Source organism: Dermacentor andersoni, chromosome 7 (assembly GCF_023375885.2).
Source record: "Dermacentor andersoni chromosome 7, qqDerAnde1_hic_scaffold, whole genome shotgun sequence".
NCBI lineage: Eukaryota > Metazoa > Arthropoda > Arachnida > Ixodida > Ixodidae > Dermacentor > Dermacentor andersoni.
Genome location: NC_092820.1, coordinates 90,063,035 through 90,207,213, shown reverse-complemented (window position 1 = coordinate 90,207,213; position 144,179 = coordinate 90,063,035). Strand labels below are relative to the sequence as shown.

At 44.4% G+C, this 144,179-nt stretch overlaps 2 protein-coding genes across 6 annotated transcripts in view; one reads left to right on the top strand and one right to left on the bottom strand.

The window, feature by feature from the left end:
- Nucleotides 1-16,479, bottom strand: part of LOC129385713 (uncharacterized) — a 94,284-nt gene extending 77,805 nt beyond the window's left edge. For 3 of the 5 annotated variants that reach the window (XM_055072705.1, XM_055072708.1, XM_055072709.1), the window contains exons 1-4: nt 16,351-16,479; nt 15,965-16,092; nt 13,854-13,983; nt 7,882-7,985 (exon numbers count right to left, since the gene is read on the bottom strand). In XM_055072705.1, coding sequence (XP_054928680.1) covers nt 7,882-7,985; nt 13,854-13,946 — 197 coding nt within the window. In that variant the 5' untranslated portion in view covers nt 13,947-13,983; nt 15,965-16,092; nt 16,351-16,479. The remainder of the gene's footprint in view (nt 1-7,881; nt 7,986-13,853; nt 13,984-15,964; nt 16,093-16,350) is intronic. The other 2 variants (XM_055072706.1, XM_055072707.1) reach the window with 2 other exon arrangements.
- Nucleotides 16,480-41,810: 25,331 nt separating this feature from the next.
- Nucleotides 41,811-111,836, top strand: LOC129385453 (uncharacterized). The gene is made up of 5 exons (XM_055072085.1): nt 41,811-41,881; nt 58,866-58,892; nt 78,953-78,994; nt 99,239-99,409; nt 111,724-111,836. Exons 1-5 carry the CDS (start codon nt 41,830-41,832, stop codon nt 111,792-111,794), a joined length of 363 nt encoding a protein of 120 aa, XP_054928060.1. The 5' UTR covers nt 41,811-41,829; the 3' UTR covers nt 111,795-111,836.
- The last annotated feature ends 32,343 nt before the right edge of the window (nt 111,837-144,179 follow it).

The following is a 144,179-nucleotide window of genomic DNA, read 5'->3' as shown; positions in this document are numbered from 1 at the left end:
TTGCAAATATACGTCTTACTGTTCTTAACCCCGTAACATTTTTGGTGGAGGTCGCGGGTTCATTATCAAGACGGATTTACGCGGCGGGCGCCCCTTGGCTGTACATTCAATGCCAGCTCAAGGCGTCGATGCTTCGGGCCCATCGGCACCCTCGCCCACCGTCATTCTAGCACAACCCCGCGACCCAGGAACCTATTCTGGCACCGACGACACTCATGTTCAAGACTGGCTTCAACTATATCAGCGGGTGAGCGCCAGCAACAACTGGGATCAGACCATCATGCTCGCTAATTTGATATTTTACCTGGCGGGCACGGCACGCGTTTGGTTTCAGACCCATGAGGAGGAACTTACTAGCTGGGCCATTTGTAAACAAAAGCTCAAGGATTCGTTTGGCAAGCCTGTTGCATGTCAGCGCGCCGCCCAAAAAGACATCGCTTCGCCTTTCCAGACGTGCACTGAATCCTACCTTACGTACATCCAGGACGTGCTCGCTCTGTGCCGCAAAGTGGATCCGAAGATGTCCGAACCTGATAAAGTCGCACATGCCATTAAGAGCATAGCAGATGATGCCTTCATCCTCCTTGTGTTGAAGAATTCTTCCACTGTGCAAGCCATTATTACCGAATACCGACGGTTTGAAGAAGAGTCGCCGCATTTCCCAGCCATTTCCCCGTCTTCTCAACATGGCTGCTACGTCTTACTGTGAAGACCTCCGTAGTCCGCCCACGCCCAATCGCTGTGATCGCATCCTACATATCATCCAACGTGAAATTGAAGCCGCATCTCCTGTCACAACCCCAATCCACGGCTCCGACAATTGCCAGGCGACCGTCTCCCTCATACAGTTCGTCGTGCGCCAGGAATTGGCCAACATTGGCTTGACCAACGTCTGTTCAGTTAATCTGCCTGATTGTCATACGCATCCACAGCCTGAATGTCCCAACGCGGTATCGCAACACGGCCGAATGGCGCACTTCAGAAGACAAGCCCATATGATTCAGTTGTGGCCGTATCGGCCGTATTTCACGCACTGCAGGTGCGTTCGACCCCCTGGCTCTATCTCCCATCCCATGGCCCCTAGTGCTGCTCCTCGGTTCACCCCGCAAACGCAGCCAGTATTCTGGCGAAGCTTCTTTGCCTACCCACTCAGCCGCTCTCCTTCGCCATGTCGCCGTTTTTCGCAATCGTCCCCATCTCGTCGATCACCGTCCCCTAGCTCCATCCGGCGCACCCTTCCGGAAAACTAACGAGTGCAGCACCTGGAGGTGATGCTGCCAAACCGACCCCACGCAAAAATTTCCTTCTGACCTTGCCCACACATCGGAACCTCATTAAAGTGAATGTGGATGGTGTACCTGTTACGGCTCTGATTGACACTGGCGCCCACGCGTCTGCGATGAATGCTCAGCTTCGGTACCATCCAAAGACAGTCCTCACTCCTGCCCCGTCCCCTGTGGTCCGAGTCGGAGACGTTGGAACATCAGCCGTTATTGGCATCTGTCCGGCTCGCGTCAGTGTCGCCGGACATTATACTTCTGTTTTATTTTATGTTCTAGAGCACTGCACGGACGAGCTTGTCCTGAGCCTTGACTTTCTGTCTACACATTCCGCTTTGATATACTGTTCTGCTGTTGCTGAGCAACTCGCTCTACCTGCTGCTATTGCTCCTCCCGATAGCGCTCCGATGCGGCTATGTTCCACAGAGCATATTCGCGTCCCTTGCCGTGTTTTCACGTACATAGGTGTCTCCCCCGTTCCACCTGTCTCAGACGGTGACTACATCGTATCCCCTAATCCGGATGTCCTGCTCTCGCATAACGTCGCTTTTCGTCACACCGTCATTACCACTTCGGACAACACGTCCTGCCTTCCGCTTGTGAACTTTGGACGTTGTACACTAGTACTCCCGCGCGCATTGACGATGCCCTGCATTGCCTGCACGGAGCACAATATTTTTCGTCCATCGACCTTCACTCCGGCTACTGGCAAATTACCGCCGATGACATGCCCCGGCCACGTTTGAACGATTGGTCCATCTGCCTCTGTTACTTGGAAAACGTGGCCGTTTTTTCTCCGACTTTTGTGACACGCCTCGAATGCCTATAGACGATCCTATGTATTTTCCGTCAGACGGGGCTACAACTAAATTTGTCCAAGTGCCACTTCGGTGGTCGTGACATTTCTGCGTTCGGGCATCTCGTCGATACTTCTGGTGTACGCCCTGACCACGATAAAATAGGGGCAGTGAATGACTTTCCCGTGCCAAAATGTGCCAAGGATGTTCGCAGCTTCTTGGGGGTCAGCTCCTACTTCCGTCGGTTTGTCCGAAATTTTGCGAACGTTGCACGCCCTCTCAGTCAGCCCCTCAAGAAAGGCGCTGCATTCATTTGGGGCCCTGAGCAAGCGGAAAGACACACAGCGGAGACTATCTAAACTTTGCGTACAAACGCAGTGCAGCCAGAGATGAAGATGGTAACCAGTTCTTGCTAAGCCAAGATTTCCATCTTCCCCTTACTTTGTGCGATGTCTCATAGGCGGATGTTGTATCGCAACACAACCTCCGCCAGCAAAAACGTCGTCCCGGTTCATCCACATATCCGCAACAAATAGAGAATTGTAGAGTTTGAGCCTGACGACAGGGATGAGGTCACTGGTGATCAGACTGAAGGATGTTGCGAGGCTGACTGGAAAGATTTCTTAGGTGACATCGTTGACTGGGCGTACCATGCGATATGGGCTTTTGTAACAAGGCAGGGCCTCCTCGCAAAGGCCTGCGCGAAGGGAAGGCGTCCAAAGGAGCACCAGGGCTCCCGGAGAAATGTGCACTTCACTGCGACAGAGGTCGCAGCAACCCTTCTGGTTCTCTTGCGACACTGATAGTCAAGCGCGTGCAAGAACTTGAGCGTGGCGAATGCGTGCGATGGTATCACGCCCATACTCGCTCGTCGGGGTCGTTATCGATGGCACCAACGTGCCGATCGGAAGCGTGGCTTCACGGTCATACAAGAGTTAGAGCGGGGAATAGCCGGCAGTGCCCAGGGGAGAAGAAATATAGGCGAAGGTAATATAGTGTAGATTCAGGTCTCAATTGCGGTGGTTGGCTGAAACCAATTTCGCCAGCATGTCTGTAAGGCTCCCGTGCTATTGTTCGGTTAGGCCACTGGTTTCCGTTAAGTAGGAAGTGGTAAGCTGATGATGAATAGAAGAGCCGCCAATGATGCTCTGAATGTCCTTGGACAAAAAAAGGTATGACCTTGGTGTATGAGCATTTGTTGTTTGCTTCTATTTGTCAAAAGGACCTCTTCTAGCAGGAAACGTGGCACATACTTACCGTTGCTTGTCTGGAGAGAGCGCGTAAAAGAGTATCCAGTCGCATAGTCAAGAACGACAGCAAGCCACTAGTTTCCCGACTGAGATGCTCAAACGGGCCCAGGAGGTTCACACCAATACGACCAAACGGCTCTGCCGAGCTTTTATGTGGCTCCAGGTACCGAGCGGGAAGCAGGCACGACTTCTTGAACCCTTAACATGGCTCAGAAGACCAGGCGAGACGAAGCGGTGGCGTACCTTGCTGTAAGTTTGAGACACTCCTACATGTGGACTGGTGAGCGGGTCGTGAAGTTCCTTAAGAACGGTCGCACAGAGGCGCATTGGGATAACAAAGTGGAGATCGGTACCTTCGAGCTGAACATAACAACGGTACAAAGTACCATCACGGAGATCAAAGAAATGGAAGGAAGCGTCGTCTGGCATGGATTCAAAACTATTCATGAGCACTTTGAGCAAGGCGTCACCCCATTGCCCGTCGGCGATAAGGAGGAGCTCTGATATGGAGAAAACATGAGCGGCGTTCCCGATGCAAAGTACATCATAGCTCTCGATGAGGTAACGCGGCAAAGCATCCGAATCTCAGGGCAAGCATCCGGACTTGTAAATCACAGAGTATAAAAACCCTCGGAGCCCGAAAGCCCCACAACCAAGGTGCTCTATAGGATCCTTAAGGAAGCAAAGCCAGCAGTCAGCATGGTCGTCGATTACTGCGAAAAAGTGCCGACCGTAAAGTTAAGGGCAGAACTTGACGACCGTCGAGACAACAGCAAGGCAGTCTTGTTCTGTAAATGAATAGCTACGCTCTGGTGGTGAGTGGTGGCGGTTGCCAGAAACGATAACGCGATCTTGACCATGCTGACGCTGGGCTGGGACAGGGCCGATATCATGACCACGGGTAGCCATACGCAATTTTGTTGGGGCATTAAGGTCGAAGTGGGCGAAGATTCGTGGGGAGTTAAGATGCGTGATGAGACGAGAGAACGTAGCAGATTGTGGAGGTACACATGATAAGTGTACGCCTTTCTTACGAAAGTCAGTGAGGCGTCGAGCTATATCAGACAAATCTTCAACAAAGCAGCGGAAGCAAGAAGTCTGTGGCTGACTTCGGAACCAGAAAGTGTCGGACGGCATGAATTTTGCTGGCCCAAAACCTTTTTTTGCAGCAGCGGAAACAATATTTCGATGAGATGAGTTAAAGCCTGGCCTTACGAAAGACGTCGATTATAATAGACAGACGTTCAACATGAGTGTAAAAAGACAATGGTGTCGTCGTGATAGCACCTTCATGTGGACCATTTGAAGCCCCTGTAGCAAGGAGTTCATCATACGCTCAATGTGGCCAGAGCAATACGTGATACGAAAGGCATTATTTTGAACTGGAAAAGAGCATCGGGTGTTATAAATGTGGTGTTTTTTTCCTGTCCATATTGTTTGCGGTGATCTGCCAATATCCAGATGGAATATCAGTAGACGATAGCTACAGGCCCCACAGATGCAGTCAAGGGAGTCGTCGATTCGGGACAGTGGATGTACGCTTTTTTATTCAATTTATTCAGGCGGCGTTAATCCACACAGAGGTGCCATGTCCCGTCTTTCTTCTTAAGCAATATATCTGGTGACGCCTACGGACTCGAACAAGGCTCACTCATATTTGACTGAGCACCTTCTTCACCCCAGTTTGAATTACCTGGTGTTCCGACAGAGATATTAAACATAGTCTAAAGTGAATAGGAGCAGCATCCGAATTAATAATACGGTGCTTGACAGCAAGCGTCTGACCAAAGGGGCGATTGTCAAAGTCGAAATCATCGCTGTAGGAAGACAAAACACGGAAGATTTTTTCGGCGTTTACAGGTACCAACAGATCAGCCGAGATCATTTTCTGCATCGTGGGCGCAGAACAAGAAGCAGACTTTGGAAACCTGCTACGGTCAGACGAAGCTTCAGCCGAGAAAGCCGCCACGCATTGGTCATCTAACAGCTCAAGTTTGGCGAAGCTTGGTAGCAAGTTCGATGCAATAACCACTGTGGAGCTTCGTGACGAGGACGGAAATCAGAAGCCTCCACTAAAAATGTTAGCTTTTGTGAGACACACTTTTACGTAGCACATGACCACAGGGATTATTTATGCTGTATCTACAAGGCCAGCGCTAATAAAGACCAAGATGCTAACAAACTCGTGCCAAGCCCAGATGCCCATTTCGCATTACTTTGAGCCATGTCAGATAGGCGCTTGTTCTATCCCAACAATATCATCTCCCGGCCCTGTTGGCACACCAGCTTAAACTTTGAAAAGCAGTGCAACCTGTTATTGTTTTATCTTGTCTAAACCTTTCAAAAAGTCTATACAGTGTGATGTGCTGCCCAGCACTCGGAACGTGGGGAAGGCGGTGATTATTTATAAACTAGTTAACACAGTATCTCCCGGCAACTGTAGAGACGGTATGCTAACCAGAATTACCTGCGAGATGTTGGAACGTCTTTCCACTCCAATCTGGTATGACATCTTGAATCTACGAATTTGGTTAACAGAAACCACCATGCTTTCAGAAACATCTTTTTTGTGTGCAAAACGTACTAATGCTCAATTGTGACTTGGTTTTCTTCAGTGATATTTGGTCTTTCATAGACGGCATCTTTCTGCATTTTGAGAAAGCCTTTTACGTAGTATGGCACATGCTTTTCCTCTTGAGGTTGATCAAACGCCGCATTAACCCCAATTTATTAAACTGGACTCATTACATTCTCGGAAATGATGTGTGGTACGTTTCTGCTATCCATACAGACTCACGAGTTGGCCCTGCACTATCATACGTACGGCACCTGCTCACCCCAATTCCTGCATCACATTAATGATCTTAACATTGTTTCTTCTACCGTTCGTCTGTTCACCGATGATGGCATTAATTATGGCGACGTATTTTAGCCAGTATATTGTTTCGTACTTCAGGCAGATCTTGAAATTGTGTAGTGCTGGCGCAATCATGTGTGAATGAAACAAAGTGTACGAAAAGTAAAATGATTCAAATTTCGAGTTATAACACGGCCAGATAATTTTCTCACAAATGTAGCGATTTCATACTCTATCAAGTCACCTATTATATACAGGGGCTCATATCGTGCACCAACACTGTGAAGTATGCAATGTCCACGTACAATGACAGAGCCAAGATAATGTTTTTGCCTTCGCTAGGAGATACTTCCAGTATCTATTGCTTTCTCCGTAAATGTATATTTATCCTAATAAATCATCAACATCCAAAATATAATGATTAGATGAATATTTTCAATGAGATAACTGTAGAGCTAAATGAAAACTCCCATTACAGCTTTCTGTTGCTCAATACTTGCTACAGAAAGTGTTTTTCTAAGCGTAAAAGAAACCGGTGAATACACGCAAAACAGCCGCGTGACTGGACCTCAAGCTCATCTGTGTGTATTCTACGACTTCTTTCACGCTCGGAAGCATGCTTTTACGCAGCGCATATTCAACCAGAGAAACTGTATTGGGAGTTTTTCATGGTTGCACTGCAATTTTCTTATTGATACTTTTCGTCAAACTTTATTATCTGAGAAGTGGATTATTTAAGGATAATTATGTAATTTGGCGGAATGCAAAAAATATTGTGAGTATCTCCAAGCGACGGCAATCAGCATTACCTTGGTTCTGTCCAGCTACGTCTCATTCGCATATTTTTAAATTGTGGTGCATGATACTTTGAACACCGTGTATACTTAGGTATTCGCATAACAAAGGATCTGTCATGTTAGATAAACGTTGAGTACCTTTTCCATATTGCTAACCGCGCACTTGTTTTCTTTTTCGTCACAGTTTTACTTATCCTCTTCTTTGACTTAAGCTAGCATTATATAAACCCCTCCTCAGATCAGAAGATGCCTCTTGAATCTGGGATCTACATAGAGCTAAGACTTAACATAAATATTCTAAAGCATTTAGAATCGCTATGCGGTTCCATCATGCCGAAGTATTTCCGCAGTGCAAATGTTTCTGCCACAAAAGTTGAACTAAACATGGAGAAGTGTCTGTAAAAGAGAAACTGCCCTCCTATGTCTTTCCCAAAAGAGATATTCCAGGAACTTCTAACTAAAACATGTTCTTCGCCACTTATTGCACCTCCTCACGCGATGAACATCATTTTAAGGTGAACGTAGTGAAGTGCCGTATCACTAATTATTTGAATTCGTTGCTGCCGACGACAGCTCCAAACTGAACCGCCTTCTCGCCTCATTCATCACCCATCTGACCACGAAACTACCCGAGAGGGAATCTGTAGTACTGTATAAGGGAAATCATCAATTTCATTCTTTAACGTCAATATGCACAGAGAATGTATTGCCAAAAAGTAAACGAATAAATTATTTACTACCTGTTTAGCTAAGTTACTTGCCGGAGCAGGCCTATGTGGGGTCAATATGACTCTTTACCGAAAGATAAACAAGAATGATGAAAGAGCTTATATTGCTCAATGCAACTTCACATTCTTCGCGTTCATTATACACAAAAGAAAAGCTTAAAACTATACTCACCCTTGTTGAATGTAAAAGAACACCCGAAATGTCAAGCCATTATACAAGGGCGGTGTAACCTTGCCTTTCATGAAAGTGCCGTATTTTTCGAACTTTATGCCATACTATGGAAAGCAAAGAGGTTGTGCAGAATTAGGATGACCAAATCTGTTCTGAGTTGCAGATCGCGTAACATCGGCCATAAATGTAGTTCGAAAGTGTTAGTTGCACTGCTATAACTTGTATGCATACGAACACAGACACCTCTAACAGAAGCGTGGCTAACTTACTATTGTTATGCGTGTTCATCTTGCTGTGTTCAAATAAGAGCGAACAACACACGGCCTTTGTCTCTAATGCCTTTACGTCCAAAGCAGTTCTGTAACTGCACTTTTTTTTACTAGCTTCTTTGAATAGCGTACCATACAGAAATGAATTTCAACAAGAGCGGACACTCCCATAGAGCCCAGCGGCCGAATTGACTGTAGCACACCAAGCGGATGTTATTGACTCCTTCCGGTTTCGGTTTTGGGCGCGCGCGTTTTGAACACCAGTTCGTACACGCCGCGCCGGCTCCGCTGCTCGGCGCAGCATTCATCTTTTTTTTTTTTGCTTCTGCTGAACCTCGCGTGGCCTTGGCGTGCAATCGTTTCATTATTAAGTAGAAATGATTGCGATTGACCTTTACAAGACTGCGCCGAATCTGTCAGGTGCAATTCCATAAAGAAAACGAAAGACGTCTTCTGAAATGATGAAATGTTTATTTTGCTCTATATAAATGCTCGTTACGGGCTTCTTCTGCATTCATCCAAAGTTGTGGCACCAGGTAAGCAGCAGTCGTTGCCGTACGATGCTCCACCGGATGCCGTCAGCTGAAAGAAAGTAAATTACAAGCATGTATCATTTCGGTATATTGACCTAACAGGAGTATTGCGTGTAGAGGCGAAACGTGCGTAAATGGTGAATGAGAGGCATTACAGATAAATTCACTTTTACGTACATTTCGCAGCAAAGACTCCTCCCAAACAATCATCAAATCTGAACATCCGATTGGCAAGCACCCCTCCTTTCCCGGGCATTATTTCCTGCACTTTAAGTGCACAAATACACGGGTGACTGCGCGTTTCTAAAACAACTTGGCCTCAGTCGACACGATGGTACGCCAAGTACACAAAGGTGGCTACAACACAGGCTCAGCCAGACCATGTTACACGCTCGCAGAATGGCTTCTAATCGCACTCAAGTCAGACTCGTGGGCTCAAAGCCTGTTTTCAGTCGCTCAGAATACATAAATGTCATGTTCTTGAGCTCCTCCGTGTTATCTTTTACGCGTCCTGCCGGCGCATGCAACGCTCCCGTGTTATCACTCTCGGCAATCGCTCGTCGTGTTTTCGAGAAGCGTGAGTACCGAAATAAGGTATATGTTGTTGCAGGGCTATAAAATGCGCCACAAACTTGTCCCACTAAAATTCAGTACACGCAAAACTAACTCACTATGGCCGGCTTGCTTTTTTGCTAACAGCTTCACAACCCCAGGCGCGGCGAGCAAGCCTCAAGATATCCCAAAAAGTTACCCAATAAATTACAATACTTTTTCGGGTCAGAGAATGCGTCACGAACTTCTAAAAGTAAGATTTAGTTCACGCGAAACTAACTGCGGCACACAGCCGAGCTGCTTTTCGCTAACTGCGCCAATACGCCGAGCGCGGCCACTGTGCTTGAAAAGTGCCCCCAAAAGTATTGAAATTAGTTACAATAGTGTCTTGGGTCAGAGAAAGCGCCAAAACTTGTCCCGCTAAGGTTCAGTACACGCGAAACTGCGTGACACGGCCAAGGTGCTTTTCGTCAGAAAGCCAGGTGCGGCGAGCGTGCCCAAAAACTACCGAAGTAGGTTATAATTATGCTTGGGCTCATAGAAAGCCTCGGAAACATCTCCAAGTACGAGTAATTAACTCATATTAACTAGGCTTGGACTGCGGAGCTGTTTTTCGATAACTGCATCACTATATAGGTTCAGTTTTGTGCCGTAAGCCTAAAATGTGCTTGAAGTGCGTCGCAGACTGTCAAACAAAATTCCTCACCTTGCTGTAGTCCAGTAGTGCAGCGCTGCCGTGTCGAAATGCAGACGGAACATAAGAGAACGCCGGGAGCCCCAAAAACGGGCTACATCCAAAAGAGACGGGTCGCCGAGCACGCGAGCTTCACATGCGCAGCCGGCCCCGCTCACTCCTGCGGCTTGTCTGGCGCATGACGTATGCACGCGCGTCTGGCGTGCCGCTAGCTTGTTGCTAGGCAACGCAAAAAAAGTTGCAAAATAAAAGTTCATTTACACACAAAACTTTTTCACTTTTAGTGGGAAGGAATAAAAAAAATAAAACGTTGTGTGGAAGTTTATTTCACATTCCTTTTTTCTGATGCTCGCGTCAACTAACGAATGGTGTTGAAACTAGGCGTGACGTGTTTCCTGTTGCCAGTTTTTGAAGAGTGTCCCCTCTTGTTGAATTTCTTTCTCTATGAGCGTACGACGATGCTTGCGGTACGATAAGCGAACCCCGAGTATGAAGATGGCGCAGATAAAGGCACCACGATGACGCAATACCGACAATGCTGGCGTGCTAGCGACAATGGTGGTAACTACAGTATACATGATGGTGACTGCGATGTTAGCTTAATAACAATGCAGGGCAATGAGTACGGCATGACGATGAAACTTTGGTGCTACAACGGAAGTACTCGCTTTATTTACCTTTTTATTATAGCAGAACACCCGCGTCATATCATCAGTGTTGTTAAAAACGGCAAACCAGCAGCGTGGTCGTTGCTTTAGCCTAGAGGTCCGGAGCGTGATTGACGCGACGAGCAACATAAAGCATTTAAATTTATCACTACGAGGACGGTACGCTCTGCAAGCTTCGTGACGGAGAGCGACAGCAAGGCTTCAAGCTTCTACGGAAGGCTAAATTACTTTTGCGGACCATTTTTAAAGCCTCTTCGAAACGCCAGTGTCCAAGATGATGAGGGGGCCGACGCTATTCATGCTTGCTGCCGCCACTCGGAAGATGGATGTCAGGTGCGCGGATTTTCCAACTGGGTCGGGTGCACAGGACACAAAGGCGTTGACGTTTACACACCCACGCGCACACACACAAACACCAGCGTCTACCACGCCAAGGAAGCAAAGCAGATGCGCAGGCGCATACAAAGCTTTCTTGCTCGCCGAAGGGAGACAACAGTGGTGCGCATGCGCATAATGATACAGAATCTTGAAGGAATGCGCGCACAAAGGCTAACGACTTTACCCGTTGCGCCCGATTTAGCCCTTTCGCCGCGGTGGCTCCATTGGTTAGAGCATCGCATGCTAAATGAGAAAATGTGGAATCGTTCCTACCTGCGGAAAGCTGTTTCTTCATCCACTTTCACTGACATTTATTTATGATTTCTTTATTTCAATTGGCATGCACAAGTAATTTCCCCTATGTTTACCTTGCTCTCCTTGTTGGTTGGCTTCTTATGATATGTTTGTGCTTATGTATTGACCCAGTAACTGCCAATGAGAAAACCGCGCGAATAACATTAATGCGTAGACATAACGCTTTTTATTATGGAAAGTATGAGCATTGCAAGTGCTCCATATGTAGATTAATTGCAGTTCGTGTTTCTTACACAAAGGTGTGGCGAGTATGCAAAGTAGTACTTCGTGCATTAATTTACGTAATTTTACTGCTAAGCTTTGCATTTGTGGTGAAAGAAATGCCGTGTTGTTGGCTTCTTTTACCTGACCCTGGATTGAGGAATAGGCCTTTCTGTGAATGTTTTCTATGTGCTGTTCCAAAAGCTAACTACCTTCTGCTCCTCCTTGACACCATTGCTCAAGTTGTGGCCAAGTGCAACATTATGTGACAATGCGTATTTTTGTTTTTAGTACAATGTTATTTTTGTTCCGCCATGTCTGGTTTTTCATTTTGTTCAGTAGTAATGAACATGTCATGCATTTCATGTACTTTTGTTCAGGTATATGGAAGCTTCTGTTCTTAGGTATGGTTGTCCATAAAACATTCTTTGCTTTTTATTGTAATTCGCGTATTGTGCACGCCGTTAATTTTGTCATTGCAAGTGAAATTTCGGATTATTTAGTTGCTATGACTGTCATGCACGTCGTCCAGTTTTGTGCAAAATCTCAGTGCGTGTATCGAAGCTCTTCTACGCTTTGCTCTTTAGGGCAATATATAAAAAAAGTATTTTATATGTGTGCACATGAAACGTCCTTCGCATTTTGTTGCGTTTTATTTCATGTTTTTGTTTTGTCACACTGTGAACTTTTGCGTTGTTAAAATTCACGTACGTGTCATGCATCTTTTACTTTTGTTCATTTTCTGAGCGTGTGCCATACCAAATGTACGAAAATCTTTGTTGTAGGAATCAATGTCTATCAAACAAGCCGAAGATCTGTTGTGTTGGAAGTGGAAGTTATATAAGTTCTCGCACATGTTGGTGTAATCAACGTATGAAAAAGACTACGTGCGTGCCAACTCATAAAGAACACACGGTGCACACCACGCCAGTTCGCAAACAATGCCAATGCGCGGTGCCGTGCGCCACTCATTGGCATTGGAGAAGGGTGGCAAGGGAGCGAAGCGGGTTGGCACAATGGAAACAAAAATAAATGACAGCGCTATGGAGCGCAGGCGCCCCGCGTCGGCTATTCCTGTTGCCATGGGAACGTAAACCATCGTGTGCGGCGCCATTGTGCTAAAGTATCGCCCGCCTGCTAGGGCCGTAACTGAAGCGGATCTCGGCGCTAGCGTCGAAAGAGCGCCTGCAAAATAACAGCCAACGGCAGCCATGCGGAGATTCACCCCTGGGATGTAGTGTTCGGCACACGCAGCCTGACAGAAAGCGCTCAGAAGGCGGGAGAAATGAGATGTTCTATATATCCAACGTCAAAACTGCCAGCTCAGAGGGCATCGTACGTGCGCTAGCTGTGCTGGCCGACAGCATGATCGTCTATATATTCGCATGCACGCAGGCAATTCCACTGAGTGTGCTCCGTCGCCAAATGCAAAGCGCTAGCTCGCCGCGCACTTGTGCACATGCGTTGCAGCAATAGTCGATCGCCGCGCTGCTGCGGGCCATGTTCAACGAACCAAACTGTACAGAGTGCCCAATTTTAGGCCTCGTTGGAGTCGCCGGCGGGACGTGTCAAACTTCGCCGGTTGCTCCATGGCTTGAAATGACGGAATATATTTGAGCCTTTAGAATTTGTTGCAAGAGCTGCTTTCGTCGCCTCTTTGTCGCCATCTCGGGGCCTGACACTTTTACCGGAAAAGCGTTTTCGCACAAATTAAAGTGAAAATTAGCGGTCAGGAACGTGGGTTATCAAGCTGTGTTTCAGTAGGTCCTCCAGAAACGGATCTACGCTCGATTAGAACCCCCCGAACAATGCTAGCTGTCATCGAAAGCCCTCTAAAAAACGGGGTGCTTTCTATATAGATGGTCCTCCCGATATGTTGTAAGAATATGATTTTAACGTGATAGTCCTGCACGATTACATACAGCCTAATAAATGCTGCATTTTTTGCGCCAGAAATTGTTGTTGACCTGGAATGTTGCGCTAGCACGTTTAATCGGTTTGGATTAAATTGAACTATGTATTGGTGGCAAAATAGGCCCTACAGGGTGACGTGATGCAGCTCAGCAGCCGCTTCATTGCGCCCGAGGGACGCGTTTTTTGACGTTAAGCGAAAGGATGGCTACCTGGTATTGGGAAAGACGTTTATTACCTTATCTACTACTTTCGTCAAGCACGTGCGCTTAGCTTGACAAGTCACGCGCTTGTCTCAACAAGTCATCCGCTCCTTATCGGTGTGTTCGCAAGTAGTGGGAATTATGAACACGTAAATCTACATTAGTCACTGCAAGGGCCGTAAAGGGCGCCATCAGCTTGTTGGTAGAAAGCGTCGCGTTTTGAAGAATGTAATAAAACAAATTCTTACCGGTAAGACGCAATGATATCCGTTTTTACGAGTAATGCCAAGGTAGTACTCGAGCATTCCGGTTGACATACCCTTATGCGGATCGTACGTCATAGTCGGGATCTTTTGGGCTTGAGCCTTGACGATAAGGCTGGATAGGGAAGAAACATTACGCGGAAGGTGGAATATTTGCTAAAATACATGAAAGTTGGAGCCACGCACGAAATTGCTGTAAATTCACAATGGGTCGCATTGTGCTGACGCACATGTTGAAAAACAACTGTAATTACTAAAGCACTATGCCAGCTACTGCAAAATATAACGCTCCGGCACCGATCATCATTGTTTCTTCTGCTCACTGTGGCATTCCTGAAATTTAGGACCGCTGTGAAACCATTAAGAACTAAATTGTTTGCGCATAGTAGTTCCTCCTTCTCTGTATTAACTGTCTTAATAAAGTTTGCATACTATGTGTAAAACCTACCATTGGGAGTCTCATTTATACGATGCGGAAAGACCTGATTCTTCTTCTTTTCTTTGACGAGTACTGGTGTAAACTTAGTGTGTTGCCATTTATATAGACTGTTGTGGTGCCTTGGAACACATTCAAGCCACGTTCGGGGCTATTAGTTCCGCTCCGTTCCATATAATCTCATGCGAATAAAATCAATTGCATTTCAAAAGCGATGCTTCAGATTCAATCTCACTTTTATTGTCTACGACTAGCAGCGGTGCTCTTTTTTTTTAGGACGAGCCACTCACGTGTGAGCTGTAAGTGGCAGACGTCATTGTTACAAATGTAGATAAAAAACGCAAGAAGCACATAATTTTAGAATTAAGCTCCTTGAACGTTAACGATACAGTAGAAAACAAACACCTCAGCCAGGGCGCCACGCCACTCCTGCATACCATAAAAGACAGAATAAAGTTTTATCGCCCTCCACTGCTCACGGAATGGCTTCCGTCTATATTGTAGAGCACGAACACCGACTCGGCACCGCATTAGAGCAGTTGATAAAGTGAAGACATGTACATAATCAAACGAAAATTAACGAAACAGCCGTGGATTTCAAAGGTTATTCGGCACTGCAGCCGCCTATGATGCAGAAGAAAAATAAGTTTACGTGCTGGTTTCATCCCAGTCGCTTCGAAAACGAGATTATCGATGTTGACAAGCTGAGCTCCTCCAAACAAAAACAACGTTGAAGAGATGAGTTTGTGCGGAACACTTCAAAGGAAATTACCTTTCGCACGCGCCTGTATATACTCTGAACTATTTTTTTAAAGGATGATGGATTTACGAATGCAGTACTTCATGCGATGCCTTTGAGACTTTCTGTGCAGTATACGTGAAATGATGTGTTGTACTTTCTTCATTTACTATGATGTGCAATACTTACCTAAACGGGAGGCGATACTACCTCTGGGATTGCAAATACAGGTTCGACATCTTACGCTACAGCGAAGCATATCTGGGAATGCTGATTTCAGTAAAGGTATTAGAGATTCCAAATTCTACGTGGAAGAAAACAGCTATAAAATCTCTATTACGTGAATTTCGCTGAAGCGGTACAAATATTTCATCGCATAAGTGATCCTTATGGCTCTAAGAGAGGCCTCGAATGAAAGTCGCTATAGATCCCCGCAATCTTAAGTAGCTTTCTGCACATTAAACGCATGAAAACTAATTACTTTGTATCACAGCGACCTTTCTACTCAGCAAGCATTATTGAGAACACTGGGACCAGCCTGTGATTTGCGAAGCAATGCGTTGATGTAGTCACCAATATAAACTACCGTTCGTAATGCGATATAAGCTCCGACTTTACTTGCAGCTCCCGTGACTTAATCAGCATGGAATTTATTTTGAAACAGCTAAACACACAGCATTGAATTAATCTTAGGAAAATGCTCCACAAAACATATCTAAACTACAAAAAATTACTCAATAAGTCAATCTACAATATCTATACTACATTAAAAAAACCAGTGGTAATTTTTTGCCGTTTCCACGAATCGCACCGTGATTTGAATGCTGATTCGGCAACCTGTATACCCTCAAAAACCTGAATGAACAGCTTAATTTTTTCAATAATGTTTAAGCTCTTAAATGTTGCGGTCCTTAGACTTACTTTTGTAAAAACCGTAGATGACAGTACGTTTCTTCTATCAGGGTAATTCAGAAAACCTCTTCCGATGTGGCTTGTGGACGTCGCTACTTGGCTGTGGTTCACGACAAATAAGTGCCTTGAAGGCCAACCTTGAAAAAGTAAAGACAGTAAATTTAGTTAAAATGCGATGTAATTATTTCAGACATTTCAGGTATTACAATCGATAAATGATGCTTCGATAGGTAAAGTACATTTAACAAAAACTGTGGCAGTGTATTGCGTTCCCACAAATCGCACTGGGATTTCAAACCTGCTTGGAAAACATAAATTAGAACGAAAACCTGAATGAACGGCTCATATTTATCCTTAAAATATGAGATTATAATTGCTCAGGCACTTAGAAATACTTTGGTAACAACCGTAGATGCCTTCACGTTTCTTCAATATCAGGCTGATTTGGTAAGCCCCTTTTGATTCGGCTTGCGGATTTCTTTTACAGAAGGTACTGTCCGAGGCAACCTAGCCTGCTGAGAGTATGTGCTAACAAAACACATCGAGTTATGAAAGAGTGCAAAGAAGACTAGTGCCAGGTTTATGATGTAAGGAAATGACGGCAGTCATCTGTCAAGCATTGTTAAGGAATAATCCATAGGCGTCTCACATTTTAGTGTTGATTTATGAATGGCTAGTGCGTCGAGACTACGCTTTTTCTAAAGCACTCACTGGGAACGAAAGCGGCCATAAAAGGTATGAGCTGCAAATCACGACGCTGAACCGATCTTCCTAAATAGTACAGAAATATGAAGTTATGTTGCGTATAATAAAACCGGGTGTACGCTTGCACAGCGAGTACATATATATTTGGAATGCGAAATGTAGACATTCAGGGCAAACTTTCTTTGTAGCGACCAGTCATTGTCAGAAGTCGAAGCGTCAACACAAGTAAAGAAAGTAGACAGGCGAAGCGTTTCGACAGACTTAGAAAGCGCGTTCCATACAAACATATTTTGGTCTCCACCATTTTTGATCTGCTTGACATCCCCGTTGTCGTTCTTTGACGGCGTATGCGAGGCTCTGTTGTCATGAGAAACCATAAACCCCTAATAACCTTGTCTTCGAGGTCCTTTTATATATTATTGAGTATTATAATATAACGAATGTTGCTATCCCTGACTGCTCTTTCGCTTCTTTTAAAGTGAAGTTTTGAAGTGAATGAGAGTATTTGGCACAAACTACGTATACAAGAACTCCAGGGCCTCGTGAGCGTGTGGTTAGAGTGGCTTAAGATTTACCCGTTGCTTGAAAAAATTATACTTGTGGCTAGGACTGGACCATGAAAAAAAGGTCACCAGCACAAGGGTGGAAGCCTATCGAAAAAATAACGTGTGTGAAATGAAAACACCTTTAAAAATCTATTTAGTCGCCGACGGTAAATACATCGAGTCACCCAACTCTGACACTCTCATTCGCACAACGTTACGTTCCCACACGCGCTCATCCGTATAAAGAAAAGTACGGCGTGTCTCCCAATTATGAATTGCAGCCTATGTCATCAAGTGCTGCCTCAGGGTATCTCCCTTGCAATGATTGCAGCAGCCTCCGACTGCAATATTTCCGCGTTGACTTCTAATGCACCATCGCCTGCCAGTCCCATTGCGCATCATGCAAATATGTTAGGAAGCGGGGCAAAAGTGATCGCCTCTGACCTTCCGGTTCCCAACGTGAACACGCTCCGTTGCCTTCTCAGGTGTGTACTCGGACATATTTGATCTCAGTGACAGACCACTGGGCCCGATATTCGTTGTGAAGCATCGCATCAACACTGGCGATGCAAGCGCCATACAACGACGACCCTATCGTGTATCCTCCACTGAGCGCCACGTCATACAGAAGGAAGTCGACAAGATGCTTGCCCGAGATATTGTTCAACCTTCTGCAGGTCCTTGGGCTTCACCAGTCAGGCTTGTTAGAAAGAAGGATAACAGCCGGCGCTTCTGCGTAGACTACCGGAATTTTAACAAGGTAACGAAGAAAGGCGTGTGCCCCCTGCCACGGATAGCTGACTCCCTTAACTGCCTCCACGAGGAAATTATTTTTCTTCAATAGACCTGCGCTGGGGATACTGGCATACTGCTGTTGAGGACGTGGATCATAAAGAGACCGCCTGAATTATACCGCACGACCACCTTTAGTTCAAAGTAAAGCCATTTAGGTTATGAAATGCCCCAGCTACATTCCAACGTATGATGGACGGTTTTAAGTGGGCTATGTAGATGTGCAACCTCGACGACCTAATCCTCTTTTCGCCGACATCTGAAGCATATCTGGATCATTTATCCACAATTCTTTCTGGTTTTCCGCAATGCAGGTCTCCAACGGAACTCGTTAAAGTGCAACTTCGGTTGCAGGCAACTTACTGTTCCCAGACATCTTGTTGATACATTTGGAGTTCGCCCTGATCTCAATAAAGTTCGTGTCATCAAAGATTTGCCTGTGCCGACCTGTGCCAACGACGTTCAAACCTTTGTGGGCCTCTGCTCCTACATTCGGATCTTCGTATGCAATTTCGCTTACGTTGCACGCGCTCCTACAGAACGTCTAAAAAAGACGTGCCCTTTTCTTGGGGTCATGAACAAGCTTGTGCATTCGCTGCGTTGATCAAGCGACTCATATCGCCAACAATTCTCAGCCATTTTGACATATCCGTTCACCTTGAAGTGCGCACAGACGCCAGTGGTCACGGTATCGGCGCTGTTCTGGCTCAACAACCGAACTGTTGCTACCGTGTCATTTCGTACGTGAGCTGTCTTCTCCAGCGGAAAGCAACTACTCGATCACCGATCGCGAATGCCTCGCACTCGTTAGGGCATATGGGCCCTATACGCTATATGATAAAGCCAATTACTACAGTACGACTAGCGAAATTCCGTCTTTTACTAGGAACTTGTAGTTACATATAAGCAGGGGTAGATTGAGAGTAACTGCGCGCTTTTCAAAACATAAATGCTGCGTTTAGTACGTCTTTACGACTGTCATGATAAATGACAGAGCGCGTTCCCCTTGGTTCTGCACTACTTTAAAGCGCTTGAAACGTAACAAAAAAAAAACGATTATTTCGCGTAGCGAAACCTTTCGGCATGGGAAAGTTATCACGAAACTACTAAACAATACTAGTTAGCAGCACATACAACACGTGATTTCTTTATTAGGACCGTTCCAAGCATTTTCTACTCGAAGACACGGTGTTTCTGGAAAGTGATAAAACCCGATAATATTAGCGGTTTCGGACTCAGGTGTTCGTGCATTTTGTTCAATGTTGACACAACTATTTGCCGACGAACTTCCAAATGTTCTGTTTTTCGATGTCAGTTCCATTTACAGATTTGGCCATTTTCGATGCCAGAAGGTATCATTAAGGTTACTGATTTTCTGATGTGCCTATCACCCGGCGGGATGGAGGAAATTAATGTGAAAGTGTCAAAAAGTACAAAGTGTGTGTGTACTTTGACCCGCAGTGTTATTTTTAAGCATTAATTTGACATAGGTAAAGTTCCAAGAGACTGGAAAACAGGGAAGGTCATTCCAGTCTTCAAGGAAAGCGATCGGTCTTTCAAGGTAACTACCAAGCTATTTCACTTACCGGCGTACGCTCCGAAGCTGTGAAACACGTGATCTACTCTCACCTTGCCAACTTCCCCACTCCATAGAAGTTTTTTGACCCTAATTAATGTTGCCTCCGTTGAGATCACTCACGCGAAGTGCAGTTGGCTTTATTCATGATATTTATTTGACCTTCGACCATAGCACTGCAACTGAAGCCGTATTCTAAGATTTCAGAAATGCTTTCGATAAGGGTCCGCGCTCTCATCTTTTGCTACGATTATCACGCTTAAACATTCAACCACTTGCTTTTAACTCGACCCAGTGTTTTTTAACTAAAGGGAAGCTCTTTGTACGCTAAGAACCATGCATCTGCTGTTTATTCTGTTCTGTCTGGTCTATCTCAGGGCACTGTTCTAGGGCCACTCCTATTTTTATTCTGCTATATTGACTTGTCATTCCATGTTTCCTTTGCAATATGTATTTTTCCTGATGATTGTGGCGTGTACCATCCTGTGAATAACCTCTCTTAACTCTCGTCTCTCCAATACGGTCTCTTTCAGCTTCAACACTGTTATGCAGCATGACTCCTTTTCTCGTATACTAGTAAGACTGAACATATTTCCTTCCATCCTCGACCTAAGTACATATGGTCCGCCTGCAACATTAATAAGTATACTGTATGTACCACTGACTCGAACAACTACTTAGCCATTCACCTGTCCCAAGATTTGCTTTTGTCAAATCAATTAATCCATATAACCAATTCCACTAATAGATATACCCAAATTCAAGTAGTAATTTGAATAGGAATATAATCCAGGCTAATCTATTCTCACTAACGGTGTCTAATCCCGTCAAAACTGTGCCGCTAAAGTTATGCTTTCCGAATAGTGATATTACACTAGCGTTTCTTCATTAATAATAAAGTAGAGCTATCACATCTTGCCTCTCGTCGTTGCAGCTCTCGCCTATGCCTATTTGCCATCGAGTGTTTGAACTCATCTTCGCAATGTCATCAGCACCATTGCCTTTTTTTTTCGTCCCCACGCCTATTTATTGTTCTTTTGATATCCTTGATGTATCGATAAATAAAATAGATATATTAGTTCTTCGGCCTACCTACCACGTGCAAACTTCGCGGAGAACAACGCCTACAATTCTGTTCCCAGGAAGCTGATGGTGAATGTCTCTAGATGTTTCAACACCGCCACAATACAGGCCGACATAGAACGCCACTTAATGAAAAGCGTATGAGACGACGGCTTTTATACGCCTTTTAAATAATTATGACGCAGTTGTTCAGGCCGACGAGCTTTGCCCAAACTGTAGATACAGGAGCAGGTTTGTAAAGCTCGACATTTGTCCGACGTGCCTACGCGAAAGCGAATCGTTGCTCTTATTGAGGTAAATGCACTTGTCGCCTATACCGAGGCTGCCTCCTGACCTTTAACTCAAGCTTTCTTACCATTGACCCCAGTCATACATTACGTCCAGCTCCTAGTTTCATTCAGGCGATGTTCGCACCCAATCTTGGAGAACCGCGCATTACCCGAAACCCGCTCGTCACTTTTGCTTGCGCTATGTACCACGGTTTTTGCCGTAGCCACGTTACGTCCGACCTTACGCACACGTGTCACCAAACCCGTTGTCGTCAGCGCTTCCTTATGGATCACTGCCCTCGGCCAGCAGCTATACGCCGTTCACTTTCGCCGATTGTTTCCGCACAAAAAAATGTCAGCCGTTCCCGAGGTTGTCGATAAATATAAAAAGAAAATACGTTGCCCTTCCTTTACGAATGGCATTGACGTTCATGTAGAAGGAGTCCCTGCACTCACACTCAGCAACAGTGGTGACGCAGTATCGGTCAATAGTGCCAAAGTTTGCCACTTGCTACTACATATTTCTAGCCAAGTGTCCAGCATATAGGGCCATTCTTCAAACGCAGCCCGCATCACATCTACGGCCACATGCACCTCTCACGCTGTCCTTGACCGCCTCCTATATTACAGAGTTTCCGAAGATATGTTCTTCGTCATGCGATACTCTTTTAGGCTGCTACTTTCCGTTCGTTCATAACGACATAATCAAGTTTTACTATGCTGAACTACAATTCCTGACGCTACATTTGTTGCGCGAAAGTAGCCAATGACACAGTGTTTGTTGAGGAAGACATCGCAATTCCACTTTCTTTTTCTGCCCTTGCCACAATGTGCCGCAGCACTAATGCCCAAGGGTGGGCCTTACTTACATTCTGTCTCGTGTTCATTCCATGCAAATGTTCTCCCTCTATTGCGCCATCCTAGGAGTTTGCGATGACGTCATCTGACTTTTCATAGGCAAGCAGCTTTCATGTGCCGCATTTTCCTTCGCCATAGCTGTATACGCCGCATACAGTTTGCCAATCATTCGGCCGTCATGAAGAGGGCATATTTGGTCACTGCTAAGATTCAAACATGGACTGGAACTCTTGCTCCAGAGCTTAGTTCGCAATTTTTTTGACTCCCTCTGACGATCTTGTGACGCCTACAAACACGCTCAGCAGTTTTGTCTGCTAGTAGGTTTCTCTTTTCTTTTGACTGCTACAATCTTTTGGGGTGCACATCACCTTGTTATCAGCACCTCGACAAGGGATTCATTGAACGAATCCAATAAATGTCATATGGTGCTTCAGCGTCCCAAAGCCATGTAATCAAAGACCGAGTTTCTCATATCTTCAAGCACGGCGTCGACCAACCTTACGAGAGCTCATGGGGTTCCCAACTAGTTTTTCTTAAGAAATATGAATTGACACGAATCTCTGTTGATTACCGTCTTCTCAAAAGCATATCTCTCTAAAGCGGTTACCCTTCGTCAAAAATTGATGACGCATTTGGCAGCCTCTTAGACGTAGACATTTTAACTTGTCGACTGATGTAGTCGCTATGAGCACGTCCTTATGGTGGACGACGACCAACGTAACATAGATTATCAGAGGACCAGCCAAGATGGCTAGTATTGAATTCGAGGCATTTTTTGAGCAAGTGGGTGGGTCATAGATAATCACAAATTGCGTGGAAAACTGCAACTTTGCCCTCTTCAACCAACCTTTTTCACGCTGACATCAGTCACTCTAATGTAGGAATAGGCACCTACCGCTCTTCAAATACGCTTTTTGACTCTTACTTGAAGCAAGGGTATTAAATTGAGGTTTCTCATTCGTTTTACGAGCCCGCCATTTTACTGCCTGAGTTTTTTAGGGTAGGTAATATTTTTATTACTTTCAACGGCACGCATCTCATTTGTACGTACTGACATCTTCCTTCTATTCCCACACTCTGTGGTATACAGAAAACAAACATCTACATGACTTATTTACGCATCTCTGGTTTTAAGCCTTTGTAGTTGCAATAGCACGTTCACTCTCAAACGACAATGTAGCTTTTGGCTCTGCTTCGCAAGTGTGGTGCTTTATGGTGAGTTAAACGTTTTTATTTATGACAAGACTTACTACGTCATAAGTCGCAGTGATAGTCTTCGTGTTCAAGAAACAGCGCAGAAACCATTATTTCTGGTCCGACGTGATCACGTGGTGACTTTGGCGTTGAGCTGGTATGCCCGAGCGTGCGCCTTGAAACCCCGGCCGCGGCAGCCATATTTCTATCGAGACCAAATGCAAGACTGCCCGTGTGCCGTGCTTTTGAGGCCCCTTACAGATGGGCATTCCGTCACATTATACCGACAGCGCCCACTACGGTGTTCCTCGTAATCATACCGTGATTTTTGGCACATAAAACTGAAGAATTCGTTTTATAAACTTTTTGCTGTTTCGGCGTCAAGGATTATTGAAACACACTACTGATGTGTATCAAGCTGGCATTTTAGAGATAGGAGAAGAAGGCCACAGCTGCCTATGTGCTTACGTGCATATGTCACAGTACTGTTTTAAGGGCAACATAACCGTATTTCGCATTAAATAGGCAAAGTTGCAAGCACTCCTGAGGCGATAGTTGATATACGCACGTGTGTCTGCACATTTCACTGGTGATACGTTGCTTAAATGTCTTTCATAGCTTTGCTTTCTTTGAGCTTGCAGTAGGAATTGGGAATCAAAATCCGAAAAGAAAGCACTTGAATGAAAATGCACTGCTTGGCTTTGAGAACTCCATCACTAGCATGCACAGTCCCCTTCACTTCATTTTGGGATACGGCTTTTAGTTTCGGAAAAATGTAATGGGAGTCAATTTTACTCATAAGCGCTCCCTCAGTAAACTTCATCCTTAAGGCACCCAGTTGTGGAACTGGGACAATTGCGCAATAACAGAAAATCAGGCGAACATCAAGTACAATGAAATAAAGCTGTGCAGATGCCAGTTCCGCTGATGTGAAGCGTGTCAATGTTGTTTATTCTGGTAACTGTTTACAATATTTTCCCTGACACCATATTAGGAGTAAAAACACCTCATTGGCGGACAAGACTGGCGCACATTACGATAAATTACTAAAAGAACAATTCAAATATATACATTGTCGTTCGTCCTATCATTTATTTTTCCGATACGTTCTTTTTCCGAAAGAGGATTACTTGCAGCAGGAGGGACTGTCTGCATACACGTTATCTAAGCTATTAATTTAAACAGTTTCACACTACTGCATATCATTTGGTTTGTTTCACTTGAAAATTTGTAGTTTCCAGTTTCTGAAAGATGGTGTCTTATTTTTTTCAGTGTAAAAACCAGCTGTTACTTGACAGCCATCTTATGAATGTGGTAATGTCATCCGCGTCATACCGACAAGATGTTGCAGTCTTCATGAAGGAAGATGAGATGCCATCAGGAAGCGTAGGTAAACAATGTCCTTAAAGTAATATCGCGCCTTGATTGGTTGTTTGCGAAGTACCTCATTAACCACGTCGTGAAGCCAGGCAAAGATGTCAGTACTACAAATGTGCCCTCAACAAATCGCGCAAGCAAGGCCAAATGAAAGTGCCATCCCATAGGCGTATCTGCCTTCATCTTCACTATCACATCCTCCGATATACAGTTAGGCAGAAAATTGTGACCATATTAGAGTCGATCTTGCACAGTATAGGGCCATAATTTTAGGCACAATATTGTAATAATTTGAAATCACACAACTCTGCGATCTTGTGTGGTTCCTTGTGCATACAGTGTACACTTGTAATGTCGTGATATTAAAAGTATAGCTATTTTGTTCATTTCATTTTTGCAGTGCCACAGAACCTGTTTTGCTGATTAGGAAAATTATTTTCGATTGTTTCAGGTCAACATTTTACCGAAAATAATTTTGATTTTAATTCTTACATCAAGCTTCAGCTTTCGTTCTCAAGTTAGAACGAGTGAAAAGTTCAGGGCAACTCTAACTAGGCCTCTTTTGCGTCCCGGATTTGTTTCGGATTAAGGAAAGTGAATATTGTACCAAGATCTTACTTGCGTCTGTGGTTGACGTAAATACTTTAAGCTTTCAAACCACTTCTGAAGCAATCTAAGCACAATCAAAGCAGACAAATCGAACAGAAGACCAGGTGCCTTCTGCGCTTGGTCGTGTCCAGCCTACTGTCATTTGCATTTATTCTATTCAGTGTTACACTTGCTTAATCAGATGTTGAACAACTTTCGCAAGCCCGAGTTATCATTGGCAAGGCCACCTAAAAAATTCGCGCAGCAACACTTCTGGCAGTAATCTGAGTATGCGTGCGCACTGTGCGACTTGCAATGTCCACACAACCTGCTGCCATTATCAATGTTATTAAAATTAAATTATGGGGTTTTTTGTGCCAAAACCACTTTCTGACTATGAGGCACGCCGTAGTGGAGGACTCCGGAAATTTCGACCACCTGGGGTTCTTTTACGTGCACCTAAATCTAAGTACACGGGTGTTTTCGCATTTCGCCCCATCGACATCAATGTTATGGAGCTTGATTTGACCAGTATGAAGCCTTATCAACTCTCATCGGTCCTTCGCTCATCATGTTCGCTAGCGAGTGTTGTAAGGCAGGTTTATTTAAGGTAAACTTCATTGCGACACTTGAACCTAGGAACATTGAAGTAAATGAATTGAAAGAAATTTGCTGATGTTAATTAGTATAGAGGTAATTAGGATAGTCAAACCCTCGACCTTTGATGGCGGTGGAACCCACGGATTGAGGTGTAAATTAGGGTGAGTAAAAGGTAATTTAGCGCCACTTCTGCAAAATCACCACTACAATTGGCGTGCAGGCTATGCAGTGTTTTATTGTTCGTTCGGATGGTAGTTTTGAAGCGTATGATGTTGTGTGTCGTATGGATTATTGCAATTATTGCATGCACTGATCTTTTCACCTTGCGGAGCGCTTGTAGCCTCTGCCTTAGGTGCGCATGCGCCATGCATTATCTCACGTGATCGAAAAATTCCCGACTGAGTAGGTATAGAAATTATTCTGCATTGAAAATACCATTACTTTCATGTTGATATAATATTTATGGCTGAGTGTTGATGATCGCCTATAGGTATCTTTATCGCTTCGCATGCTATTCGGTGAACCGCTGCCCTAAGGGCATTGTTACGGTTAGGCTGCTGCTCAGATCGTGCGCGTGTGTTTGGAGGCCGGTGTCGCGTCGCTTTTGGATGCTGCTTCTGAAGCACTCATATGACACGGTGACGTTAAAACTAGCTCAGTGTGGACGCAAAGTGCGTTTTACCGCTTGCGGAGAGAATCAAAAGGAGTCAGCATAGTATGCACGTTTGCCGGAATCTGTGACGCCACATCACAGAAGCGTCTTGCACAGTTTTTTTTTCTATAAGCACTATTATCGGGCGCGATCTCACGGTGCTCGAGAGCTTCGTGGCAGGAACTGTCATTGGTGTGTTGTTCAAAAGGCGCAAATGAGAGTGCGCCGGGGTTGATACTGCTGCTTCTAACGACGAAAGAAAGGAGAATCTGGCCTTTTCAAATGTCAGTAACTTTTTCGCGTAGCATTTTCGTCTATGCGAGGTGAACATGTTCCTTTGGTGTCGGCGAACTCCCGAAGTTAGGTGTTAATTAAGGTGAATGAAAGGTAATTTAGTGGAGCTGTTGCAAAATCACCACTGCACTTGCTGACGAGGGTATGCAGTGCTCTATTTTTGGTTCGAAGGCGTGTTTTCAGCTTTTTTATTATTGAAGCTATGATGTTCTGTGTTGTATGGGTGATATCAGTGAATATGTTCACTGTCCGTTTAACCTTTGTGAGTGCTTCTAGCCTCCACTTTACGTGCGCATGAGCCATTCATTGTCTCGCGTGATCGACAAGCTGGCTGAGTAGGCATAGATATGATTACGAATTGAAAAACAATATGCTTTAACGTTGATCCAAAACTATCATTCGTGTGCTGTTCAGAAAGCTCAAATGAGACTCTACGCCAGGGTTGTTATTGCTGCATCTACCGGCAAAAAAGTAGAATCTGACCTTTTCACATGTCACCGACTTTGTCGCGTACCATTTTTGCCTATGTCAGCGGAACACGTCTCTTTGGTGCCAGCGAACTTCAAAGAGCAACTTGTCTAGACAATGGTAAAATGACTTTCGAGCTCCAAAACCACCGTTTGAAGAGTGCATTGCTCTGCAGAGGCAGTTAATTTCGTTTGAAATTTTTATACTCTTGATGACTACAGTTCTGAGTTACTTGAAAGCTTTCCTGAAATATCGGCGAAATTTTAATTTCCTCTTTTTTGAACACGAATGTTTTAACTGGAATTGGAAATATCCGCAGCTACTTTATCCGACTGCAGACTTTTAATCGTAAAGCGGCATTTATAATTCCATGTTCTGCGTGGTTGTAGTGCGAGAATGGGCTATGTTACTCTACCAACTTGGCGAGGCATCTAAACAAATAAAGTGTTACAAGAAGATAAGACCCTCTCGTTCAAGGTTACCACATTACCCACCCACGTCTTCAAGGTATGCACGCTATTCGTAATAGCTCTCACTGGCACACACTCACTATTTGGACCACACCAGCTATTTTGCATAGTTCTCTATGTTACGCGTGCTAAAGTATTTATACCAATACGCGGTTTGTTATCACCACTTTTGCTCATGCTTCCCTCCTTATGCGCGTTTAGCCCTAATAACGGGCTTTCACACCAACAATGTTTTCGCATTTGTGGGTTCTTTCGTTTGTCCAGTCAGCTCCCTGCAATATGTTCTAGTTACGTGAGTAGCCACTGGAGTGAGAGCATTCAGGTTCTAAAAACTAAAAATACCTGAGCAGGTTTTTCTTTTGAATGCGACAGCGTTTATTTTCCTTTCTCTACACAATCTTGCTGGACAGTTTATTTGGCCTCCATAATATGACCCTGTAGCCGACGTAAAAATACAACAAATTTAAAAGGAGAGTGTCATACGCGGAGCAGAATTGTGGTTCTTGGCGTGATGGGCGGGCACATTACTTAGCACCCGAAAGAAGTTTTTTTTTCCCTTTAAATACAACAAATTTAAAAGGAGTCTCATACGTGGAAGAGAATCGGGGCTCTTTGCGTCATGGGCGGGCAGCTTTGCTCAGCACCAGACAAAAGATTTTCCTCTCAACCACATATCAATAAAAAAACCGCAGAACTGTTTTACAAGCGATGAGGCTAAGGTACCAATATGCTTAAAATTGAGAGATGCGAAAACCACTCTATAACAAAGACATTCGCTTAGACTGCGGATGTCTAACCATGCACACAGTACACACACAACCCAGTATTACCTAAATATGGTTTTGCTCATCGTCGGGTTTCTGAATGTCTAACGCACGTGCTGCATTTACAGAGACCAAATTTTAAGAACTTTTCGCAGTTTACGGGCGTGTCACATGGCGGTCTTCGAAGTATTTTAACGCACCCCGCCAACAGCTCCGGTCAGTCAACAGTTGGAAGGGGCACGTAATACGTGGTAGTAAGGAGCAGATGCCCAAACGAAACCTGTATTGTTTATCTTTAGAAAGAAACGGGGGAAAAGCAAACTATGTGAGGACTCTGTGGTGGACATGTGCATTCGCCTTCCTCGAACAAAAATGCATTAGCCGATTGAAAACGAAATAAAACCAGATGCCATGTGCCGCTGCCAATACACCAAACATAGTGATTCTCTACTAGAATTTCTCTCAGAGGAAGTCAGTGCCCGTAATAGTTACAGTTAGTTCAACAGGGACATTTTGAATCATGGGAACTAATGGTTTTCCGAGAACTGTCCGTTACTGTACTAATACCTACAGCAAGCACGGCGGGGACATATATGTTGTGTTTGTTAGAAGCATGCAGCTTTCGACAGAGTTGAAATGTGTATCAAGCTTTCGCATTCAACGTCCGTTGACTGTCGTCATTGGCACAAAAAACGATAAAGTGAAAATCGAATAAATGTATGCGTGTGTGGGAGTTCAAAAGTGTGTGTGTGTTTTAATTTTTTCGCAGTAACTTCTGAAATCAATGTTAGATCGGTGCAGCAACAATTTTTTGTAGGTCTTCAAGCAGGCGTAAAACATGACATCCACGAAGATAACAAGTAAACATGAACTGCGAGCTAAAATAAATGCACTGTCGCACATACGAGGAAACGAAAGTCTAAGAACCTGCTTTGCGAAAGGGAGCATTCGCATGTTACTTATTGGCGATTGTCTTTACACAACCAGATAACATCTCAACGTGGATAGGCATTAAGCGGCATCATCGAGGGCTCTCCTCTTGACGTGATGTCACAATTAACAATGTTAGATCACTCCATGGTACGACAACTTCTTCTCTTTGTTCGTTATAGAAACGCTCACGATTAGCTCCTCAGAGATTGCATGATCTCAACATGGCGATCCTAGTCGAGCCGTCAAAACACGTCCTGTTACAGATCAAGTAATAACGTGAATGTTCAACTCCGGAAGTATGGGCTAATCTGCTCACACAAAGAAATTATTATGTTAGTGTAACATTTGAATTAGATTTAGGGATGTCATGCTGAGGGGAACAAAGTCACGGATTCAATTCTATTGCCCACGGGTCGCATTCCAATGAAGAACAAGTGAAAAAAAACTTAAGGTTGATTTCTCTTTATGACTAATTGGTTGTAACACGAACGGAAAACGTCTACACTATGAAGAAAGGAAGGTTTGTTCCACATTCACAAATACCAGTGCATAAATCTCAGTATTTTATTATGCAACCATCGCTTGAAATGTCAAGTTGTGACAGTGATTCAGTCTACCAGACGTCATAGTATATCGCACGGCAAGGTGAGTGCGTAGGTGGCATAACAAAGTCCTAAGAAAGCTGGTGGTTTTGTGTGTGCTTCGCTCTGCACAAGTGCCAGACTAAGGAGAAGCGCAGAAACGAAGTCAGCCAAGGTGGCTCCATCAAGCACTGAAGTTTGTCTGGGATCTTTTCTAAAAAAGAGCCAGGAACGAGTCAGTAATGCCATCTCTCGCGCATGCCTACCGACTAAAACCACACGACACTTCCAAGAACATCAATCTTCACTATTTTAATAGATGTCCAGGCTCCCGGCTTTGCTTTCCATGGCACAACTTAGTTATAAAACTCATTAGACCTAAATATCATCATTTCCTTTATAAAAGCGGCCATATCAAAATAAAGTTCTTTGTCTGTATGTCTTCCTATTCCTACTTTTCGAAACATAAAACAGGAAGAAAATGGCAAAGTAGGGTCATCTCACAGATTTCGCTGACAGCTGCGTGACATAGTTGTGATTCCACAAATTGCCTACGTTTCATAATTTTTATCAACGTCGATGGCTCAAATCAAAGGTCCCCTTTCAAGGGACTAGATTTTATCTCCATCTTTTTATTACAGTGGTTGCAGAGGAAAACGATTTCTCCTTTCACGTGTATTTGAATAGGAGCAATCGAGCGAAAGGGTAAATAAAACAAAAACAGTACTTGTTTCGAATGTTAACTTCCTTAAAGACTTAATGGTTGTGACCATTATTCGTGGCTTGGCACTGTCAGCACTCAATCATATGCAGATAGAACTTTTTTTGTGTTCCTTCCACCGTCCGACGTTTCGGTTGCTAGTAGGCATTTGTAAACTCTCATTTTGATCCTTATCCTTTGGAACAGTATTTTATGCCTTCGTTTAAACCATGGCACTTCCAGGTTCAAAATTCGCTCCCCTTTTACTCTCTCCCTATATTTAGGTTACACAAACCTAAAGTCTGTCTTACATGTCAGAAAATGATTTGTATGTTGTACCCCTATGTGCATGCTCTAATGCAGTTGGAACGTGATCATTATATGTGCCAATCTTATAGAAGAACAGAAACGGCTGGCACACCGACCAAACATTTCCATCGAAATATACAACTACGCTCGTCTAAGCGATATGCGTGAAGAGCGGCCAGAATACGACCGTACTAACTATTCTAAGCCAAAATAAAGAAAAGAAAGTTCAGAAAAGGCGTCAGCGGTCTCCGACTTATTTGTTTTCAGTGCGAAAAGGAGGGTGTAACTTACATTAACCACAGCAGATATCAGATGCAATAAAGGTACGTACAAAAAAGAAGGGTGCATGTGTGTGTGTGTCTGTGTGTGTGTGTGTGTGCACGCTAAATTTGAGGCTCTGGATTTCTGCCAAATACAGACTGCCTTACTTGAGTTAAAATTCGCAGTCATTGAAAATCAAGTATGCCTTGTGCTTCCATTTTTGTTCACTCCTGCATTCAGTGAGTTGCTGTGCTGCGCTATGAACTTTGAATTCTATTGAAATCTTCCCAACTTACGCTGCTACAGCTGTCCCATAGCTCCAGAAATGCTAGTTGCTGCTGTGATGCACGTAATTCAACCCACTTTTCTTCGTTTTTGATAAACCAAACAATGCAAATATATCCCTTGGTAAGCTGATGCCTAAATGTTCTGCTTTCTGACAACAAGCGCGAACTTGCTACAATACTTCAGAAGTCAAATCGCAGCGATTACTTGCTGTTGCAACAGAAGCTTATATATTATATAAGCTGCAAAAGTTACACCGTCAGTTTATATGATTATAAGCTGTGCCTAAAATCATTTCAATTAGCCGGGTTTTCCTCTAACTATGATACCACGCCACGCACACGGCGAGCTTGCAACAAGACTGAAGCTATCTTCTGGCACTGTTGTGGACGCTAACTAGGTCACATTTCCATACACCAAACACAAAAACACACGATCAAACGAACACATCGTAACAGCGCAGGTGTAGCAGCTCGCACATTCAACCATCCAACCGCTACTACACCGTCATTTGTGACTTGTGAGGCTGTTGTGGCCTCCGTGATACCTGAAATATTAACAGGTACACTATTATTTTGAGCCGCGTTGCACCCAACTACGTACCGATGTTGCGAGACGGAAAAAACCATTGAACGGTCTATATTGAACGCCTATATTTTGCGTTAGAAACAAATTGTGTGACGTATTTTGATTTTGAAAAAGTTCTAGCATATGCAGCCAGCAAAAACGTGGCCTTCGAGCTCAGTTTATGCCATCCTTAAGAATCTGTCGCTGGGCCGTGATTTCAACGATTTGTTTGGTTTAGGTCAGCTGTACTGAAGTCCCTTCATGGCCATTTGTGCCCCTGTCGGTGCTACCTGCGCCGTCACTTCGTTTTAAATAAATTTCTCGCGTGTGAGCACCGGTGGTAATAACACCGGTTACATTGGTGCTATCCGCATTTGCTTATGTGTTGGTGTGTTCAATGGGCGAGTGTTGCGTTCCCGTAGTCCCTGCCTTCTGTGTTTATAATGCGATCAGCGAACATTCCTCAGAAAAACTACATGTCACTGCAGCATGCATATGTCCTATGTCGTGTGTGCCAGAAATGTGCGGTATAGTACAATGTGTTTGCCGCCTAGTGCCTCAGTGAATTCCTGCGAATAGACGCGGCCGCTTACGTGCAGATTCTTTAGTGTTTGCTCATTAGATTTGTGATTTACCGGCATCTGCGACAGAACCAACAACACACTTTTGCATGGCGTTATATGATGACTGTGGGATTTTGTGTCTTGCTCGGCTTCTTCAATCAGTGGCCTTATAAAGATGGTCTTGCTTGACATGAAAATATCCGTAGTAAGGTGGAAATATTCTGGCTCTTATTCCATGAGAATTGGCGTAAGTGGTAATTTTACAATATCAGAGCAATCCAGCTCTGGACATCTAGCTATAAAGCAGAACATCTTGGCGCAACCTAGCAATACATACACATATGTATTTACACAATGTATGATCATTTTACAAACCGGCTTTCTCATCTATCTCCCAATTTGGCAAGTGAATGTACGAGTTGTTGGAATACTAATAAGATTACGCTTCTTTTTACCATTAAGATTGAAGCTCCTACTTTATAATTCTCTTTTTATCTCATATTAACTATTGTCCCCTCGTATGGAGCAACAGGACTACCAATAACATCTACATTCCATAATTATTGCAAAAAAAAAGCCATCTGTCCGATTTCAAAGTCTTTATTCGATCCGTATACTGATCCTCTTTTTTGCCAATTAAATATATAGCTCCGACAAAATCGATCTATAATACAATTTTGCTAAAACGCTTTTTAACAGAAACAAAAGGTAGCACTAATTTTCTCGCGCTCTTGTCAAGGCTAACATTAAATGCAAGCAGTTTCAATACACGTCACAGAGAAACTTGGCATATTCCGCACTCAAGAACTCATGACGGAATCAAATGCTGCGCCATGCACTGCCATCTCTACTTAACTCTCTTCTTTATTCGGCATACTTATTATCATTTCAATTAGTTGCCCAAACTTGCCACTCATACTGTCATTGCCGTGTATGCTTAGTGCTTTTCTTTGTGTTTTGTTCTGATGAGCATGCATTCTAAGCTGTAATTGCAGAGTGACTTATTTGTTTTTGTATTTCTGTGAATGTTACCCGTAAATGAAAAGTGATTTACGTTGTCTTAATTTTTGTTGTTTGCCTTTTCCTGTTTTTTCTAGCTTGCGTGACAATTGCAAGTTATGCATTCATGTCAATTATTCGCCGCTGTGTGAAAGTAATTTCGTATACATAGTCCCATTTATCTACACATTGTTTATATTTATATTATTTTCCCAGTACATGTGTTCCTCTTGCATTTATGCACGCATTGCTACGTGTTGCCAAAGAAACCAATAAGGGACACACACCTGCTCAAGCCGATTTTATGGTTTTTGTCTGTGCCCCAGTCATCTGTACGTTGTATAGACGCGAAAAATAAAGTTTAAATGCATAGCTTCGTGGTCATTGAAAGTTTTGTGTTAATGGACGTGATATCACAATTCAGCTCACGTTTTCTGTCATAAGTGGCAAGCACAGCTCTCTTGCGATGGTTTCTATTGTGATGGTTCCCATCTTTAACATTTTCAGGCTGACACTCTCTCTTTCTGTCGCCACGTCGAATCATTGAAGATTTTCCGTGCTCTGATTACTTCTACATATTTCCCTTTACTCATCAGCTTCATCACAACTACTAGCCCTACACCCACATAACAATATCCTGACCAACTATGTGTCCTTCCAAAGACTAGTACAGAATAAGAATTAGGCAACAGTCCACCTTGGGTTTTTCTCACTGGACAGAATCTTATTTTTCAATTATATTTCTCTTTAAATCTTACTTTGCACTGTTAACTTTACCAGCAAGCTTCCTGCATGACTTAAGGAACAGCTTTAGTTTTGTAAATACTTGACAAATGGTCCTGTAGGGTTAAGTGTACAATATATGCAGAAAAAATGCTACCATGCAAATATGCATTTAAGTTCTTACAAAACAGGAACCAGTTTCTTTAAGATAACTACTTGGGCCTCGTAGTTACAAGTCATCCGCTCTGGGCTAGACATGGTCATGCAGATGCGCTTAAGGTACACATGATTTTAGTATTAAGGGACGAAGAATTGATACCAGACAGATCTGGCTTTCTACGTAACACGTATTGTTCTGTACGAACCATATATAAATGGATTCAGGGCACATATGCTTCCATACTTGCTACATATTCAACGGATACGTGGCACGTATGAAGGCATGCGTGCCTCGTAAGAATGCATACGTGGCTCATAAGAATGTATACATAGGTCGTAAGAAGGTACACATCGCAGGTATAATTTCACAGTACATCTTTAATAGGGACCTCACGGGAGCTCATGGGGGTCGCAACTAGTTTTTCTGGAGACGAAATATTAACTGATTCGACTCTCTGGTGATTACGGTCGTCTCAAAAACATACCTCACTAATAGTTATCCTTCGTCGAAAATTATTTACTTGGCTCACTTCTCGACTGATGTAGTGGCCACGATGTAGTGGCCACGTATACTCTAACCCAACAATGTAGCTATTGACTGTGTTCTGCAAATGTGGTGCTTTCACGTAAAGTTAAACGTTTCCTATTGGTGACAACAGTTGACACGTCATCTGTAGCAGTGATAGCCTCCACGTGCAAGAGACAGTGCAGAAACTATTTATTTTTGGTATGTATTTTTGGTGCCACGCTAGAACATAATGGATTTGGCGTCGCCCTGGTAAGCCTGAACGTTAGTGTAGGAATCGCGGTGGCGGCAGCCGTATTTTGACATAGGGGAAATGCAAGAATGCCCACGCACTGTGCATTGGGTGCACGTCAGACTGCCGCATTTTGTTCATTTATTCCGGTGTCATCCACTACGGTGGTCTTCGTAATGGTACCGTGGATTTTGCACGTAAAAGTGCAGGACTTGCTTTAGGAACTTATTGCGGTTCGGCAACAATGATTTTTCAAATACACTACAGTTGTCAATCAAGCTGCGATTTTTGAGGTAGGAGAAGGAGGCCGATCTTCCTCTGTGCTTACGTGCATGTGTCATTGTGCTCTTCTACGGTCCAGATATTTCCAATTCGTATAAAATAGACAAAGTCGCATGCAATCCTTACGCTGTAGTTGACGTACGCACATGTATCTGCGTATATAATTCGGAATACGTAGCTTACCGGAAATTCCTAGCTTTGCTTTCATTTATTTCGCAGTAGGAATTGGGCATTGAAATATGGAAAGCAAGCATTTGAATGGCATTGTACTGCTTGGCTTTGAGAAATCCATCAGATGCATACATAGTCACCTTCATTCCATTTGTGACACAGCAATTGGCTTCGGGAAATTGTATTATGATTCGATTTTACTAATCAACGGTCCCTCAGTAAACATTATCCTTAAGGTGCGTAATCGTATAACTGCAACATTTCTTCAATAAAACGAATCAGTCGGACATAAAGTATTGTGAAATAAAACTGTGCAGATGAGAGTTCTGGTGCTTTGTGGCATGTCAAATTTGATTGTCGACCTAACATTTTATAATATTTTTTGACCTCGTACTAGGAGTAAAAAGACCTCATTTGCACATAAGACTGGCGGATATACCGATAAATAACTGAAAGAACATTTGTAAAATATGCATTGTGTATCGTCCTGGCCTGTCCTTTTTCTAAAATGCTCTTTTTTCGGAAGAGTATTACTTGTAGCAGTATACAATATCTGTATACAGCATCGAGACAGCAAGTTGGGCCAGTTGGTTACCAATCACAGAAAGGTTCGTTAAAGCGCAACAGAAGACACGGACGAAAGAAGGTATGCAACGACGACACGGTGCTAACTCTCAAATCATATTTTATTGAAGATATATTTAACATATGTATAGAATCCAGTTCATAACCATGACATGAACAAGACACAGAGATACATCGAGGCCACTGTGACGAACTGACGCATAATAATATTGACACAGGCAACCCAGTTCCTTGTCATGAAGAACGATAGACGGCTTGCTGATACACGCTTTGTCCCTAAACTTTATATTGTAAGCCTCAGCAATTTCATTTATGCATTGGCTCACGTGTTTAAAAATGAGATTAATTTTTTTTTAAATAGTGGCGACAACCGCACGACTTCCAATGTTCCGGCAGATGAACTGGCATCTATATCGCTTGACGAAATAATAATGCTCCCTAAGTCAAACATTCACACATCGCTTTGTTTGCCCTACGTTCTCTCTACCACAAGATAATAGAATGGGATATATAACCTGCTTAGCACAAACGATGTGCTCGTTGACATGTTTGGCAGTGCACTTTCCCTTTACTTGCTTCTCCTTCCACAAATTATCAACTAACGCCCATATGCGACTTATGTTTCGCAGAAAAACGAACATCAATGATGTACCTTGAACGAACGTTCTTAAGCCAATGCGCCAACTTGTGTACTTACGGTACAACTGCGTTTCCATCTTTTCTTCGTATTTAGATTTACTACATTGGCGTTTTACGCCCTTGACGTCACGAACCGTACTTTCACTCGCAGATGAAACAATCACTTCAGGGTAACCAGCATCCAGTAACCGATTTACCTGATCAGAAAAGGCAGCCTTCGACATATGAAAACAAGACTCCTTTAATGCAGCATTTAGGGTAGCCGTCATTAAAGCGCACTTCACTACTTTAGAATGACCGGATTTAAAGTTCAAAATGGGCTTAAGCGACCTGGGATGATATTTCCGGCTTTCTTGACTTTTACCAAAGGTTAATCTCAGGTTCAGAAACTGCAGTTGATGATCTTTAGGCACTTCGAAAGTAAAATCAAGGCCCTTACCTGGCTGCCTGAATACCGTCAAAACTTCATCAACAACCTTGGGGTGACTGTCTCTGGCAGAAAATACAACGAAATCATCAACATAGCGGAAAACCTTATGAACTGGCATTTATGTATATGTTAGACATATCTTCAATAAAATATCAATTGAGAGTCAGTGCGGTATCGCCGTTTTATACGTTCTTTTCTCCGTGTTTTGTTTAGCGCAGTAACAAGCCTTACTATGATTCTTTATACACATGATCTAAACAATTGATTTATAAGAGTTCCACACTACTGCATATGATCTGCTTTGTCGAACTTGAAATTTCGTATTTCTGGTTTCTGGCAGTACGTTTCTTGATTTTCACTGTAACACCAGTTGTCAGTGACACCGACATCTTACAAGTTTAGCAAAGCGATGTACCACAGTTTAGCAAAACGTCATAGCGACAAGACGTTGCAGTCATCGTTAAGTGTGTCCCGAACAAACTGTGTACGCAAGGCCTAACGGAAATGCCATCACTTAAGTGTCTCTGCCATCAGCTTGACCATCACGTGCTTCGATATAGTTATGCTTATTATTTTGATCATATTCAAGACCACTTTGAATAGTACAGGCCATCATTTTATGCAAAGAATTCTAATGATTTCAAAATCACACGCCTCTACGATCATCTGCGGTTCCATATGCACCCTGTATACTGACTTCGAGACATTAAAATATTGCTAGTTTGTTCATTTCATTAGTGCCGTCCGCAGAAGCTATTTTCTTGGTTAGGACAATTATTATCGATTGTTACAGCTCATATCTGGCCAAGAATTTGTAGATTCATTCTTATATACAGTTTCAGTTTTCGTTCTCAGGTGTACCAACGAGTGAACAATTCAGGAAACTCTACACAGTTGAAAAACACAGCAGGTAATTTCAGTCTGTCATAGTTTGGGACGTTTTGTTTCTGACGTCTATTGTGTTATGTCTGTTGTCTGCAGCCATCTTTGTCGCTCAGCATGCTATTCGGTCATCAGCTGCCCTCAGAGGATTGTTACTGTTAGGTAGATGCTCAGATCATGCGCATGTGAGAGGATACAACTGTTGAGTTGCTTACGGATACTGCTTCTGATTTAAGCGCTCATATGACATAGTGACGCTAATACTAACTCCGTGTGCGCGCAAAGTGCGTTTTACCAGTGGCAGAGATAATAAAAAAGAGTGAGCATATTCTGCACTTTCGCTGGAATCAATAAAGTCATATCACAGAAGCTTCTGGCACCGTCTCTTTTCTGTAGGCGCTAATATCAAGCGTGATTTCATGATGTTTCACAGCAGCGCTGTAGCAACGATGATTCGTGTGCTGCTCACCACGCTAAAATGAGACTCTACGCCGAGGTTTATACTGCAGTTTATACCAACAAAAATAGTAGAATGTGGCCTTTTCCCATGTCACTGACTTTATCGTGTAGCTTTTCGCTACAAGGTCAAAACGCCTTCTTGGTGTCGGCGAACTTCAATGTGCAACTTGTCTAGGAATTATTTATCACACTTTCAAGCTCCGAAATCAGCCTTTGAAGAGTGTATTGCTGTGTAGAGACAGCAAGATTTATTGGAAAATTGCTTTCGCCTATTAACTGGTGCTCTGGCTTACCGTAAAGTGTTTTCGTAATATCGGCGAAATTTTAAGTTTGCCTTTTTAAGCTGACCATTTTAACTGGATTTTAAAATATGAGCAGCAACTTTATCAAACTATTGACTTTTTAATCTTATAGAGGAACTTATAATCCGATACTCTGCGGGGACATAGTGCGAGAATGGTTTGTTAGCCTACGAACTCAAAGGCATCTAAACAAATAAAATTTTAGATTATGTTAAGGCCTTCTTATTAACCTTTAACATTTAACTCACCCATGTCTTCAAGGTATGCACGTTATTTGCAGTAGCTGTCCACAGTACGCAGTCAGTAATTGCGCCACCTCTTTTGCATAGTTATCTGTGTTATGTGCGGTACAGTGAGCATACGAATACGCCGTTTGATATCACAAATTTTGTTGCCAGTCTACTAGATGTACTATTATATCCCGCGGGAAGGTGGCGTAACTCCGTGGAAAGAAATCGGGTGTTATGGCGTGTGTTTCCCTCTGCACATGTTCAAAGCTAAGGAGATGCGCGGAAACGACATCAGCCAAGTTGGCTCCCCTGAGCGCTGAAGATTGTCATGGATCGCCTTTAAAGAAGCGGCCTGGAGCGAATGAATAACGCCTTCTCTCGTACAAGCCTAAAGAGACATTTTCACGCCTACAAGACATGCCTACATGCCTATAAGACATATTCAAGAGCAGCAATCTTCACTATCCTAATAGATGTCCAGGCTGCCGGCTTTTTTTTCTATGGTACAACTATCTTATATAACTCATCAGACATAAATGTCATATTTTCTTAATTAAAGCACGCATTTCTAATTTTTGTATACCTACTTTTCAAACCATAAGGGAGGAGCAAAATGGCCAGTTAGAGTCATCTCACACATTTCGGTGACAACTGCGTGACTTAGGAACACGGAAAAAAAGGAAACTAGGGTACCGTGCTTTGAAAACGCATTACAGAACGCATTACAGAACACGCAGCAAAATTATTGCCGTCTTACAGTGCGGTGTTTGCCTAAGAGCAATGGTGAAGACTACATTATACAAATTTATCAGGCGCGTCTTTATTTACGTTGTTTAAATAAGTAAATGTGAAAGTAAGTGTGCAAGGCACAGGATTCGCTTGAGCAAAACTTTTCATTGGGTTAGAGTACCTACGCTTCACAGCAGACTTAGCTTAAATCGAATGAACGGAAATGCATACCCAGTCAAGGAGTTCTATATCGAATGAACGATTGTTTGAAATGTAACGCGTGCCTATTTTTATCCCTAATAAATAATTTCTTCTTCACTAAAATCTTCGTGAAAAAAAAAGAAACTTTGTCTCTCTTTAAGAGGATTATTTAGCTCGTCGCCCACGCCAATGAAGCCTATGAAAACATGTAGAAAGCGCAGAAATGCTTTTCTTAAATAAATCCTTGGCAAACTTCAGTGCAATTTGTTGTATTTTAGATATAAAGTTCAATTCTATTCCCTGTCGGATTCAAAAAATTGAATGAGCGCTTGAATTTTTTTAGCTATTTTTAAATAATTGCACTTTAAAGCAAACCGAAGGATGAAGTGTCCAAATTTCTTCTTCTACACAAAAAACAGAAGCAGCCATTCTGGAAAGTCAATGCGTTAAAGATCTACAGCGGACATATTTATTAAACACGTTTACAGTTCACGTGAATTTGTAACCCACCATGATTGCTCAGTGGCAATGGTGTCGGGTTGCTGAGCACGAGGTCGAGGGACCGAATCCTGGCCACGGCGGCCGCAATTCGATGGGGGCGAAATGCGAAAATACCCGTGTACTTATATTTAGGTGCAAGTTAAAAATCCTCAGGTGGTCGAATTTTCCGGAGTCCCCCACTACGGCGTGCCTCATAATCAGAAAGTAATTCTGGCACGTAAAACCCCATTATTTATTTTATTTTGAATTTCTAACAACTTTTATAAAGAGTTCAAAAAATTATGCTCACACAAGAACGCTGTATTGCAGTGTTGTAAAATGCTTTAATTGTGTCGGTCTTAGATGAACAAGTAGATGCAATTTGCACAATTTTCATATAATTTTTTATTGCGGAGTTACAAAGTTATGAACTAGATAATTGTGATTTCTCAAAATTGCCTATTTCCGACAATTTTAATAAACATCGATGGCTTAAATCAAAGGTCCGCTTTCAAGTCACGACACAAGATTTTACCTGCTCCTTTTAAATACAGCAAGCCTCACAAGATATGGCGCAGTGGTTCTAGAGAAAAAAGATATCTCCTTTCACATGTATATAAATAGTAGCCCTCGAGCGACACGTTTTATTAAAAGGAAAACATTTCTTGTTTCGAATGCTAACCTCATTAGTGACTGAGCAGTAGCGACCGTTATTCGTGGCTTGGCACTGTTAGCACTCAGTCATATGCAGATAGAACTTTATTGTGCGTTCCTACTACCATCCAACGTTTCGGTTGCTGGTGGCCAATTGTATCTCTGAATCTTACCCGTCTGAAGAGTTAATTTACGCCTTAATTTAAACCATGGCACCCCCAGGTTTTGAATTGGCTCCGCTTCGACCCTCCCCCTATATTTAGGTTTACAAAAATTTAACGTCTGTCTTAAGCACAAGAAAATTATATTAGGGATGTATGCATATGTATATGTTCTAATGCAGGTAGAACGTAGGCATTATACATCCCAATTGTAGAGAAGAATGGGAACGGCTGCCACATCAAGCCAACATTTCCAGCGAAACGTACACCTGTGGTCGTCTAGGCTATATGCATAAAGAGGGGTCAGAATACGACAGTACTAACATTCCTACGCCAAAATAACAAAATAAAAGGTAAGCAAAGACGTCAGCGGGCCCTGATTATTTGTTTTCAGTGGGTAAGAGAGGGTGTAGCATATACTAACGACCGTAGATTCAGGTGCAATAAAGGTAAATACAAAAAAGAAGGGTTCATGTGTGTGTACATGTGTGTGTGTGTGTGTGTGTGTGTGTCTGTGTGTGTGTGTGTGCACTAAGTTTAAGGCTCTGCATTTCTCTCAAATACAGACTGCCTTACTTGAGTTAAAATTTGCAGTCATGCGAACTGAAGTATGCCTGGTGCTTCCGTTGTTGTTCGCTCCTGCATTTGGTGAGTAGCCCTGCTGCTCTGCGATGTTTGATTTCTATTGCAATCTTCACAACTTACGCTGGTCCAACTGTCCTATAGCTCCAGAAATGCTAGTTGCTGCTGTGATGCCCGTAATTCAACACACTTCTTTATGCTTCTGATATACCAAAAAATGCAAAAATGTTCTTTGAAAAGCTCATGCCTAAATCTTGTGCTTTCGAACAGCACGCGCGAACTTGCTAGAATGCTGCGGAAATGAAAACCATAGCGACCACTTGCTGGTAGATCAGAATGATGGTTCAAATACCTTGTTTGTTTGCTCTTGTCCGAAATCAATTGCAACTGTGCTTATGATTCCAATCAGCCGCAATTCTCACTACGCATGATACCAGCTCTACTTGGTTTGTTTCTGTTAAAAAATGGTGCTTTAGCGGAGGGAGCACACTACATTCCTATTGGGAAAGGTAAAACATTTTTGTAGACTTTGAACCTTGAAGTGGAGTTGTGAGATAACTAAATCATCAAAAGACAATCAAGAGTTCTATACACCATTTCAAGAGCGCCTCTCGAATCCAGATCTTGGCAGACGAGTTACAACCGCTTTTTTTGGGTGCCTTTATCACGTTTCTGCTGTTGCGAAAAACATTCTTGCACTATAAGATGATTCTTCAACCTATAAGAACTTTCCACAAAGACATTCTCGCCGCGCATTGTTAAGCGCGCCGATTATTGCTTTTGGAACAGTTTTAGAAAAAATATTTTCAGGGGAACCCCGTCTGAAAGGTTTGACGACGCTTGTAAAAAACTGGCCAGACATCAGAGGGCGTCATTTGATTCGATGAGCGCCAACCATACTGGTTTGTTTGGGTAATTCTTTTGTATCTTTTATTGTTGTTATGTCTTACAAGAACAGATGAGGACAGAGTAATACTTTTTCTCGGCAATGACTGCCCTAGTTTTGATGATTTTTCTTGCATTTGACAGGACCAGGTAGAATTCCGGTGTCTGTCAGACAGTAGTGACACGGAACATTTATGATCCACCCTTCGGAATAAAATATTACAATTTCTTGACAAGCATGTTCCTCTAAGGCTCCTGTGGTAAAAGTAATAAAGAATATCAAGGTTTCGTCACGAATTGCATATACTAATCCGGAAAACTAGAAACGTGTACAAAATGTTGTAATAATAACTCTTCACTCCACCAGCAACACTTGAAGAATTCAATTCTAACGCTGAAAATGGGAATGAAGAGAGCGGAGCACTTATTTTTCACCCGATTAAACACAGACCCCCCTGAAAAAAACCTAAATCTTTTTGGAAATATAAAAAGAAAGACATCGGGAGATGACAATGTCATCTCCCGATGACATTGTCGTTCCCGTTCTGAAATCAAACGGCACCACTATAATGACAGACGCAGAAAAGGTTGAATTGTTTAATCTATATTTGATGTCGATGTTTTCGGAGGAACCGGTGACTGACGCGACCACATCACTTTTTCCCAACTATGCCTCGGACCATGGCATTCCTGAAATAAACATCGATGCGCACTGTATTGACTGTCTTATCAACCTCTAAATATATGGGTCCTGATAGAATTTCATGCAACATTCTAAACAACTGTCATCGCATACTTGTGCAATATCTCTGTAATATATTTCAAATCTCGTGCGAGGCTGTGTTGGTTCCACAGGACTGGAAAATTGCGGCTGGTAATCCCATCTATCAATCGGGAAAAAAGTAACTGGTAGAAAATCACAAGCCTATAAGCTTAACTTCAGTATCCTGCAAACCTTTTGAGCATGTATTGTATAGTAAATTATTTAAATACATTGAACCTCTTAACTATCTTACTGCCTCACACCATAGTTTTCGTAACTATGACTCATAACGGTGACTCATAACGGTGACTCATAAAACACACAATGAGATGAATTTGAACACTTTATTGGTATTCCTCTTGATAAGAATAAAAAGTAGATCCGTTATTCCTTGAGTTCTAAAAAACGTTTGACACAGTATCTGACCTCTTGCGGAATATTATGTTAGCGTCCTTGAACATGCATAATAAAACCTAAAACTGGATTTGTAAATATCTAAATGGTCGTAAACAGCACGTGGTTCTTAATTGATGTAGTTCATCACACATAACCACGACTTCAGGAGTGCCGAAAGGCAGCGTTCTGGGGCCACTATTATTCCTCATATATGTTATTTACATCGTGGATGGCAAACAAACCCCCGTTAAATTATTTGCAGAAGACTGTCGTCTTTTGAGAGAATTAAGTTCACCGTCAGATGTAATAATCTGGCGGAGGGACCTTCATAAAGTAGCGAATTCCTGTCTACGCTGGCAAATGAATCTGAATGGTAAAAAATGTACTCACGTCCCTTTTTCCAGTAAAAAATTCGAACCTTAAACAAAGTACAAAGCTGGAAACACAACAACAAAAACTGCTCCAGAGAGCAAGAACCTTGGTGTTTACTTCACGCTGAAACTTGAATGAAACGTAGACATCCAGTGGTCAGTATCTAAGGCACGGAAAATGTTTTTTATTCGTAGAAATTTCAGTCAGCGTGCCAAGAAGTTAAAGAGGCACTTTATTTTTTTTATGTCAGATCCATCCTTAATTAGGCCTCTATGATTTGCGACCCATGTTATGACTATTTATTGCAAGTAACAGAAAAACTTCAAAATCACGCTGCAGCCTTTTTCTCCAATAATTACAAAGCTCTCGAAATTATCACTTAAATAAAAGAATTGCTGAGCTGGCAAACGTTATTCACCAGAAAAAAAGCTTAAAAATGAAATTTTCGGACAGCATTTTCTACAATCACTCATACATTGATAGCCGCAACTACCTGTGAGAGCCAACTTACATCTTGATTCGACTGGACCACTCAAAATGCGAAAGTTCAGCTGTAATACGTACCGTTTTGACAAATCCATTTTTTTCCCAAAAACTGTGACAGACTAGAACTTGTTACCGGAGGAATGTATTTCAATATCTTATAATAAAGATTTTCGTTCCAGTCTGTGCTTGTGCGAATGCAGTACTGTCCTAATACTGTTTTATTTTCTGTTGCGCTTGAACGTGTTTACTTATTGTGTGCTCCCACCTTGATGATACTTTCTTTTTTACGTTCTTTACTTACTTCTGTGAAATATTTAATGCACCTTTCTCTACCTGCCGCCCCCCCCCCCCCCCACCCACGATAATGCCTTCGAGGAGACGCAAGTATTCCATAAAACAAACGCGGTATTTCACGTACTTTCAAGGCCCGAAGGCGTTACCCAAAGGAGTGGAGTCGAAAACAAAACTAATGCAGGAAAAATAAAAACAAGAAGTATCTACAAAATATTAACAAAAAGCATTCTGAAGAGTGGTCTTGAAGTAGGTAGAGTTGGTGATGAGTACGATATATGCGGGAAGGCGATTCCAGTCTGTGCTTGTCCTAGGGTTGAATGAGGTACTTTACGGGTTTATACGGCACAATGGCACCCAGACTTTAAGTCTGTGGCCACTATGGGCCGAAATATAAAACGGAGGGGTAAGAAAGGTTTTTTCTAAGAGAGGTTCTCAGTGAAAAACTTTGCGAAAAAGGGAGAGATGGGAACATTTGCGGCCCGACAAAAGATCAGGTAGGTTAAGAGTTCGTTTGATTGAAGAGATACTTGTATAGCGAGAATGACTCGCTAAGACAAAGCGTGCATCGCGGTTTTGAATACCTTCTAAAGTCAAAAAATTTATGAAGACTCAGTCGTATCCCAAATGGCTGAAACATACTACAATTTGGAGCGAACTAATGTTTTGTAAAAAGTTAGCTTCAGGGAAGAAGGGGCAGAGCTAAAATTACGGCGCAAGTAACCAAGCATTAGGTTACCGTTATTACTAACATAGTCAATATGCGACTGCCAAGAATGGTTACCTAATATGTGAAGGCCGAGATTCTTGCAAGAGGTAACTGACGTTAGAGGTGCACCATTATTAAAATACGTGTGCGGTGGTGGTGTTACGAGATATTCGCATGACGCTGCATTTATTTGAATTTAGTTGGATGCACCAATTAGAACACCTCTCAGTTACGCGGTCAAGGTCGCCCTGCATCTCTCGGGAATTGGAAGGATTAGTAATTTTACGGTAAAGAACACTGTCATCCACGAAAAGCTTTATGGAAGAAGAAAGGATGCAGTTCGGAGGATCGTTGGTATAGAATAAAGAAAAAGAAGTGGGCCCCTGACTGAGCCTTTAGGAACACCTGCTGGTACACTAGAAAACCAAGAATTACAGTTATTAGCGTTTCCAAACTGCGTCCGGTTAGAAAGAAAATTTTTTACTCACTCGAGTACATTTACGTCCAAGTTGAGTTCAGTCAGCTTAAGCAGAAGTAAATGATGGGTCACAGAGTCAAAGGCTTTGGCAAAATCAAGAAATACGCAGTCAAGGTCCGTACCTAGGTCAGTAATTGCCTAGAGATCGTTAGTATATGATAAGAGCTGTGTTTCACAGGAAAAGAACTTATGGAAACCATGTTGACAGGAGTTGAAAAAGGAGTTTGATTCTGAGAACTCAGCCAAAAGTGGATATATTATGTGCTCGAGAATTTTGCATGAAATGCTTGTTAGTGAGATAGGCCTGTAATTGCTGGGTAAGTGTGCGTTACCCGATTTGTGAACTGGAATCACCTTTCCCACGCACCAGTCGTGTGGAAGAACAGACTGCTGTAATGACTGAGTTAAAATGTGCGACAAAAGAACAGCAGAAAATATATAGTACACTTCAAAATTTTTGAATTCAGGCAGTCCAGGCCGGCAGAGGAGGATTTCTTTTATTGTTAATTAGGCAGCTAACACCAACCCAGTCAATAGACATTGAATCCATGGGGGAAACCAGAATTGGACACAAGGAGTAATCTATGTGGCATCGCGGAAACATGGGAAGAAAACACACCATTAAACACATTACAGCATTCTTCAGGAGCAACAGGTTCATCATTGGGGTATGGTAATTGGAATATTTTGCATGTTGTACCGTTAACTATGTGTCAGATTTTACGAGTACTAGTTTGCAAGATAGGTAGAAGTCTAACAGAATAAAAATTCTGTTGCGCACTAGCGGCGGCTGCGTTTCAGTCATTTTCAGTTAAAAGTGTACTTAGAATGGACGACACAAATACAAAGGAAATTATTCATATTTGTGATATTTTAACTGAAATATTGGAAATTAAATGCCACATGAACAATGCCAGATCCCGCTTTGGGACACTCGCGACAAATAAAAATATTGAAGCGCACCATGTTGTCGCTAACAATTTCGACGCTGAGCGGAACTCACATTAAACGCCCAAAAATGTCTCGGGTAGCAGGCCACCAAAATCTTGCTTGACCATTACAAACATGCAAGGATATTCCTAGTTGAGTCACGCATAGTCTCGGTTCAAATATGTTCTCGTGTAAATGAAATCTACAATGAAATTTCAAGAGATTCAACTTAGTCAAAGCATGGTGACATGCAGATGGGCGGACGGCCGGCGATATCAGCCAGGAGCTCCTTTGGAGGCGTCTCGAGGTTGGCCCATTTTAGGCGGTCTAAGGAGACAACTTCTTCAGCACCATTCCATAGAATATTGGCGCACTACTGCGTATTGTGGAGGACACGGTACGGGTCATCATAGGGGGTCTAAGAGGTGCTTTTACAGCATTTTGTCTCGTGCCACGCAGGCAATTGAGGGGAGTGCAAAAAACGAAGTTAAACCGCCGGCCGCGATTTGTTGTTACAATGCTGGGGCAGCCGAAGCGGAAACACATACTGAAACGACTTTGGGCCAACGGGTGAATCCTTGCTAGAATGTAGCGGCAGTCATGAGAGGGAGGTGTTGGTCTCAAGAAATCAAAATGAAATTCGTCATAGCGGCAGCCAGGTGGCAAGAAAGACTGCGTGGGAGTCTTCGTGCGGCGGGTCAGTTTAGCGGTCCAGCAGGTAAAGCACGAGTGAGCCCTCTGACGAACATCGGTGTTAATGCTAGGCCAGATGTACCGCTGTGTAACGAGGCGAAGCGTGGCTCGGATGTTGGGATGGTAGATGTGAAGTGAGTGGAAAACCAAACATAGAAAGGCAACCATAATGAAGGGAGGTAGAGCAGCCATGTTAATGTCTCACCAGAGTGAACAAGGAATTAACGGGTGGGAAGCGAGTTGCAGAACGAGGGAACTGCGGTCGTCACACCACTCTTGCAACTCGGGGTGTTCCATCTACACCCTAACTAGACGTTTCCAGTCTGCATTAGATGTATAAGTGCTGAGGAAAGTGTTGCGCAGTTCGTCAGCTGCCGCGTTATCGGTGCGTCTAATACGACGGATATATGTTGTGAACAACGATATACCGGGTGTTCAAAATGAAGCCTTATGGTTTTCTGAAGATTTTGCACTCAGAGCCACGTGAAGACCAGCTGTGCAAATAAGTTACTTTGCCAGAGGGACACAAATTGAGATGATCATTATCGCTGTCAGCAGCCTAGATAACTAAAATTGAATAATAAGCTTTTTATTTAGTGGAGTGATTGTGTATGCTTGTATTCAAAAGTTAGACGCAGTCCTGTCTCTGCACAGTTTGCATAGGATGAATTCTTATAGCGTGCTTTTGCTCCGACAAATCCAACACCTTTTGAATTTTCGTTCTCGTGATTACGCATGCAAAAGACTTACGATAAGCAAAAAGCTCCTCTCTGTTGGGCGACTGCTGTTGCCGGAGCGTTTAGTCTGACAACAGGGTGGAGGTATAGGCAGAGAGGTTTAATTCCCCTTCGCCTCTCGGCTATGCGAAATGAACATATGACAACGGGGTGTGCCGTGCAGTTGTTGCTCTTGATTTCAATAAAACTTTACCAACTTGGAAATCAGCAACCAATTTATTTGCGTAGCCCAGGCAAGGATCATCCTCTCTTGCGTGCGTAATCATGCGAGCGCGAATTAAAATGTCGAGACGGATACCTCGCAGCACAGACAGGCTGGAAGAATTCTTCCAACTGATACCGTGTATGAGCTCGACTACCTCTAACTTTTCAGTAAAAACATAGCCGCTTACTGTGGTCCCACAGGCTAAGTTCGAGAGTGAGGGACCACAGACCATACGTTGTGATGGGGGTGGAGTTAGCGGCAAGGAGCGTAGGTGGAGGTGACGTATAACTGCGTTCACGCTCGGAGCACGGCAGCACGCTGACCTTATCCCCCGTGTCTACAAGAAAGCGGAGGCTGGAAATGTAACCCAAGACTAAAAAATGGCAGCGCGTTTGTAAGGCGAGATTAGATGCTGCTGTCCGAGATCTCACTACTTCCATGAGGTCTTCCACTGGCGGGCGCGGTGTTAGAAAGTTTATTGATACAAGCAAATAGGCGAGCTGCAAACACTGCGTGGGCGGGGCCCGCTCGAAGAAGACAAAAGGCGGCTAGCACGTGATGAGGAGTCGCGCTGCTCATGAGAGGACGTCCGCAGGGTGCCAACGTAAACGGCGAGCTGGTCGATCCGGGACCTTAGGCGATAGGTGACTTAGGATTGGTGTTACGATAAATGATGTTGAAGAGAGGGATGCCACAGAATGGGATGTTACATCGCGGACTCGGTTAGCACGCTGGCCAAGGCCGTCTAGGGTCAAGCTCCCTCAGGCGGCTAAGACAACCTTTTCGCTGCCTTCAATATGCCGAATATACGAGGTGGCGGGTTCAAATACCTTTCGGTATATATTGTGAACCCACTATCTGTGACACCGTGATTACATGCAGCTGTAGTTGGCGTCTCTGCGCGGAGCACGTAATTAGCCGCAAGTCGAACTAGCCCTGTAGGTAGCTGATAATAGTGGAGACTGTTCGACACGGTGTCACTTTGATTTGGGCGGCGGAGTCAGATCTTGGCAGAACAACGTGCGTGATGTGCCGGATATATGTTGTTTATTTAGATGTATCAGCAAATTGACGAAGTTAACGTGCGACGCACATGCAAGACTTCATACGGAAGACATGCACCCGAGGCTCATGATCGATTACAATGTCATATGGCTGGTACTTCAAAGGGTGCCGGAAACGTTGGATAGTTAAGTAGTTGGCATGCAGCTCACGGCCAAAAATGGTGTAGCGGGTCAAGGCAGGTTGGGGCTTCCTAAAAAAGAAGCCCAATGGCTGCCAATGCGTCAATGCCACGTTAGTGCCCGGGTAGATGAGCAGTAGCGAATCTGCGACGGCTTGTTTAGCAGCTGTAAAATGAACTTGAAGTTCGCGATATCAGGAGGTCTCCATTGTAGAGCCCTTGGTTGTACGAAGAACGTCAGTCAGTCAGTCACTCTACACGTTAAGCGCAGTGCGGAATAAAGCACCAGGAGAAATTTACTATGTCATGGAACTCATGCAGCTGGCGTTGGGTAGTGGTTGCTGAGAACTCCCTCACGGCATGGACGCGAGAGGGCGACGGATGATTTCCGACGCAGAGATGTGGTGGCCCATGAACGCGAGCTTGGAAGATTGGAAGACGCATTTCTGATGGATGAGAGCCAGGCCAAATGGTTCAAGGCGTTCGAAGAGTTGCGGGAGCTAAGGCTCATGATCTCATGGAGTGAAACTCTTTGACTAGAATGTCGGCACTGTTTGCAAATACAGTAGGGAGGCCGTACATTACCTTGGCAATGAATCTTTGGAACGTTTCAACTGCGTTGCGTAGCCCAAGGGCTCAAGAGTTTAGCACTGCCCGTCTTCGCGACACCAGAAGGCTAGACAGAAACTTGGTGATAAGCCTTAAAAATATCATCGTAATAATCATCATCCTCGCTAGGCCCGCTGCAGGGCAAAGGCCTCTCCCATACTTCTCCAACTACCCCGGTCATGTGCTAATTGTGGCCATGTTGTCCCTGGAAACTTCCTAATCTCATTCGCCCACCTAACTTTCTGCCGTCCTCTGCTACACTTCCGTTCTCTTGGAATCCAGTCCGTGACCCTTAATGACTATCGACTATCTTCCCTCCTATTACATGCCCTACCCATGCCCTTTTCTTTTTCTTCATTTCAGCTAAGATGTCATCACCTCGCGTTTTTTCTCCCACCCAATCTGCTCTCTTCTTATCCCCCCCTTAACGTTACACCCATCATTCTTCGTGCCGTAACTCGTTGCGTCGTCCCCTTTTCGTAATCCTCCAGGTTTCTGCCCCGTAGGTGAGTACTGGTAACACACAGCTGTTATACACTTTTCTCTTGAGGGATAATGGCAACCTGCTATTCATGAACTGAGAATGCCTGCCAAACGCACCGCAGCCAATCTTTATTCGGATCATTTCAGTCTCATGATCCGGATTCGTGGTTACTACCTGCCCTAAGTAGATGTTTTCCTTTGTCACTTCCAGTGCCTCGCTACCTATCGTAAACTGCTGTTCTCTTCCGAGACTGTTAAACATTACTTTAGTTTTCTGCAGATTAATTTTTAGACCCACCCTGCCACTTGGCTGTCAAGGTCAGTGGGCATGCATTGCAGTTGGTACCCCGAGTTACTAAGCAGGGAAATATCAGCGAATTGCAAGTTACTAGGATAATCTCTATTATCTCTTATCCCCAATGCTTTCAACTCCAGGTTTCTGAATGCCTCATGTAAACACGCTGTGAATAGCATTGGAGAGATCGTATCTCCCTGACTGACGCCCTTCTTTATTGGGACTTTGTTGTTGTTTTATTGTGGACTACGGTGGCTGTGAAGCCGGTATACATATATTTAATAATGTTTAAATACGGCTGGTCTACATCCTGACTCCGTAATGCCTGCATGACTACTGAGGTTCCGACTGAACCAAACGTTTTCTCATAATCAATGAAAGCTATATATGGGGTTGGTTATATTCCGCACATTTCGCTATCACCTGATTGATAATGTGAATATCGTCTATTGTTGAGTACTCTTTACGAAATCCTGCCTGGTCCTTTAGTTGACAGAAGATTAAGGTGTTCGTCATTTTATTTGCGATTACCTTAGTAAATGCTTTGTAGGCAACGGACAGTTAGCTTATCGGTCCATAATTTTTTCAAGTCCTTGGCGTCCCCCTTTTTATAGACTAAGATTATGTTGGCGTTGTTGATTCTGTTGATTCCGGTGCGCTCGAGGTGATGAGACATTGTGTATGCAGGGTGGTCAATTTTTCTAGAACAATCTGCCCATCATACTTCAACAAATCTGCTGTTACCTGATCTTCCCCAGCTGCCTTCCGCCTTTGCATAGCTCCCAAGGCTTTCTTTCCTTCTTCCAGCTTTACTCGTGGGATTTCAAACTTCTCTAGACTATTTACTCTTCCATTATTGTCGTGGGTGCCACTAGTACAGTGTAAATTTATATAAAACTCCTCAGCCACTTGAATCCATATTAGTAATGATATTGCCGGCTTTGTCCCTTATCGCAAAAATGTGATTCTTGCCTATTCCTAGTTTCTATTCATTGCTTTTAGGCTTCTTCCGTTCCTGAGAGCATGCTCAAATCTATCCGTATTATGCTTCCTTACGTCAGCTATCTTACGCTTCTTCATTAACTTGGTAGGTTCTGCCAGTTCTATTCTAGCTGTAGGGTTAGAGGCTTGCATACATCGGCGTTTCATAATCAGATATGTATCTTCTGCGATAGCTTACCGGAATCCTATCTAACAAAGTTACCATCAGCTTTTATTGCACACTCCTTAATGATGTCCATAAGATTGTCGTTCGTTGCTTCAACACTAAGGTCATCTTCCTGAGTTAAAGCCGAATATGTGTTCTGTAGGTTGATGCGGAATTCCTCTGTTTTCCCACCTACCGATACCTCAGTGTTCGGCTTTTTATGTACTAGTTTCTTCAGTTCTCTCCTAAATTCTAAGCTTCTTCGAGATCTTACCATCCTGTGGTCACTGCAGTGCACCTTGCCGAGCACGTCCACATCTTGTATGATGCCAGGGTTAGCACAGAAAAATGAAGCCTATTTCATTTCTAGTCTCGCCATTCGGGCTCCTCCGCGTCCACTTTCGTTTATTCCGCTTGCGCAAGGAGGTGTTTATTATCCCCACATTATTCCGTTCTGCAAACTCAACCAATAACTCACCCCTGCTATTCCCAGTACATATGCCATATTCCCCCACTGATTTGTCCCCAGCCTTGTTCTTGCCTACCCTGGCATTGAAGACGCCCATCAGTGTAGTGTCTTTTGTTTTTACTTTACCCATCGCCGATTCCATGTCTTCATAAAATCTTTCGACTTGCTGGTCATCATGACTGGATGTAGGGGCGTTGGCCTCTACGGCCTTCAATTTGTACCTCTTATTATTTAAATTTCACAACAAGACCTGCCACCCTCTCGTTAATACTATAGAATTCCTGTATGCTACCAGCTATATCCTAATTAATCAGGAATCCGACTCCTACTTCTCGTCTCTCCGCTAAGCCCCGGGTAGCACAGGACGTGCCCGCCTTTTACTACTGTATATGCTTCATTTGTCCTCCTAGACTCACTCAGCCCTATTATATTCCATTTATTACCTCCTAATATCGCCCAGTAGCACTGCTAAACTTGCTTCACTAGATAACATTCTAGGGTCAAACGTTGCGAGGTTCAGATTCCAATGGTGGCCCGCCTGATCCAGAGATTCTTAGCACCCTCTGCTGCGTCACAGGCCTGACCGCAGTCGTGGACAGTTGCTCCGAAGACTGTGGGGACTGAGGGCCGGGGTTCGTTTGTTGTATTCATATAGGAGGTTATGGCCCTCTGCTGCGCCAAGTTGGCCAATGCTGCTCTGGTGAGAGAGTGCGTTACCGGTTCTGGTAACGGAATCAGGCCGCTCTCCAGGCCTGTTTATGCAATTTTATCAATACGCGGAATTTTTTTATTCCAGCGGGAAATTGCGCGGAACCGGGATTAGAACCAATGTCCTCTTGCACGCGAAGCGGATTCTCTACCGCCGCGCGATCGTTACATTCCAACCGTATTACAATGTAACATTTGCTAAAGATGTTGCATTCTTCCGATTGGCCTGTGGAATATTGTATATATGGATCATATGAAGTGTTCAGCACGCGATAGTCGCCGCGCGGGCGCCTGTCAACCGCTTTTTTCTTGGGCACCACATGGAGTTACGAAACCACCTTAATTACCATCCAGGAACACCCTGGTGCTCAGCGAAGCGGCGGCGCCGACGATCAGCGACAGGCGACAATGCGTTAGCAAGTGGGGGGCAACATTCTGCTTGGGTGGTTGATTTAAATCACATGGCCTCGTGAGCTCAGGAAAGCCTTCCAGCGTTCTAGCCTAACGCCATGTTGGGATGAGCCTGCGGAGGCGAGTGGGAGCTACAGCCGGCAACGCCAGGAATGAAGAGGCGCTTCTTGCTGTCAATCAGGCGATGGGGGCTCATGCTGACGTCGAGTTCGAAAGAAGTCAGGACGTCGGAGCCGAGGATAGGTTGATTGACGTCTGCTACGATGAAGTCACTACGGAATGTACGCTGTATCCTAAGTTACAAAGTGACGCACCGCACACCATTCCACCTCTATTGCATTGCAATAGAGGTGGAATTAGTGGCACGGAGCGTAGGTCCAGCTGACTTAGAAGTGCGGTCACGCTTGGCGGATGGCAGTACGCTGACATTATCACCCGTGTTTACAGTGAAGCGTAGGATAGAAATGTAATCTATGAATAAAAAGAGGCAGTGGGGATGTAAGGCCAGATGACATGGCGCTGTCAGACATCTGGCGGCGAGCTTCATGACTACTTGCATGGGGACTTGAACTGACGGATGCAATGATAGAAAGTTCAATGATACTAACAAATAGGCGACCTTGAAACATTGCGTAAGCAGGGTCTGCTCGGAGAAGACGAACGGTGGCTGTCACTTCATGGAGAGGCGTGTTATTCATGAGAGGATGTGCGTAGGGCGTCAAATGAAATGGCGAGCTAGTTGATCTGCACAGACGGCTCCAATCTCCATGCTCCTCGAATTTGACCAGGTGCTATAGGCGTAGGCTTTCTGACGCCGCGGTGCGCTTTTGAATGCTCTGCTGGTACCGCGCATCGCCTAAAGGTGCTGAGAGTACTCAGTAGACGGGCTGCAAATTAAGTGTCGAAACGGAGACATTTTTGAGTGGATGTTGTGCAGATAGAAGATTGCTTCGACCTGGGCGAAACAAACTTTCGGGTTCTTGCGAAACAACATGGGCAGGCGGACCTTCAGAGCTCTGACGTCTCTTGTACGTGCAGTAGCGTCAAACAGAAGGTTGCGCTAGGGTCTAGCATGCTTAGGTCGGCCATATCATAGGCCGGAGTCAGCACTGTCGCGAACAGAGTTGTCTCAGCGGAATGCCAGAACAAGTACGCCAGCGTAGCAGAATTCTAGAACATCAATTCCAATCTCTAGCTTGCGTATCAAGCAAGCTCCGCCCAACTTCATTCTCGCAGCCGGCGACAAGGCACCAGCCTAAAGCGCCAACGTTCGCATCCTCGCGTGAGGGCCTGGGTGGGAGGAACATTATTTCGATTTTACAGGCAGAAATAACCATGCAAAATTAAATGAAAATCTACGAACCGATGACCAGCTGGAGATGCGGAATAAATCCACAGCTACGCACAACACTGGCACTGCTTTACTTATTAGGCTACCGAAGCTCTATACCTCTGCCCTGCTGAATGAATACCTATGTTCAAAATTTAATCCTGCCGTCGGCCGCTGACCAATGCATCATCAAACCACCAATATCATTCGCCGTGAGAGAGTGAGATTCTTTGCGTATGGCATGAAGACTTATCGCATTTGCCATATGCCATTTAGGTTTTCTAGTGTTCTTCTGATATACCGGCTTTAGATATATTGGTTTCCTGATGTACTGGTCATGTACGTAAGTGTGTTTTCGTGGTTGATATCGCTGTGCACGTGGTTGTTTGGGGGTATAAGTACGGCCGATTCCCGAAGTAAATTTTCGCTGTTGATATTTAGCGCTTGCCTTCATATTTGTTTCTTCTTGTGTCCCTGTTTTGTTGCTCTATCTATATAGCTTTCAATGAAGTATAGTAGCGCTCGAGGCCAAGACATTGGTCAATTTCGGTATTATTGTTTAATAATTCACACATTGACTAACGCCTCCTCTCGGCCAGTGAGAAAGAGGACAAAGAAAGAAACGGAAGCGCAACATGTTTGGTACAAAATTATCCCACCAAAAAGAATCAGCCGTTGCCACATAAAAAGCTATCAATGAACGGGCCACCTGGACCTAGCTTGACCAGTGCGAGTCTGCCGAGATGCTTACACGAGTCGCAAATGGTTCCTCGATTTCTCCATAATTCACGCGTACTAAACACCTTGAAGATATTTACCTTGGAATAATCATGAAATAAGGAAAGGTGATCGATTATACAGTATTTCCCCTTCTTTGAAACCATGCAATTTGAATCGTCGCTTTGCTATCTCCATTACATGACATTATACACACAGTTGCTCAGCAGAAACGTTAGGGTGCCCATAGCAGTGTGCATAAACGCACTTGGAATCCACGAACGCAGAACGCTCCATTTGCACCACCACTGAAGCGATAGAGCGTAGTGTTGGCATTGCGGCGACATCGCTTCATGGGTTTTACGGCAGAAAGGACTACACGTTTCTGGAAGGCCTCATAGAAGCCCCATGATAGCCGAGCATATGTTCTCGAATCGTTCAGCGCGACAACTGTTGTGATGATGCCTACGGCGTTTTTCTACCTCGAGAATCCGTGTAAATACTGTATATATAAAAAGAACATGAGCCAACAATTGCTACTCCTCGCTATACCAGCTGCTACACCGTAAATACCCACTGCAGTTGCAAAAGATACCCACACCTGTTCATGTATGTTGCCGTGCAACTGGGCAGAATAAGGCCACAAATGCGCCGTGGTTACCAAACAACAACAACCACCCAACCTTGTCTTTATCATTATTGTCGGATTTGACGTAAAATTTTCTTGCGACAATATCCCTCTCAATAGGTTCTTGGTTTGCATACTCGGTATGTATCATAGGGTATGTCCAGCTTTTTAATGAACACATCTGACGCCATGTTGAGTCACTGGGCATGTACTGTCCTTCTGTGACCTATAACAGCCAAGCTGTTTATCGCTAGGCTTCCCTACATTTCTGTTCTCCATCAACAAAACTATCATCATCATCAATGGCTCATACCCCTAAGCAATCAAAAAGTACAAAAGCTCATCCCACCTATATATATATATATATATATATATATATATATATATATATATATATATATATATATATATATATATATATATACAGTAAGCTCTCAGTTGTACTAACGTCGGTTTATCGAATATTTCAGAATACCGAACTTTTTAAAAATCCTCGGCAGTTTTCTTAGATTCTTAGAGCCAAGCTGTTTATCGCTAGGCTTCCCTACATTTCTGTTCTCCATCAACAAAACTATCATCATCATCAATGGCTCATACCCCCAAGCAATCAAAAAGTACAAAAGCTCATCCCACCTGTATATATATATATATATATATATATATATATATATATATATATATATATATATATATATATATATATATATATATATATATATATATATATATATATATAAGTGTGTGTGCGCGTGTGTGACCTTCGCAGGTCATCCATCTTGAGTGCAACCGCCCATAGTCTTTGTGTCAAATTTATCTGGTGTAGCGCGCAATTAAACCTGCACTACATATATACGTATTCAATTTTCCCCGAATGTTTGTTCAAACATTCACCAAGCGCGGACTTCGTGGCGGCAGTGTGAAATGTAACAGCGTGTCCCCAGGTCAACACAAATGTAGCCGGGCTACATACCCGTCTTCTACATGACGTGCATATGTGATGGCAATAACGTGTGCCGCTCCATTGTATCATTGGTAATCGCATTAACCTCGACATTTGTCGGGACAGTTGTTCTGCCAGAATTTTCGCCTGTCTTATGCCACTACGCTGTTCAGAATTCAACCTAGAATTCAAATAGCTTTTGGTGCACATCAATATGTCCCTAAGCAATGGTGCTGGGAGCCTTATGGGCCCAGCGCTCCTGCATAGGCGAATACTGACAGTATCTGAAGGTGATCAACGATTTCTTAAAGCATTTATTGTCAACCACATTTGACATTGACATTTTTTCTTTACCGGCAACACTTTACTACCGCTATGTAACCGAGAGACACAGCCAACCGACAGAATCATGGTTGGAATGTGTTTTCACGCTTTCAGCGAACGCGACACAAACTTTGGCCATTTGACTGTCGAGAACAGCAAAGCGCTCGTTTTCACAATCACTGAGATTTGTTAGGCTGTCCAGGCATAGCTTATGATAAAGAACGCCTATTGAGAGGTTCAATAGGTAGAGCCGTTTCCTTTCGCGAACATGCTAGACTTGGTGTCCGTACAGGGACACTTGATATTCATAACGGCCATGGTTCGCCTCCAAATAAAGTCGCATAATACGCCATGTTTGAGACACCGGTGATGGCAAGTAGATTTCGTACTATCCTCATATTTCCTGATGTAATGATGCTAGATATATTTGCTTGTACACAGCTTAGTTTTGCTTCGTCCGGCCACCGTGTCCATTTCTTTTTATGAGCGCTAATGGTGAGCGACCTGCTTCTGCCACATCTAGCTCTTCAGCGTGTTACCAACCCAAGTAAATTTCGCACAATTTGCCAGAGCGATGCTGGCCTGCTTTTCGAAAACTTGATTTTCCTTTATCTGGTATCGTCCTTCCTTTCTAAATTGATTACTGGAGTTTGCTTATTTTTTGTTCACATGTGCTGAGAGAAATTGGGCTTCTCGTCCTCATAAGGATCTTGCCTTTCTGTAGCACCAAAACTGAAGATGTAACACTGACTAATAACATGTTAATACTTTGTATAATGCTGAATAATCTCACTGATTGTTGAAACATTGTGACCGTGCAAACACAACGCCCTAGTTTTTTATTTCCATTGTACATTGCAGTTGGGGCAGGACAATCAAAACAGAAAGGTGAGTAGATATTTTATGTTGGCGAAAATTTTGCATGAACGCAAACCGCCTAAAGAGCGACAAACCCCTTGCATAACATTAAGTTTGCTACAATCTAAAAATACAGGCCTACTTTATATTCACAATGTTGTCCAGCCCATCTAGAGTGCACGTCATATCGCACGGCAAGTAGACAATTTATTATTCAAGTAGTGTGCAACTTTTTTTTTTCATCTGACAGCGGTGAAATTGTAATGCCACAATAATATGGTCTTTAAATTTTTCGTCCTGTGTTCAGCTTCAATTACGATGCCTTATTTGTGCCTGCGCAATTCGGTTTTATGACTCTTATATTGCAACGCTTCTCAGCACCGCTTCTACGCACTTCATACTGGTTGCGAAATCTTGAAAATTACATTTCCTTTCTATTAACGCAATTTACGAAGTATGTCGACAACGATTAATCGAGTGCAGCATAGCAGTGGAACGGAAAGCTCATTATGGTTGGTCCCAATTGCAAACAAAATAACGTTAACAATTTTGTCATATTCTCCCGAGTATTTCGGACTCGATTTTTCCGCCACTGGCCTCTTCATTTTCATAGGCTAAATTGTGATTTGGCATTCAGCTGTTGCCGTCTGTAGAAAATACCCCTGATGTACTTCGTCCTCGCGCTTTAAAAGATTTGAAATTGCGTGGGGAAAATAAGGTGGTATGTTGAAAAGGTTAAACGGGACACAAAAATTGTTCTTTTTTGTCTTGTAGAAAAACTAGGAACGAATTGCTTTTTTTCGCAACTCAAATTGGGAACTTTTTCAGGTAACAAAGTCAAACGTTTAAGAACAGTAATTGTCTCTCTTTGCACAAGAGCCTTCTGTTTAACCAAAGCAAATCACTCACAGGCCTACGTAAGGCAAATAGAGTTGCGCACAAATCATATGACAAGCACATCCACAAGTTCTCGTTGCCAGGCCGTAATAACTTATTTAAAGGAAGACACATTAGCAAAAGCAACAAAGGGAGATGGGTTTGACAATCTCTTCTTTCTTTTGTTCTCACTAGTTTTAACAAAGAAAGAAGTACAAGAAGTATTGCACGTAGGCATGGTTCGCAGTAGGGCTGTTGCTCTTTACAATTTTGTAAGGCATATAATTGCTGGCGTACGTTATCAATAGTTTGAAAGCACTTCCTTGCTAAGCCTTGTCGTGTCTGGTCATTAGTCCTTGTTTCATGAATTCCTCTTTTGCAGGCTTCCAGTGTATTTTCTTCCAACAAAAATAACCGTTTCAAACTAGCAGGATCAGGTACCCTCCATTGAACGCAGCTTATTTAGTTAAACATTATCTCAGTGTCGAATTTACAGTTTGGGATGTACAGGAATGTCACCCATGCGTTTATTCAATTCTCAGTGTGTTACCACCGTTTGTTTGAAAGTAACCTGTGGAAAACTCAATACAGTGTGCCACTGTTGCATTCTGGAAAACGCTGCTACTAAAAAAGGCCGCAATTTTTCCATAACAGAAGGCCAGCGGCGGTAAAAAATTTATTATTTTATAGACGCCCCTTTTCGCTTTAATGTCAGGTCGAAAAAAAGACACAGACAATATTTGTATATTAGTGTTGTAGAATTATGATGCTGTTATGCACACATACTCGTATATATATATATATATATATATATATATATATATATATATATATATATATATATATATATATATATATATATATATATATATATATATATATGTAGTGCACAGCGTATGCCGCGCACATCAAAGCTTATAGTATGAACTTCACTAGAACCCATGTAAGTTTGAAGGTTGGGATTTTGGTTAATGAAAGAGCGTCCAGTGTACTTCTGAATACTACGAATTATGAATACTGATCATTTCCGTAAGGCCATCCCGCTGTCATCATGCCGTCGTTGTCATACTCCTTTCGTCGTTCCGTCATCACCGTTCCTTCTTCATCACACTAATTTACTCATAGTGACGTCATTCATTCGTGACAATGTCACTATCGTCATGCCGCCGTAATCGTTGTGTCCCCGCCATACTACACTTTGATGCATTCGCTATCATGCCATCGTTGCCATGTCTTTGTTGTCATGCGAACGTTGTCACTCCAGCTTGTCAACATGACTTTTGTCAAGCTATCATTGCCTTTGTTTTCTTTGTCCAAAGGCTTTATGATACAGTCGTCGTCCTGTCGTTGCTATCATACCATTGTCCTTATACCGTTCTCATACAAATCGTCTTCGTCATTTGGACATCGGGCTGCATTTGTTAACATACCGTCGTCGCGATGCGCTCGAAATCTTTCATTGTTGTCATTCCAGCTTGACAAGTGACTCCCGTAATGGTGTTGTCGTCGGTCATTTTCCGTATATGGGCGTCGTTATACCATTGTCATCACATTCTCATTGTACCTGCTTCGGCACTTTAATAACGTCTCCGCAGTTTCGTGAAGCCAGCGTTGTTATACGGCCTTCGGCGTTCTACCCACGCCATTCCTCGTGCAGCATTCTTGTGTAATCACGCTCTCGTCACTCATTCGTAATTTTTCCGCCACTTTCGTGACATCCTATTCACCATAACACTTTTATTGCTATACCACCGTCATCATTTAGGAATTGGCGGCTCATTTTCGTCTAGCCGGCATCGTTATACCACATTTGTCGTTCTCTCAACGTAATTCTTCTTCTCATTGCCTCCTCATCACTTCATTGGCAACCATGATAATTGTGTTCTTAGGAGAGGGCGTAGGAACAATACCGCGGCAGCATACGCCACATGTCGATTCGACGGTGGCTACAACTTGTGTCAATATATTGATTCCATGCTCACGCATTACCATCGACCGTGATCGTGAAATGTGTTCTAAATTTTTGTTCTACTGCACCTCTCTACGACGAAGCGTTCAAGCGTCACAAGGAAATTTTTTATTGCAATGGCATTATAGTTGGCAAGTTCGTTCAACACTATGTCACAAAGCTTTTACAAATTCCAGATATTTGATTCCTGCAACTGCCGCATAGCTTTTCTTCTGCAGTACATTTAAAGAATGCCAAAGGTGTTGCTAACAGTGCTAAGGCATGAAAAACCATTGTCTAGCTCGAAGACAGAAGGTCATCTTCCGTTTCTTCTCATATCAAGTCTATTTCGTAACTGAATCTATGGCTCACATATACGCAAGAGAACTGCTTGTTGTGCAGAAAAGCGGTGCCATCGTTCTAGATAAAATATTTGAAGAGTCGTCCGGATCCCGACTCACGCCCGGAGTACAAGTAAAAACAAGCTTTACTCCACACACTCGGAGAGCTCATCATCATCCCTCGGCGAGCTCATGAATGCACGTGTCAAGCCGACGCGTGTATGCACAGTTCTGCAGTGTGCGCAATACGAATCCGTCAGGTGGTTTTCTTTTCTGAGTTGATCGCCTGGGTAGCCCCTGGTCTTCCTGAGTACGTCCTCCTTGACCTGCACTCAACGCTATGTCGTTTTGCTCTAGGACTTCATCTGCCGACAGTTGATCAGGTTGCGAACCTACGCCGCTGAGCTCCATTTCACTCTCCTCTTATTGTGTTACGGCCGTTTCTTGCTGCACTTTCTGAAGTCACTCTTAGTCTACATGCCGCCGCTGTTCTCCGCCTTCCGTGTCGTCCGTGATTAAGCGTCTATTAACGGTGGCAGCGCCTGTCCCATGCAGCCATGTCTGTCCAGTACGGTTATACTGTCACGACCAGACGCGTGTTCCGGGAGGAAACAACGGGGTAGGTGGTGCCGAGACCCGACTCCTGACTGAAACACTTCGGGCCTCGTGATCGAGGAATTGAGCCCTTAGTATGCTCCTTCGTTGGGTGCCCAGCAACATATCTGCATGCAATTTTGATTCATGTGTCGGCGTTATCCTGTAGCAAAGCAAGCATTTAGCGAGTGGAGATTGCAGCGACCCTGCCCTGTTTTTCTTTAGTGCTTCTAGGACGGTACGGACCACGCGCTCTGCTCTGTTTCGTGACGCACTTGGCTATCTCGGAAAAATATCTTTGTCGCTTCGTTGGTAAAGTGGGGTGCGTTTGCGGGCGTGACTGTGTGAGACATGCCAAAACGGGTGAGAATGCTCCGAAGCACTTCTGTGGTATCAACCTTCGCAGTTTTGAGTGGCACCGCCTCTGTCCATTTCATCCCTACGTCCGCCAAGACAAGGATCTTTTATCGGACCAGCAAATTCAATTTGCAGTCTTGACCAGCGCTTGTTGGGCTCCGGCAAACTTGAAAGAACACTGCACATATTATGGTAAGCTTTTACCAGGCTCTCTATATCGCGGTCCAGCCCTGGTTACCGAAAATACTGTGGGAGCGAAGCTCTTCATTGCTGTGACGCCCGGATGGGTTTCGTGCAACTCTCGCACCATCAAGGAACGCGCCCTGTAGGGCAAAATAATGTGGTGCCCCCAATAAACTAATCCATCACTCGTGTAAATTCGTGTGTACGAGCGAAAACAATGTTGAAAACACTGTTGTCCCACACTCCATCTCCTGTCCAGCACTGCAGGATCTGCGTGTTTACCTGACGAAGCAGTCTGTCTTCGGCATTATTGCCTGCTAGCTTCTGGGGACACAGGTGAAACTCGTTCAATGCTCGACCGTGCTGCACACATTCCACGGACGTATTTTCTCCTTCATTTTCTAGACTAGGCAAACTTAAGCGGACCAAGGCATCGGCATTAATGTTTAGCTGTCCCTTCCGATACCCCAATTCATATTGTTACGTAGGAAGACGCAGACGAAAAGCTATGTACAAATATATTTACAAGGAAAATACGCTGCGCTTGGCCAAGAGGCAACAGCCCGCGCTAGCTTCTAATCGTCGTCGTCGTCTTCACACTGCTGGCCTTTCGTGATCGCGCATATTGTGCCGTAGCACTACCCCCGGCTGCAAAAGCGCCATCCCGGAGCGACTAAAGATCGGACTCGGAAGCAGTGTAGTAGGCCTTGAGCCTACTGACGTGTACGACATCACTAGATGCCACAGGAGAGGACGAGGTTGAGGCCACAGGAGCAATTTCGTAAGTCACAGGCGTCACCTGGCGCAGCACGCGGTAGGGCCCTGTGTATCGCGAAAGGAGCTTCTCTGAAAGTCCGACGTGACGAGAGGGCGACCACAGGAGCACGAGCGCACCAGGTGAAAACTGTACGTCACGATGGCGGGCGTTGTACTGACACTGCTGAGTGGTCTGTGAGGCCGTCAGTCGAGCACGGGCAAGCTGGCGTGCATGGTCAGCGAGGGCGATGGCGTCGCGCGCATACTCGCTTGTTGAGACCGCAGCAGGAGGAAGTGCCGTGTCTAGGGGCAAGGTAGGTTCGCGACCGTACAGTAGATAAAAGGGAGAAAATCCGGCGGTGTCGTGCCGGGAAGAATTGTACGCAAATGTTACGTAAGGAAGGGCAATGTCCCAGTCGTGGTGGTCCTTGGAAACGTACTTGGCCAGCATATCGGTAAGAGTACGGTTTAACCGCTCTGTCAGGCCATTGGTTTGAGGATGGTATGAAGTAGTCAGTTTGTGTTGAATGGAGCAGGAACGCACAATGTCAGCGATAACTTTCGAGAGGAAGTTTCGACCACGGTCAGTAAGCAGCTGTCGCGGGGCGCCATGAAGCAAGATAATGTCACGCAAGAGAAAGTCCGCGACGTCAGTGGCGCAGCTGGTAGGGAGAGCCCGAGTGATAGCGTATCGGGTGGCGTAATCAGTCGCGACGGCTACCCATTTGTTCCCAGAAGATGACGTGGGAAAGGGACCGAGCAGGTCTAATCCAACACGAAAGAACGGTTCCACAGGGACGGTGATCGGCTGGAGATGACCGGCAGGTAGCACCTGAGGCGTCTTCCGACGCTGGCAGGGATCACAGGCAGCAACATAGCGTCGAACGGAGCGAGCGAGACCAGGCCAATAGAAGCGGCGGCGGACGCGGTCGTACGTGCGGGTTACCCCAAGATGTCCTGAAGTGGGTGCGTCATGCATCTCAAAGAGCACAGTCTGTCGTAGCTGTTTTGGCACGACAAGAAGAAGGTCAGAGCCGTCAGGGAGGAAGTTCCTTCGATACAGAATGCCACCCTGGAGGACATATCGGCGAACGGATGCGTCGGTAGGTGTAGAGCGCAGACGCTCGATAAGTGCTCGCAGCGATAGGTCTCGGTACTGCTCATCGGCGATGTTACCGAAGGCAGAGACAGAGAAAATGCCGTTGGCGCTACTACTGTCGGCGTCGTCAGGCTCGTCGACCGGGTAGCGAGACAGGCAGTCAGCGTCCTTGTGCAGTCGGCCAGATTTATAGGTGACAGTATACGAATATTCTTGGAGGCGTAAGGCCCAGCGACCAAGTCTTCCTGTAGGATCTTTCAGTGAGCATAACCAGCAAAGCGCGTGATGGTCTGTGACAATGGAAAAGGATCGGCCATATAAGTATGGGCGGAATTTCGCAACCGCCCAAACTAGGGCCAGACACTCACGCTCAGTGATGGAATAGTTGCGCTCCGCGGGTGAGAGGAGCCTGCTGGCGTAAGCGATAACACGGTCGTGGCCACGCTGGCGTTGTGCCAGTACTGCTCCAATTCCGTGACCGCTGGCATCAGTACGGACTTCGGTAGGCGCAGAAGGATCGAAATGGGCCAAAACGGGAGGCGTTGTGAGAATGTCGATTAGATGAGAGAATGCAGAGGCCTCGTTATCGCCCCACTGGAAAGGAGCGTCTTTTTTCAAAAGGTCGGTTAGTGGTCGTGCTATGGCGGCGAAATTTCTCACGAAACGGCGGAAGTATGAACAAAGGCCGATGAAGCTGCGCACATCCTTGACACACTTCGGAACAGGGAAGTGCGTAACAGCATGGATCTTGCCTGGGTCCAGTTGCACTCCGTTCGCGTCAACGAGATGTCCAAGGACGGTAATCTGGCGACGACCGAATTGGCACTTCGATGCGTTGAGTTGCAGACCGGCTCGCCGAAAAACGTCCAGGACTGCTGAGAGGCGCTCGAGGTGCGTAGCGAACGTTGGGGAGAATACGATAACGTCGTCCAAGTAGCACAGGCACGTGGACCATTTGAAACCGTGAAGAAGGGAGTCCATCATGCGTTCAAAAGTGGCAGGGGCGTTACATAGACCGAACGGCATCACTTTGAATTGATAAAGACCGTCGGGTGTGACAAAAGCAGTCTTCTCGCGGTCGAGATCGTCCACGGCAATCTGCCAGTAGCCGGAGCGAAGGTCAATAGAAGAGAAATAGCGAGCCCCGTGGAGGCAGTCAAGGGCGTCATCAATCCGAGGTAGGGGATACACGTCCTTTTTGGTAACCCTGTTAAGGTGCCGATAATCCACGCAAAAGCGCCATGAGCCATCCTTCTTTTTGACCAGTACTACAGGTGACGCCCATGGACTATATGATGGTTCAATAATGTTCTTGGCAAGCATTTTGCGAACTTCTGCGTGAATAACTTGACGCTCAGCTGGTGACACTCGATACGGGCGGCGATGAATAGGAGGGGCATCGCCGGTATTAATGCGATGTTTGACAGCTGTAGTTTGGGCTAAAGGACGATCGTTAAAGTCAAAAATATCGTGGTAGGAAAACAGAACGCGGTAGAGTTCACGAGCGTGCTCGGAGGGCAAGTCGGGGGCAATCATTTTCCGTAAGTCAGCGATGGTACAATTTGCCGACTGCGATGGTAGAGGAGTATCGGATGGAGTGTCGTCTACTGCAATGGATGCTACTGAGTGATCCTCGAATGAACAAAGATGGGCCAAAGACATCCCACGTGGCAGCACTTGTGTCGTCAAGCCAAAGTTGACCACTGGCAGGCAGACGCAATTCGCCGTAATAGATAAAACTGTATGGGGTACTGTGATCCCATGTGTAAGGAGGACGTCTTGCATAGGAGCCGCGATGTAGTGACCGTCGGGGACTGGTGGGGATGACACTAGGTCAACGTAGGTCAGTGCCGAAGGTGGCAAGCGAACGAAGTCGGCGGAACTGAGGCGACTGGGGTGTGGTTCAGCAGGATCCAGAACAGGCAGGTCAAGGCGGAGAGTACTGGCGGAACAATCGATGAGAGCAGAATGTGCGGAAAGGAAGTCTAAGCCGAGGATGATGTCGTGGGGACAGTGGGCGATGACTGTGAATAGCACGATTGTTGAGCGATCGGCGAAGGAGACGCGGGCGGTACACATACCAATTACGGGGGCTGTTCCGCCATCGGCGACACGGACAACAGGCGTCGTGGCGGGCCTGATAATTTTCTTGAGCCGGTTACGAAGGTCAGCGCTCATTACGGACAAATGCGCCCCAGTGTCTATGAGACCAGACACAGAAACACCGTCGACTTGCACGTCAAGAAGGTTCAGATGAGTGGGCAAAGTCAGTAGAGGATTTGGCGGCGTAGGGAGCAATGCAGCGTCACCTCGAGGCGCTGCATCGTCTAGTTTTCCGGCTGGGAGCGGCGTCCGAAGGGCGTCGGCGAATAGGAGCGACGGGGCTGGGGAGAGCGAGATTGTCGTCGTTGGGGCGAAGGCGAACGAGAATAGGGGCGGTTCGTTGCAGGAGAATCAGTGGCGGCATTATCGGAGCGTGCGGCATAGGGACGAGAAGGGCCACCTGAGGGGCGAGAGTAGGCAGTATAAGTAGGCCGGCTCGGGGAACTCCAGCGACTACGACAGTGCCGAGAAATGTGCCCGATTCGATGGCAGTGGAAACAAATAGGCTTGTCGTCAGCAGTGCGCCATTCAGATGGGTTGCGGAAACGTGGTGGGTAAGAAGATGCGGGACGGGGCGAAATCGAAGAAGCCGGGCGGGTATTAGGGCGATGGGCCGAGCAGATGGTGTGAAGACCCATGTTTTCAAACTCCTGGCGGACAACTGCCTGGATCAGTGAGACCGTGACTGCAGATGTGTTGGTGGGACTGGAGTCGAAGGCAGCCGGATAGGCAGCCTCGATCTCACGCCGGACGATCCTGGTAACATCGGCAGTGTTGTTGGGACGAGGAGCGTCGGCACAGGAAGATGTCGCTGGGGTGTTGGGCAGACGGGCAAACTGCTGGTCAATACGTCGGCTTTTGGCGAGTTCCAGGCGGCGGCACTCTCTTATAACAGCATCCACCATCGCTACGTTGTTGCAAACGAGCAAGTTGAAGGCGTCATCGGCAATGCCTTTGAGGATGTGGGAAACCTTGTCTGACTCAGTCATGTGGGTGTCAACTTTGCGGCACAGAGCCAAGACGTCCTGAATGTACGTGACATAGGGCTCTGTTGACGTCTGCACACGGCCGGAAAGCGCCTTCTGCGCGGCAAGTTTTTGACCGTAGGGGTTGCCGAACAAGTCTCGAAGCTGTGTCTTGAGTGAATCCCAACTGGTGAGCTCATCTTCGTGCGTGCGATACCAAACTCGAGGTGTGCCACCGAGGTAAAAGACTACGTTGGCGAGCATAATAGTAGGGTCCCACCGGTTATTGCGGCTGACGTGTTCATACAGGCTGATCCAGTCATCGACGTCTTCCCCATCTTGGCCCGAGAATACGCCAGGATCACGGGGAGCGGGGAGAGTGATGTAGGTCGTCGAAGTGGCAGCAGGTGTCGGAGCCGGCGGAGTCGGGTTGTCGTCGCCGGGAGCCATGAAGGAAGGCTCGACGTACCGTCCACTGCGAAGCTCCGTGACGAGGTACAGGGAACGTCCACCTCCACCAGATATGTTACGTAGGAAGACGCAGACGAAAAGCTATGTACAAATATATTTACAAGGAAAATACGCTGCGCTTGGCCAAGAGGCAACAGCCCGCGCTAGCTTCTAATCGTCGTCGTCGTCTTCACACTGCTGGCCTTTCGTGATCGCGCATATTGTGCCGTAGCAATATTGATACGCGGACAAGAATAACGACTAGCGTTGAATCCTGCCGGCGGCCATTGGCGAACTAGGCTTATCCTGGTGGAAAAAGCCCGGTCACAAGCTTGTGGTCAGTTGCCATTGAGAAATAGTTGCCTAAAAGATAACCGAAAACTTGGTCACACGAAAAGTTAAGGCAAGTCCTTGGTTTTCCAACTCTGAGTAGTTTTTCTCTGTCAATGTTCTCGACCGGAAACCTATCGGGTGATCTTTATCGTTGATGCGGTGAGAGGGAACTGCACCCAAATCGTACATTGACGCGTCACATTTAACTCTAAGTGGCTTACGCGGCGGGTGATAATGAATGAGAAAGCGCGTCTTTTTCATAGCATTCGTCGCATCTTGAAATGTGCACTCTGGCGCCCGTTCAACTTTCCAGGCAGCTCCCAGCTTCTGCAGGACATACAGTGCTGCTAGCATAGTTAAAATTTTGGGCAAGAATTCGCACTATTACGTGATGGAACCAAGAAAAGATTTGAACTAGCTCACCTATCTTGGTGTGGTTGGCCTACTATGAAACGGAGCTTGTCTTGCAGAGGATGCAGACCTTTTCTATCGATTCGGTGTCTCAGAAATGTCCGTTGCTTTTCCCGCAACCTGCATTTGACTTTGTTCAGCTTCTAGCCGTTGTCATGAAGTCGCTAGAACACTTGTCGCACTACAGAAATATAATGCTTCTTTGCCGCGACGCTAATATCATCCAGGTAGACTTTCACCTCAGGAAGGCGCTGCAGAACAGACACCACGTGGCTTTGGAACAGAGCTAGTGCTGCAGCGATTAGAAAGGCAAGGTGATAATTGTAGTACCAGCCCTTATTCGACTTCAGCTCTGCTATCTTTTAGCTTCTCTCTCTAGAGGAAGCTGGTTGTGCGTGTTGCGTAGATCCAGCCTACTAAACACTTGACCTCCTGCTAGCGCTGCAAAGCTATCGTCGACTTTCGGCAAATGATTCTGTTCTAAGTAAATTGCAGGGTTCACCATTAACTTGAAGTCCCCGCAGAGCCTTATGTCACCGTCTTTTTTCGCCACGGGAACTACCGGTGTTGCGCATTCAGATACACTAATCTGGGAAAGCACTCATTCTTGCACCAGAAGATGAATCTCTGCTGAAACTTCTATATACATTGCACAGTGCGTGGTTAGGGCTTTGCAGAAACGAGGCACCTTCTTTGATGCACTGCTTCACAGGCGGATCTTCACAGTAACCAAGCTTGTCGTAAAACAGCTGCAATAATTACTTAGGCAGCGTACTCACCGGCCGTCCACTTGGACAAAATTTGCACTCGTACCACCTTTGGCATCCAAGAGACACACCGGCCTTACGAAATTTCTCTATGGTACGCCGACCGCGTAGAAGTGGTCCTCGACAGTCCACTACTACTAACGTGCTGCTCACTGTTGCCACCCCGGACTTCACGACCATAGTTAATTTGCCAACGACGTCAAGGACCCAAGGAAACACGATAACCGCAGGGAAGTGTTTTCCAGAGCTGGCCACCACCTGCGGTGTATCTTGCATACACTCTAGGGTACCACGCTCACCGGCGAGCCAGTGTCGATTATCATGTGCAGCTTCCGCCCTCCTCACGATAAACCGTTTTCGAGAGGCCACGACATTGTTCTGTCAATTTTTTTTGTGGGCTACCAGGGAAGCCATAAATTCTTCTTTGCTCTAGCTTTCGCCTTCATCCACGGCGTGAGTACCTGACGTCCTGAAACAGCCCCTGTCACACCTTAGCCAGGTGTCCTTCCCCGCCACACTGTCTACATTTGGTGCTTTATTGTCGGCACCCGTTCGTATCGTGCGGCACGTGAAAACGTTCATGCAGAGGTCGACTGCTTCCCACGTTGCTCATTGATGTTCGTGGCTTCCAGGGCCGCTGTGGATGTAGGGCATTAATGGCGCTGCTTCCGTTCCTCATACTATTCTCCTGCATGCCTCGGACGCCTTCTGGCATCTTCTGGGAAGCCCTGGCGAACTCTAGTATCTTCAAAAGTGAGCTTAAGGCACGTATACAAGGCAGGCCAGGCATCGAAGTCCCAGATAACGCAAACGATTCGGTATCGTAACATACGGTTATCATCATGCTATCGAAGTTGCAGCTTTCGGCTAGCCTCCTTAGTTCAGCACTGAAGCCTCGGACACCCTGCGCTACCTTTTGCTTCCGCGGAAAGAACACGTGACTGTCTGCAATTTCATTAGCCTGTGAGTTGTAGCGATCTTGCAAACTAGTGACAACACTGTCGTACCTTAAGGTACGATGAAAAAAAGGTACGACGCTGCTTAAGGTACGAGGTACGAAATAGTAGGAGGACGTCCATGCAGAACACGCATGACGCTGTCCCTCAGCGAAGATATCAGCAAGGCGGGGTGCCTCGCGGGATATGTTACTTCTTGTACTTCCATGTTGACTTCCAGGCGTATGCGGAACGTACCCCCGCTTTCCTCTGTTGCATCGAAAACTGGTAGGAGAGATGTCACGCCTGGGTGTCATCCGTCTTATTCATGACACATCTGGTTGTCGTCTAGTTCAGAAGGAGAGCTCATGGATGCACGCGTCATGCCGATACGCGTAGGCACAGTTCTGCAGTGGGCGCGATACGGCAACATCCAGTCTCATGGTATATGAGCGAACAGTTTGCGTCGTCATAACGTGGCTGGCGCGCCACTGTCACACCATCAACATCACTCAAGTGTCGTCATCCTATGCTCGACACACCATCGTCATGATGCCATCGTCATTCGTGCAATGTCGTCATCCTATGCTTGTCCCGCCAATGTTGTCCCGCAAGTTTCGTCATGCAACATCGTGAATCAAGCGTCATGATTCTATGGTCGTCACACAGTCTACGTCAAACCATCATCACCATGCCACCTTCGGCGCCCGAGTGTTTGATTTCATAATGAGCGCTAATCATCGTCCTCATACCACCGTCGTCTCTCAAGAGTCGTTTGCTGTTGGTGCTCACTCTAGCATCTGTTATTTTCTTGTGCTTTTTCTGGAATGCTGTGCCATGTATTGGCGTTGCCGAGAAACCCGCGCATGGGCTCCGAGATGATAACTGTGGGATGCCGGGGCGTGAAAACGCTGAGAGTTCCTCCCTGGACTGCGACACACACAGTGGTACATACTCAGCCACCAAAGTTGGCGAGAGGTTAATTAGGTACCGTCACATGACCAGGGAATTCATGCGGCAACTCATGAAAGCGTTGTCATTGAAGACGCTCTGTCGAGATGCATCCTGTCTTATTAAAGCCCTCATACAGTAGAGCACCACGGCGAGAAGCCACAAGGCTCAGGCAATGCAGACACAAGGCTTCGACTGACTTGTCGCCATTCCCTTCTTCGAAGAAATGCATAGTGTTCATTTTCCTCCACGGTAATTACCTACGCGGTGATTTAGAAGCGTCCTGACTGCCTACGGGCAGGATATAACAGGGGCGCGATCGGAGATATTCTGTTCGATACGCGTTCTGTTCAGTTGCTGCAACGTCACAAAGTTGCAGTATGCAAAATTTGTGGCAGCGGGGCGGAGAGAGCAGCCAATCAGGAAGCGGTGACCACCCCCGGAAGTTTACTTCCGTCGTTTGTCGTCTGCTTGCAAACGGTATACTACAAAACCAAATGTTTCTCGTCTTCCAAATGAATTAAATCTTTATCTAAAAAAATGTATTTTTTCTTCTCAAGCCCAAACACGTTTTCAAATAGTAGTACGTGTGACTACTGCAATTTATAACTATTAGGTTCTTTGCGTCGTCCCTAGGTGGTGTCGCGCACAGCGAGAAGAAAAAAGAAAAAGAAAACGACGGGAGGAGTGGCGCACTTTTCAAGGGGCAGCGACAACATTCCAGTGGCTCGCTGGCACCAATGATGTTGTCGATTTATCTGTACAATCAACGAATTATTTGTTTCGAGAAACAAAAGCGATGCCGGAATTCACTTTCTGCGATTTCTTCAAACGCGTTTCGCACCGCCACCCGCTCTCCTCCTTCTTCTAGAAACGCCAGCGCAACAACCTAAGTTCCCAACGGAAGTGCCATTTTCTCAAATTAAACTATGGATTGGATTCAAACGTGCTGTTCCGCAGCCGAAAAGGCCGCCTGTTCGATCCAATCCAATCCACCGAACGCGCCACGCGAAGACGTATGATCGCTCCAAACTTCTCAACTCCCGTCGCGTTCGGACGAAATGCTCGGTGGGCGGATGATTGACAGGAGCGTGTCGTCATTTTGACGTCATCAAAAACGGGGCGGTGCCCCGCGGCTGGCGACGTCGGCGCGGAGTAGGCCAATCGCGCGCGCCGGTAAACGAATGAACGCGCCGAACAACCATCTCCGATCGCACCCCAGATGAGTGAAATTGAGGCTTTAGACGCTGAACATTCGAGATTTCGCTCCCTCGGTGACGCTTAGGCGAAGGTGGCTCGAGAGGTTCCACCATGTAGTTTGCAGGAGACGTTTGATTGACCGTAAGATGGGCTTGGAAAGGGTCCATAAAGATCAACTCCAACACGGTAAAACGCGCGTCCTCGGCAAGGAAATGGTTGCATTCGAGCAGCTGGGGTCGAGGAGGATTCTTGGGCCATTGGCAAATGAGCCAGGAGGCGACATGCCGACGCACCTATTGGTACTTGCCGCGACAAGAATAACGGAGCCATAGGCGCACGTATCTTTTAATGCACCTGGCTCCTTTGCCTTTGATTTAGAGTGCATATACATGGCAGGAGCATGGGAGAAAGGAGAGGTGGCGCCAGAAACTCGTTTAGACCTTTCCGTAGGATAGCTTCTGCACAATTCCCAGTGGAGCTCTCTGTATGTCCCCACATTAGCGACTTGCAAACTGTGATTATCCCTGACTCCTCTCGAAAGTATTACGCCAACTGCAGCGCTTACCTTTCTACGAACTTGGCAGCCCAGAGAGGACCTCAATGTAAATGTAGAGGAGCGGCAGACGAGGCAAAAAATAAGCAGAACCGACGCAGTCGCGTAGCGAGTGAATAACCGCCTCGTCACTGTCACAGTTTCCATATATGGGACAGGATGGTAGAGGGAAAATATGACGTGAGAAGGCAAGGAAACAGCAGTTGCGGGTAATTTGAAGGTACCGTACACTTCTACTTTTTTGAATAATAAACATCATGCAAATTTGTCAAGCGGACAACTGACGCAGGGCTTGCCGACTCAAATGCCCAGTTAAACACTGTCACGCCTAGGGGACACTATGGAAGCGGTCACACGTCAAATCTACAGTTCTTGGGCCACTGCAGTAGCTTGAAAGCTATGGGACTTCTCGAGATCGCGGGTTGAATCCCTACCGCGAGAGCCGCCTGTCCGCCGGAGCGAAATATTGAATGCTCGCGTACATAGATTTAGGTGAACGGTAAAAAAAAAAACACCAGGCTGTGAAAAATAATATGCAGTCTGTCACTGTGGTGTGCTTCTTAATTTACCGTAGTTCCTGGCACGTACAGCCCCACCAATAAATCATTATTACCGCTTCTCCCCTTCTGAAATGTGCCATGTCACGCTCTGATGATTCTCAACCCTCATAGAGATATTGAACAACGGCACACAACAACGCCTCATGGAAAAACGTCTCCCTGTGAGTTCGCTGTGCTACCGAGACAAACTGAGGTGGTACGCGCAACGTAATTTTTAGCGTTAACTGACCTACCTCGTATTGGACTAAAGCATGTATAAATTATTCATTCGCCATCCACACCACCGCTAAGTATCGTCAACCAAACGAAACAGCATATAAAGATTCTCATCATTGATTCCCAAAGTGCATAGCATCCACGCACATTTAGTTCTCCTTCATGGGTACATTGCAGGTCATCGTGAAATGCTGCACATGTGTGCAAGTATAGATTCCGAGGAACCACGAGGAACCAATTGCGGTCGTCCGGAACACAATTATGGAAGTATACCCTTTCGCGAGCAGTCGAGTGGTGCCCATGGCGACGCAATGCACGGTCAGGAGAAGACGTTGATGGGTGTGATAGAAGTGACAGTATAGAAATCATCTATTGATCCTTCTGCTGCTCATAAAGCATGTCCGTGGCGGTGGGGAGGATTTGAGTATTGCCACTTTCGGAGAACTGGGCTGGCCTGACAAAGTGGAGCGACACAGGGTGTCCGCGCCCCATGTTAACGGCTACCGTGGCGCCGCTCTCGGATAGTGTACTCATGGATGTGGAGCTCCCATTGATCCAGGAGTCCTGAATGATTCTTAAAGGACGATAGCCCGCAAACAGCATGGTATTCAGTTGTGACGTCGAATAAGCGGCCGTATAGGTAAAGGTGGTTTTTACTTCTTGCGCATATGATAGCCAAACATTCTTTTTCTGCAACTGAATTCTTGGCTTCTGCTCTGATGAGCGCGTAGCTAGAGAAGCAAATACAGTACTCATCGAAGCCAAATTTTGGTTGATCAACAACAGCGCTAATGTCGACGCCTCTGGCGGTCGTGTTTGTTTCGGACGGTACGCTTGGGTCGTAATGTCGGAGCATCGGGGTAGGGGTGGGGGGAGGGGGCGGATATGGGCAGAGTGGAAGACGGAGCAGCGTCGCGAATGTGGCATTGGAGGCGCGCGACAATGGTTAAAGATGGTTGTGACCAGCCAGACGTTGCTTCAAAGGCGCTATTATGGGGGCGAAGCATTGCATGAAACGGCAAAACTACGAGCATAATCTGATCCACCTGAGGAGTCATTTTATGGTATTTCGTAATTGCAAATCGACAACAGCTTGGAAATTGGTCAGATCACGGAGCAGATCATATTTTGGAACAACGTGGCCAATGATTACTAGCTGCCAGGCGGCGAAGCGAAACTTCTTTCAGTTGAGCTGGAGTTCAGCATCGCCGAAGCATGTCAGTGCATTCAAGTCGGAGCACCTGAGAAGTAAAGTCCGAGTAACAGATGATAATGTCATCGAGATAACAAAGCATACGCGCTATGTAAGGCCATGAGGGATACTAGGAACCTTCATTTTTTTAAGTGGCAATCGAATTACACAGACAAAAGGGCATCACGTTAAATTCACATTAGCCGTCAAGGGTGGCGAATACCATTGTCGGGTGATCTGCCTCACACAGCTGCAGTTGCCAGTACCCGAGTCATAAGTTTGAGGACGAAAGCAGTCTCTTGGAGGCAGTGCAGTGCTTCCTCAATACGGGTGTGAAGAAAAACATCTTTCCGGTTGGTCTTGTCGAGTCGCCGACACTCCTCAAAAAAACAATTGTGCCATCTTGATCTTTGACCAGAACTGCTTGAACGCCCAGAGATAATGCGAAGGCTGTATTACCCCGCGTTGGAGCATATCTCCAGTGTGATCGTCAATGACACCGCTCTCCGTCGCGATCCCTCTGTATGGACGCTGTCGCAGTGGCACATGGCTGAGGGTGCTGATATGGAAGTGCATGCTAAATGTTGTTCTTGGAGCTCAAAAGAAGTAGGAAATTGCTAAAGAAGGTCTAGTCTGCGCATCCTGAGTCGTAGTCAGTGTGACATCAATAAACGAAGCCAACGTTCTGTCACACACAGGCTTAGATGCAGGGACAGAAGTCATTGTGTTAACCTGAACAGGATGCAAATTATCAGGGACGCCGTAGACAAAGCTCGTGTCAAATTGTCAGCTGAACCTAGGCGCTCATCGTGGTGCTAGATTGATGAAGAAGAAAACAGATTTGAAACTTAAAGTACTCTGCGAATCCGATGAATGGAAAGAAGGGAAAATAGAAGCAAGTAGAGATGACGGCGTGCAGAAAGCTTAGACGGCGTCAAGAGAACTGTAGAACTGTAGAATTGAGCACAAGAAAGGGGCATAAGGGCAAAAGAGAAAGGAGTGATATCAGTATAGGTAGCGGCGAACACTAGAGCAGAAGATGAGAGGCAAGGCTTCGGAAAGATTGCGAAAAAATGGAGGCTGTCCAAGTTCTGCACGGGCACAGTTGTTAACTCGATGATCGAGGTAAACCAAACTTAGAGTAGTGGCACGACAGAGGCGCGGAAGAAGTACAAATTGCATGTTGCATAAACTGCCTTGCATAGCGACGAGGACGCTGCATATTCCAACGGCTCAAATGTCCAAACACTTGCTTTACGTTGGGAAATAGGAAGAAACGGGACCGCGCTGTTTGGAGCGCATGGCTAAACTGGTCGGCAATCGCTCACACGGCGTCAGCCACCTCTACAATCACGTGAACGGCGACAGCTTTTGCATAATCTTCAATGACATTCACAGGAAATAAACGAGGCCTTAAATAGTTCAATGCGGCCGCAGTTCGTCATAAGGGCGTCATATTCGGCGGTGCCGCTGAAGACGGGAGAAACTTGTAGGCATCGAGCACCTGAACAGGTGACAGGTAATGCTCGGGGAGGATGGGGCTTTGGGGCGTCTTATAGAATAGCAGAAACGGGAGGGAGTATCCGGCTGCGGTGTACAAGGAATAAGAAGGGCCCGACACTTCCAGCAAATTACTAGGGGCGTCCTGGTTTTTAAAATCTCTCAGGCAGTAGAGTACCGCGACGAGAGGTAACAGCTTAAGCAATCAAGGCAACTCGACTAACTTGTCATTGCCCTCTCCTTAGAAGCAGATCATACTGCTCGTTCTTCTCCCTTGCAGTTCACTGATATATTGTGCCTACTCAGTGTATTTGTGGCGCACCTTACTAAAGCGTCGGCTTGCTGTGCTTGAAGAACCTTTGTGACGTGGGTTCAATTTCAATCAGCGTTGAAGAAGCTAAAAATTAGAGTTGCATATTCTCGGTGGCACACACCCATCTTCTAATGGTGGCGTCTAAGACTTTCATCCAAGTGCAGCACACTTAGCTGCACGTCCCCTTTGACCCAAGTTAGCGCCAAAGATGCTCACGAAGACTAGCACACCAAGGTACATATTGAGCGCACCAAAACTTCGTCAAAAAGTTTCTTCGAACAGCCGTACCATGCCAGTCACGCATCTACAGTGACCATTGACAGCGCGAACGAGGTGGTTGAAGAGCGATATGTATGTGCACCTTCCCACGTACTAAGTACTCCAAGTTGGCCCAGTGGTTGGTTTTCAATCCGGCTCCCTCATGGCAGGTACCCAATGCACTACCCTTTCTACCACTGGCTATCCAGTAAACTACAGACCCATGAAAACGGTTTGATACATACATATACAGATATAATAATACATCACTAGATATATACACACACACACAGACGCATGCATATTACATATATATATATATATATATATATATATATATATATATATATATATATATATATATATATATAAATCTTGTTACAAGCTACTTTGCTTATACATGTGGCGTGAACATATTGTGGTGCCGCGATATAACTGCAAGCAACCCCACTTTTACAAATGACATTTTTCAACAAGGACGAGAGACAGAGTAGTTCATCACGAGTTTATTCGAGCCATATATTGCTACTTTCTTTACATAAGCGTTTGTATTCGATGCTCACTTCCGCGGGTGTTGCACAACATGCAACAAGATCTGTGTTTTACGCTTGCATGCATGAAAAAAGTGTGTCGTATAAAGAAATAAAAGAGTGTCTAACGTGGGTATTCAATGTGCGCCCCTTAATCTTCAAAAGGCACTTATCTCACGAACACCGCCGTGACCGTTAGAAAATATTGCGATTGATTTTAATAATAGACATTTGCGTTTTGCTTCCAAGACACTGTGCTGTGGCTTTAAAAAGATCTGAATCAGATCTTCGATATGTCCTTGTAGCGTAATTTGGAGAACCAAGTGACCAACACACATTTCAGCACATTTTCTGCATATGAAGAAACTTAGTTCTATGCAGGCTCGAAAAATCTGCGTTGAATCTGCTAGAAGTTTTTCTTTATTTCTGTGATGTCGCACTGCATGCGGTTCCTTATGATTGCACCTCATGGCTACTGCTCTCAATTATTATTTTCGTGTAGTTTAGATATTACTTACCATTGCTGCCTGAAATTTCCAGGCAATATTACAAGCTCAACGCGGGCTAAGGTCAGCATGTACTTACGCGGTTCTAGATTATTATACAGGCTTTCGTGCCGTCCGATCCATTAGATATGCAAATTTGTTTTTATTTACCTTAACGGAGGGCCCAATAATGCTAAATAGCCTTGATTTTCAGATTTACCAGGATATGACGGAAATCTTGAACCCGATCCCTTAGGTATGTATTTTAATTCATATTTGCTTCTTAATCTATTCATTCTAGAAGTCCTTAACGAACTATTTCATCGTTTGTGTATCCTGGGGCCCTATAACGTAAAACTATTCCAATGTGTTTTTATGCCAATCTGCTAACGTCAAATTTGCGTAACCACCGACGCAAGCATCCAGCCGTGGTCAGCAGCGTTGCCTCAACAGCCCAGTCAACCGTCCTCTTAGTGTCTAGGAGGTCACTTTTCTTTGCTTTGAAAACTAATAAAATTGCCTAGATTGAGCAGTCTTTTTTGTTTGTTTGTAATTGGCCTCCAAGAGGCCGGGAGCACGCTCAAGTGGAGATGGTTCCGACGAGGCTGAGCCAGCGCACTGAAAGTCGATAACCGGATGAAGAGGGTGGTACCTGTGTCTGCGATTGGCCCACTTTCCCCTACTTATCTTGCGGTGGCTGGTCGAAAATCAAGGCGGCGTGCAACGGAAAGTTAAGAATGCTGCTAAAACGGAAAGAGTTGGCAGAGCGCAGAGTGATGTCGTAAACATGCTGACAGTGCTCTAAAACGTAACACGTCCACGCAGAAAGCTTTATTATACGCAAATAAACATGTGCTCTCCTGCAGTTACAAGTAGCCAGTGGCTAAGCGATCGGCGGGAGCTATTCTTTATTCTTTTTGGAATGGGACGGCCTGTCGCCCACTCAGAAAAAAAAAAGATATGGTTTGTTAGGCATATTAATGCATCGTTTCGAATGTTGTTTCGACACGGTAAGTTATTGTGGTTTCGTGACGTCCCGTGACGGGCAGGTGAAATGGCTGCAGCCTGAAAACTAGACCAGTAGCCGTGAGCTAATGGCGAACAGGCGTCGAATGCGAAATAACAAATTTTTGGTTCAATCCGATCATGCATAATCAGTGTATACCCGTCTTATCAGATGGCTAGCTATCGCGGTTCTCATGACATCGCGTGACAGGAAGGCGAAGTGGGCGTGGTCCAGAAATGTTTTTGACCGATCGCGGAGGGCTGGTCGCAGAATTTGAATGGGAAAGTTTGAAATAGGTTTACGTTATAGCGCTCTTGATCCAGGCAATCGCGGCTTTAACTAAAATCAAACTCTTTCGATCCTAAACAACACTTTCATCATCGCACAAAGGTTAAGAGATTATTGTAGTCACGCAGCATAGAGGTTTTTATTTCTAACCATATCCTAGGCATTGTTTTTATCACAGTAGGTAGAGATTGAACATACAATGACGCCCCCCAATAGACCAATAAGCTTTATAACAAAAAGCTGAAGGCAAATAACGCTAGCGCAGGAGTTTCAGTCTGTCATCGTGTGAGTTTATATCCACTTTCTGTCATGCAATAATGAAAGCTCCCAATTGCTGCATCCCAATGAATTCCAGCCAATAGCCGAGAGAAAAATTGAAACAAGCGCCAAAGAGCGAAAATATGCCAATAGGTGACGTGTGATGTGTGAGGACAATAGTGACATGAATATTCCTTACCATTGGGTAAACAAGAATCTAATATCTCTATCAAGCCTCTCCTAGGTGGAGTATGAAGTAATTTGTCTGAATAACAGTATGAAATGTTCAATGAATAGTTTCAGTAAATTAAGAATCAATGCCTCTGCGGTAGAAACGATGTCCATCTAATGCCTAGATCTTCCGTCTATTTAAGATATTTCTGTTGCCACCCTGTATATCAAACATATTCATGCGCATGGCTAGTTTAAGCCTGACTACAATAATGTGTTTCACAGCTCCGTCTCTAGGCCCTTATTTTAACACAGTGAATCCGCCTTCAGAATTTCAATACCATGTGCGCAGTTAGGTGTGTATGTCACACCCAAAAAAGATGCTGTAAAGCAATGTTACAAGAAACGTTCGATGTGACTGAAAGTGGAAATGCGTGTTTTTCGTCAATAAATCAACAAACACATTTTTTATAAATGTGCAGTGAAATTTGTAATGTCCTTTTCTATGAAGTCGCCATTTCTGAGATTTACAATGTTTTATGTAGTGTTTTTATGCCGCGTAAATGTGGTTTTTATGACGCGTAAATGTGGCCCAGAAGACTGGTTCTCAAGTTCAGCGTGGTATAATGCGCTATTCTGTAAGGCTGAGGTTCAAATTGAATTGCTGCCGATAGTAAGACTTGTGCGCTTTCGTTCGAATGTATTTTATTCCTTTCGTATCCAATAATATTACCCGTGTTGCTCTTTAAGGTTGCTATGTTTTTGTCAAGTTAGAGAGCACTCTTGCAAGCGAAAAACAAATTTTCACAAATTTCTTATGGTATTGAAGTTTCTGTTTCCTCTTTTTCCCAACGTAATGGATACCGGTTGTTTGAGCAAACAATTTCAAAAATTTTACAATTGCCTGTGCCAGATGGCACAGTTACATTCCATGAGCCGGTCACCTCAGAGAGACGGACATAACTTACACGGAAAGTACAAATGCATGATTGATCATTTACAAAAATCACTAATGCCGTTTTTAATTTCCTATGGTACATATTGCAACCTACAAACTCTAGCCGAGGACTTCGCAAGGCGGATTCACTTGGAACGAATTCTCAGGATGACACCATTTTTGAGATATTAATTCCCAAACTTTGCGAAGAAAAGCTTTTGTGCATAAATTGATACGATGAAATTTAGGAAAGCAACTGAAACAACAGTGCATTTTGAGCACATATTTAATGGCGCATATCTCGCAAATGATGTCTACCGCATAATTTTTTTTTTAAGTGGATATTCCTTTAGGTCTCACCGGCTACAATCTGTAAATCGAAATATGTACCATAAGAGAATAAATAAAAAACTTAGTAAGTTTTTGATGAGTTGATTATAGAGTTCAATTTTTTGTGCAAGTAATGTCCGCTTCTTAGAGTAGACATGGTCAAGGTCTGGGATCTGCCACAAGCAATATTTAAAAAAAGTTTTTAAGTGTTCCCTTAAACTCCCCGTGTAGATAAGGAATAATATCTAAAATCTCCAAGCCGCCCCCAATGTACGACTAACCACGTAGAGTGCACACGCGCAGTCCTTCTACGATGTAACACTTTTCAGTATTTATGTTTTGCTTCAGCCACCAGAACGTGGAAGGGCCTGCCATGCGACTTTGACAATTCTGAGTAGGTCGATTCATATTTGCCACCTATAGAATCGCAGTTTGGAGTTATTCGCTTTCCGCATGTGACGGCAGTCAAGCACCTGACGCGATCGCTTCCTCAGTGCTCCAAAAACATTGCTTACGTGTATTGTAATACGTTGAGATACTTATTTACAATGTTTATGTAAGTTCAAACTTATATATTCTCAAGTACATTTTCTAACATCTTATTGTTCATTTCTACACTAATTTGGTGAAATTGTATTAGGACATTCTCCTTGATATCCTGCCCGTCTTCCATGTCATTAACTTTATAGGCCCTAACAGACCTGCAGTATTTAAATAAAAATTTTCTAAAATTCAGATCTGCTAACCACATGAATATTCGTATTCTCATAATAAGAATGAACACGGTATTCTGATATAAGTTTTATTTTACTATCATGTTTAGCACTATTTGGAAATATTCAAGTGATACTCAGAAGTAAGAAAAGCCGATGCCAACGATTCCGGCTTGGGCTAACTAGAACAAGACAAAATCAGTTTTAATTTATCGTATAACTTTTATTAACATTTGAAGCAAGCTATGTGATAATGTTTTAAAGCTGTTTAAAATGCAGGTCCTGATAGCTTAGGATAAGGAACTTTATATTGCATACCTTCCCGCACATCTTATAAAAACATTTTGAAGACCAGTTATACATCGTCGTATACTTACATTTGGGCTTTGACGTTGCTTTTAACTGCGAAAAAAACGAGGACACAGTAAAGAAACGCATGCCACACGACGAGCGCAGGCTGCCAACTGTTTTCTAAGCAAGCAAAATACATATATTTCACTCCAGAACCACTACATGTGTTCAGATAATCACTCTCACATGTTCCGAAAACCAAAAAGAACATAAACGTTATCTGCTGGACAACAGTGTAGAAGATTCGGACAACCGATCACCGAACTAACCATGAGCCATTCTTACAGTATCATAAAAAGAGGGAGAGATAACATAAGACAGAAGAGAGCGCCGGAAGAAAAAAAGAAAAGAGACCGCGAGCATGTGAAGGAAACAGATATAGCACTTCACAAACAACCAGAGTAAAGGGGAAGGATGGGGGCATAAAATCGCTTTAAGAAAGCAAAAGGCGATAAAACAAAAAAAGAACATAACAAACGCGGATATCACACCGATCAACAAATGCAGCAATGACTTCACGAAAACATCAGTGCTCGAAATAGGGCTTACTGAGAACAACCATACATGTGGAATTGACGGCGACAGAACTTACAAACAGGTTGTAGAATGAAATATATGTATGTTGCTTACACACGAAATATAAACAGGTGGCTGTCCGTGCTCGTGGTGTGGTGCGTGTTTCTTCCGTGTGCCCTTGTTTTTGCGCAGTTAAGAGAAACGTCTAAAACTATCAACCAACTAGCGATTGAGAACGTCCTGCTTCAGCACATTTTTTTTCACTGGGCTCGTTTTTATGTGCGCAACCTAAGCAAGAAGCAGCAATGTCATGTCTGAGCCACACCGCGCTGTCCACTTGCCAGTCCCGCGCCCTGGCAATTTGCCTGAAGCGCAGGATAGTCCCTCGAAAAGTTCAAGCTATATTTCGGCTTCTGGTTCCGTCATGAGGCCACGTCCGAGGAATAGCCAAGACACCAATGTGCGAAAGCTGCAAAAACATAAGACCCTATTCTGACTGGGCGAAAGTGCTACTCCATTGTGACGAGGACGCGTTCGTCGGGGCTGGTTGCATCGACGGATACAAAATGTTAACCGCGTGCACAGCAGAGTTCCTGTGGAAACATTGAAGATGGGCTCTCCTTCATAGGAGCCAAAAAAGCGTGTCTGCCAGCAAAGTCACCATTCCTGAGAATGCCGCTCTGCCTGAAGACATACAGGGGATACTCAAAAGAGGGACGAAGTTTCCGTTCGAGCCAGGAACCAAGCGATCGGAGCTCCTTGCCCTGGTTCGTCGAGTTGGACAGCGAGTTCCGGAAAAGCAGCGGGAACGCGCTGTAGGGGACGGTGTGGACTGTTTCCAGCGCGCTGTAAGCCATTAGCTGGGTAACACAGCTTTAACGAAAGTGGTCAGCTACCTCAAAGAAAATGACCTCGCTATCTTACAGGGAGATAAAGGAGGCGACCTCTTCGTTATAGCTGCCACTTTTGACAAAAAGGCAAGCGAAGCTGTAAGAAAGAATTTCAAGCAGGCTGATTTCCTTCCGAAGACGCAGAAATGGCTTGCCGTCAAGTTGCCCAAAAAGCATGGAGCTGGGTTTGTTATGCAAGCTGGTTGAGACCAAAGTAACGAGCCTACTCGAGATCTTCACTGGAAAGACTCATAAACAGACTGCCTCTTGACAGCTATCATTTCTAAAAAGGACGCTCGGCAATGGACTGTTGGGAACTTTGTTCAATCAAACATGCAGACGATAGTCGACAAGTGTCCCTCTTAGTCCGATATTCGAGAGAAGTCGTGACACACTTGGAAGAAAGTCTTCCGACGGCTACCACGGAGCCCTTGATTGACATCGCGGAGCAGTTATACTCAATCCCTAATGACAGTTTGTTCAGCACTATTTGGCAACAAATTCAAGAGAACGAAGAAGCAACCTTCCAGAATACGGCAGACGTCAGCACAGAGCATTTCCTTGAACTGTTAAGCTTTTATGAAGGTTCCGGTGCCATTCCTTATGATGGAAAGTACTACGTGCACAAGGCTGGAATATGTATAGGTTCAGTTGCACCTATACTTTGCGATATTTATCTGTCAGCGTTTGGTAAACAAGTTCAATAACTAATTTCCGGGCATGATGTCATAGGCATTTTCTGTTATGTCGATGACTACTTAGTCAAACTGCACATGTCCCGAAAAGATAAGCTTTAAGGCCGTAGATCGCGTATTAAAGATATACCAATCAGCTTTGGGGGCTCACATTCACCCACGAATGAGCCAGGGATAACTCCCTTCAGTTTTGGGACCTGAGTCTTCATTTTGACGGTAAAAAACATCTGTTGGTATCACAACCCGAGAACAAAGAAGGCCCCACTGCCGTTTTAAACTGCCCATTACTAACTAGACAAGAGAGCTAACATATCCCTAGCGTGACAGTCCACCCTAGAAAACTCATGGGAGCATAAATAAGAAAGCAGTTTCAATCAGCAAGTTAGACGCTTTCTCTCGGCTTATTACCTGCAGAGTTTAATCACTGCCGCCTGCGAAAGTCTCTTGCAAAAACTTAAAGGTAGAAAGCAACAGAAAGAGGGTATTAAGGAAGAAAGACTGCAGGTCGTTCCCTTTAATCATTGCGTTTCGCACAACATCAAGGATGTGGCAAGCTGCTACCACGTCAAGATCATTTTTCGGCCCATTGCAACCTCAGTAGAGTATGCCCCATGGTTAAAGGCAAAGGTACGAGTAGGCCACATTGCTCAACCATGCCCGAAACGCACTACACAAATTGTCTTTGTGGTGTAGCGCATTCGAATTCCTTTACATGTGACAACGCTTATATTGGACAAACGGGCAAGTGTTTCAATGAAAGGGCATGGGAACACCAGTGGCATGTATAGAACAAGGCAAGAGGCACTTTTACCTACACTGTGACAGATGCAGAGGAAAAGAGGAGAGCGCAAGAAAAAAACTCTTGCAAACAAATTTTTCATAACGCAACGTTCCTGTTCCATACAAGCGATCAAACTGAAAGAGAGATTGTCGAAGCGTTTTACATATTAAACATGGCAACAAATGTATGAGCAAGCCATCTGTCTTGTTGTTACCAGGGGCGCTATAACCTAAAGCTATTCCAAACTTTTCTATTCCATTTCTGCTATCAGCCCTCCGTGATTGGTCAAAAACTCTTTTGGACCACCCCCACTTCACCTGTCTGTCACGCAACGTCACGAAAACCGCGATACCACCCCATCTGATATGATGTGTAAACATTAATTATGCATAATTTGACGGAAAAAAAAAACAGTTAGCTCTGATTCAACGCCTTTTCGTCATTAGCACCCGGCTATTGGTCAAATGTTTTCGGGCTACACCCAATTCACCTGCCTGTCACGCGACGTCACAAAACTGCGAAAACTCACCGCGTCAAAGTGACGTGTACGCAATAAAGATGCATTAAAATGCCGAACAAAACTGAATTTTCTTCTGAATAGCCGCAGGCTGCCCCGTTCCGAAAGGAATAAAAGATGACTGCCGCCGATAGCTCAGGCGCTGGCTACTTGCACCTGCCGGAGAGCATGGGTTTATTTGCGTATAATAGACAGATTTAGTTACACGTACGTAGAGGCTTTGCGTACGTAGAGCTTCTACGTGTCAGCAGTGCGCATGCGTACAACGTAGCGGGCGCGCGCGCGTCTCACGGACGTACGTGAGATTCAATTCTTTGCGTGCGTTTCTTGCGCACGTAGACAGTTTCGGGCGGGAGTTCCGCGAGATCACGAACAAGCGATAGCGGGCCGCGCGCGCGCAGGCGACTTGCATCGAAACACGGTGACAGGATTGAATTGGCTACCGCCGTGTTCACATTTCCCGATAGATGTAGCTACGGGGTGCCTCTTGGCTTGCGTAGCGTATGTGTAGCTAAAAGCGTGTCAGATGGCGTGCACGTAAGGCACGTAGGCTTTTCACGTTTGCGTACGTGAAGCCTCTACGTACGTGTAACTAAAACTGTCTAATAAATCTTCTTGCGTGGCCCCGTAACGTTTTCGAGCACTTTCGGCACGTTTACGATCTCATTCGGCCAACTCTTCTCTGCTGAGGATCCGTTTTAGGATCATTCTGAAGCTTGCGTTGCATGCCGCCGCGATTTTCTACCAGCCAACGCAAGCTAAAGTAAAGAAAGCGGAACAATCGCAGACGGCGGCACCACCCTCTTTATCTGGTTATCGCTTTTCAGTGCACTGGCTCTGCGCCATCGAATCCCTCTCCACTTAAGCATTCTCCTCGTCTCTTGTCAGCCAATTAGATACGACACGCCCCTCAGTGTAGGCAATGTTATTCGTTTTTCAAGCAAACAAAAGTGACCTCCTATGAACGAGGAGAGCATTTGATTGGTCTGTTCAGACAACCCTGCGGGTGACCGCCCGGTGCTTGCGTCAGTGGTTACGCAAAATCGACGTCAGGAGATTGGAATAAAAACAAATTGGAATAGTTTTATGTTATAGGTCCCCAGAAGTCAATATTCTGGAATATTCCTTATGAAAAAATTCATTTTTACGATCTAAGGCTTTATTTCTATTTGGTTCAGTTTGTTGTAGGTGTTCGTGCTGTGACTGCAGCAGAGCGTTACTTTTTTAACCAGGTTTCAGTCTTTCAATATCCACGCTTGTAAGTTCCGTTGCCATCACCCCCTCTTCAATGGTTGTTCTCAGCAAGCCATATTTTGAGTCATCATGCTTTCATGACGTCATTTCCACATTTGTTCGTCGGTGTGATATTCCCTGTTGATTATTATGTTTTTTGTTGCCTTTTTGCTTTCTTGAAACGATTTTATGCCCGCATCCTTCGCCTTTACACTGGTTATTTCTTAGGTGCGATATCTCTTTCCTTTATTTGCTTGTGGTCTCTTCCTGTTTTTTTCTTCCCGTTATCACTTGTTTGTTTTACCAGAATGAATAACTGGGCTAGTTGGTTTACTTGGTCAAAATTGGTCAAAGATTGGTCAAAAAATTTTCGAGCCGCCACCTACTGCACGTATGTCTTAGGTGATGTTACGCGAACCGCCCAAACACTCAATATGACATATAAGCACACAGACTCTGCATGATTAGACCGAGCGCAAAAAATAATAAGTTCTGATTAGACGCGTTTTTCGCCATTATCGTAAAAGGTGTAATCTACCATTTGCCTATTGGTCAAACGTTATAGGGCTGCGTCCACTTTACTTGTCTTTTACCCGACGTCACAAAATGGTAAAAACTCACCGGTCAAAGTGATGCGTGCGCGTTAAAGACACATCAGTATGCCGAACAAAACTGAAAGATTTCCGGGGAGTGACCGGTTCGAAAAGGATTAGAATAAGGTTGCCTGCCTATCTCTGTGGGACTAGCTACTCGGAGCTGCCGGGGAAGATGCATTTTCTTGCGTACAATAAAACATTTTGCGTAGCAGTATAACGTTATCGACACAGTTCGATACGTATATGCCATCGGTCTGCCAACTCTGCTACGCTGAGGGTTCGTTTTAGCGGTATTTTCCCCTTTGATTGCATGCAACCGCTGTTTTCCACCAGCCTCTGCAACCTAAGTGAGAACAAGCGGACCAATCGCAGACGCTGGAACCGCCCTCCTCATCCAGTTATCCAATTTCAATGTGTTGGCTCGGCCCATGCCAAACGCTCTTCACTTGAGAGTTCTCTTTGCCTATTTTCAGACAATTAAATAAGAAAACCTGCTCAATCTAGGCAATCCCATTCGCGTTGAAAGCGAAAGAAAACGACATCCCATTGACAAGAAGCGAGTTCGGTAGCGCATTTAAGGTAACGCTGCGGCTTACCTCCCTATGCTTGCGTCGGTGGTTACGTAAGTTTGACGTTAAATGATTGAAAGAAAAACATATTGGAATAGTTTTACTTTATAGCGCCCAAGCTTCAGGAAATATATTATGCAAAGCCGCCAGTTCCGGAATTTTTCGCAGACAGTGATTGTGACAATTTCATTGATCTTAGCAACTGAACTGTCATGTGCAATAGCCCGTGCACGTCAGAAGCACAAGTTCGTCTCAAATGCATTCTGGCATTGTACACTTAAGACAATGAATGGCTCTTACGCCCGTAACCGCGGCCTCCGCATTACGACGAGAGAAGTGGAATTGTACGCTGCAATGATACGCTGCAATGGAGCCATCTGTGGAAGACGACGACGCTCGAGCCATTGCTGATGATGTTATTTTTTGCACAGCCGAGCCAGCTGTAGAAGGCGATGACAAATGCGTGAAGAGTGGCACTAGGACGTTTGCGCGGTTGGCACGGAGAATTTTTAGGAGCGTTTTCTTAAGTTTTACAAAACATTTTTTCTCAAAAACATCTCTTGTCACCCTTGTGCTTGAGACCTTTTGGGGTCCTACGTGGGACAAACGCCGTTCAAGGGTGGGTTACTGGTACTTGACTCCATTGAGTTGGACCCTTTCTGCGCTATCACCAGGATCGGCCCACATGAGGATTGGTTTTTGTAAACATCTCGGGGGGGGGGGTACATTTTTTTCAAGATCCTAGCCATAGACAGCTTCGCTGTAAAACGACTCCTTGTCCGTGATAAAAACATGTGCGCCGGTGCAAAACATTCTACATGTCCATCGGCTTTCGCTGTTACCCGTACACCATCCGTAGAAAGGTGGCACTAAACTTAGGCCAGAAATGCATACATATATGTTAAAATGGAGATGACAATCAGTATGGAATGGCCTCGTAAACAATCGACCTTTGAGGATGGAATGCGACTGAAGGGGACCTAAAACGAGGTGATCTGACTTTCCTGTAATAATGGCGAATACACATGCAGCCGTCTCTCCTCTACTGCCTATGACGGCATTAACGCGCTAGTTATGCCGTGTTGGGCATCACGTAAAGAAATTAAACGGAACCTCCCTCAACGTGAAATTTTGAAGACATGGTTAGCGTTATATGGCGATAGGCATGGTACCGAATGTGTGTGGGGCCCAATGTAAATATGTGCGTTTATGAACACTAACTTATGACGCATCTAAAAAGAGTAATAAACAGGCACTAGACAACTACGACAAATTGCGTGAGGTACTCAAGGAATGCTGTGGCGCTAAAGCATTATTTCGACCATTTATCAATGTTCGACCCTATGCACTTATGATTAGCGAGAGGTCGAGGCACAGTTCCTTATCATTTAATATTTCTATAGGTTATCTATTTGTCTTCATCATCATCAGCAGCAGCACCTTATTTTATTTCCACTGCCGGGCAAAGGCCTCTCCCTGCAATCTCCAATTACAACTGTCCTGCGCCAACCGATTCCAACTGGCACCCGCAAATTTCCTAATTTCATCGCACCACCTAGTCTTCTGCCGTCCTCTACTGCGCTTTCCTTCTCTTGGTATCCATTCTGTCACCCTAATGCTCCAACGGTTATCTAATCTGCGCATTACGTGACCTGCCCAACGCCATTTCTTTCTCTTAATGTCCATTAGAATATCGTCTATACCCGTTTTTTCTGTGATCCAAACCGCTCTCTTTCTCCCTCTAAAAGTTACGCCAAGCATACTTCGTTCGATGGCTCTTTGCGCGGCCTTTCACTTCTAATCAAGCTTCTTTGTCAGTCTCCAAGTCTCTGCACCATTTGTCAGCACCGGTAAAATGCACTGATTGTATACGTTCCTTTTCATCGATAACAGTAAGCTTCTAGTCTGACCCCTTTCTTTACGCGCATCTTCCTGCTTGTCTTCTGCAGAATTAAGATGGCTGTGGAATCACTGTAGATATTTTCCAGGGTCTTTACGCAAGCGGTCTGTAGACCTTGATTACGCAATGCCTCTGTGACTGCTGCTATCTCTACTGAATGATACGCTTTTTCGTAATCTATGAGAGCCATACAGATTTCTCGATAGGCTGATTAATGACATGGATGTGATCCAATGTAGAGTATCCCTTCCTGAAGCCAGCCTGTTCCCTTGGTGGAATAAAGCCCACTGTTGCACTTCTTTTATTGGAGATTATTTTGGTAAATATTTTATATAATACTGGAAGTACGCTTGTGGGTCGGTAATTTTTCAGTTCTTTAACGTCTCCCTTTTTGTGGATTAGTATAATGTTTGCATTTTTCCAATTTTCTGCGACCCTTGCCGTCGATAGCCACTTCGTATAGAGCGCCGCCAGTTTTTTTAGCATTATATCTCCTCCATCTTTGACTAAATTGATTGTTATCCTATCTTCTCCTGCCGCTTTTCCCTGTTTCATGTCTTACAAGGCCCTTCTGACCTCATCACTAGTTATATAAGGTGTTTCTGTACCTTGTTCATGATTGTTTCGAATGAAGAACTCCAGAGTGCCCTGGGTACTGTACAGGTCAGTTTAGAATTGTTCCGCTTTTTTTATTATACCTTCATAATTGCTGATGATATTACACTGCCTAGTTATTTATTTATTTGAAGTACCTTTCAGGCCCGTAGGGCATTGGGGAAGAAGGGGCAAAAAATCGGAACAGTGCTTACACAACCAGAAGAAAAATGTACAATACCTGGTAAATAAAATTTGTGCACATAATAGCAGTAAAGAAGGGAGTACTAAGCAATACGGAAATAACGAAAAGAAATATGGTACAGAGTTTAAAAGCACAGGATAACATAAAAAGCGCATGGCGCATGAATAAGTGTGCAATTCATCATGCGTGTAGTAGCAAATGTAAACAACAGAATAAAGAAAAAAAGGCAGGAAACGAAATGCGTAACTTCAAAATATGAACTGAAACATGAATATGAAGCATCAATAAACATGACCTGAAACATGAATATGAAACATGCTAAACGACGGCTTCACTGAAACGTGTAAAAAGTTGGTGATGGAATGCGTCAGGATTAGACAGAGATGCAATGTTGTCTTGTAGATTATTGCATAATCTGATGGCTCATGGAAGTGCTCGTGAATTAAAAGCTAAAGTGTGACCATAAATCCGTCAATGGCTTAAGTTATTGTGCAATCTTTGGACGTGCCGGATGGGACATCGAGGTAAAATAACATGATCTATTGGAGTGTACATACTTGTGAAATGCTGTTAGTGGAGCGATGTCACGGCGTGAGCCTAAAGAATACAGAAAAAGATCAGTTTTCATCTGAGTGACGCCTGAATGGTAGTTATAGTTTCTTGAGATGAATCGTGTGGCCCTGTTTTGGATGGATTCTGAAGTGGTGACTATGTTGCTACGATAAGGAGATAAAATGGAGGAAGGAAACACAAGTTTCGGGCTAACAAAAGTAAGATAGGTAGGCTATAGTTTACGAATATTAGCAGGGCAACTCCTGAGATTACGGCGTAAGTATCGTAAAGACTTAGAGGCGACGGCGCATATGGATGTGATATAACATGGTCATAAAAGACATGATGAAAGGTTAACACCGAGATACTTGTGATGGGAGACGTGAGACAGTAAGTTATCTTGACTGTGGTATTTATAACTCGAATGGTTGTTTGGGGCTGGAGATGACTTTACATTTCGATACGTTAAGCGTCATTTTTTATCTTTCAGTGCTTAGATCTGTTTGTCCTATGCCAAGTATCCTTCTGACTGCTTTCTGGCTGCGTACATTTCTTGCGGCTTCAGTCTTTGTCACGTTATATATTTTCGAAGATCACTTATTTTCGCTTTGTTGATCAGTGTTGACAGTTCCGCGAATTCTATCTTATCTCTTAGTTGGACACTTTTATCCTTTGTCGCTTCTTCATTAGGTCCTTTGTTAGTTGAGAGAGCTTGCCTACTGGTTGCGTTGGTGCCTTACCTCCCACTTCAATTGCTGCCTCTGAAGCCAGCTTCGTTACAGTTTCATTCACTACATCTATGTTGTCATCATCAGGTCTCTGTTCTAAGGCTGCATATTTGTTTACAATACCAGCCAAATTTGTCTGATTTGACCCTTACTGCCTCAAGTTAACCTGTTTCTTCTTGACCAGTGTTATTCTTTCTCTGGTCAAAATGAGGTGAATCGCAGCCCTCACTAACCTATGATCACTGCGCTTTACCTTACCTATCACTTCTACATCCTGCACTATTCTGGGTTAGGCAGAAAGTATAAAGTCAATTTCATTTCTTGTTTCATCATTAGGCCTTTTCCAAGCTCAGAAACTGTTGCTACGTTTCCTGAAAAAGGCGTGTATTATTCGAAGCTTATTTCTTTCTGTGAATTCTACCAGCATCTCTCCTATAAGTTTCTAAAATTGCCGCCGTAGTTGACAATTGCCTGTTTACAAGCCTGCTTTTTCCGCCCTTTTGCATTGATGTCACTCATTACTACTGTACACCGAGGTTGGTCTTTTGTCATTGCCAATTCAATCTCTTCATAAAACTCATCTACTTCGTCGTCGTCGTGACTGGATATTGGAGCGTAGGCTTGTACTACCTTTATTCTATACCATTTATCAAATTTTATTACGACTAGTGCTACCCTCTCATTAATGCTGTAGAATTCGTCAGTGTTACCCGCTATGTCCTTACGGATTAAGAATCCTACCCCGTGTTGCTTCTTATCAGGGAGACCTCTATATCAGAGGACATGGCCGTTATTTAGCAATGTTGGAGCCTCACCAAGTAGTCTAATCTTACTAAGGCCAATAATATCCCACACAACGTCTGATAGTTCCCCAAGAGTCCTGCTAAAGTGGTCTCACTCGACAGAGTTCGGCTGTTAATTGTTGACAGCGTCAGTTTCTATTGGCGGCCTGTCCGGATCCAGAGATTCTTAGCACCCTCTGCTGCGTTTCAGGTCTGACCGCCGCCTTGGTCAGGTGCTCTGCAGCTGCTGGGGACTGAGGGCCACGGGTTAATTGTATATATAATCAGGGAGCTTATGCCGAATACTGCACCAGGGAGGCCGATTCCTGATCTTGTGAGGGAGTGTGTTTGTTCAGGCTTAGTGGGTCTTCCTAATTTGGTTGTAGCTGGATTAGTATAGCCAAACACGCTCTCGCCATTTTTCATCGGTGTCAGGCCTGGCTCCAAGTCTGTAGATGCCGTGCGCCGGAGAACATCAAATTCAGATACCCGATCGTCAAACATTAAAAGATGGGGGGGGGGAGGATTTGAACTTCCCACTTCCGCAACCGAGCAATCGACAAAGCTCAGTAAGATAATCCGACATGCCTAAAAGGTCCGCTATTTGCGCGTTTCGCGCTATTTAGTGTCAATTCTCCGTGGTCCTAACCTCTTGTTTCCAGAATCTCACGCATGCACGCGTTCTTGAACGCTCCTAGGTATACGATATATATTCGCTGCATTTCAACAGCACTTAACACTTTTGAGTAAAAATAAGGAAGGGAAACGTTTTCAGGGCGTCCCGAGAGGCCCTGGTCGCGTATCATCCGCTCGTCCCGCTTGCTTGTCCCTTGGCGTCCCAGAAGTAGCCTCCCCTGGTAGCAATTCAGAATGGTGATTCGTGCTGCCGTATCAATACCGCTCTGAGCCTCGCGCAAGACAGGCGACCTTGACCGCTTCCAATGGTGTCTTCAGCCTTTCTGCAGCTTTGGGCAGCAATTATAGCACAGGTAATGAGAAGGTGGAAAAGGGGGGGAGGCAGCTGACCCCGCAGATTTTTTGGTAAGGCCGCGGGCCTAAATGTTAAGGAGTTGGGAACTCTATGCCTCATTTAACCTAGAGAGGTGCCTTTTTCGATCAGCTAGACATGGTATGAACACTCTCGCACGTAAGCAATTGAGGGCTCCGCTACCGCCGCGGTCGCGATCCAGCTCTCGGGAATACAAACGAAAGTAAGCAAGAAAGAAAAACTGTAGATGTCGACGAAAGGAATGGACGCATATAAGGTCGTTCTGACGTGCTGAAAATCTGTGTGTTAACGTTACAGCTAGGTGTTGTTGCTACTTGCTTTTCCTTATACTTTTCGTGAATACTGTAAACAAATACCTTCCCTCATTTTCCTCTGTTCATATTGTGTGGGAATGCGACACCCTCAAAGAAAACCGGTTTTGGCAGCGCGCCTAGTAAGTTGCAGCAGATAAGTTCTTGAACATTTGTAGTGTTATAGAGTGTGTAGTGCCAACATCTAATTGCGTATTAGGTTCCCCGAATACGTTTTCAAGATCTGTATATGCTAGCATCTATGTATTGTGAGTTTATATAATTGGAATAGGGGCAGGTGCAGATGTTCGGAATGAGTTTGCGTTTCATTTTCTAGTGTTGTCAACAGAAAGTATTGCAAGGTATGTCGGTAGAGTATTTGCAAAGCCGTTTTCGTAAACATTTCGTGTTGCACGATATAGTGAAAATTCTCCGTAGTCCTAAACTCTTGTTTCCCCAATCTCACGCATGCAAGCGTTCTTGAGCGCTTCTAGGTACACAATATACTTTCGCTGACTTTCAACATCACTTAATACTTTTGTCTAAAAATAAAGAAGGTAAAAGCTTTCAGCGCTTCCTGAAAGGCCCTGGTCGCGTATGATCCACTCGTCGCGTTTGCTTGTCCCTTGGCTTCCCAAACCTAGCCTACCCGGGTAGCAATTCAGAATGGTGATTCGTGCCGCCGTATCAATACCGCTCTGAGCCTCGCGCAAACCAGGCGACTTTGCCAGCTCCCAGTGGTGTCTTCAGCTGTTCTACAACTTTGGACAGCAGTTATACTAGAGTTAATGAGAATCAGGAAAAGCGGGGGCGGGGGGGGGGGGGGGGGAGACCCCGCAGATTTTCTGGGAACGCTGCGGGTCTTAACGCTAGGGAGTTGGGAATTATATCCTATAGTTAACCTACAGTTGTGCCTTAATCGATCAGCCAGACATGGTAGGACAATGTGAGACATGGTCTATTAGTCAGACATAGTCTAGTATGTCTTTTCTTAAGCGTTTTAATATTTTGCCGTCTAAAAAGATGACCTAACAGACACGATCATCATCATCATCATCAGCCTAGTTACGCCCACTGCAGGGCAAAGGCCTCTCCCATACTTCTCCAACTACCCCGGTCATGTACTAATTGTGGCCATGTTGTCCCTGCAAACGTCTTAATGTCATCTGCCCACCTAACTCTCTGCCGCCCCCTGCTACGCTTCCCTTCTCTTGGAATCCAGTCCGTAGCTCTTAGTGACCATCGGTTATCTTCCCTCCTCATTACATGTCCGGCCCATGCCCATTTCTTTTTCTTGATTTCAACTAAGATGTCGTTTACCCGCGTTTGTTGCCTCACCCAATCTGCTCTTTTCTTATCCCTTAACGTTACACCCATCATTCTTCTTTCCATAGCTCGTTGCGTCGTTCTCAATTTCAGCAGAACCCTTTTCGTAAGCCTCCAGGTTTCTGCCCCATATGTGAGTACTGGTAACACACAGCTGTTGTACACTTTCCTTTTGAGGGATAGTGGCAACCTACTGTTCATGATTTGAGAATGCCTGCCAAACGCACCCCAACCCATTCTTATTCTTCTGGTTATTTCAGTCTCATGATCCGGATCCGTGGTCACTACCTGCCCTAAGTAGATGTATTCCCTTACCACTTCCAGTGTTTCGCTACCTATCGTAAACTGCTGTTCTCTTCCGAGACTGTTAAACAGTACTTTAGTTTTCTGCAGATTAATTTTCAGACCCACCCTTCTGCTTTGCCTCTCCAGGTCAGTGAGCATGCATTGCAATTGGTCTCCTGAGTTACTAAGCAAGGCAATATCATCAGCGAATCGCAAGTTGCTAAGGTATTCTCCATCGACTTTTATCCCCAATTCTTCCCACTCCAGGCCTCTGAATACCTCCTGTAAACATGCTGTGAATAGCATTGGAGATATCGTATCTCCCTGTCTGACGCCTTTCTTTATAGGGATTTTGTTGCTTTCTTTGTGGAGGACTACGGTGGCTGTGGAGCCGCTATAGATATCTTCCAGTATTTTTACATATGGCTCATCTACACCCTGATTCCGTAATGCCTCCATGACTGCTGAGGTTTCGACTGAATCAAACGCTTTCTCGTAATCAATGAAAGCTATATATAAGGGTTGGTTATATTCTGCACATTTCTCTATCACTTGATTGATAGTGTGAATATGGTCTATTGTTGAGTAGCCTTTACGGAATCCTGCCTGGTCCTTTGGCTGACAGAAGTCTAAGGTGTTCCTGATTCTATTTGCGATTACCTTAGTAAATACTTTGTAGGCAACGGACAGTAAGCTGATCGGTCTATAATTTTTCAAGTCTTTGGCGTCCCCTTTCTTATGGATTAGGATTATGTTAGCGTTCTTCCAAGATTCCGGTACGCTCGAGGTTATGAGGCATTGCGTATACAGGGTGGCCAGTTTCTCTAGAACAATCTGACCACCATCCTTCAACAAATCTGCTGTTACCTGATCCTCCCCAGCTGCCTTCCCCCTTTGCATAGCTCCTAAGGCTTTCTTTACTTCTTCTGGCGTTACCTGTGGGATTTCGAATTCCTCTAGGCTATTCTCTCTTCCACTATCGTCGTGGGTGCCACTGGTACTGTATAAATCTCTATAGAACTCCTCAGCCACTTGAACTATCTCGTCCATATTAGTAACGATATTGCCGGCTTTGTCTCTTAACGCACACATCTGATTCTTGCCTATTCCTAGTTTCTTCTTCACTGTTTTTAGGCTTCCTCCGTTCCTGAGAGCCTGTTCAATTCTATCCATATTATAGTTCCTGATGTCCGCTGTCTTACGCTTGTTGATTAACTTAGAAAGTTCTGCCAGTTCTATTCTAGCTGTAGGATTAGAGGCTTTCATACATTGGCGTTTCTTGATCAGATCTTTCGTCTCCTGCGATAGCTTACTGGTTTCCTGTCTAACGGCGTTACCACCGACTTCTATTGCGCACTCCTTAATGATGCCCATGAGATTGTCGTTCATTGCTTCAACACTAAGGTCCTCTTCCTGAGTTAAAGCCGAATACCTGTTCTGTAGTTTGATCCGGAATTCCTCTAGTTTCCCTCTTACCACTAACTCATTGATTGGCTTCTTGTGTACCAGTTTCTTTCGTTCCCTCCTCAAGTCTAGGCTAATTCGAGTTCTTACCATCCTGTGGTCACTGCAGCGTACCTTGCCGAGCACGTCCACATCTTGAATGATGCCAGGGTTCGCGCAGAGTATGAAGTCGATTTCATTTCTAGTCTCACCATTCGGGCTCCTCCACGTCCACTTTCGGCTAACCCGCTTGCGGAAAAAGGTATTCATTATACGCATATTATTCTGTTCTGCAAACTCTACTAATAATTCTCCTCTGCTATTCCTAGAGCCTATGCCATATTCCCCCACTGACTTGTCTCCAGCCTGCTTCTTGCCTACCCTGGCATTGAAGTCGCCCATCAGTATAGTGTATTTTGTTTTGACTTTACCCATCGCCGATTCTACGTCTTCATAAAAGCTTTCGACTTCCTGGTCATCATGACTAGATGTAGGAGCGTAGACCTGAACAACCTTCATTTTGTACCTCTTATTAAGTTTCACAACAAGACATGCCACCCTCTCGTTAATGCTATAGAATTCCTGTATGTTACCAGCTATTTCCTTATTAATCAGGAATCCGACTCCTAGTTCTCGTCTCTCCGCTAAGCCCCGGTAGCACAGTACATGCCCGCTTTTTAGCACTGTATATGCTTCTTTTGTCCTCCTAACCTCACTGAGCCCTATTATATCCCACTTACTACCCTCTAATTCCTCCAATAACACTGCTAGACTCGCCTCACTAGATAGCGTTCTAACGTTAAACGTTGCCAGGTTCAGATTCCAATGGCGGCCTGTCCGGAGCCAAAATAAAGACCGCGAACGGATTTGCTAAGCAGCGCTTGGACGCGTAGCTCTAGATGGGCTAGGAAACACATTTTTACTCAAACATAGTTTTGCCCAATGTCGCCACAACGGCACTAAATATTTTTAGCTTTATACTCCCCCTCAGGCCGACTGCCATGACATATCCCCATCATTATCAACATCTACCTGAGTTATGTGCATTCCATGACAAAGGCCAAGGTCTCTTTGAGTATAACACCAAGTGCAAAGAGAGCAAAAATGCAATGCTTAAAGGTACTATACGCTATCTTAGGCGAAACAACTACGTATAGCTTTTGAGCAGATAACTAACTAACATTTAGAACTGACGAGCTAATATATAATATTCTAATAAAACATTACATCGCATGGCACCATAGATAGTTTGTTTAGCTCAGCTGAGGAGTGTCCTCTTTAATTATCTTTTTCCGTAATGTTTCATATGAATGTCATGGGGTGACCTATAATGAAGTGAATCTCCTCGCTCGAGAAAAAGCACTAACAAAAATTGAAAAATACGGCGTATTTTTTTCTCCTAAAGGACTAAATAGTAAGCGCCACTAAGCATCGTATCTCCATCCTATGTAAACAAAGTAATGAGCAATGAAAGCAAGCAAAGACAGCAGACAACTCATGCTTACCCATGAATTCGTCCTTGACATATTTTATAGGTTCTTCTTCCCCCTGTGGTAATTATACGCTAACAAGGGTGTGCCAAAGCAATCACAACGGTTATCACTACAACAGGCAAATGAGGTTATGTTTCAAAAGTGACAGCAAACACTGTGGAAATTATCCAAATATATTTGGAAGTTGTGATGATTGCGTGTTGGAATGCAAAGGTGAGTACAGCATCAATTGTACTGCAGTTAACATTTTACACATGCCTTCCTTTAAGGTTCTACATATCCTCTGAATATTATTCTGGCAGGATAATATCTGAAACCTTGACTTTTCTTTGCAGTGCTGTATATCTTGTATCAACATTTTTTACTATTTTGTTAAGTAATATTCTGCTCCTGCTTGAGTCATTTTGTCCTGCAATATTGTGGAGAAAGAGAAATGCGTAATGAATAAATAAAAAAAACATCAGGCCTTCATCTTTAGCTTGGTGTCCCTGATGTTTGACAACACTGGTGGAAGAAATTGTTTTGCAATTTGCCGATCACACAAGATGGCTCATCTCAGGATACCCAGATATATTAGTGAGCCCCACTTACGGAAAACACATGGTAGCCGCGCAGAATGTGATGACGTGATTCTATGTGGTTAAAAGTGCATTGGTGCAATGTTCGCATCGACAAAGTTGTCAGTTATCAAAATATATCTAGCTAAGCCAGGGGTTCAGGCCAAACAATTACACAGTGTGTATAACTTGCGCACAAGCGAAAAAGTCGTAGTACGAGCTGAAAACGGCCGTAAAAGCTGACAACCAAAAAAAAAAACATTGTGGCAGAACTCTTCTTACAATGATGGTCGACGGTAATGCATTAGAATTTGACATAGAAAACGACACAACGTATTGCCACCGTTGAAACGAGTTTTGTTTAAGGTATGCGCTGCAATGGAACTGCTCTTTCGCACTTCAGAAAGAACAATCGGCACCTTTTAATCCAGCCCCCCTGAAGCATACGCTTGCACTTTGAAATGCATGGCGCGTAGGTCTATGCGAACGCTGTTACATGCGTCATGCTGCAACCGGGCTCACCTGTCACACTTTAACAGCGAAAGCTGAATATGACTAACCTTCCGTAGGTTTTCGGCGTCCGGCAATAGAAACATAGTGATTTCTAACAAACTCATACGGGTGCAGTGCGGCGGCGCAGATGTCAGAATGCGGAACAGATTTGAATGCTCGCCCTGAACAACAGCGCGAAGACAAGATTATCGCACTATATAAGCAGAAGAGGTATGGCGCTAAAAACAGCTGCGTTATCAAAGGGTTGGATCGGTATAGTTCGTACACCCGAAGAACAGCATGCTACGAGGAGCGCTGGACAGAACAGCAACGAGAATGTAAACGTCCCCGGTGCGAAACCACCGCCGAACGTTCCCGACATGCTCAACGAAAGCGACAATCACGAGCCCGGGCAACTCCAAACGAGGAAACGCCAGGCTCCAAACGGAAAAAATGAAAACCATTCCCCTCTGTAGAGATGGAATGGCAGCGAAAGTATTTACTTTTTGTTTTTACTTTGACTGAAGTCAGCTTTCGCTGCCATTCCTTCTTCACAGAGTGGAAAGGTTGTCGTTTTTTTTTTTTTTTGACAGCTGCGTCGTCTAGTGGCGCTGCCCAGAAGTGTCCGCGCAGATTACCGAGACGGCAAGCGTGGCACGTCGGTGCCTGCAAACACTGAGAAGTGTTGCCTTGCTTGGCACTGAGTGGCCCACACTCAGCAACTTAAGTAAGTGAAACGTTCATTCATGGGCCAGCCTGCTAATCTGATGGGATGCTGTGCTTGAGAAACCGTTGCGCAGTTGGTTCAGCTCCTTTTATCATCAGAGGTATTTAATTCAATGGTTTTCAAAACTGTACAGATGCACATTCCCGGTGACGCGAACCTAATTAATAGAGCTGGCGAGGAAGACGTTCATTGCAGAGCAGCAAAGAGCCACGAGCACATACCAAGTAAACCAGGTTCTCATCAAACAGGTTCATTGAAGAGCAACACACGTGTAGTGGCACATGGTGGGCCTCAAGGCATCATTGTTTCTTCGAACTGCGGTATCCACCCGTTCCCGCATCTTACAGTGAATCAAGTCAGCGTGAATGAGGTTCGTAGAAGAATGGCACTATGTACACGTTGGCACATACTCAGTTTCCCAAGTTGGTCTGGTAGTTGGTTTCGAACTCTTTTCCTCAGCACAGAAGCCTGATGGGCTACGCATTTGACCATTGACTACCGAATCACCCAGTAAGGCGGGAGAACGGTTACATAAAAACACAAATGCATAGATACAAACAAACTAACTTGTTTCTATAGCCTCCGGAAAGTACCTGAAGTAGTCTAAGAATGCTAAAGAACTAAAAATCTTACGAGGACAGTAGACGGTCATATATAAATAAATATAACAATAAATAAATCTATACATACCCAATGTATTGCCATGAGGGAAACAAGTTGTAGCCACCGTGATTGCTTAGTGGCTACGGTGTTGGACTGCTGAACACGAGTTGCCGGGATCGAATGACGGCCACGGCGTCCGCATTTCGATGGGAGCGTAATGCAAAAACACCGGTGTACTTAGATTTAGGTGCACGGTAAAGAACCCCAGGTAGCCAAATTTCCGGAGTCCTCGACCATGGCGTGCCTCATAATGAGAAAGTGGTTTTGGCACGTAAAATTCCATAACTCAATTAAACGAGTTATACATTTCATACGTTTTCAACGCGGTTGAACAAGCAACACCAGGAGATAAATAACCTTCAGAAAAGTCTGACTAAAATAGAAGCGGGAAATCCTAGGGAAGAAATACCTCGGCTGAAGAAAGAGCTAAATTAACTTTAGCAATTTAGTAGGCGACAGAAGCGAGATGTTCATGGCATTCAAGTAGCAACAAATGAGAATTTGTTGGCCATAGTAAACTGTGTGGGTGAGCCACTAGGGCTACAGGAATTGGCTGACTCTGGCACTGATAGTATTCACAGGTTCCCCTCACGCCCCAGTCGTGTGCCACCCATTATCATTCGTTTTGCCAGTGCCAAGATGAAGGAGCAATGGAAGGTAAAGGCTAAGCTACTGGGAGAAAGGTCAGCTTTTTTAAAAAAATGACACCGATAATTAAGAAACTTGTTTATCTTGCACGTACAAAGGCAGTGGAAAGAGGCTACCAGTCCGTTTGCGAACGTCACGGAAGTGCTCGTATGCAAGAAACCAGGAAACTCTGCAATTAAAATTTCTACTGTGAGCAATATCAAGAAGATGGTATAAGTGTTCTGGTCTGCATAACTTGCAGTATTCTTCAATAAAGTCGTAGACACCATGAACGGCTCAATGTATAGTCTATATTACTATAACCAATACGTAAGGCTGAATAAGTGGACACACAATGCGTTTTCTATGCTAGATTTCAATGCACGTAACTTTAAAAACAAGGGCAACCAAAGGGAGTGTCCATTGGAAAAAGATGTCATTGAATTTTGATGCACTATGCATCCCTGAAACATGGTTTGCGGCTGATAGGGATGTCTATTTGTTCAATGGCTACAGGGAATATAGTGTATTTCGCAGGTCCAAAAAGCGTGGTGACGTCAGTGTTTACATAAGTGACGATGTTGTTTGCTCTATGGAAAACGAATAGTCAGTGATTTCAAATGGCTACGAAGTCGTTACAATATCGTTTTGCAATACCTACCTAATTGCTATATACAGGCCTACATCGGGAAATGCCACGCGCTTCTTTGAATATCTTGATCATGTTCTTGCATATCTGTCAACTTCTGCACAAAAATATATTTACTGGCGACATAAATATTAATATTTTATCAAACTGCCCTGCAGAACAAGTGTTTTCATATCTTATGTCTAGTTGTTGCGAAAATCTCGTAAAATATGCCACGCGAATAACTGTTGCCAGTGAGGCAATGCTAAATATTATACAGATATTGTGGAAAACAATATAGCCTCTGGGGCACTACCTATCGATTTTAGTGATCATTCGCCTGTCTTTTGTATCTTAGGAAAAACAGTAAGGAAGGAAAATCATGATAAATGCCATAAATTTAGAAGAATATGTGATTCTAAAATTTAATTGTCCAAGCAGATCGTGCTTAATGCACACTGGTCCGAAGTACTTAACGACGACCGCTCTTCGGTGTATTTTTCGAGATTTTACAAAAAGAGGTACTGGAACAATGCCACTAGGCTCTACAAATATTTATATGGGAAAAAATAAAAATGTTAGGAAACCATGTATTACACCTGCAATAATAATCAAATACAAGGTAGGAACAAGCTGTTTCAAGAGTTCTTGGGACTGAAAAATGGCGATAAATTTTATGAATATATGAGGTATCGCAATAAACTAAACAACGAAATCAGAAAGGCAAAAGACACTATTTACAACAATAAATTTCACGGCGTTGATTATTCCAGTAAACTATGTAATATGCATAATAAAATATATCATTCAAAGCCCACTCATTGAAGCTCTCATGAAATTAAATTTGCTGGCAAAGCTATCACAGGTCGAGACCTTTCCAACAAATTTATTTACCATTTTCTAACTTGCGGTGTAAAATAAATATTACGATAAAAGTTGATCCAAGCACTTACATAAACATAAACTGGTCTGATACTTTATACCTAATGCCTACCAGTGAATTCAAAATATTTAGTATATTTGAACCTATTAATACTAAACTGCAGCTGGTCACGACGAGATTAGGGCAGATTTGATCCAAAGCTGTAGCATCAACGATTCCAGTTGCACTGGCACACATTTGTAACTACATTCTTAAAGGCGGATACTTTCCAGATCAATTAAATGTAGAACGCGTAACTCCTGTACGCAAAGGTGGAAAAAAAGATGACTTAGGAAACTACCGTCCTATCTCCGTTGTGAATTTACTCTCGAAAGTAATTGAATGCAAAATATTTAGAAGAATATCTCACTTTTTAGGAAAACACAAATTGATAGTACCCGAGCAGTTTGGATTTCAAAAAACTATCCCACTGAGCTAGCGTTGCTAGGCATTAAATAAAAATTAGTAGAATATATTGAAAACAAACGGTTTACGGTGGGAATATTTTCAGATATTGGGAAAGTGTTTGACTCTTTTACTCACGCTATAATACTAAATAGGCTACCATGTTAGGACTTAGGGGACCAGGCTTATCAGGTCATCAAAAAGTATCTGGAAAATCGCAAACAGTACATGACATTAAACAGCCTTTCTTCAGATCACAACATAATCACAACAGGAGTAGCACAAAGCTCGACATTAGGTCCGCTTTTATTTCTTTTATATGTGAATGGCATGTGCAACATACCCCATACTGAGGATACAGCACTTTTAGCCGACGATACTATTGCATTTTTTCATATTAGACATTTGGAACTGGCCGAATTAAAAGCTGTTACATGGCTGAGAGAACAATCACTATGGTTAGATGCAAATGTGTTACAGTTAAATACAAGTAAACCGAAGCATGTGATATTCAGAGCTCGAAACTCGCATATAAATATTAGTTTCATCCTGCGTTTTGAAGACGCAGTGCTTGAAAATACGAGCAGTATAAAGTTCCTAGGTGTATATTTTCAGGCATATTTATCCCTGAATGACCACATATCCCACCTCCATAGTAAGCTATCTCGAACACTGGCGCGCTATGGAATATAGGTTCTTTAATTCCAAGCAGATTAAAACCAATTATATACCATGCATTACCTAAGTCGCATCTACAGTACTGCTTACTGATATGGGGCTCTAGAACGACGACAAATTTAAATAAACTAGAGGTTTTACAGAAGAGCTGTTCGTGCTCTTGAACGCGTTCGCTTCAATGATACGACTTCTCTATATAAAATGAGGTATAAGTCACTTCCACCGAATCTTCTTTATGCAGAGAAGCTCTCACATTATATGTTCATGTAAATTGAAGAAAACTGGCCAAACTTTGAGTCTCATCATCATCATCAGCAGCAGCAGCATCCTATTCATGTCCACTGCAGGACGAAGGCCTCTCCCTGCGAACTCCAATTACTCCTGCCCTGTGCCAACTGATTCCAACTAGCGCCTGCAAATTTCTTAATTTCGTCACACCATCTAGTATTCTGCCGTTCTCTACTGCGCTTCCTTTCTCTTGGTACTCATTCTGTCACCCTAGTGGTCCAACGGTTATCTAGTCTGCCCATTACATGACCTGCCCAGCGCCATTTTTTCTTTTAATGTCTGTTAGAATATCGTCTATAGCCGTTTGATCTTTGATCCAAACCACTCTCTTTCTGTCTCATATAGCTATGCCTAGTATTCTTTATTCCATCGCTCTTTGCGCGGTCCTTAACTTGTTCTCAAGTTTTTTCTCAGCCTCCTATTCTCTGCACTGTATGCCTGCACCGGTAAAATGCACTGATTGTATAGTTTTCTTTTCAATGATAATGGTAAGCTCCCAGTCAGGTTCTCACGATGTCTGCTGTATGCGATCCAGCGCATTTTTATTCATCTGTGAATTTCCTCCTCATAGTCCGGGTTCCCTCTGATCAGTTGACCTAGGAAAATGTACTCCTCCACAGACTCTAGAGGCAGACTTGCGATCTTTAACTCTTGTTCCCTGGGCAGATTATTTACCCTTATCTTTGTCTTTGGTATATTAATGTTCAGCTCCACCCTGAATTGTGTTGTTCATGCTGTTTTTATGGTTGCACATCATGTGCTTGTTTTTCTTATCTTCCATTGTGTATTTTTTTCCTCAATCTTGCCTCATGAATTCCTAGTTCAAATCCCCTCCCACCCATTTGTTTCTTTTGTCCTTATTCTTACGCTGTCCAGATTGCTTCGCTGAAGCGCAAATGCTACAGGGGTCAGGGCCTCCGTCAGGCGCATGCTAGCGCCTTTAGCCCTGATCTTTCTGGTTTTCTGTAAGCAAACTGGAGATTTTGTGAAAAAAAAAAAAATATGAGGCGTGTACTGCAGTGGGACTCCTCTTTCGTCCTGCCCTAAGAAAACTCGATGCGATCTCGCGCACCACCGCGAAGCCTGCGCGTGCCCTCTCAACTCGCCGGAACGTTCGAACATTGAGAAAGGCGTTATTCGGCAACCAGGCTCTTCTCTCGCATTTCTTACTGGCACGCAGCGCCTTCTAGTGGCTCTATTGGGAAGTAAGCTTCATGTCTCCGAAACGGCGAAACGTGACACGCCGCTGCCTGCTAACGCTGAGAACTGTTTCCTGGATTGCCGCACAATCAGTGACATACAGCCAGTGACCCGAGTTCCCGATAGGCTAATTGAAGTATGGTACATACCCAATGCATCCATGCCGGAGCTCGCTATAGCGTTGGCGTGTAAAGTGCTCATTGAAAAGTTTATAACATACCCAGTACATTTGTGGCGCAGCCTGCTAGCGCGTCGGGTTGCTGTCCTTGACGCAAAGCTCCTGACGTGGGTTCAATTCCACTCAATATCGGAGAAATGTTAGGGTCATTTTTCGTACCTCATTTATTTAGCAAATTTGGCGTCAAGTAAGTTCATTGAAAAGTTGCGCACACTTACTCACACATACCCCGTTACCGAAGATGGCATAAAAGAAGTTCTTTTAAAGACGAGCACATACCGAGCGGCACATACCCAGTGCTACAAGTTGGCGCCAAATAAGTTTCTGCGAACAGCGGTACCTACCCGGTCCCTCGTCTGCAGCGACACATTTCGTTGAAATGCAGCACGTATGTACACACTGGCAGGCACGTGGTGACCCACGTATGCCTGATGGTTGATTTAGAACCCGATTGCCTCAGCAAATCAACGAGATGAGCTAACCACACGAGCACGGACTACCCAGCGGCCCTGGTTGGCGGGGAAATAGCTAGATAGAATACATACGTATACAACCATAACCACGAGAAATTGCGTGAAGTACCCGAAGAATGCTCTAGCGCTAAAGCATTACTTCGACAATTTTTCAATCTTCGACCCTATTCAGTTATGAATAGCGAAAGGTTCGGGCACAGGATCTCTACTTTCATTGCTTTTGAGGCAAGCGTTTTTTATTATACCGTCTAAAAAGATGACCTAAAGAAATGATATATTGATATGGAAACAAGGGCAAATTAAACAGTGTTCACAATATAATAATTAGGCATTCATGTAAAAATAAAAAACACAAACGGTTTTGCTGAGCAGCGCATAGACGCGCAATTCGAGATGGGTCAGGAAATTCGTTTTTTTTTTTACTGACACACATGTTTCTTGCCTAACGCCGTCGCCACGGCACTAATGGTTTTTTAGCTTCTCTTGCCATCAGGTAGCTGATATTTAAAGGTAAATGCGAAAATTCTCTGCGCGCCCTCTAATAGTAAACATTTTTGACTGATGAGTTGTGATATCGAAATCTCTGCTCGAAATCTTATTTATAAAACTTTTTAAAACGTAACGACAGTACCTGATAGTAACTTTCTAATTCCGCATTGCAACAGTTTTGTGTTTTTTATCTATCTAAACTACTTCTTGATAGTCATAAAAATTTACGATCAGTATAATAATTCGGAAATAGATGTCGGAGAAGAACTCGAAGAGCACAACTTGACGCGCGAATTTATGTCTACAACGCTGCTTTAGCAAGTGCATTCAGCAATTAACGTAGGCGCTACTGCTCCCAGTAAGCAAACAGTGAGATATGCTTTATTATTTTTCCCTGCGTCAAGTGCCTCACAATGCATGTTCGCCTTTGTGTCAAGGCTGCCAGTCCAGGAGGCAACATTTGTACGGTTTCAGAGAAAAGCTATATTGGACGCTTGAGAAGACAACATTCTTAATGCTGTTTCCGAAAACAGTAGTCTTCAAGTTTCTTTGTAATTCTATGTTATTCAAAGAGTTGTAAAAGGGTCATCAGTATGCGTAAATAAGCATTTCGTGACTTCCTGCTGAAAATTTCTCGTGCCAAAAAACACGAACGACATGTGCGGTCATGGATAGCGTGACACGCTTAATCTTTACGTTTCCTTTATCTGCGCCTAGAGCCACAATTCCAGCGCCATCACCGCTTAAACAAGTGCCATCACGCTATCTACACCACATTTTGGGAAGCCTTATTTGCTCATTGAGTACACGGGGGCGATTAAAAAAAAAGGTATGTGATGAGCATCACGAGTCCATAAGAACGTATTACATTGACATCAGTGGCCAACTTATCCTCACAAGAATTTAAAACTATTGCTAAAGAAAATAAGCAACCAAGTCGCATCATAACGTTCTGCATCCCAAATAAGCGTCAACACGAAACAGAAAGTGGACAATTTACATCATTCCACCTATTTGAGGGAGCTAGCTGAAACAAGCAGCAAAATTACAGCAGGACAGATCAACTAAGCCATGCCAACCATCCAAAAAACCGAGTACGCGTACGCAATACGAGTACGCAATACGAGTACGCAACCTTAGTATCACTGACTTTGTTTTTGAGCAACTAGAAAAATATTTTAGTATGAATGAAATGCTTGGTTTATAAAAACTATCAAACAAACTTTTACACTATTGCTCTCTTTCCAAAATCCTAAATGAACAAATTGTAGAGCCGCCGTGTAGAGAAACATTCAATAAACTTTTTAAGTGATAATGTTTTGCTTCACCTATTTTTTTTCCTGCTGCAAGAAGGCGCACTAGATTTGAACGCGCGCTACATTTCACTGCGCTGCCTACCACAGTGAAAAAACTGCGTTCTAACTTGCTACCAACAAATGATCCATTTAGCTCGCTGAAGGGACGCATGAATAAGTCTTAAGAAACAAATATTGTTCGAATGCAATGACTCTGGCTTCCACGTTTTCCGAGACAACTTGTCTGCACAAGCTATGAAGTAGATATATCGATTAGTTCTGAGATAAATGGCGTATGGCAATTCTTAAAGGTCTCCCAGTGGTGGCGTTGCAGGGAACCTCCGTACAAGCCATGTTCTGTCGAGTCATGCGCCAAGTAATATATGTCACTTGTGAAATAACTCCTGTGACACCTAAGCCATCGAATGTAACACCGCCAAGCGACATCGCACACGTTTTTTGCATCAGACTTTACAACTTCATGCGCTGTCTTAAAAATAGAAATCACCGGGACGGTGCTTTCTATGTTCCTTTGTTGAACGATGAAGACGAGAACAATGTGGGCATCACTGAACGCTCAAGCTATAACGCATTCCTATGTTTTTTGTAGAGTGTAGCTTGATAAGAATCAATTACCTACTGCCGAATAAAGACTCCTCGTAACAAATACAATTGAAATATAAATAAAGTTGAGGCGTCTCAGTATTGATGCTGGCGTAAAAGAGTAAAGCTCTCAGCATTACATTCTATGGTAGTCGAAACGCCGAATAAGATGGAGGGGGGGGGGGGGGAGCTCACACGATGACAGTCAGTTTCTTGCAATTTGATTGTTATATATATTCATCGATGACTTTTTTTTAGTTTTCTGATCTATTATAAAATATGGCCCACTTTCAATCACCAATATGGTTTACTCTTAATTTAATAGATAGGTTTTCTCGTGTGGAAGAAAATCATAAATGGTCATTGACATTCTCTGTTTTCGGCTTTTTTGCAATTCTCAATAAAATCATGTACAGATGATATTCAATTACGAACCTTCAGAAAAATCCATAGCCCTTTTTTTTATTCAATTTTACTGCAACAGGATTGCATACTTTTATTGTTATTCTCGCGTCCATATCTCTGTATTATCATTTATTTTAGGCGGAAGAAGGGAACCAGGAGGAAATTATTGATGTTGAATGTGATCATTATTTCGTATAAATGCGCGGAACTGTCTTTAAAGCACTTGTATCCAGCAGAAACTCTTATGCCAAAATGCAGGAAAAACAGCGCCATATCTGCTTCGACAAGAAAAGACCTTCTAGAGCACACATACACCAAGCTAAATTCATAAAGTATACTTTCATGCATTTTCTTGCAATGCTTTAAAGATGCCTTGTTTGCGCGAAGCCATGCTGCCCTCCCCCGGTGATTTCCGGCGTTCTTTACTCAACCTTAAGAACATAAGTAAGTTTTAGGGTGAATATACTAAGCAAAAAAAAAGCATAATATTATTAATTAGCTTAACTATCTATGTTAAGCGATTTTCTAATTTTGGCAATGAATACCTCAAAGGCTCGGTAGACAACAGCAGTTTACGATAGGTAGCGAGGCACTGGAAGTTGTAAAGGAATACATCTACTTAGGGCAGGTAGTGACCGCGGATCCGGATCACGAGACTGAAATAATCAGAAGTATAAGAATGGGCTGGGGTGTGTTTGGCAGGCATTCTCAGATTATGAACAGCAGGTTGCCATTATCCCTCAAGAGAAAAGTGCATAACAGCTGTGTCTTACCAGTACTCACGTGCGGGGCAGAAACCCGGAGGCTTACGAAAACAGTTCTACTTAAATTGAGGACGACGCAACGAGCTATGGAAAAAAGAAAGATAGGTGTAACCTTAAGGGATAAGAAAAGAGCAGATTGGGTGAAAGTACAAACGCGGGGTAATGACAACTTAGTTTAAATCAAGAAACAGAAATGGGCATGGACAGGAGATGTAATGAGGAAGGAAGATAACCGATGGTCATGAAGTGTTACGGAGTGGATTCCAAGAGGATGGAAGCGTAGCAGGCGGCGGAGAAAATTATGTGGGCGGATGAGATTAAGAAGTCTGCAGGGACAACATGGCCACAATTATCACATGACCGGGGTAGTGAGAGAAGTATGGGAGAGGCCTTTGCCCAGCTGTGGGCGTAACCAGGCTGATGATGATGATGAAATGATGATGATGATGATGTCCTCAAAGGCATAATGTACCAGAGAAAAAAATTACAACGTGGTCCTCATGGCAAGACGCTGCTTATAAACCCCTCATACGAAAAGCAGTTTCTTATGTTCTTACTTACAAGGAAAAACGTGTCTGTGCTCAGAAGGAAGATTAGAAAGCTTTCACATCCTAATCTTTGTTACCACACGTGCTGTTTCAAGTTGCTCTCAATTTTCCGCATGAAAGGAGAGAACAAAATATTATACTAAACATTTTGAAGACTCTAAGCATATTGTCAAAGGAAATCAGTCGGTGTGTTATCTGGCCTAGATTATACTTTGGTTCTGAAGGTAGGTAAAATAGAGGACATACCTATGCAGCCAGCAAATTCGCATGTAGAGCACAATCAACCTAGCCCTCAGATATGCTGCTTGTGGCTGCAGGAAATACATTGTTATTTTTTTAGTTGTTCAGCGATGTTTCTTGGGTGTTTATATATGATACCCTTATCATTTAGAAACCATGACTGGTCTGCCAACATATTCTGCAAGTATAACATTTATTCTGCTGTAGAAAAATTGTATCTTCGTTTTTAATGCTATTTTCTACTCTTACTATACTAAAGATGGAACAGTGTCTATGTTTGGTGCAGCTAAACATCAACGTCATTTAATTCATTTCTAACCAAGTGAAACCATAATTTTATTGCAGTGAGTGTGTGCAGTGAAGAAACAACACCGCCTCCATTCAAGTTGCCACATTTCAGCCCAATGGGACGGTGATGTTGTCCTCCCATGAATAAAACATGCATTTATATATGTTCACTTTGTACGCTGTCTGTTATATTCTGACATCTGTGAAATAGCAGTAAGGCTTAGACATTTCCAGCCTGGGACACGTGGCCAAGTATACAAGTAGAGATGAGGACGACGACGAATACCAAGAAACGAAATGTCCGCTTATAACGAGGATAATTATGTACAGACGAAAAATATGCATACATTAAGCACCCACACAATAGACTACATTGCCTCAAGGCTTAAATAAAATAGAGCTTCCCAGCTGACATGCAACAAGATATTGTTTCATACTAAGACCTGCTCTAGTCATAAATAAAATACTAAAAAATAACCGCACAACTCACGTCACAATGGCAGTCGATCATAGAGCGATTTCACCGCAGGGGCGTCTGGGTCAACAGCCGTTTGGTGCGTTACGACACGACATCAGGCTTGGAGCCTCCCGCGCGTAGCTGTGGGTCCCTTAGCCTTGTCTAGGGAAAGGCAATCCTGAGGGTTGAGCCGATGGCGGGTGCCCGGACCTATGAAGCCTTTCGGTGGAGGCAACACTCCTCTTTGGCCTCTGTTGCACGTACGCGTCAATTGGAGGAAATCGGGAATCTCCTTTTCCTCTCGTCCTCTCCAATTTTCGTCTTTCTGTCGCCCCTTTTCTTCTTGCACTTCTTCTCTTCACTTCTTCTCACTTGCGAAATTGCTGGCGGCAAGGGTTAACGTTGTGTGGCCAACAAGTCCTTGTTATGGTGTATTTGGCTATAGCCGCTATGTAAGGCTGGTGTAGGCCAACAAGTCCTTGTTATGGTGTATTTGGCTATAGCCGCTATGTAAGGCTGGTGTAGGCATGACTTCCCTTGCCGGAACTTCTGTCACGGCTTCCTGCTGGGCTCCATAGTGGGTGGTTGGCATGGCTGCCGAAATTGCCATCTATACTTATGTAGAATGATTTCCCTAAACTCCCTGATCGCCCTCAGAAACGGGGGCACACCTAAGATGTCTTCCAGTTTATCGAACGGCAAGTCCACAACTTCCCCCGTTTCCATGTAATTCAATCTGAAAAACTAAACAAACCACTGCGAGCCATTTCACCGTTCCTTATTTCAAAGTCTGAATCTTGCAAGAAGTCTCCCCACTGCGCAAACGGTGATGAGGAGCACGCCACGTACTCACGATCGTCCCTATCCTGCAAAAAAGAAAAAAAAGCTGTGGGGATAAAAGTAAAACAACATTTCATTCAAAGAAGAACGTAGACGGGTAGCCTACTTGCACAGAACAGCTTTGCCGAAGTGGCGCATCAGGGGGCCGGGCCAGAACGGCCCATGGTTGCTGTCCGACCCACACGCAGTGACGCGACATTGACGCCCCCCCCCCTCCCGGCGGCTACAACTAGCACGAGACCTCGAAGGTCTCGTCCAGCGTGCCGAAGCCTTCGCATCAAACCCAGCGCTTGGAAGAATGTGTGTCGAGTGCCTTGCCAGAAGCGATGGACACAGCGACCAACCCGACGGTGCCGCCAGCACCTAAGGAATGCCGAAGGAGTGCTTAAGGAGCGCCATCGCTTCAAAAAGACAAACCTCGTGGCCTGGCAACTCGAAAGGGCCCGTGAACTAATCTTTGTCTCTTAAGCACAGATCACAAAACACTTCTGTCATCATGGAGACACAGATAATGCAATGGAATGTTAGGTGAACTGTTCGTAACCTAGACGTTGTTTCAGATCTTCTACGTAAGCATAATCCAAAGTTGTGGTGTGTTCAAAAGACACCATCTGACTCCCACGCATACACAAACTTTCTTCGCCATTACACCATCTATCGTGTCGCCACCATCTATATCGCCCTTCAGACGGCCCTTGAGCCAGTTTCAGTTCCGGCAATTCTTCGATCACTGTATGTTACATATACACTCCCCCCCCCCCCCCCCCAATTATCGTATCAGAAAAAGCGATTCTTATTACCTAATTCACCAGCTTGTGGACCCCTACATACTCATAGACGATTTTAATTCCCACAACACTATCTGGAGAGACTCGCGTCGTGACGCGAGAGGTCCTTTCACTTAAAATTGTCTTGTAAACTCCGATGCGTGCCTCTTCAATAAGAAGGAGCTAGCGTAATATATTATTCATCAAAATGAATATTCGCCAATATAGCTGTCGATTCGCTCTGACTTGCTCTGATTCCCTGACTTGCAATGAAATGTAACCAAAAGTTCTTGTGGGAGAGACCACTTCATAGTAATGTTCAATTTAATGCATCATCATAGATGCCCTCCACATGACCGCTCCTCCCCTCCCCCCATGGAAGCTAGCCTTCGTCAATTGGAGTCATCTTAGGGAATCCGCTTCTTTATGACGAAACCTTATCAGCAATTTTAGCACAGATAACACCGTAGCGTATTTTCCTTTTTTTTTATACTCGACGCAGCTGAAGAATTCATTCCACAGACAAAATGTATCTCATTTAAAATACGCGTCCCCTGTTGCAATGAGCAGTGCAGACTGGCGCGAAGGAAACAAAATAAAGCTTGGGATTCGCTGCGTCGCTCTCCGACTGCAGACAATATCACGGAATTTAGACTGGTGAAATTACAGGGAAGGCACATGCAGAGACAGGCAAGGAGGGCTAGCTGGGATATCTTTCTCTCGGGCATCACATTCTACACTCAAGAGTCTAAGGTATGGAATGGCCTACGAAAGCTAAACGGGCAGCTAATTCAGCCATTGCCCTTACTTGACGATCAAGGGATAACCTTAGAAGACCAGGACAACACCTTGGGGGAAAACTTCGAGCATGTATCAAGCTCCAAACGTTACAGAAGATCATTCCCTAAATATTAAAAAGTAGCTCGGTGGTAACTGGATCGCAAATGCCTTCTGAATGAACGATACAACCGTCCTTCCATAATTGCGGAGCTTAGAGCTGCCTTGAGCACATGTAGAAACTCTGCATCGTGATCTGATTGAATCATGTATGCCATGATTAAAAACTTATTCCGACATACAGATGACACTTCTGCTGCTTTTCAACTGTATCTGAACGGCAGGATACTTCCAAACCTTATGAAAGGCAGCTATTGTTATTCTAGTCTTCAAGCTGTGTAAGGACGCTTCCTTGCCGGCAGGTTATCGCCCGCAAGCTCTTACAAGTTCCCTGTCAAAGCTTTCTGGGAGAGAGAGAGTGAAATTTAATGAGCACGAGCAGTTCAGTCCGCTGTGCCTAGGCCTCGCACGATGGGACGTCGAGGTCTTGCCTCTTCGCCGCTTCGTAGGCCTGCTGGGTCGCCCAGAGTTGGTCGTCGAGATGGGAGCTGCGCAGGGCGGCGTGCCATCTCGACGAGAGGGTCACGGGATTAAGATCTGGGTTTTGATGTTTGCACTCCCATAGCATGCGGGGGAGAGTTGCTAATTCAGTTTTACAGACCTTGCACGTCTGGCTCGGGTAGATGTCGGGGTATATGGTGCGATAGCGTGTGTGGGAGGGGTATGTATTCATCTGTAACAGGCGAAGGGTGGTTGACTGTGCTCTGCTTAACTTGTGATGAGAGGTGAGGAAGGATCTTTTTGAGAGATAAAATGACTTCACATGGTCGTTGTATCTTGTAAGGCGGTCGCGTCCTGCGGGTGCACCTGCACCGTCTCCGGCATGGTTGACTAGTCCTCGTGCTACGGAGTATGTAACCTCGTTGAGGTTAATGAGGTGCGGGTGGACAACGCCGGCGTTTGCTGGGATCCAGACGAGGGTGATTTGATTTTTAGACGAATGCGGGGCTTGCTGTAAGATACGCAGAGATAGCTCAGAAATAAGACCCTTGATGTAGTTATTGATTGCTGCGCGAGAATCGCTCAGTATGGTGTGACAGGCTGGGTCAAGAGTGGCCAGGGCGATGGCCACTTCCTCAGCCGTCTCGGCATTTTGGGTAACGATGCTGGCAGCATGTCGGAGCAAGCCGCCTGCTGTGGTAACCGCTGCAAAGCGCCGTCCATCTTGGTACTCAGCTGCGTCGACGAAGGCGACGTCCGCGGTGTTGGCATAAGCTTTGATAAGGGACGTGGCTCGTGCCTTCCTTGGTTCATTGTTGTGGTCTGGGTGCATGTTTTTCGCAGTAGTGTCGGCGTGCATCCATTGCTGACTGTCACGTGGTATTGGGTGTTTGTCTCCATGTTGATGGTGGTAGGTGATATCAAGCTTGGTTAGAATGCTGCGGCCCGTTTCCGTGAGGGTAAGCCACTCTAGTCGAGATCGACGTTGGGCTTCGATGAACTCATCTAGCGTGTTGTGGGAACCTAATCGTAGTAGAATTTCCGGGCTCATGTGGTTGGGTAGTCTTAAGGCCTGCTTATAGGCTCCTCAGATGATGATGTCCAGTTTAGTCTTTTCAGCTTTGTACCAGTTGAGAAAGGGTGCAATGTAAGTAATGTGACACATGATAAAAGATTGGACAAGGCGGATGAGGCTTTCTTCTTTCATACCCCCTCGTCGGTTGGTCACTCTTTTCAGCAGTCTGGATGTATTAGCGGTCTGTCGAAGGATGTTGGAGATAGCCGTAGAGTTAGCTCCGTTGGCTTCTATGGTCATACCAAGAACGCAGATGCTAGGGACAACAGGTATGGGTCTGCTATCCCTCAGGTCGAGCGCTATTTCATCGCATGGGGGTTTTTTCGTGGAGCCGCGTGGGGGGCGTCGATGGAGTTTAGGGCGGTATAGGAGAAGCTCCAACTTTTAAGGGGAAAAGCGAAGTCCCGTACCTTCAAGATAATTTTCTATGACGTCAATGGCGTCTTGTAAGGCAGTTTCGATTTTGCCGTCACTGCCCTTTGCAGCCCCGATTGTAATGTCGTCTGCGTATATGGTGTGTTCAATGCCGCCGAGTTTTTGTACTTCTTGTGCTAATCCCAGCATAACCAGATTAAACAGTATTGGGGGAATGACAGAGCCAATCGGTGTGCCCATGCTGCGAGAGAGTGTTCCTCCGATCGAATGTCTCCGACCGACACGATGCCCTTCCGGTTGGATAGAAAGTATTTTACGTAGTTGTAAGTGCGTTCTCCAAGGTTGAGTAAGGAGATGCGTTCGAGGATGGTGGAGTGCCTTATGTTATCGAATGCGAGCTCGAGGTCGAGGCCCAAGATCGCCTTCGTGTGACGGGATTTGCCATCTAGGATTTGATGCTGAAGTTGGAGCATAGGGTCTTGGGTGGAAAGATGCTGTCTAAAGCCAATTATCGAGTGGGGGCAAGCAGATGTATCTTCGAGGTGAGTGTTTGCACGGGTTAGGAGTGCGTGCTCCACTCCTAACCGCTCCGCTCCACTCCATGAACTTGCCGACACATGAAGTTAGCGATATGGGCCGGAAATTGGGGAGGCTAGATGGCTTACCGCGTTTAGGGATGAGAATTACTTTGGCCGTTTTCCATGTCGGAGGAATGGATCACTGGCGCGAGCAGTTGTTGATGTATTCGGTGAGTTGTTGCACTGAGGGGTCATCTAGATTTCTTAGTGTTTTATTCATAACACCATTGGCGCCTGGCGCCGAAAGGCTGTTCAGCTTGTGCAGGGCAGCATGAATCTCTGCCACGCTGAAATCTTCATCAAGGGCAGGGTTGGAGGTCCCTGTATATGGCCCGTGACGTTGAGTGGGCCCAGATGGGGTGAACGTTTGACATAAGCTATTCTTAACGTGGTCCTGGCCATGCGTCATGCTTTCTATGAATAAAAGCTTGGTGAGGAGATTTTGTTGATATGATCGGGTGGTGGTGCTATCCATCAACTGTTTCAGGATTTTCCACGAGTGAGGGTGGTGGAGTTGCCCGTCTAGAGAGTGACAGAGCTCTGTCCTAAGCTTTCTGAAACAAAAAGTGATTAATCGTCGACTCACACATTTCCTTGAACTGAAAAATGGGCTTTATCTCTATTAGTGTGGCTTCATACAAAGGCGCTCGACATCTGATGATCTTGTGCGCATTGAAGGATATGTCATATCTTTTTATATCTCCCCCCCCGCGCCATATCTCCTTGTATATAGGCGCGTTATTTAACAGTATTAAACAGTTGGCAGCTTGCGCTACAAACGTCCACGTCCTGTCCTTCACTTAAAATTGTCCGTGTAACACTAAGCGTAGTATAATCGTGAGCGTTTACCAACTAGCCCCCTTCAGTGCTTTACTAAATTGGAGGACACATTCGTGATGCATTTGTACATAAATGGTTTTTCTTATCTATATTCCTTGATGTGGAGAAGGCGTATGACACAACGTTGCCGTAAGGGATCTTGCGAGACTTGTCGGGAATGGGTATCTGTGGAAATAAATTAAACATACTAAAAAGCCATTTGTCCAATCGCACCTTACGCGTTAAAATCGGCCACGTACTCTCGCGATCTTTTATACAATAAACTGGTGTAGCACAAGGAGGCCTGCTTCGCTGCACGCTCTTTATCGTAAAGATGAACATGCTTCGGGCTGCATTACCACCAGCAGTTTTTTATTCCGTGTACGCAGACGACATACAAATAGGTTTCAAATCCTGCAACTTTGCAGTGTGTGAAAGACAAGTACAACAGGGCTTGAACAAAGTGTCTTAATGGCCAGACCAAAATCTATTTAAAGTGAACCCCAACAAAAGCTCTTGTGTGTGTTTCACAACAAAGAAAGGGCTCATTGCAGATCCAAATATCAACATGTATGGACAACAAATACCTGTGAATAAAGTTCACAGGTTCCAAGGCACTATAATTGACTCTAAACTAACGTTTTCCCCACGTAAAATATCTCAAGGTGAAATGCTTAAATACAATAAACTTACTGAAACCTTTATCCCAAACAACGTGGGGCAGCGACAGGAATTATTTATTGAATCTTTAGCACACCGAGCTCGCTAAAGACGTTGGATCGTGCCCACCATCTAGGTATCCGGCTGGCCACTGGCGCGGGCATAACAAGCCCCATTGAAATTTTATACTTAGAATCAAATAAGTGGTCACTCCATTTGCAGAGAGCGTACATAAGCCTAACATATTTTACGAAAGTTCGTTCTAATCATCAACACCCGTGTTCTGATACTGCTTCACGATGTGACATGTGCAACACTTTTTTGTAATCGTCCGTCTGTAAGAGAGCCTTTTTCACTGTGCGTGAGGGAGCTTAACGTTGAAATGAATGTACACTCCGCGAGCGTCGTCTAATACCTCCAGCTAAGCTGCTACCGCCTCGGGAGTGGCAACTGAGGGAATGTGATACACGTTTTCTAAAAGTTACAAAGCAGCTCCAGAGATCGAAATCTGACTCCATTTCCTAGGAATCTAGTACAAGCACTCCTGCAAAGAGTTTTACTCAGATGCATCGAAGTCTCATGCCGGAGTGCCCTATGCAGCCATCGCACCATATTTCTCGGAATCCAATGTACTCCATTCGAAAACAAGTACCTTTACGGCTAAGGCCTGCGCACTATCGTCAGCTGTGTAGCACGGAAGAAAATCAATAGTCCAAAAAGCGGTTATGTTACACAGGCCCTAAACGTCGTGGATGCCTTGATGACGCTATGTAAGGACAAGAATCAATTAGTCATCTCTATTCCGTTCTGTGTAGAGAGTATATACCTAGCTAGCATATCATTGTATGCTGGGTGCCTGGCCATAGAGGTATCGAGGGTAATGCACTGGCGGACGAGATAGCCGCGTCCATTTCACCCCATGCTATTCATCCTACCACTGCTGTACCTGTCACAGATCTGAGGATCTTGTTAGGAAAGAAACTGCCAAACCACTGCCAAAGCATGTGGGACGTGAAAACAAGTAATAGGCTGCTCGTGGTAGAGTGCCAGCTAGGTATTTGGCCCTCCGCTGCAAAATCACACAACACAGATGTCCCATTCAGTCGTCTCAGAAGAGGGCACACGTTTGATACCCATAATTTTCTACTCACTGGAAATGAACCTCCAATCTGTGGTGGATGGGGGGAGAGGCCGAGTGTCCTCCACGGCCTCCTGAAGTTTCGGTAAACCGAATCTGAGAGAGAGGCACTTTCCTCTAGCATATCGCAGCGCATTGTTCTTCACCCTGTCATGTTTCTCAGTCATGAACCGTTGTTTAATACTAATACGGTCCTAGGTTTCCTGAAAGATGTTGTATTATATGTTATTAACCCCATACATTCATAGCACTTCGCCGCTTCAGAGAATGCCACTACGATAGTAGTATTGCATTGCACATGTCTCCAGGCTCTTGTGTTTCAAGGGCTATGGTGAGGCTGTAGTGCTCTAGTCAATTTTTTACAGCTGAGCTGTATACCTCTACCGTGGAACGAAATTTTCGTGTCATTGTGGTAAGCAAAAAACTCCCGATACGTGGCCAATCCCAGAGATAGTGCAATGCCGGGCCGACCCGCAGCGCAGGTAAACCAGGCGTTAAGCCCTCCCGATACGTGGGCCAATCCCGATGTTATTGCAATACCGGCCCCACCCGCGGCAGAGGGGAAGCAGGCGTTAAGCGCTACCCGTATATGCGACAATCGAAGATAGTGCAATACAGGCCCGACCCGCGACGGAGGTGAAGCAGGCGTTCAGCACTCCTCATACGTGGGCCGATCCCTCAGATAATTCAATGCCGGGTTAATGCAAATGTTGGACGAACAAAGGCGTCGTGACAAATATGTTACTAAGCCGGTAAGATCGTGATGGGGTGACGAAGATGACACAACGAGAGTCGGATGACGAAGCTAGACTGACGGCAATGACGCGACGACAGCTGTGTGACGACGACTTCATAATGACTTTATGCCGACGACGGCAGGATGAGAGTCGAATTACAAAACTCTAGTAGGGACGATGCAACGACCATGAGGGTAGCACAACCAAGAGGACAAGCCTGGTGGTCCAAGCTATTAGACAACGTGGGCCACAGGGTTGGCGTAGACGGCGTGACGACAACTGAATGTCGAGAGTCAGATCACGAAGCGTAATGATTATCATGGAATGAACATGACAGCATCGCGACCTCAATCACGTGCCTGGTGGTCCGAGCTCGTGAACGGCTTTGCACATTTGCTCTGCGTAATAGGCTAGAAAATAGATAGATAGGCTCAAAACGGCTGAAGTAGGCAAATAATTCTAATCGCTTTAAAAGGGAGGGGCCAGGACCACAAACAAAAAGATGTTAAAGCGTTTTAACATTTTGGTTTCCTTACGGGAGCGTTGTTCAGAAGGAATAAAAACCGGCACAGCGGTGCTTTTGCGCATGACATGGTTAAGCGCTTTGGTATCTACGGGCGTAAGATTGCCGTCGTTGCGATGAAGGGTGCGTGGTGCGGTTGTTATTAATGACTCCATGTAAAGGCGTCGAGATTGCTTCATGTCTTCCTCAGTCGGACATGCGTCGCCCCAATTGACAGTATAATATGTAGATGCGCTGTGCTCCGCCAAGAAATTGAACGCCACACAGGAAGGACGTCAATAAACATGTTGCGTTGGATTCCCTGACAGAGATTGCATCGATAGCGTTTCGCTGATCTTTTGCCTAGTGCTTCTTCTAGTTATGGCATCGGTATTACCCATTGTAGAAGTAAATTTGCATTAGTCCCCTCTCGCCCCCATTGCTGATTAGTTGGACATTAGTACTAAACCTTTATGTTGTAGTTCATGCTAGCATTATATTGTTTTTCACTTCCGTGGCATTGCACATCTGCAGGACTTCGTTTGATGCATTTGTATTCCCCTTTCAAAAGCATATATATATATAATAATTCCACCATGCGCTATGTATTTTGCATATTTGTAGGCGGGGTGACCACTTCGAAGTTTCACAGAATCTTCACTAGGTACTTGTATTAGGTGGCATAGTTAGTTTCCTTAAGAAGGAACATTCGGAGAGGCGGAAGTTACAACCACGAAAGAATTTAGGCACATAATGAACTAGCTCGAAGAAATTCATTAATTTCTTAATTAGATTATATCCATATTGTGATTAAAAAGTGTAGCTTTAGCTTACGAGACATATCCCCTAGGAACAAATGTATTATTTCGTGTGTTTCTAGGTGTGCACCATCCGATTCGCAGTAAAAGTGTACTGTTGTTCCTCGTACGCCATTTACAAAGCCGCTCTTTCATACAATAATAGATCAAGCCAAATGAAAAAAACATGAATTTCGTCAGATATATTGGCGAGGAATATCTGAAAATTTGCGTCTTCCCGAAAACAAATTCTATGTCGGCGCGCCTTGCAAGCTCACCGGCTACAGTTTGTAAATTGCGATATGTGCTGTAAAGTAATAACGAATCTAGCTAAAAGGTGTATTTTCATTTCTTTTATTACGTGTTTAGATTACTTGTGGAGGTAATGCTTACTGATTTGTGTATTCCTGCTGTAGTAATGAAAATATGCGATGAGTTACAGGTGATGTCAGAAATTCTTTGTTACTAAAGATACTCAACTTTTACATTTTAGAGAAATGTGTGGTTTTAATTGATATTCAACTTTCACCTTTTCATGAAATCGTCATTTGATTTCTGTATCTGTATTTCGGGAATTGTATAGGTCTGGGAAATGCGGAACTTCAGAATTAGCGTTTGGAAACCTCAAGAACATGAGTTATTGAGCATTTTTTTGTTTCAAATCTAACGCCTGTTTTCGTTCTTTTACCGTTGAGTTCTGTTTTCCTGTAATTTCTCTCCTTTTTGCTTTCATTACTTTTGTGTTGTAATTGGATCTTTTCGGCGATTTCTTTCTTTGTTATCTCGTATTTTGCTGTTAGGCTTCCTTATTCTCAGATTTTTCTTTGTTTAGTTCCTTTCTTGACGCAGGTTTTTTTTACTTCTGTGTTACCTATGTTTTTGCTTTGTTTATATAGGTTTTTTCCCCCTTTGCGCATTCTTCATGGATGCAATAGGGCCCACTTTAATAAATTTAACTACAAGAGACGATGAATAAACGAGAACAGGAAATAACACAATATATACAGGGTCTGCCAGCTAACTTGGACCAATATTTTAAACGTACTCAAGAGCTCTAGAGAAATCGTACTGGGCTGCTGCATAGTGGGCGTAGTCGTATGTACTTAAGGCCAGCATTTTTTTTCACCACGAGGTATTAATAATTGCTTTTAATTAGGGACCTTTTTAATTATTACTTCAATCGCAAATATATCAATTTCAATGTTGTAGGGCACCTTATTTACCCTCGCACTCACGCATACATTCTGTGCTGAAGTGGTCCTGGTTGTTTTTTCTTTGAAAAAACAAAAGCGCGCGAAATACGAAATAGATGAGCACTCGCACGCCAGTACTAAAGCGCCTACAAGCAACCATTGAAATATATACGGCTGCATTCTCTTATCGCCGTATTGTACGAGGCTCCGCAATGCTTATCAATGCGTCAGCGGCGTGTTCTCCTCATTCCACGACCACCACATAGCGTGAAGCCCTGTATCGAGCTCGTCGAGTATCGATACTATCGAGTATCTAGTAAAGCCGTGTATCAGCGGCTATTCGCTTGGGAGCGCTTGAGTCGCGGCGTGCGAGCGCCTCTCTATTTCGTATTTTGGATGTTTCGAGCGCTTTTGTTTTTTATCGTAAAAAACAATAAGCCAAAGCTGAGCACTAAACAAATGTTTGATTCAGGGGTTATTTGACGTGCCCAATAACTTTATAATAGAAATGTGTGCGACTCAAGCAATAATTAAAAAGTTCAATAAATAAAAGTAATGAATTGTTACTTCGCGACGAAAAAGATACTGCCCGTAAGTACATATGACTACGGCTACTATGCAGTCGGTACAATTTCTCTAGAGCGTTTAGGTATCTTTACTATCGTGGCCCAAATTAGCTGGGACACCCTCTATATATGTCCGCGTGTGCGTGTGTGTGTGTGTATGTGTGCGTGCGTGCGTGCGTGCGTGCGTGTAACATGTAGGTACAAATTTCTTGAAAACAGTTTAGTCAACCTGATCGTTTATAAAACCATTGGTTGTGTGTCTCTTTCACCCTCCTTTGTCCAAGTTCGCGCTGTTATACGTCATCAATCAACACCAACTAGCCCGGTCCCATACCTTAGCCCAGTTAAAGTCAGACGTTATTGCTAAACCTATATACCCATGCTGTTGAACTCTAGTCGAGAACCTGCCGTTAGGTGCGTAAGAAAGAAAGGTACAGGTGCTTTTTTTTCCTCGGTACGGTCATACAAAGTTTCGTTTGTATTACCGGTCGTTTGCAGTTTATCGCACCATTCGGTTGTCTTTGCTATTGTGTTATTGCAAAGAACGTGGTCCTGGTGATTACGTATGAATCCGTATATTTTGCAGTTGTCTGTAAACAGTTTAATATTACGATCAATGTAAATTGTATACCATTGAGACATGTCAAAAATAATAGCAGACCCATTACTGAGCCCTGTCGGGACCCCGATGTAACAGGCACAGCAGCAGATGTAATGTTTCGGATGAAGACAAATGGTGATTTGTGAGATAAGAAGCTTTTTATCTATGCACTAGCAGGTCATTTGCCAATTACACCTTTACTTTGCTAGTTATTTTAGTGCAGCACACACAATCAAACGCTTTTCTGAAGTATAATAAAATTAGGTCGGTTCGACTATGATTATTATTATTACCTAAATCGAGATTGTGTACTACCTTTGTTAGCTGAGTGGCTGTCGATAAACCTCTTGTAAAAGCCTGTTGGACATCTATAGTAATTTTTTTTCTTGAAAATACGTGCTTGAGCGCTTGAGAAATATATGTTCCAAAGTTTTATATGATCTGCTGGTAGAATGACCTATAGTTAAATGGTATGTTATTATCACCTTAGTTGTTAATCGCTACAATTTGAGGAATTTCCCAATCTTCAGGTAGGTCAGATGTGAAAACTGACTTGGGGCAAATAAGGCCAAGATATTAATTATTAAATTCGTCACATCTTTTGAAATACTCATTCGACATGTCATCATTCGGGACGGTTCGCCTTAAGAAAAATAATGAGGTTTTACGTCCCACAACTACTTTCTGATCGGGAGGCAAGCCGAAGGTGAGGACTCGGGAATTTGTGGTGACCACCTGGAGTTCTTCAACGTGTGCCTAAATCTAAGTACACAAGTGTTTTCGCATTTCGCCCCCAACGAAATTGGGCCGCCGTGGCCCCGGATTGAATCCCGCGACCTCGTGCTCAGTAGCCCAACACTATAGAAACTGAGCAACCACGGCGCGTGACGGCTTGCTTTCTTCACGCCTAGCTCAAGTAACTGCTTAAATATTTCGTAGTTGTTTATTGGTAATCTGTTAACACTGGGGAATGATGACGGTGACAAATATGGATGTGTGCCGTTATGTTTAGTGAAGACTGAGTGAAATGGTTGGTTAAATTAAGCAGCGAGAGACAAATTTTCCTCGTGTGGACCATTTGGTGTCGCTGTAGGGCGTGCGCGTAATGAGTTCCAAAAGCGATTAGGGTTGCCATTGACAAGGTTATGCAATATTTCATTGAAGTATATATTCTTAGCCAGCTAAATGGTCGGTAGCGGAGAGTAGCTGTGAAATTTTTTGAATACATTCACTTCTGCTTTTAATGTTACACCACAAGCGTTTTATACTGCGCTCGTCATGGAATATATCATGTGTTAGGTGAGAATAGCTTTTTTGTGATTCTTGGCTTTTTTTCAGAATGTAATGGCACCTGCAGTGCGATAATGTACACTTGAAATCAACCGAGAGATAATTTACGTGCACTGAACTATTGTTGGCCTTTTCGTAAATTTCTTAATATTCGTGCGCTAAGTAAGTTAGTATAGCCGAATCATCTGGTTTACTGAAAATAAGGGACAATAAGTTGTTTTGTTAAGGCTGTTGCAGTGGATCTCAGGGGCAGCTGGCACTTCGGTATTGTATCTGAGACACTGTTTGGGATCTCTGAGCTCAGTAAATCCAGGGGGAAGCTGTCACCAATAAATATTATGTCATATTGTTATCGCTTGTTCCTTGTGTTCACAAAGAAGAGTTGCGACCTTGTGAAGCTCGAAGTTTAGCATCGTATGGACACGTGTACTTTCTTTCTTTATCGGGTGACACGTTTCACTGCCTAGCAAATGTTATCGCACAGTCCAGGATGCGCCTACATGTATCAGAAATTTCTCGAAAGTTATCGCTGGTTCCACCGCTGTCGGTTGTCTCATGAAACTTGTGTAATCTGATTTCATCGCACAACGCGAATAGTGTAGAACTTTCTGGAAGACCCGCAGGCACCAGCGATTAGTGTGGAAATTTAGATGACTGATGTATAACAACCGACGTGATTAACTCGCTGATCAGATTTTTGACGACCCCCAACTGTGTTTGCCGCTGTCGCCGTTCTTTGAGTGTAACCGTTTGTGTAGGGCACAAGTTCGCCCAATAACTATTTAGTTTCTCTATTTACAGTTTTGCAAATGTGTTCGTCACAATGACTACCAGGTGACAATATAAATGAGCGCATTTGATGAGCGCGAACTGTGATGCAGGATACTGGAGTCAATATCAGGCGAATCGAAGTCTCCCATAAGAATAACTCGGTTGCTAGCAGTGTTCTAGATAAACTCCTGCACAGCAATGCCACTTTCATGAACAAAATGAGGACTTCTGTAAAAGCAACCAGTAAGTATTGAAAAACCACAGCACATAATCATGCAGGACACAACCTAAACATCTGGAACATCGGACATCAATACGAAGGGTTAGGGCTTCTTAATAAAGCTGGTGGATTTAAACGATAAGCGAGTAATTTGGGGGTGCTATATTGTGACTGTAAATTTTTGATGAAAGCCACGTTTCAGGGATGAGAACAATTTCAAGGTTATGTGCAGCCGCTGGCATGATGATAACGTCCTGGCTGGAGCCACCTGAGGATTTCAAAGTGGGACCCCTGCTTTACTCAGGTGCCGCACACGAAGAGTACAGGCTCCTTACTCAGTTGAACGCTTATGAGAAACCGCGACAGACCTCATACTATTCACAGTTTTTTTACAAGAACATTCAAGGCTTTTGCGAGCTTTTCATGTTAGAGCTCGGTACGAACCTCAATTAGGAGGCCAGAACTTATCTTCATAGCTTTATAGCCTGGTCAGATTGTGTCGGTCAGGGGTTTCACAAGAAAATGATATTTACTCGTAATGATTTTTTAGATTTCTCAGTGTAGATAACGTGGCACTGTAGGGAATATGCATAAGGTTGAACAAAAAAGTTCACGGAGCTTTGGAGTGCATACATACTTTAAATCGGTACTGCCGGTACCACTTTAAATTTCGGGAAGAGAGAAAATGTTCCATACGCGTTGATTGCGGTCGCTTCAGCAACTGTACCAGCCTTCTACCACGGAGCCCAAAAAAGGGGACGATACAAGTTCTAAAAGAATAATTACATGCACACCCACACTGTCTTGTTTTCCAAGCAATCAACCTATGCTCAGAATAATTTGGCCGCACAGACAAGGCTACACGCCTGGTGGTGAACTAATAGGTCGCTCAGGTTCTGTCGTGCACTGTTTTCTCGATTAGTCTCAACATGACGCGTATTTGGTTTAGATTTGTCTGATCAATCTTCTACAGGAAAGAATTCGTGAATTGTCTACTCGGTTTTCGATATTCCGTTTTTGATTTCTTCGTTCTCAGGCTCAAAGGGCCCCTCACCAGGCCCCATATCAAATTTCGGTCATACGCTAGAAGCTGTTACGTGTCCTCTAGGGAGAGTTCTGCCCGAAATAATTTTCAAGTGAGCTCATTAATAGCCGAGATAGAAATATTTGAGTGCCGCGAACCCATGATTTCAGCAGCAGGGCTCCACCACATAACGACGCACCCTCTCCACTCGCCCCTTCAAGCCTCCAGGATCGCGTGACATATACGTCCCGGGCCCCGCCCTCACTTTTTTTCTGCTCGCTTTCTTTTTTTTTTTCGTAGATGCGCACTTCCGCTGGTGGCGCTGCCCACGAGCAGTTGTCGTTTCGCGCAGCGCACTATTTTGCTAGGTGCTGCTCCTGGGTGGAATACCTCACACGCCGGAAACATCTACAATATTTACTCTATTTAGAAGCTTTCGTGCCTTGTTTTCTGCGTATTTGTTCAATAACGAAACAAATGATAACTAAATATCCTAAAGGAAACAAATTCACGCCTTCAGGAGTACAGTTTTTCCAATAACGCACACCTCTCTAGAGCTTCTACTGCGACTTTCCAAACAATCAGGCCACAATCACACTTATACACCCATAGTGCCAACGCAAACCACTTCTTGCAGTGATCGCCGCCTATTGTTGCTGATCATTGGCTCCATATTACGACCAATACCAACAACGGCGGATTGTTCATAAAGGTGGTGCTAATACTCAAATAAAAACCAAGGATGATATGCGAGGCAATAAAACAAGACGATGACAATAACAGTACAGGGGAAGTAAGATGCAGCCATAATGAAACAGAGCGCTACGGGTATACAACAGGTATTAGGTGCTCCGAGGTATGAGGAAAACTGAACTGATTACTGGACGTACTTTTCGAAATGCGGCTATTTGTTTAAAATCAGGGATACAATCAGGACTCTATTGCCACCAAAGGTCAGTGGAACGCCTTGCCTTGGGCGCTCACGGTAAGACTACAAATGAAGTTGCGCAGGGTAATATGGGCTGGACAAGATTTGAAATGAATGAAGAAGTCGATTTAACGCGTCTAGGTTGAAAACATCTCGACAGCCATCTTGCTTACACATGCTTGTCTCTATTATAAATATTGTAAATTCATCTTTATATGTGACTTCTACAAGGTAACTTTGTTGGTAAGGGTGAGGTGGTTCCACCAGAATTTTTGAATGCTCCATTCACAGAATGAACAAAAACATTTTATGATACACGTTGTGCTTTACCAAATGAGTCGTATTGCTGGCAGTCTTCTTATTTGATTTATTTGTGGATTCCATTGTGGTTTTGTAACATACCGCATGATCTACCACCATCGCACCATCGTATATAGCAATATGCGACAGCGCCAATTATAACATACAAATTTTGTCTGTTATGCTTTAGTACCATGACAACATTTCAAGAATGAAACTCCAGAATAACATCAACTGACTAATTGGCATCGCAGTTAGCGTGCCTCGTGTCCAGAAATTAGACCCGAGGCCTGCATTGCACAGCAGGCATCACAGTAAAGTACATGACAAAACCGCCAACACATAAAAATTGTGCCGGGCAGTATGGCTACACCTGTCCTCAACACGCTTTGTGTATGCAAGCTAAAAATTCGTTTCAAAAGATAGAGTACCTCGCAAATGGATCTATAATCTTTAAAAATGTGGTGAGATTTAGGTACAGTGGGTAGTTCAAATGCCACTTCCATCAATGCATTGGAGGGCTTTCGCGCGTGATGCATAGCTCTTCAATCCTCCGTCTCCGTGTCGCGTGGCTGTGCGGCTCTCAGCCGTGTCTCTCGCTTGCCCGTTTTTTGGGGTGCTTTCCTCAGTGGCCGTGCTTGCGCCTGTTTGTCCTTCTTCCGCCTGCACTCTTGCCCAATACCTCCCATTAACTGGCGCAGTGCCATTGTGGTGACTCGAAAATCAGTTATGGCGTTTCGCCCCCTTACTTCTACTTACCATTGCAACCTAGTACGTCTACATTGAGGCCTGTCTATGAGTGAATGAATGTGTGACCTTTACTCAATACCCCTGTTCCCCACCCGTTTCCTCATCTCCCCTCAGAAGAAACATTAGATATTGATTGCTAATCTCCCTTCCCCCTCTCCGCGGAGGTGACCCACTATAAGTTGGCACATCGCCGGGGCGCTCTGCGTTCGGCACTGCGTGCTCTGTATGCGGTTGCCTGTTGTTTAAATAAGGGAGCAGCTGTGCCCAAAGATTGCATTACCAAGAAGCGTAATCGTAGTCCATCTTTTTTTAGATTTCTCACGATGGATAACGTGACACCGTAGGGCATATACATTTATTTATTTATTTATTTGTGATACCCTCAAGGTACATAATTGTACATTGCAGAGGGGAGGGGCGAGAATACATTCGAAGAGTAAAAAATGCAGGATTAGTTCAAGGAATTTCCAACGAACAAAAGCAATATGAAAAAAGTAGTAATACATTCATAACAAATATCAGAGGCTTACATAACATGATAATACACAAAGAATACACTTTAGCAAGCAGACAATGTTCACGAATAAGCACATAATCATGCCATTTGCTACCATACATTATTTTATGTTGATTAGTGCATTCTTAAAACGAGTGGGGTCACTGATGCTTACTAATGATGTTGGTAGATTATTCCAGTCGACTGAAGTCCTAGGAAGGAATGATTGTGAGCACGCGACGGTGTTATGACGGGGTACGTTAACTTTATGTAAGTGGCCACGACGAGCCGAATAATAAGGCGCAGGTTGGATCCAAAGAGGGCGAAGAGATGCGTTGTGGTAGTAGATTTTATGAAAAAGGGAAATGCGTGATTCTTTTCTGCGAAGAGATAATAATGGAATTTGAAGGGTTCTCTTCATTAATGTAACACTAGCAGTGCGATGGTAGTTAGCTAAGATGAAACGAACCGAGCGATTTTGCACCGATTCAATTTCGTTAATTAATGTGATCTGATGAGGATCCCAAACGGATGAGGCATATTCTAATAGGGGGCGGACGCATGTCGTGTACAAAAGCCGTTTTAATGAAACTGGCGCAAGCGAAAAATTTCTCTTCAAATATCCTAAGGAGCGGTTAGTTTTAGATATTACATACTGTACATGCTGCTTCCAAGAAAGATCGCTAGTTATATGAATGCCAAGATAACGGTAGCATGTAACAGATTGAAGGGGGCAGTCATTAAGGGCGTAGGTAGGGCAAGTTATGCTAGAACGAGAAATCCGCATAGATTTGCATTTATTAATGTTGAGTTCCATGCACCAAGTGAGGCACCAGTTAGATATGTTATTTAAATCGGATTGAAGGGTAGCTATATCAGATGCATTAGTCACTTTTCGATATATAACGCAGTCGTCAGCGAATAAACAAATTTGTGAGGAAATGTTATCAGGTAAGCGTTAATATATATTAAAAATAAAAGAGGACCAAGAACAGACCCTTGTGGAACACCTGATTCAACTGGAGCCGCGTGAGATGTGGAGTCATTAGTTACAACAATTTGGGAACGAGAAGAAAGGAACGATTGGATCCAGCTGAGTACTCCAGGGTCAATGTTGAGTGCGCTTAGTTTGTGTAGTAGCAGTACATGTTTCACTTTGTCAAAAGCTTTAGAAAAATCCAAAAATATGCAATCAGTCAAAAAACCGCTATCAAGATATACATGTAAGTCATTAGTGAAAGTTACCAGCTGGGTCTCACAAGAAAAAAATTTGCGAAAGCCATGTTGACTGTTAGAGAAAAAATTATTTTCTTCAAGAAAGTTGACGAGGTTAGAAAATATGATATGCTCCATAATTTTGCATGGTACTGAGGTAATCGATATGGGCCTGTAGTTAAAAGGATCTTGAGTTTCGCCAGATTTGTGGATAGGAATAATCTTTGCTGTTTTCCAGTCATGAGGCAAGGATGAGGACAGGTACGATTGTGAAAAAATGCTCTCTAAGATGATAGAGGAATACTCACTATTATGTTGAACAAAAAAGTTCAGGAAGCTTTGGTGTGCGTATGTGCTTTATAGCGGTACTGGCCGTACCGCTTTATTGTTCCATACGTGTCGATGCAGGTACTTCAGCAACTATAGCAGCCCCCTACTACGGAGCCAAAAAAGGGGACGCTGCAAGTTGTAACAGAACAGCTACAAGCACGCCCGCACTGTCTTGTTTTCCAAGCAATGCTCTAAGCTCAGAGTGTATTGACAGCACAGCCAAGGCTAGACGCCTCGCGGTAATTAATTTAATTCCCTAAGGCCTCTGCGCTACGCAGAGGGTCTGCGTGGTTGTGGGTCGGGATGATTTTGAGGGATAACGCCACCGACGGCGGACGTCGACGTCGACGCCAGATTTTTTGCAACAAGGGGACCCTATCACTACCGCGTTTATGTTAATTTCAGTTGAAATCCGAGGACTAAACACTGTGCTCGCGTCAATATTTCTGCTACAAGGATTGCTGATATGTCTAGGCGGAATGAAAGTTAAAACCTTCAGCAATTCTCTGTGAAATGTTTGAGCCGTGACAGAACAGGAGAATGGTAATGCGTAGGGAAGCGAAGATCACAAATTACGAAAATCACTGACACTGTCGCAAGCGATACTGTGTGTGATATTTGAAACTTTCTGGCAATGGAGCATTGGTTGTAGTGCTGAAAAGGGTTTGTGCGAGGCGAGCAATTTTGATGTGACGTGAGGATGTGCGTGATAATGGTAACAGCTTGACCGACATTGACAGTATAACTAGCTCGGTCTTCATCCCACCTAGTTGCCGTACCAACATTTTTTAAGGCAATGGCGCTAAGTACGGCAGGAGCGAGGTGTGCACACGCATTAAACATTGAACCCTCACTGGAGAAGAATGACTCCAGGTGATTGGAGTTTGACAGTCAGAGGGTGGCATTTCATATATACGCATATGCAGGTGCTTTAACTCTGCGCACGCAATTCTATGTGTTTGTCTCAAAAGAGCAATCTCAATCGTGATTTCTCATGAGAGACATTGCAAAAAATACCATGTTGAGGTGATTGTCACGAACACGTGAGAATTTTTCTCTGGGTGCGATACAGTGTGTGTTAGAGGTTTTGGTAACATTTAGTCAAATGGTACACCCAATATAGCCACATTCTAGTTTTCTCGCATGACAACGTATCATGATTCTTTGAAGTACGCTCCTCTCCACAACGTGGAGCCGTGCTGGGCTGGCTCTTTGACATCTTTATATCCTTGGAGCTGCCTTCCTGCGTTAGAGAAAATGGAGGCCTGAAAAATGTCATGTGCATAAGTCAACATGAGGAATGCATTGTGAAACATCTAAATGACTGCAAACTAACTTCAATTTTTAGATATAAAGAAGAAAGAAATAAACGACAGTTCACCCTCTTTCATCACCTATGTTAGAATAATCTTACTAATAAACACAGTATTGGTCATCGTCACATATCACAAGTCTGTCAGTAATCTGGTGTCTCACAAATACCACTTGCCACACATCCTAAACACGTGCCTGCCCCCCACACTATCTCTGGTTGTGCTATTGCTCAATCCATTATTTGACGATCATATCTGGAAACATGATGCTCAGGAGGGAAGCAAATGTGGCCCTCCAGTTCAGTGGATATTACTGCATCTGCCTATAAGAATGGGCAACAAGGCTTGTTATGGAAAGCTCACCGACATTTCAAGACTAACAAAAAACAGCTCACTGCGGCTTGCATCTAGGCTAACTGAGAGCATGAACATATCTTCATTTATGAGGTACACAATGGAGGTCATTATTCAGAGACTAGACTATGGCTGTAGTTTGAAATCTAGCATTTTAGGTTCTTGAAGGCATGTAAGTGTTACAAATAGATCACAGTTATTAGCTTATAAGACCGAGTCTTTGTTCTGCGATTGACAAACGGCTGGTAACACATAATTAAGGAAGCGTTTTGTTTTGAAACTTCATTTCGCCACTAAACATAACGAAGCGATAAACGCATTTTGATTTGCATGCATTAGCAAAATGCACAGATTACGCTTGTAACCCCTGGAGGAAGTGTGATATAACTGTTTATATGAAATAGATCTGAAGCGCCAACTACTCTGCAAATACACAGGCATGTCCAAAACAGTAGGCGCATGTAAAACGCCACGGCATCTGTAATTCCAGACAGTAGTCGTTATGTTCAATTCCTACGCATAACTCATAGCTTGGCAATTCACTGAGTTCGTAAACATAAGCAGCCTCTCACATTCGCACTGTGCTCGAAAACCGCAACACGAGACATAAAATCCCGTAATCACGCCATTCTAATACATGAGAAAAAACAGCTCAGTCTTAGTCAGCGTAAATATGAATTCCTCTTAGCTTCCTCATAGACGAGGCCACCTTTGATGATGACAGGTCCTCCTATTGAAACGTTGGCCAGCCTCGCATGCGTTTTCAGTTGGTTGAAAATAACGCGCCCAAGTGGCCTCTTGCAGCATGCAGCGTTCTAATAAGCGTTTACGTTCTAATCAATCATAAGCCTCAGGCGTATGTTTTGAGTGCGAAGTCTTTCATGTACGTCAAACGTAAACTTTGTCAAATTTCTCAGGCATCTAAGTTCCCAAGAAATAACCGGCACATAAGCAGCGAAAATGATAAGCACTGAAAGCGAGGCAGCTCATGCGATCTCCCACCTCAGCTCCGTCGGCACTTCTACATCCACTGTGGAGTAGGAACGTGTATCTCTGCGGAGATGAAAGGCCGTGAGTTCCAAAACCTGCGTGAGTCTCCCCATTCCCTCCTTCTACAACCCCTTCATCACTCCTTTGGTTCTTGCTCACTCTTTTGCGACATGTCTTGCGCTGCCCCTCGCTCCGTCATTCCGACTGCATTTCCTGGTGCGGATTTCCAATCACTTCACAACATCAGCAATACCTGCATCCGAGCCACGCTACGCCTCGTTACACAGTGGTACATTTCTCGAAGCTTTAACACCGATGTTTGCCAGTCGAACCAATCTTGTCTCACCTGCTAGACCGCCAAAGTGACCCACCACATGAAGACTCTTACGTAGTCATTATTGCCACCTGGCTGTCGCTTTGACACGGTTCACCTTACTGTGGTTGAACTACTTCCTCCCTCTCACGACTGCCGTTACATTCTAAAAATGCTTGACTGCTTCACCCATTGGGCCAAAAAAGTGCCCGTTCCGGACATCCCTGCAGAAACGATCGCCAAATCCATTGTTTCAGCATGGTTCTCCCGCTTCGGCTGCCCAAGTATTCTTACAAATGACCGAAGTTGGCGATTTCCCTGTATTCTTTTGCCTTCCCTCAACCGCCTGCTTGGAACTGAGCACTGCCCTACCACTGCATATCGTCCCTGTCCACCACCGTTCCTACGGTGCTTCCCGGCCTAGGCACCGTCTTTCTTCGCGATCTTCACTGTTCAGGGGCCGGAATCGCCTGCGATGCACCTTCGCGACCTCCTAGAGACTTCTTTACTCTTTTGCCCCTTCGCCCCATTCGCAGAAGTACCAACTGTGTCAGAGAAGTGCAGCAACTGCATTCCGCCCCTTCTCGAAATTCTGACCACAGCAGGCGTCTGAATGCGGACGTTGCACCTGGAACACATGTTTTTTCCGAAACAAGACGTCATAAAGAGGCCTCTTACACCCTTCTACGATTGGTTGCACCGTGTGCTCCACAAGACGCCGTAGTCCGCCAACACCTTAAAATATGGTGGTGAAGAGGTTGTTCCTTTAGACCGCTTAAACGGGTCTACCTCAACACGCCTCCTCACAAGCTCCCCGCGGATGTCGCCGGCAGTCCGTTGTTTGCATCTCACCATGCTTTGTCCAGTGGAATCTCATCAAATTTCACAGTACATTTCATTTATTCGGGAACATATATGAACATGGACTCTGCGCGACTCAACTGGGAACATCCTGGCACATTCGGAACGGTTAAGCGAGATTTTGGTGGTCTGGTGCTTCAGAGCCTTTTTTTTGTGGCATCCGTGGCGAATTCTACTCGGCGCTAAATTCTTTAATATGTTTGTTATGAGCGTCCAAGAACGAGATGAGGCGATGTTCAGTAGTATGGTCAACAACTCATAATACCGAATTTTACCAACCCCTTGGCCTTGAACGGCACTTGCGAGGACGCCCGAAAACAATCTTGCAAACATCTGAACATGAAAGAGGTTGGACAGTTAGCGCCGGGGTAGTTTAACCAGCCAAGCACCACACGATTGCGCAGATATGCGGGTTCAGTTCCCACCTGCAGCAGGTCATCTTCTTCTGCATTTGTGTTTTACCTGGCGTGAACATTTCTACCTATCAACTTCTTTTGTGCCTGCTCTAACTTGATTATCTGTCAATTCATGCCACTGTGGTAAATCTTCCGCGAACAAAGGTTCAGTACAAATGCAGTGCTTATGTGAAATGCAAGCAATGTGTGCGAGGGTGGTAATAAAGCCCCAACATGAAATAATGGCAAATTTCACAGCGGTGCATAATGTATTAGTTTTGTACACTGCAGATGTGTTGTTAGGTGCAATCTATATAATGGTGATATTGTTTTTCTGACGAAGTTATAAAATTGATTTTTCCATATTTGAGTTATATTTTGCCAATACGAACACTTTTGTTTACATTTGTGTGATCAATTCTAAGTAAGTTTTCAAGAAATACCGCATTCTACCCTCGCTTGCCAAATGCAAAACAAAGCATGAAAGTGAGGGCAGTGATTGCCGAGAAAAATGATTACTGTGTTCGAATTTGTGTATGTAAGACATAACAACAAACTATTTCACCAAACAAGCAAGTTTGGCTGGCAGTGATGAAATCAAATGACACCCACTCATACCTGGCCAGTTTTATACAAGCGTTCTCAAACATTTCATATGGTCTGGTACTGACAAAATAATTCTGAAAAATGTGCCATTATCATTAGGCGGCGCATGTAGGAACGTACGACGGGAATTACTTTGTGGAAAGTACTAATACGTTCAAGAATTATATACTCCAAGAATGTTTTTACCACACCGGAAACGTGATAAAGGCGCCAAGCAAAGCAGATGAAATTCGTCTGGCAATATTGTATTTCAAGCGGTGTACTCGAAACGCTGTATCGAGCTGGTGATTGTCTTCTGATGATTTCGTTATCTCACAACTGCACTTCACTTCACTCTTGAAAATCTACAATATCTGGTACCTTTACCAATAAAAACGTGTTGTGCTTCCTCCTCCAAAGCACCGTCTTTTGGTTAACAGAAAACCACCAATTACAGGTGGTATCCCGCTTAGAGAGAAGTCCTGCAGATTGAAATCGTTGTAAACACAGTTGCTATTGACTTCTGTCAAGTGAAAACAAAGTTATTTCAACCTTCATTTGCTGCAACAGCAATTATTCGATTTTATAGGGATTTCTGCACTTTTTCTAGCAAGATCGTGCTTGCTGCAGGAAAGCGGAACATTTAGGCATTAATTTTCCAAGGATATGTTCGTATTGTTTAGTATATCAGAAAATTAGGAAAGTGTGTTTAATTACTTGCATCACAGCAGCAACTAATATTTCTGGAGCTGTGGGAAAGTTGAAGCAGCCTAAGTTGTGAAAATTACAATAGAATTCAAAGATCATGGCGCACCACAGCCAAACACCGAATGCAGGAGTTAATAACAACGGAAGCACAAGACATACTCCAGTGCGCATGATAGGGAATTTTAACCCGTCAGGCAGTCTTTATGTGACAGAAATGCAGAGCCTTCAAATTAAAGTGCGCACGCTCATAGACAAACACTCAACCTTCCTTTTATGTATTTCCAAAAAATTCAGTACGTTTATAGCACCTGAAAGCTTCTGTGGTTAATATATGCTACACCCTCCCTTAAGCACTGACTACAAACTGATCGGAGCCCGTTGACGCCTTTTCTGACATTTGATTTCCTTAGTTCGGCGTAGAAACGTTATGACGGTCGTATTCAGAGTGGCCATCATACATATCACCCACACGAGCACACTTGTATTTCTCGATGGAAATTTCCGCTTGAGGTGGCAGCCATTTCTGTTCTTCTCTCAGATTCGGACATATAATAATCACGTTCCAGCTACATGAGAGCATGTACATACGCATACATCAATAATTTCATTTTCTGGCATGTAAGAAAAACGTTGAAGTAATTGTAACCTAAAAGATAGGGGTGTAAACGCGTAGCCAATATTGAACCTAGACGTGTCCTTGTAAAAATGCGCGATAAAAGAAACTGCTTCAAAAAATAAGGATAAAAATCAGGATCAGAAATGCCTACCAGCAACCCCGAAACGTCGGATGGTCTACGGAACAAACAAAAGAGATCTATCTGAAAAATATTGAGTTCTAACATTGCCAAGCCACGACTAAAATTTACAACTTTTAGCATTCGAAAGAAGAAATGTTTCTTTAAATAAAAAAAACGTTTTGCTCATGCGCTCCTATTCAAAATCATGCGAAAGGCGAAATACTTTTTTCTTTGTACCTACTGCGCCACATTTTGTGAGGCTTGTTGTATCTAAACGAAAAAAATGTAAAATGTAGTGACTTGGAAGCGGACTTTTGATTTAGGCTGTCAATTTTTACGAAACTAAGCAATTTTGAGAAATCAACCTTTGTAATTCTCATCTTTGTAACTCAGCAATGAAAAACGATATGATAATTTTGAAAATCACATCTATAAGTTAATCGAAGGCGGACACAGCGGGAGCATTTTACACCGTTCTGGAATACAGCGTTCCTGTGTGATCATACTCTTTGAAAGTCCTTGCAAACATTGTTAACAATTAACATGAACTGTAAACATATATACTAAATTTGTGCGCTTTAGATGCTTTACGCATTGAGTTTCCAAAATGGCGATATCTCTTTTTGGTGTACAGGCCAAAATTCGTAAACTTCGACCTTCCATTCGTTTTAATGTTACAAATAATTAAAACTGCCGATAAATAAATTCATGCCCTCAATCAAACTTTTCGTCCCGACAGTAACTAGAGCTGAACTTGAATCTCAAAAATTCAACAAATTCCACTGAACTTTGCGAAGGGGTTATTTCCGAAAAGCATTTCTGCTTTTTCCATATATTTGAATAGGTGTCTTCGGTGTTGGGCACGAGCTAATGGCTCCTCTCATGAATACAGAAGGTTTCATTTTTCGTCACGATCACCTTGGAACGAAACAATATATTAGATGAAAAAGAGAGGCCAGGTAAATTTCAAAGAAGGGTTCATTCCATATAAAACTCCTTGACAAGGCATACATTTCTTTTCATTTGGTTTAAGCTAATTCTACTATGAAGCGTAGGTTCACTAACCCAAGCATAATTTCTGTTGATGCGAATCATGCGCCTTTCCCATATCCTTCCGCATTTAGTAAATTTAAACAACATGACGACAGATGCGCATGAAGAATTATTTAAACTTTGCTGTTAACAATTGTTCTTAGGCAGACAATGTACTGTAAGACTGCAATAATTTTGTCTGCGTGTTTTCTGTAAAGCTCTGTCAAAGCAGGGCACCCTTGTTTCTTTTTTGTCCCTATGATCCCTGTGATAAATTTTTGAGATGATGCTACTTTGCCATTTCTTTCCTCCCTAATGGTTCGAAAAGGAGGCATAGAAAAAAATGTGTGCTTTAATAAAGGAAATTAAGAAATTTAGGTCTGATTAGTTTTATCACTCATTTGTAGTCTGGGAAAGAAGTACGGCAGCCTAGACATCTATTAGCATTGTAAAGGTTGATGTTGTAGGAAGTGTCTTCTGGTTTTGCTCTTTCGGCATGTACGAGAGATAGGGTTACTTACTTGTTCCAGGCGCTTTTTTTAGAGACGAACCCTCAGGAGCTTCAGGACTCGGTAGAGACGCCCTGGCTGACGGCGTTTCCTGACAGCTCTTTAGCTTGGAACATATGCAGAGGAAAGCACATGCAATACCACCAGAATTCTATCGGCGCAGTAACGCCACCTATGCTCTCACCTTATCGTGGGATATACTATGACAACTGGTGGACTCTATCGCTGTCATTGCTTGGCATTTCAAGCGAAGGTTACCTAATGAAAGACTGCAAGATTTATCCACTTGTATTTGCTAACGTGGAACAAAACTTATTCTTCTTGTTAGTCTAGCCATTTTCCTTTCCATTTACAATAGGTTACTCCGAAAGAGAAGTCAAACATATTTTTTGTCACTTGTCAATTGTTAGACTGCGACCAGTTCGACAAGGAAATCAATCCGCCACTTTCTTCGCATCAGTATGACTTCACTAAATCTAATTCAATAGGTACGCTGACTTAATAATTCTTTCTTTAAACAGATTAGTCTGCACATCTGGAGTTCAACATGGACCTTACTTCTTGAAATATAACAGGAAATATTTTGATGGCTCGATTACCATCACTATTTTCTGATCATTCCATGTATGAGGAGCTTCTTATTGTAGTTATAATAGGATTTTAGATAAAGAAGTAATAAAATAATGTGTCTTGCGTTTAGGTCGTCTAACATAATTAATTATGACATCAAGTCCTGCAGAGAGCCCTCAATGACGCCGCTTAAAGCATATCCACGTTGAGCCGTTATGCAATCAACCGACACGAGTGACAACGCCTTAGCAGCCCGTGCCAACGGTCATCCTCACTGATCCGCGGGACCCAGGGACATATTGTGGCACGGACAACGCTGACGTCGAGGACTGGCTTACGATGTACGAACGAGTGTGCTACAACAACAGGTGGGATTCAAGAATGATGCTAGCAAACGTGATATTTTACCTAAGAGGAACTGCGAGGCAATGGTATGACACACACGAAGCTGACCTAACGAGCTGGGTTGACTGCAAAGAAAAATTGCGAGACCTGTTTGGCAGACCTGTCGGTCGTCAGCTGGCGGCAAAAAAAAAAAAAAAAAGGAACTTGCGTGTCACGCTCAAACGTCCACAGAATCCTATGTCGTCTACATACAGGATGTGCCGGCCCTTTGTCGCAAGGCTGATAACAACATGACCGAGGCAGATAAGATTGGTCACATATTGAAAGGTATTGCAGACGATGCCTTCAATCTCCTAATGTGCAAGGATTGTGCCACTGTGAATAAAATTATAACGGAGTGCCCGCGCTTCGGACAAGCGACGGGCCGCCGCATCGCACAAACTTTCCACCGATTGCCCAATACCACCTCGACATCTTCTTGCGAAGACCTGCCGCGGTTTGTTCAGCCCACAGGACCGGAAGATATCACGTGCATTGTTCGCCTTGAGCTTCAGGACATGGCTCCGGCTTCTGTTCGTTCCGACTGTAGGGAAAGCGTTCCCGCTATCTCCCTTATACAATATGTTGTTCGGGAGGAAATAGCAAGTTGGGGCAATCCATCTCTCTGCTCGGTCCGCCATACAAACACCTACCAGATTTCTCCGGCCGCTCGCTCCCAGACGCAAAACTTTCCGCCCCCTCGTCGCAACGCAGCTGACTGGCGCACAGAGGATGATAACCCTACCTGTTTTATTTGTTCCAGTATTGGACACATCGCCCGTCATTGCCGCAACCATTGGTCGTCGCCTCCTCGGTGGTCGTCTCCGAGTCACTACCGCTAAGTACCAGACAATCATACTTCCTCACCCTATACGCCGACTAGGAACATCAACGCCGACAGTGCTCCACCAAGATCCCGCCACTCCCCGTCTCCGCAAGGTCGTAGGTCCCGTTCGCCTCTCGTTCACCGCTCTTCGTCCCTTTCTGCAACCGATCGCTTCGCTTCGGGAAACTATGCGGCGCAGCTCCCGGAGGTAAACCTGCAACCCCGACCCGTCCCACAAATCCTCTGTTGACCCTGCCTACATGTGGAAACCTACTGGACATTGAAGTTGATGGCGTCCCTGTTAGCTCTCTCGTTGACACATGAGCGCAGCTTTCAGTTATGAGCGCTGCTCTCCGCCGAAGGCTCAAAAAGATTCTGACACCCGCCGTACCGTGCACTGTGCGAGTCGCCGATGGGAGTACTTCACCTGTCTTTGGAATGCGCACAGCACGTGTGAACCTTTGGGGGCCATTATACCGTTGTTCTATTTATCGTCCTTGAACACTGTCCACACGAACTAATTCTCGGCCTCGACTTCCTTTCGAAACAGTCTGCCCAAATCGACTGCTCCGCAGGTGTTCTACAGTTGGATCTGCCGCTTCCTGCCGACGCAACAACTTGTGCTTCACACCACTTATGTTCTGCTGAGTTGGCAAGGCTGTCTCCACAGGCGGCTACAAATGTCCTCCTGACGCCCTGTCCTCCCGTACCTGATGGCGAGCACGTCGTGTCGCCGCTTACTGACGTGGTTTTGTCGCGCAATATTGCCCTACCGAGCACCTTAATCCGGATCCGCGAAAACTGCCCTCGCGTGCCAATCCTCAATTTTGGATTTTCGTCGCATGTGCTGCCCCACGGTATCGCCATAGCGCATATCACTCCTTTGGAAGAATTTGAGATTTCTTCTTTGACCTCTGAATCCTTCGTCAGTACGAACGGACCTTTGTCACCCACTCCTCCGTACTGGACGCCTGCGGACGATGTTTCTAAGATGATCGCCCCTGACTTCCCTTCCGAGCAAACAACAGCTCTTCGTCGCCTCCTGTCATCTTTTCGGGACATCTTTGATTTGGACGACCGTCCACTTGGCCAGACATCTGTTGTCACGCATCGCATCAACACCGGTGACGCCAGCCCCATTCATAGGCGGCCATATCGTGTCTCCGCAACAGAAAGGGCCATAATACAGAAAGAAGTGGACAGGATGATGGACAAGGACATCATTGAACCTTCCAGTAACCCGTGGGCATCACCGGTTGTCTTAGTAAAGAAAAAAGACAACTCGTGGAGCTTCTGCGTTGACTACCGTCACCTCAACAGGATAACAAAGAAGTATGTTTATCCCCTGCCGCGCATTGATGATGCTCTTGACTGCCTTCACGAATCCTAATACTTTTCATCAATTGACTTCCGCTCCGGCTATTGGCAGATTAGCGTCGATGAGATGGACCGCGAGAAAACCGCCTTCGTAACACCGGACGGTCTGTACCAATTTAAAGTCATGCCGTTTGGACTTTAAATTGCCGCATGATGGAATCCCTCTTGCGCGGCTTGAACTGGTCTACATGCCTCTGTTACCTCGACGATGGGATTGTATTTTAGCCGAACTTTGAGAGCCCCCTGCGGCGCCTCACAACCATACTCTCCGTGATTCGCAGGGCTTGCCTTCAGCTAAACTCCTGCAAGTGCCATTTCGGTCGCCGTGAAATTAACATGCTCGGTCATCTCGTAAACGCCGCCGGAATCCAACCTGATCCACAGAAAGTTCACGCCGTTCGAAATTTTCCTGCAGCTTGTTCAACAAACGATGTCCGTAGTTTTCTGGGCTTATGCTCTGATTTCCGCCGATTTGTGAAACATTTTGCCGACATCGCTCACCCTCTCACTGACCTTAAGAAAGACGTCTCTTCCTCTTGGGGACCACTCCAGGAGAAAGCCTTTTCTACCCTGACTGAGCTGCTTACAACTTCCCCAATTCTGTCACACTTTGACCCTTCTGCGCCCACTGAAGTACGAACTGACGCGAGTGGTCATGGCATCGGCGCTGTCCTCGCTCAGCGTCAACAGGGCCAAAACCGCGTCATCGCTCACGCTAGCCGCCTTCTTTCCACGCCCGAGGCAATTTACTCCATTACTGAGAGAGAATGTCTCGCGTTCGTATGGGCGGTCGCGAAATTCCGGCCGTACCTTTTCGGTCGGAGCTTCTGCGTCGTAACCGATCATCACGCCCTCTGCTGGCTCTCCTCTTTTAAGGACCCAACTGGACGACTTGCACGTTGGGCATTGCGTCTACAGGAATAAACATTTTCGATTATGCATAAGTCGGGGCGCCTGCATAAAGACGCTGACTGCCTGTCCCGCGATCCCGTGGATCAACCGGACGATACCGATGCAGACTCGGAAATCAGTGTTCTATACATCTCCGGCTTCCTCCATATTGGCGACGAGCAGAGCAAATATCCTGTTATTCGAACATTTATGGAACGCCTAAGCTCCTCGCCCAATGAACCGTCCCTCCGGATGTTCACCTTGCGCGATGGAACTTTATACCGTCGTAGTGTTCGTCCTGACGGCCCGGAGCTCCTCCTAGTCGTTCGCAAGCACCTCGACTAGCCGTGCTCCAGCAACTTTACGACGCTCCTACTGCTGGACACATGGACATCACTCGTACATACGACCGCCTGTGGCGCCGCTTCTTCTGGCCCGGCATTTATCACTCTGTGCGCCTTTATGTCGCTTCTTGCGACCTGTGTCAGCGCCGGAAGACGCCTGCTACGCCTCCCGCTGGTTTGCTTCAACCAATTGATATCCCCACAGAGCTTTTTTTCGTGTGCGCCTAGACCTCCTTGGCCCCTTTCCAATTTCTATCAAAGGCAACAAGTGGATTGCTGTAGCAACCGATTAGGCCACGAGATATGCCATCGCACGAGCGCTACCAACCAGCTGCGCTACAATGTCGCCGACTTCTTACTATACGACGTCATGCTGCACCACGGCGCCCCTCGCCAGTTGCTGACGGATCGCGGCCGCTACTTTCTATAGAAGGTCGTCGATGATCTGCTCCGCTCCTGCTCTACAGAATACCAGATTGCTACCACGTACCACCCTGAAACGAACGGCCTCACCGAGCGACTAAACCGCACGCTAACTGAAATGCTGGCCATGTACG

What these genes read in the sequence shown, in the direction of transcription:
- LOC129385453 (XM_055072085.1), top strand. Translation starts at nt 41,830, where the DNA reads ATGCGAACTGAAGTATGCCTGGTGCTTCCGTTGTTGTTCGCTCCTGCA. An exon ending in GTTGTTCGCTCCTGCATTTG is followed by an intron (nt 41,882 to 58,865) that starts GTGAGTAGCCCT and finishes TGTACATTGCAG; the next exon opens with TTGGGGCAGGACAATCAAAA. An exon ending in AGGACAATCAAAACAGAAAG is followed by an intron (nt 58,893 to 78,952) that starts GTGAGTAGATAT and finishes CTTGATTTTCAG; the next exon opens with ATTTACCAGGATATGACGGA.